At 49.4% G+C, this 144179-nt stretch overlaps 1 protein-coding gene and 1 long non-coding RNA gene across 3 annotated transcripts; both read right to left on the minus strand.

Moving 5' to 3' along the window:
* Positions 1-23195: 23195 nt before the first annotated feature.
* On the minus strand, positions 23196-82659 carry LOC119859875 (cysteine-rich protein 2). 2 transcript variants are annotated; one of them, XM_043520250.1, is made up of 10 exons: positions 64392-64396; positions 54182-54188; positions 52235-52239; positions 42757-42851; positions 32596-32653; positions 31712-31849; positions 29510-29578; positions 27999-28093; positions 26151-26208; positions 23196-25293 (listed from the first exon to the last, which is right to left on the minus strand). In XM_043520250.1, exons 6-10 carry the CDS (start codon positions 31800-31802, stop codon positions 25226-25228), a joined length of 381 nt encoding a protein of 126 aa, XP_043376185.1. In that variant the 5' UTR covers positions 31803-31849; positions 32596-32653; positions 42757-42851; positions 52235-52239; positions 54182-54188; positions 64392-64396; the 3' UTR covers positions 23196-25225. The 2 variants fall into 2 exon arrangements, with proteins under 2 accessions (XP_043376185.1, XP_038268607.1); XM_038412679.2 differs by lacking the exons at positions 52235-52239; positions 54182-54188; positions 64392-64396 and adding an exon at positions 82459-82659.
* A 23173-nt stretch (positions 82660-105832) lies between these two features.
* LOC122455434 lies at positions 105833-126839 on the minus strand. The gene is made up of 3 exons (XR_006273640.1): positions 126684-126839; positions 114314-114322; positions 105833-105844 (listed from the first exon to the last, which is right to left on the minus strand). It is a non-coding gene; the product is annotated as an uncharacterized LOC122455434 (long non-coding RNA).
* Between the last annotated feature and the right edge of the window lie 17340 nt (positions 126840-144179).

The following is a 144179-nucleotide window of genomic DNA, read 5'->3' on the forward strand; positions in this document are numbered from 1 at the left end:
CTGCAGGGTGCTTTGGTTTCTTCTGCCTGCCCACACCTCGGGCCCTCTAGTGTAATGCTGGGAGTGTAGAACCCTACAAGAATGAGCAAAGCTGTGTGGGACCCTTCCCTGCCACAGGGAGAGAGGCTGCCTAATTCTCTTGGCACGTTGATGTGGGAGCATGAGGATGGGAAAGGAGGGGAGAGCTCTTTCCCATCTCCCCTGTCCTCTCTCTGCAGCGTGCAGGCAGCCCCAAGGAGCAGGGAGCAAGTGGGGAGAGGCAGATGGGGGAGCAGGGTTAATGGAGCAGAGACGGGATGGGGGAAATCTGCTATATCTGCTCTTTCTGCATGTCTGAGCAGCACCTGGCTTGTGCATTTTGCTGCCATTGGAGAATTTTTCCAGACAACTCAGGCCTGTGAGACACCTCTACACCTCTGGTTTCCTATGGCTTTAGAGTCTCTCTCAGCTAACATGATCAGGAATAGATATCCTGACGGACAATACTCCCAAACCAAGGTTCATGTGTCTGCCAGGGAAATAACTGAGCCATTGCCAGAATGCCAACGGGGGTCAGCCTCATCAATCTGCAGCCTTATCTTATCTAGAGACCTTGGTTTAGCTAATGTAGCCATTATCAGGATAAAACGTCTCAGCTATCTGGGCAGCCCTTGCCCCAAATCAGAGGGTGGAGCTGGGTATAGGAGCACCAAGTCCAAACACTCCCAGAGGTACTAGGAGCAGGTGGCTCCGTTCCATGCAGCCCTTTGAAAATACAGGCTGTGCTGTTTGTTTTTGTTTAAGGAATGTTGTTAAGGAGGTGACACAAAAACCAGGGAGGGTGGAGGCTTCAAACAATCCCCTCTGGACTCATCCCATCCTGCAGAGGGACTGTGGAGCAATAATAAATAATAATAATATAGTTGGCCTCTCTATAGCGCCTCTTATCCAAGCATGTTACAGCACTTCACTAATAATGCCCCCTCCTCGCTCCCCTGAGGGCTGGAGGAATTGGAAGGTCTTCTGCCCCCCTACTCCCAAAATGTTTTCCCCATCTCTGCTCCTCTAACCTCTCAGAGTAGGGTTACAAAGGAGAGAGGTGCCTTTTCCTTGCCTCTAGGTTAGGAGCCCTCAAAGGAGGCTGCTAGTTTTTGGTAAGCTATAATGGTGTGAGGTAGTGGAATTGCATCTGTTTACACTAGGGCTCAGCGTTTTGAAGCAGAGCCAAAGGACAAGGGCTCATTTACAGAATGCAGATTATTCTAATCTCCCTCTTAACCAAGTTAGTATCACTTCTGCTATTCAGGGCTATCGACAGAGCCATGCGTTTTCCTGGGGCAGTGTAAAATCAGCATGGATGGAGAGCCAGGAGCAGAAGGAGACACCGCAGGATGAGAACACCATTTCCCTGGACACATGCCCTTCTCCCAAGGTTTCCATTGAAAGAAACCCTACAGAGTGACACTGGTCAAGAGACAGCGGAGCTCCAAGATTCTCCAAATACTCAGACAGCTGCAGATTCTGTGGAATTCCTCTCCTCTTAGCCATAGTTCAGACAAAATTCTATTTAAAAAACCCAACTGCGTTTACAGTTTGACGCGTGATTTTAATTTGACAAGAAAGTTACAAAACAGCCCAGAAAAAGGAGCAGGGGAAGCCATCAGAGGTGTGATCTGATGGAAAGGCTGTCAATGAGACAGGCCATTCTTCTGATTACAAGACAGAACACCAGTGCCCTGGGATGTGGATCAGGGCAGTACTAAGAGCAGCCACAGGCAACTATTCATATCAATCACAGAGATTTACACTCTGCTAATCCTATTCTAATCTGTACACGGAAACCACAGAATTAAGTGGACTGTAAAACCAAATCATCCCCCAAGGAAAATGTCAGGGAAACGTCTTAATAAAGATAAATGGGCAGCTAATGTTTTGGGCAATGGGAAACAGAAAGTGATGATAAAGCTATTTTAGTAGGACTGCAAACCCACCTGTTCAGGCCATAAACCAGCTTCTACTTGACAGATGAGGAAGCAGGGGATTGGTTAGCCAATAACTGTCCACTGCAGGGTTTCTTGCACTTTCCTCTGAAGCATCTGGTGACAGCAGGATACTGGCATGGCTGGACAATTGATCTGAGGAGTACGGCCAGTCCCATGTTCCCTATGGAGCACGATGAGTGGGACTGGGGACAGAGGGTCAGGTTTCAGAAGGGACCTATCTCCGTCTGACGCCAGAGTGCTCAACAATACAAGCTGGGTCAGGCAACCAGCTTTCAAATCCTACAGCCTGAACATGACCACAGACCTCTAGGCATGTGTAATAAAGACTTTTTCCCTACAACTCTCCCCTCCTGTAGCATCACTTATTGCTAACGAAACACTCCACAGGGCCCTGTGCTCCAAGTGCTGGGGGCAGCAGGACCCTCCCCAAGGCACTGCTGCTGAAAGGGTTGGCCACCTTTGCTGTGAACAGGAGGGAGGCTGACAAGACCGGAGGTGCCCCTATCCTGGCTGCCCAGAGAGGAGCAGCAACAGTGGCACCTGGGGAAGAGGGGGATGTCTGGCCACCCAAGGTGAAGTGGTGGTAGCCATGGCAGTGATTCCCAGGTCCACATACCTCCCTGCTGGCTCCAGTGGTCAAGCAAAGCTTTCCCAGCTGTGCTGCTTTGTCCAGCCAAGTCTCCTCATATAACTAGCCCAGTGGGATGGGGCTTGGAGGATCAGTCCAGTGGATTGGTGTGGGGGTGGGGAAGAGCTGAGATGGACCAGGCAGTCCGGTCTCCTCAGGATTGGGGAGAGCAGCAGCTCTTCCTCTCCCACTTGTGGTTTCAGGTGGGGCCTACTCCTTGTACCTTCCAGGCTGTGCCTGATGATGTTACACTAGTGATATCATGTCATGGGATCCCCAGTCTCCATAGATTCATAGATATTAAGGTCAGAAGGGACCATTATGATCATTTAGTCTGACCCCCTGCACAACACAGGCAACAGAATCCCACCCACCCACCCACTCCTGCGATAAACCTCACCTATGTCTGAGCTACTGAAGTCCTCAAATCATGGTTTAAAGACTTCAAGGTCCGAGGCTTATTGTCAGTGCTCCTTAACATGGCCCTTCTCCTGGATGGGACCATTCCTGACTCTCCAAGGTAATCCAGCTCTCTTCAGTGGGCCTGCTTGGGTCAGTAAGAGCTACAGGATTGGACCCTTATCTGGTATCACACTTCCTGCTATAGGATGAGCTAAGTGGCCCACCTAGTGTCATTCCATGAGGGTAAGAAATGAATACTGGGCAGTGGTCGCTCCCATACCATGGTGGAAACATTGAGGCAGGATTGATTAGGTAGAATAGGAGGATCAGATAGGACAGTGAGGAGTGGGGCCTGTTAGAGAAGGATCAAAACCAGACAAGGGAGCAAACAGCAGTGAGCTAGCCTGGGAAAAAACATGGCTGGCTGGCTCTAATTACAAAGGAAGCTGAGCTCCAGAAGAACATTCAAGTCTCACGATAAACAGGGTTAAAGGGAGAGGTTTGTAACAATAACACATCCTAGGATGGCTGTGGCAGGCATGTGGCATTGGCTGGCAGTGACTGATGCAGAAGCTAAAGCCATTCTCCCTGGGGTCAGAGCAAACATCACTGCCTTCCTCTGGGCCACAGCTGCCCCTGCTAGGTTAGGGCTGTACTAACTTCACCCCTTGTGCAATGGGTGAAGGGTTGGCTTAGAGAAGTCTTGTAGCCCAGAATACTCCAGCATCCAGGACAGCTGGGGTCTTCCCTGGGGGTTCACATTGTGAAAAGCGAGTCAAATGAGTAAAAGCCACTGCAGAGTCCAGCAGTTTCACATTGTGGAAGGGAAATTTCCACTCAGACTGAGCATCTTCTAGTTGCCAGTAACAGAACCACACAAACTGGGGGCCAACACTAGCTGCTAGTTCATAGTCCCCAGCTACCTACCAATGCAGGGATGTGCTCCTGGGACCCTTGGGGATTCAACCCAGACCAGTATAGTGCTGTGTCACCACCTGCAACTCTGGCTGCCTTAAATGCTATGCTGCTGCGGCTCACAGCCCTGACACCAACAGTCAGTGGGTCACACCTGCCTTCAACCACCCAGTCACTGTTTGCAGAGTGACCCCCCTCCACCTCCAACTCCTCCCCTCCCAAACTTCCCCCAAATGATCTCCCTGCAGAGCCCAGCCCTCTCCTGGGACACTCACTGAAGTAGTTACACTTGCTGCCCCTTTAAGAGACAGAAATTGCAGGTTGGTATCTTGAATGGAGCAAACAGTCACTTCAATCCAATCAAAGCACTGGGCTGGTTTAGAATACAAAGTCAAACGAGTTTATTTGATTAAAAAGTCATAGGCTTAAGCGATACCACATACAAGGAGTAAGGACAGAAAGGGTTACAAGCAAACCAAAGTAAGACTAAAACCCATCTAAGACTAAAAGTTTACTTCAGCAAGTTACAATCTTTGCCTCAGCAGGTTTCTCACCTATATTCAGATACCAGAGACGTCACCCCCCTTAGCTGAAGAATCCTCTTTCATCTCCCCAATAACGGATGCCAAAATGGCTTTCTGTCCTCGTTGATATCTTCAGCAGGCAAGAAGCCCTCCTGAGGCCCGGCTTGATCGGCCCACCAGGGAGATTCGTTTTGGCAATCTCCCACACACACGCTAGGTTGATGGCTTTGTTTACCTTTTACATAATTGTGCCTCCATTGTCTCTGCCAGGCTGGTCAGACAAGCAACTGCACATTTCTTTGTCTAAGGCAGCCTAGGCTGTAAGAAGGTAACTCTAGCACATATTGATACACACGCCATACAGTGTTTTCAGGACCAGAGCGTTAGTGCAACCCACACACCTCCTGGATGTGGTGTTTTGTCCCATCTAGTGGCACTGAGACCATTTAGAGAGAGATTAAGGAGTCTACTCTACAGCCTTAGCTAACAGGCACATGGCTTTTAGCTCATGCAGTAGAGGCTCATGCACTAAGCTCCAGATGCCCCAGGTTTGATCCTGCCCACCGTGTTACATTAGCAGTTCGTATATGATCTCTTACAGAACCCCTTTAGACACGGATCATGACAACAGTGTCAGCTGCAGGGGGCACACCAGGCCTGACAAGAGGAGAGAGGAACAGAGGAGGACAAGAGTTGCCAACACAGAGAAGGGAACCTCTGTGTGACAGCTAGCTTCTTCCCAGTGGGCCCCTTTTCCCTAGGCAATCCTCCACCCTGCCATGCTTGGAGAGATTATCAGAGCCAGGTGCTTATAACTGACTTAGTTGCTCACCAGTCACCTAATTACTCACTTACACGGGGCTGAGATGGGCTCCTTCTCCTTACCGAAGTCTGTCTTGGGTAAACAGGACCCTGACTCCTCTTAAAGGGCCCCCTGACAAACTCACTCCCGCTTTGGTATTTACACCCCTTATCTTATCTTCTCTTTGGGCCTGAGCCAAAGCCCAATGAAGTCAAGATGAGTCTTTCCATTGATTTCAGGAGATTTTAGATCTGGTTCTTAAGCCATCCCTGAGCCAAACTATACCTATTTCGCTTTTTGAATAGTTTCTCCTAAATCAAATCCTCCAACCTTTGAGTCATTTTGGCTCCTATCGACTGATGACTTTCCAGCACTGGGTCTGTATCTTTCTTGTACAGGTGCCCAGAACTGGATGCAGCATTTCAGCAGAGGTAACACCAGAGCTATACTGCAGGAATAATGGCCATACTGTTCTGTGCTTTGTCTAACAGGGCCAATATCAGCTTGGCAGTCTGCCATCACCCCTCTCCCACGCTCCACATTACTGCTTCCAGCAAATGCCTTCCCATTGGGCAGATGTGATTAGATTATCTTTTCCCTACACAAATTAGCTCATATCTGTCCAGGAGGAATCTCCTTTTGGTGTTTCCTGTCCACATGTCTAACTACTCCAAGTCCACGCAAGGTTTTCTGTCCTCTGAACAGGTGCTCCCCAGTCCAGTAGCATCTGTGAATGTCATTAGTATGCTGTTTGCTCTCTGCTCCTGGTCATTAATGAAGATGTTAAGTGAAACCAGACCAAATCCCACTGCATATGCTGTCTAGGCTGCCATTTGAACTTCTCCCCCTCTCCACTTCAGTTCCACCCCCTCGAGGCAGGCCAGATCAGTCAGCTGTACCCATGGCTCCATCAATCAGTAGCCATGCCCCAGCCCTTTGAAGGGGGCTGCTATCCCCCAGGTGTGTTGATTAACAGCCTGAGGCGAAGCAGAGTGTGGGAAATGTGCCACGGCACTGGTTATTTACATGGGCTGGGATGGCTCTGGGCCACACCTTGCAGCAACAGTGTTCATGCATCATCCTCTGCAGTTCCCAGCACAAATGCTGGCCAAGGCAGCATTGTTCATAGAATGATACAGAACCAGGCTTATGTTTCTCATGGCATCTCTGTGTGTTGGCGGGGAGGGCCTTGGGGTTTGTGTGCACACCCCCCCCCCATTCCCTCATCTGCTGGAGCTGTGAGTCCAGCAACGGAGAAAGGCAGAAACCAAGCGAGTCTGTGATTGAAGAGGCCTGAGGAGCTCAATGCTTCAGGGAAGGTAGAATACAAATCACCCCCACGAAACCCCAGGAGCTTAATACTCTGCAAGCTGGCACATTTGGAGCAGGGGGTAGTTAGGAGACCCAGTGAAGAGGGCCCACCACAGGCAGGAAGAGAAGGGGCATGCTGCATGTACAATGATTATCTGGGTGACCCAGTGGGGGTGTGTATATGTATAAACAGACCCTAGGGGAAGTGACTCAAGCCCTCAGGTGCATGCCTAGATCCCTAGGATTTAGAAGTCTGCTGTCAGGTCACTTTAGCTGGCTCTGTCTGACACTTTCTAACACTACAGTCTGTACAAGGCAAGTTGTACTTTAGCCTCCATTAAACTAGCTGAGTGAGCTCACACTTCACTTGGCCAGTTTAGCAGGTGTCAAGGTGTAATCTGCTGTGTCTACACAGAGTCCTATGTGTAGTCTAGGCAAAGCAAAGGAGCAGGGGGCAGTACAGCGTCAGATACCAGCAACCTGCTAACCCTGCTCTCTTTCCTAGACAAAGCCTTAGAAGGTGTTAGTTCAGCTGAGCCCTTAAATCCTGGCCAAGACAAGGGCAGCTTCACTGTGCTAGGGTCTGACTCGGGGACAGAGCAATTCAGGGATTAAACAGGCATCAGAGAGGGACAGGAAAGCAGCACAGCTCTCTTCAGCTCCTGGCATGGCACTCATGGAGCACTGTCACGAGGGCACAGCCACTCCCAGCACTGGAAGGAAAGAGCCAGTTTGTCCCTTTCCAGGGAATAATTAGGTTCCCGAGTGAAATGCTCTCCCAGCTCCCCCTCTTCTGGCAATGTGTAGGATAATACAGCCTCTTCCCTAGCCAAGCCCAGCTGCATGTTAGCTGAAGCTGGCAGGTCAATGAGCCCTAGCTGTATCTGCTCCCTTAGTCCCTTCCTGCCTGGTTCCAAGTCTCTGCGTGCCTGAAAGGAAAAGGAGATCTGGGGCCTTGCCTCTAGCTGCAGCCACAGCTCTACTGCCCAGGGCCACCCTTGCTCTAAGACAATGATCCTTGTGATGGGGCATGCTACCCTCCAAACAGAGGACGAGGAGAGCAGTCATGCCTCCTGCCAAGGGCCCTGCAGGGAGCAGGCCACACTGTCTGTAGCTATACATTGTGGAAACTGCATGTGTGTGTTGCTGTCTTGTGTTCTCACGTGGATTCTAGCGGGGGAGGGCGAACTGGAGTCTGGGTTGGAGGGTGCCCTAGGGCTGCACACATGGCTACACAGGAGACGTGGCTAGTCATGCTCTCTCAGCATACTCCTTTGCTCCCATAAAAGGTCAGGCAGCTTGTGCAGGGCACAAACCTGAACTGGGACTTATTAAGTGTTAGGGTTATTTAGATAGCTGGAGGCTATTTTGGCAAAGGCTAGCGCAGATTAGGATGATGTAACAGAACTGCCACTTTGGGAGAAATACTGACATTGCAGCTGGGGTCCCAAGTATGAGAGACAGCTGCTACTGGATAATAATGACAATTATTTGGGGCTGTTTGCTTTAGATCACTGGTCACGATGCATTTCCCTAGGCAATGTCAAATTCAAAACCTCTACAGCTGGCGCAACGCATGAAGTGGTGCCTCACTTGTGAAACAGGCACTGTATAGGAGGGATTTCTGCCCTTCTCACTGCACCTTTGGATGACACTAGGACTCACCCCACTGAAAACCTTATACCCCTGGAAGTATTTAGGTGCCTAACTCCCATTGACTTCATTGGAAGCTCAGAGCCAAAATACCTCTGAGGATCTGAATCTTAGTATCCTTCCCTCCTACCCGAATCCCTGTAGATGAGCTCCCCTGTCCCACTGCAGCCCCCTCCCCCCCACCCCGACCCACATGGCAACACTCGGGTTTTTCTAACCTAATAGGTTGCTAAAGCTTCCAGCTTCTCTTTGGCCTTTAGCACTGACCTGAAGGCATTAGAGAGCCCTCGGGCAATGCAGTGTTCATTGGAAGCCCAATACAGCCCAGCCACCGTTCATCCCAGTCTCAAGGTTTCACATTGATCCACTGACCTTTGGGTATCACTTGCTTTGCCTTTGTAGCCCATGTCACTACATAAAGAGGCCATGACTCTCCTCGGCTTGAACCCACCTTAAAAGGTACCCATATCTCAGAACCAGGGCAATACAAATCGGTGATGTTTTTGAAGATAAATTAATAAATCAGATTTTTTTTTTTTTTTAGGAAATTATCATAAGTTTTTCTTTTTAAAAATAGCCCTGTTCAAATGCAAGCTGAATTTAATACAAAATACGTTAAGGCCTAATCTTATTATAAACTCTTACAACATTTAAATAAAAAATAAATACACTCAATCCATAAGCCTCATAAAAACTTTAGTTAAAGGCTGCTTTTTATGTAAAGGAAATCAGGGGGGAAACATCTAACTTTGGAGGTCAAGCATTACAAATATGGCATGACAGGTCATATCCTGTATTAAGGACTTGATTCTGTGGGGACCCAGGAGCTGTGCGACTGGGTGCAAGAGACTGGCAACGTCGTCATGGGTATTGGGACCTGGCCTCTGACTCCAGGAGATACCATCATCCACTGAGCCCACCTGGGTGGTCTCATATTCCTATTTTAGAGCTTCTCCCTACCGGAGCTCTGATTGGCTCAGTTCTCAAATTATGAATATCTATAACTCCACCATCATTCACCATTTTCTAACATACTAAAAATATACAATTAAAAGAAATCTGAAAATACTAAGCTATATAATTGCTTAAATATCATTATGCCATGCCCTCCTAGGTAGCAAATTGAGTGGCCAGGCTCCATTTAGTTCTAAATCAATACGGTTTCATGTTTATATCTACCACTGAGAATGCACCATTCTTTAGAAACTAACTGAAGTACAACTGGAAAAGTTGATTAAAATCCATGATTTAAATCAAGGCTTTCTACTTGGCATTTTAAATTATTATGTAAATCACTGCTTTAAATTGCTTTGATTTAACTCAATCTGCCTGCTCAGAACAACCCTGGCTACTGGTAGAAAACCTCTCCAGCCCTTTGAAGTGTTGGCTGCAGTCCCTAGTGAGCACTGCACAGCCTCACCCCAGACATGACAATGGATGTGCACACACAGTCTAGCATCTTCCACCCTTGACCCTGCTCTTGGGAGGTGGCTGCCCCCATTTTGCTAACTCTAGACCCCTTCAGTCTTCAGGCAGGTACTGCTGCCCGGCTCTGGTTGAAGATTCCCAGTTTGAGCACATGGTGGTTTTCCAGGCCAGGCTGAAGGTGCCTGTAGCATGGAGGGGAACCCGGCTCACTACTGAGAGACGGAGCCAGCTCCCGTCCTGGCCATGTCTCTGTTACAGAAACAGGATGGCAGCTGATTCCTGGCACCATCTGAGCATTGCATTGATTTGATCTATTTTTGTTTTACAGTTTCCCCCTAATAAAACTGTCAAGGGAAAAAGTAAAAGACCCCAGTAACTGAAAGTCTCCACCTGTGAGTAATCAGCCAGCCCAAGCCGGGGGAGGCTCCTTTTTCCACTTTCCTAAGTGCTGTTTAACTTTAACCAGAGCTGACATGCATCTGTGCCAACTAGCAGCCGGGGCCACCGCCCAGCATGGCAAATAAACATTGACAGGAGCGGGGTTGAGTATGTTTTCACTTTCTGGTCACCACGGCAACATAACACAAGAGTGCGGGCAAGGCGTGGCACTGTAGATGGCAGGAATAGAGCCTGCACTCCCAGGGCAGACCAAGAGGCCCAGCATGGGACCAATAGGGAGCCTACAGAAATTGGCTGAAGAGAGCACAAGACGCTTTCTATGGAGCTTTGATCCTCGCTACAGAATGGCTCAGAATCCCAATGGGCAGGTGACCATGCTCTGGTAGAAGCCTATAGGGCAGCCCTGCCAAGACTCCCACCTCAGGATGGGCTGTTTCAGGATTTGGGACTTTTCCTCTGCTCCTTGTAGCCACCTTAATCTCCTGCCACCAAGTGAACTCCCCCGGCTCCAGCGCCTGCTCAAGCTCGCTCCACAGCCACAGCAAAGAGCCAGGCCCCGATGCAGGGCACATGCCTCACTCTGTGGAACAGCTGGGTGCCTGGCTCCCAGCTCCAAGAAGTCACGTCTGGGCTGCCTGAGGGAAGGGCTCTGTAGCTCTCCCCATGCTACCATCAGGCCTGGAGAGATGCGGGAGGCTGGGAAGAGATAGGAGAGAAGAAATGAAGAGGGGGTGACAGGCTTAGAGATCAGAGAGGACCGAGAAGTAAAGGAGCCAAGACCCCATAGCAATCCCCCTTAGGCATCTGACTGATAGCTTTGTATTTCGTCTGGACTCCATCTTCCTGCTGCAATGCCACTGGCCACGGTCCCTCTACACTGGGCCCCCTCCTCCTGCTGACTCTGAACCGGCCAGCGGTCCCTGCAGTCTGCCCGGACAGTGGACAACAGTGGGGATATCAGAGGAAGTGAACATCACACACACACACAATACACCTAACTGTGCACTATTTGCCATGCAGAGGCACGTACTGTTGACCCCACCTGTGATCAGCTGAAGTCCTGAACGGTGGAGCTGGGAGCCCGTGTCATTTCACCCTAGCCTTGTACCGCTCACCACTTGTGCAATAACAGAAAGCTGTTACCAGCACCATCTATTGGAGGAAAGTATGTATTGGTACATCCTTTCCACCAATAGATGGTGCTGGTAACAGAAGCACAGAAGTTTCTGGTTATCAGAGAATACATTACAGATTATCAAGGGGTGCGAAATTTGGTTTAGGAATGAAGGCGTAAGGAATACATAATCTGCAATATCCCCGATTGGGGGTAAAAGTTTAACGGGTCAAAGTACAGATATTGAGATATGGGGGTATGTTGTCCATATAATGGCTATGTTCAGGTGTGGAATATAATGAGCGGATACAATGATGAGGATGGATCTACTCTCATTTGGTGGGATTTAATGTTCAGTGAGTTTATGGTTCCAGTATATTGATCCAATGGAAAAAGTCTCTCAGTCCCTTTCCCATAGTTAATGCACGATGTTGTACCGGCTCACACCTCCTGGTACTGTCGGTGGCCGGTGATGTGTTCGATGTAGATGTCCCTGGACCATCGGATTGTGTCCGAGACCATGAGGCGCCGCATGAGCCATGCGTAGTGTGGACCGATCCCACAGGTCCGCAGCACATGCTTGTTGCAGGGGTCCCAAGCATCCAGGGCTCCGACAATCAGGGCATCCATCTGCACCTCGTAACCCTTCGCTCTCAGGGTGTCTGCCAGGGGATGTATTTTTCGAGCTTACGAGCTCGGGTGCCGTGGAAGACCGGGGTCCTGTTCTCAAAGAGGACTGTGATATTCCTCCTCTGGATATACAACTGCTTAACACATACAGCCACATGCATATAGCATCCAATACGTGTGCACAAGTGACGGTGACCAAAACATTGCATCGTCACAAAGACTGGGCATGTGACAGGAGAAGCCAGCTCTGCAAATTCAGCCCAGGGTGAGCCAGCTGGTAGAAGAGGATAATTTAATAGGGAGGAAGACCCTAAAGCCCCAGTCTTGAGCTCTGAAGCATTGGGAACAGAGTGGCTGTGACATGAGTATGGAAGGGGCGTGCAGAGAAAGCTTGTATGCCTGCTGCTGTGGGTAGCAAAGGTCGACAAAGGTTTACAAATCAATTAGCCACCCACTGCTGGCCCATGCCAGCCAACTTAGGCACACAGGGCTGGGGCTGCTGGGCTGTTTCTTTGCTGTGAAGGCTTCCAGGTTTGGACCTGAGCCCAGGTTCTGGGACCTTGTGTGGTGGGAGGGTCCCAGAGCTCAAGCTGCAGCCCGAGACTTAACCACAAATAAACATCCCCACAGCCCAAGCTTTGTGAGCCCAAGTCTGCAGTGGGTGTCTACTTGCTGTGCAGACATACCCCAATAGGAAGCACAGGATGGAACCCAGAACTTGTTTGTTCGTCTCTCATTCTCACAGTACGTACAAGAAGGGAACATGTCTGGGCTGCGTTTGTGCAGTGATGGGATTTTGTCTCAGCATCATGGTAATGCTTTCCTCTTTGGTCCATCACAGCATTGGCTCAGGTGTGGTTCTGATTAGCTTTAAAAGAAAGATCCTCCAGTGCTCCCCGTTCCATGCTCCAGCTATCGTTCACTCTGACCAGCTCCCTGTTGCCCTGGGAAGAAAGAAAGTGCCCGGGCCAAGCTCGAGGCATTGCAGTCAGGAAACAAGTAGCGGGGTTGGGGTGTGCTGGGTCAGGATACCAGCAAGGCAGAATCAGGCAGGCAGGAGGAATGTAGCAGAGTCGGAGATAAACCAGGGTCAGAAGCCAGACTTGAGGGTCCCCAGCAGGGCAAGGTCTGAAGCAGCAGTAGGCAGGCTACATCAGTGTTCAGACAGCTCCCTAGAATGGCTTCCTGGTTTTTATACTGGCATGAGCCAATCACATGGCTGCAGGGAGCTACCACTCAGGATCTGCTGGGCGGTATTTTTTGCAGCATCTAGTTTCACAGGGTCCTCCAGCTTAAGCTTCCAGGGGTGATGCAGAAGCATCAGTAGCCCCAAACTGCCTGTTGTCCCAAGTTCCAGTCCTGCAGTCTCTTACAGAAACAAAGGCAGGGTGTGGGAAGCCGCAGCATGATAGCCAGTGTGTCTAAATCCCAGAGGATTAGATTGGAGTCCAGGGTCAATGACTCACTAGACTGGGCATGAAAGATCCTGACTGACAGTATCCTATTGTCTGACTCTTCGCTGGGGAAAACAATTATCTCACTCAGCTCTGCGCTCAGTGAGAGCCTTTGCTGGGATGTTGTCTGGCCAGCACTGAGGCGTCTGACAAGCTTTACAGGAAAATACTGGTATCCCAGCATGCAGCCTCTCAGGTTGCTTTGCTCCTTTGCAGAGTCCCATGAAAGGAGAGCTCAGAAGAATCACACGAGAGAGACAATCTCACAGGGAATGCTGCCAGGATTTTCAAAAGTGACTGGTGAGGTTAGGTGCCCAACTTGACACACTTTTGCGGGTCTGGATTGCCAGCACAGGGGGTACCTGGTGCAATCTAGCAAACTGTAAATTGAGCACCCAAAAACGAAGGTGCCCAAGTCACTAGTCACTTCTGAAATTCCTGGCCATGGGTCTTCAAAGGGTGTAATTTGATAACGAGGTGTGCAGGGGGGAGGGAAAGGGGGAGGTCTATGCACGGGAGCAATGTCAGCCATTTTGTTAAACTAACATGATCACCCATTATGCAATGCCCTTTTTAGCACTAGTATCCCAGAAACCACCTCTCTGAGTGCTGGATGCTGCTGGCCATGTCCCTGACAATTCTCACTCAAGCAAGCTGCACTAGAAAAGCTGCTCTCTTTTCTGGATTTTCCATGGCAGTGGCACCCACAGGCCCATTGTGCCAATGGGGATCATTGCCCATGTGCCATGCTAAGCATGACAGGGCCACAGCTTTGCAGGAACTCATAAGGAAACTTGCACAGCTCCTGGCTCTTGGGAACCCACCAGCCTCACCTAAGTGATGCTTTTAGAAGCAATTCCAGTAACCTGCTGAATCAGCATGACAGAGATTAATGCAAAGCAGCGCGTTGTTCTGCTAATGCCTGGAGCTGCTAGTTCTGGCACGCCATTAATTCAGAGAATCCTCAGATGACTCATAATGTCAACGATGTCTACACGGCTTCACTGACTCTGGCTGTAGGGCTCTGACCACCCACAGGAAATGTCTATAGAGTCCACTCTACGGCTTTGCAACTGACTTGGACTTGTTGAGTGAGATGTTAGGGGAAAATTTCCTGAGAGTGAAACAAAATTGATGCTGCTGTAAGAGTCCAACAAAAAGCAGGATTCAAGTAGAGAATAGAGCCAGCCTTCAGAAGGCCACTAGTCACCCAAAGTCCTTGCTAACCATCAACTCAGATTTCACATGTGCTTTCATCTCGTTGTGGCAAGTCATCATTACACGTGCCTAACTCAGTCACAGGCTGGAGCCACAGCCCTATCATCTGTGCTCACCCTTCTTTCTAAAGGGCGTTCCTGGGACTAAAGACGAGGGGTGGGCAAACTTTTTGGCCCGAGGGCCACATCGGGGTTGTGAAACCGTACGAAGGGCCAGATAGGAAAGGCTGTGCCTCCCCAAACAGCCTGGCCCCCACCCCCTATTTGCCCCCTCCCACTTCCTGCCCCGACTGTCCCACTCAGAACCCCCAATCCCCCATCCTCCTTGCCCCCTGACTGCCCCCTCCCAGGACCCCCCATCCCTAACTGCTCCCCAGGACTGCACCCCCTATCCAACCCCCCTCTGCTCCCTGACCGCCCTGACCCCTATCCATTACTCCCCCTACCCCCAACAGGCCCCCTGGGACTTCCATGCCTATCCAACCCCTCCTGTTCCCCATCCCATGACCACACCCCCCAAAACCCCCACCCCATCCAACCCCCCCTGCTCCTTGTTCCCTGATTTCCCCCTCCTGAGACCCCCCACCCCTAACTGCCCCCCATCATGCCACCCCCCTATCCAAACACCCCTGCTTCCTATCCCCTGACTGCCCTGACCCCTATCCAGTCCCCTGCCCCCCAAGAGGCTCCCGGGACTCCCATGCCTATCCAACCCCATCCTGCTCCCTGTCCCGACTGCCTCCTGGGACCCCCTGCCCCTTATCCCCCCCCCCCCAACAGGCCCCCTGGGACTTCCATGCCTATCCAACCCCTCCTGTTCCCCATCCCATGACCACACTCCCCAGAACCCCCACCCCATCCAACCCCCCTGCTCCTTGTTCCCTGATTGCCCCCTCCTGAGACCTCCCACCCCTAACTGCCCCCCATCACGCCACCCCCCTATCCAAACCCCCCTGCTTCCTATCCCCTGACTGCCCTGACCCCTATCCAGTCCCCTGCCCCCCAAGAGGCTCCCGGGACTCCCATGCCTATCCAACCCCATCCTGCTCCCTGTCCCGACTGCCCCCTGGGACCCCCTGCCCCTTATCCCCCCCCCCCAACAGGCCCCCTGGGACTTCCATGCCTATCCAACCCCTCCTGTTCCCCATCCCATGACCACACCCCCCAGAACCCCCACCCCATCCAACCCCCTTGCTCCTTGTTCCCTGATTGCCCCCTCCTGAGACCTCCCACCCCTAACTGCCCCCCATCACGCCACCCCCCTATCCAAACCCCCCTGCTTCCTATCCCCTGACTGCCCTGACCCCTATCCAGTCCCCTGCCCCCCAACAGGCTCCTGGGACTCCCATGCCTATCCAACCCCATCCTGCTCCCTGTCCCCTGACTGCCCCCCGGGACCCCCTGCCCCTTATCCCCCTCCCCTTACCATGCTGCTCAGAGCAGCAGGAGCTTGCAGCCCAGCTGGAGCCAGCCACACTGCGGGGGAGGGGGAACAGTGGGGGAGGGGCCAGGGGTGAGCCTCCCCGGCTGGGAGCTCAAGGGCCAAGCAGGACAGTCCCGCAGGCCAGATGTGGCCCATGGGCCGTAATTTGCCTGCTTCTGGGCTAGACTGAGGCCTAGCGAGGAGCAAGTCTGTTAAAGGTGGTGGATATTATATGCATGGTCATAAATTAACAACAGGATATTATGGCTACAGACCCAGCTTCGCCATAAAGCCAGAGCGCCTCATGCCACTGAAGTCACTTTGGATTAACAGTTGTGGTGGCACTGAGTGCAGATTTTGGGGTGGAGAAATGAAGAAAGACGTAACAACTGTGTCTCCAAACTGCAGTGGGCATTACTACTCAGGGGGATGTTGTTAATACACAGCAGTGGCTTTATTGAAAGCAAACACAATGTGCCCTGGGGAGCTGTATGTGACAGCATGGCATTTTGGTTTCTCCCAATCTATTATAGCCCGCCACCTGCCACAGTTTATGCTCCCTGCAGGTAGTTTAGCAATGTCACACCTCCTCTAGGGATGGAGACTGACATGTTGGCTCCTCCAACATCAATCTCTTCTGAGACAGCCTGAGAGTCAGGAAAGCTCCTGGAGACAATGCTTGCTGAAGGAGCTATGCTTGCGCACACATACAAACACCCCCATCACTGGGTGCTAGTCTCCATGGATTTCAGAGTAGCAGCCGTGTTAGTCTGTATTTGCAAAAAGAAAAGGAGTACTTGTGGCACCTTAGAGACTAACAAATTTATTTGAGCATAAGCTTTCGTGAGCTACAGCTCACTTCATCGGATGCATTTGCATTTTTATCCATGGAGACCCCTTTGAAACATAAACACACCCATCAGCTTTCCCCTGGCAAAAGAAATGGCTTTTTGATGAGATTTCATAGTGTCTGGGAAGTTGGCCCTGAATCAGGAAATCTGTTTGTTATTTCAATCCCTCCAACTAGCTGCTGGGAAAAAACAGCTTTTGTGACTTGTTTTGTCACTGAATTCCTCCTAGTTCCCTTTATGTCCATTACATATCGCTTGAGCCCTGCAGATTTAGATTTCACAGCTGTGGACTTTGTTGCAAATGCAACAGCTTGAGCTCTGCACTCCAGCATGTTCTTTCCATTAAGAAATTACTTCTGAATGTCCTCCTTGAGAAAAAAAAGCCTTAGAAAGGAGAGACAAGTGGAAGCAGCGCAGAGTTGATCAAGAAATGAAACGCCACTTTCACAACAAGTTTCAAAATTGTTTCCAGTATGCAGGTTGGAAAATGGATAATTGGAGCAGATTGCAAAATGCCGCTTCCCCCCTGTGGAAAATGTTGTGGTGGCAGCAATAAATAAATAAATAAATAAATAAAAAGTATTTTGGCCAATAGCGGAAAACATTTTGATCCGGAAATTCTGCTGCAGTGCCTCACAGTCCCATTTTCTTTATGGGAGAGACTTGCTGGTCGGACTACATCTCCCATGATGCATCATGATCAGCCTTCTTGCAGGGTGGATTGTGGCAGTCGCTGTGTTGCAGTGCATCATAGGAGGCGTAGTCTAGGAAGCACAAACCATACAGGAGAGGGGGAGCACACCCCAGTCCAGTCCAAATGCAACAAGGAAACTCAGAGGTGGTGAGCATCAGCTAAAGCTTAGGAAGAGCTGAGGAGGGGAATTGGGCCACAGAGGAAGGCAGATCAAGTGGAAAGGGTGCTAGGCTAGGACTTGAGACAGCTTCAAGTCTGCACAGCCTCCCTCTGTGACTCTGGGCAAGTCACTTGGGCTCTGTGTGCCTCAGTTCCCATCTGTACAATGGAACTAACAGCATTGCCCTGCCGTGCCCCACAAGGGGTTGAGAAGATAAATATGTACATTAAAAGATGGTGACAGGCTCTGAAACTATAATAATGGTGGATCTAAGTACCTTACAGAGATGGAGATATCTAGAGACATTGAGACATCTAGACAGATGTATGTGTAGTGCTGGGGAGGAGCTGGTGGTCACAAAATTGGGTAATTGGGCAACAAAATGGCAGATGAAATTAAATGTTGACAAATGCAAAGTAATGCACATTGGCAATAATGCACATTATTGCAGAGTCCTCCGCTGCATGCCCAGTCCACTACACATCTTTGGATCTCTCCATAGTGTGGATAGATAAGGTACGATTGGTGGTACCGACACACGCTCACTTTGCTGAACCCACTGGGCCAATCCAAGCATGAGCACAGTCTCTTCCAAGAAGCAGCAGGCGCGACTGACCCTAGCAGAAGTTCCCGTAGTCACTGCTCGGCTTGGCAGCATTAGAGTTTGCTAATTAGCAGCACCACGTAGTTCTCAGACCCCAAGCTCCTCTGGGGTATAGTGTTGGTGTTTGAAGCTGGGTGTTGGCAGTCGCTGTTGTATCTCAGCAGTAAAAATGCAGCTGCCAGGGGTGAGCAGCTGGCCAGCAAGCCCTGCTCCTCCTGCATTTCACTCTAGTGCTGCTGTGTCCAATCTCCAATTTCATGCCAGACTCTAGAACAGCAGTTTCAGTTTGCACTGGCTGTGCAACAGTCCTCTAAGGAGGACTTGTTTTTGTATTGCTCCTAAAAGAACAGAATAAAGTGGGAATACATGAATTTGCTGTACATGTGGGTAGGGCCTCACCATTCCAGCATCCCATTGCCAGTGAGCGGGCTGCTGCTGGTGGAGCACCTGAGCCATCACACTACCACATTCACTAAGCAGTGGCGCTTACTAATGTGATGCCACCCACATGCACAGAAGGTCAGTGTCCCGCAGGGAACAACCACAGCACTCCAAGCCTTGCTCAGGAGACGGATGTAGTAGTGGGATTCTGTGCCTTTAAGGACTGAGCTGCCCCACCAGAATGGCTGGATGAGCCAGCGTTAAAGCCCTTGTTGAGCACAACCAGTTAGAACCAAACACAGACCAAAACAAAGCTCTGGCAAGTACGGTAAGCAAGGAGTGAGCTCTGAACACCACAGCACAGACTGTGCTAGTGAAGGGAGTGGCACTGCGCTGGCACTGGCCTGGGAACTTCACAGAGCAGAGTGGCTGAGCCAGGAACCCCCATTGCCTGCCTGGCCCCAGTTACACTAAAGAGCTGGCACCAGGGAGAGGAGCATTGGAGTGAAAACTCAGATCCAAGAGGGTATGACGAGGAGGTGCAGCCACCAGGATCTTGTCCCAGCAGCAGCAGAGATTTTTAGCGGAAACAAAGCAATGGCCCCTGCCCCCATGGCTCCTTCCCACGAAAAGGCCCTTCCCAGCAGCGGCCACCAGCCACTCTCCTTTTATTGTATTTGTTTAAAGTTGCACCCAGCTCACAATTCCCGCTCAGCTAAGCCTCCCCCAACCCCCCCTCCACACACACCTGACTGAAGGCAAAGAAAGTGGAGCTCAGTAAATACTCCTTGTGCCCCACTAAAGCCCTTCAGCTAAGAATTCTGCCTGGAACGGCCCTGCAGTGCCCTTGGCCATTCCTGACCCTCCCAAGGAGGCCCCAGCTGCTGTAATGTTGGGCTCGTCCTTGCGGCAGCTCCAAAGGAAGGCTGGACCCCAGCAGAGCCAGCCCTGCCCTCTTATCTTTGCCCCACCTCATGTCCCAGTTCCTAGGCATCCAGCAGAGGTGCCCACACAGCCACCTCTACAGCTTCATGGTGGACTACACCAAAGCCAGGCCATCTTCATCCACAGCCATGCGGGCTGGTGGAAACAGCAGCAATGAAAGGCAGGTGCAGGGCATCCAGAGAGATTGGAGCTGCCCCTGAGCCAAAAGCTGAGGCCTGTCCCATTGCAGGAACTCACCAGTCACACAACATTAGGCTGCAGTAAGCTGGTTCCCAGCGCCAGGCACAGCCAGAAGCAACAACCGAGATGCTGTACATGGCAAGAACACGATTGCCATGAGCTACAGGTACAGTATATCCCAAGCAGGCATGTAGTCATTGCCGTAACGCAGACACAGCCAGTGCCGAAGGGCTCTCCCCTGACATCCATCAGGCAGCAGCACTGCCCTCGGCACTCACCGCCCACCACGAGTCCAGTGAGCCCTGGAGAGTGCCCTTCCATTCCAGCCCCAGCTTCTCCAATACAGCAATGCCATCCAGCTGTGTCGTACCCTGATGCCCTGGCTGGCTGCCCGGTCAATAGCATGAAGAGAGCTACAGGGGCAGAGAAGGGCTATGAGGATGACTGGAGGAATGGAGAACCTATCTTACGAGAGGGGACTCAGAGCTTTCCTAATCAAACAAAGGCTGAGGGGAGATAGGATTGCACTATATAACTACAGCAGAGGGATAAATAACTCCTCTCCAAGAACAGGTGGCTATAACCTGGACCTCAAGAAGTGTTGGCTGAAAATTAAATGACAGTTTCTAACCATCAGAGGACTGAAGTTGTGGAATAGCCTCCTAAGGGGAGTAGTGGGGGCAAAACTAACTTGTTTTAAGACTGAGCTTGATAAGTTTATGGAGGGGATGGTGTGATGAGATTGCCAACAATGGCATGTGACCCAGCCATGTCTGCTAAAAGCAACTATCTCTAATGGCTGGTGAGGGACACTAGATGGAGAAGGCTCTGAGCTACTACACAGAATTCCAGTGTCTGGCTGGTGAGTCTCGCCCACATACTCTAACTGATCACTATATTTGGGGTCAGGAAGGAATTTTCCCAGGGTCAGACTGGCAGACTTCCTCTGCAGCATGGGGCACGGGACACTTGCTGATTTGAACTCAAGTAAATAGTTGAGTGTCTGTAACTTGAAGTCTTTAAATCAAAATTTGAGGCCATCACTAACTCAGCCAGAGACTAGGGGTCTATTACAGGAGGCGGTGGGTGAGGTTCGGTGGCCTGCAACATGCAGGTCAAACTAGATAACCCTGATGGTCCCTTCTAGCTTATGAGCCATCGGTGCTGGGTGACTGCTGGTTCATGTTCAAGGAGCTGTCTTCAGGCCTGCACACCAACAGCAAAACCTTGGGCTGTACGTCAGGACCCCCACTTTCTCTGCCACTGCTACTTAGTGCCCATTTCCACACACTTCTGTTGCTGGGCACTCCCTTTGGGGGCAGGAGGAGAAGGTTTTGGCTCAGCCCCCATGGCCCTTTCAGCAGTGAGCTGACAGAGTGGCCTGGGATGGCGAGGCTGAGAAACAGGGGAAGCTCTAGGCCAGCTAGCTACAGTCTGGCCCATATAGCACTTTTCCATTAACTCCAGCACCTTTCAGCTCCCTCCAAGGGTTTGACTGTCCAGAGCAGTGCAGGGACAGAGAGGCAAGCAAGAAGCTCTCTCGCCCCGGCTGCACAGGGGTCACTAGCCAAGTCCCTACCCGCACCTGCCTCTTCCCAGAAATCCTGGCTCCATAGAGAGTGAGGGAGCGACTGGGCCACGAGCAAAGCATGTTCTACCCTCTGTGCCATGCACAAGGAGCAACGCTGGGAACTGCTAGGCCGGGCTGCTTCACATCACCCCCACCGGCAGGGCTGAGGCTTAGCCACCATACTCCATCCCCAAGCCCCAGCCAGGCTATTTGGGCCGGGGGGTTAATGTTGGGGTGCGGCTGGGTTCTGGGTCCAGTTTCCTTTACAAAGCTACGTCAGGCTAACAACATTAGGTGAGCAGCCCCTGAAGCAGGGGGCTGCTTGTCCCTTAGGTAGCTCTGCTCATACTCTCCTCAGCACTTGGGGTTTCCTTTTTCCACTCAGGCTGGGCTCTATGCACCTTACATCGAGCAGCTTACAGCAGGCTGGGGAAGTTCTTCTTAGCAAAAGACTGCTTCCGTTGCAGAGCCACCGCCCCCATCCCCACAAAGCCCCCCATCGCTGCCCTCTCTGTGTACTGCTGGGGCTTGACTTCCTAATACATTCTGGCTGCTACAGGAGCACAGCAGTGGCTCTTTGCCAGAGCACAATGCGGTAGAGAGAGCACCTTATGGGGCTGCTTCGCTGCATCCATGGCAAACAAGGGAAGGACAGAGCTGGCATAGTGAGACCTGCAGGGGTTTGCTACTGGCTTGGAAACAGACAAACCCCCCCACCCCCCACAGGCCCTGGAGAGAAGAGCACGTTTGTGTAAGGTTAGGAGCCCCAGCTTGCCAGATCCACCCAGGAGAATGAATTTCTAAGGGCCTCCGTAGAGGGTTTGGGATGCCCCTTTGGAGAGCTCAGGAAATAAGGGAAGGCGACTTAGCAGAATGTGGACAGAGTGTTTGCTCCAGGGATCCTCTCCCTGGCCAGGATACAGAAGGGGGAAGTGCCCATAGCCAGGCACTGGGCACTCAAGCAGGGGGGATTTCAGACCTCACTGCTTGGCAGTACAGCACCTGGCACTGCTCTGCTCCAGGTGTCAGTCACACTGCATCCCTTCCCTAGCATTTCCCAGGATCCTTCTTTGATCTGAAGCACCATGTACCCTACTGGGGCAGCATCTGAGTAGACAGTAAAGCCCACAGCAACAGAAACGTGGGGGACGGAGGTAGACGACAGGCCAGCATGAGAGTGATTTTAAGACTGTTTCCCATGTACCGAGCTGAAATGATGCAGAGAATGAGAAGCAGCTAAGAGACAATTCCTGCATATTCCACCTCCAAATGGACACTTCCAGCAGAAACCCCACTGTACAACACAAGTCCTTCATGTCTCACCCCATTCAGACAGCAGTGTGCTAAGACAGTCGACTCCATTGAGCTTCTACTGATGCTCAGGGCCAGATACCAGGGAGAGCAGGATCTGTGAAGGGGGTAGAAGCCCAGGACTCCTGGGTTAAAAAATCACCCCCCGACCTATGTGATGCCAGAAACTCCAGAACACAGCAGGCTGGGATCTCTCACATAACTTGTCAGGCCTCCTTTGCATTACGCTAGCATCACGGATCCAACTGAAATCAACAACCCATTGTGCTAGGCACTGCAGAGATAGTGTAAGACAGTCCCTGTCCTCAAGAGCATTTCTAAACAGACATGAGAAAGGGTGGGATGGGGAAACTGAGGCACAGAGTGGGAAAGAGTCTTGCACAAGGTCACCCAGCTGAGAAGCAGCAGAGCCAGGAATAAACCCCCAGTCTGAGATGCTGCCTTTCCATCACAAAGCAGCTGAGACAGGTGCAGTGCCACTACATGTCTACTTTTCCAGGTTGCCCTAGGGGAGCAAAGGGTCCTGACTCATCAGTGCTTGATATGTGTTAAACCTGGGTGACAGACAAACCTGCTCCAGAGCAAGGACACATCCCCCACACAGTCAGACCACGCCATTTGTTGTTCAAAACTTTTATAGTCAGCAATAACAACAGGAAATCAGTTTTGCTGGCTTGCTTCAGGTGCGTTCTGGTTGGCCTGTAGCTGGTGGGAGCACAGCAGCTAGCCCTGCAGGTCACGTTAGCCTAGGGTGATTGGCCAGGCTAGAGGCAGAGTGCAAGCTCTGCAGGTTTGCTCTCAATTCCCTCTTAGGGGATCAGTGTGAATGGCCAGTGCAGTGATCTGGGGGGTGACCTGGGGAGTGCACACCATTCACCGAAGCAGAAAGCACATTTCTATCCACTTATAAATAGACTAAAAACCAAACACACACCATGAACAGTCTCCTCCACATGGGCAAAGGTGGGAACCCTGCACACTTCACACCACTCAGCCAACTTCCAGCCATTGTTCCAACACCCCCTGACTCTCCCACCAGCCCCTCCCAGCCCATTCCCTCACCAGGGCCATAGTGTGCTGTATGGCACAGACAAGGGACCTGCACTCCCTCCTCCAACACGGGCTAGGGCCATGGACTCAGACCCCAGCATTTATCTCCCTCCCCTGCAGGGCCCATGTCACAGGGACCCTCCCATGGTCTTGGATACAGTGCACTGCGAAGTTCAGTGTCACTGGCAGTGCAGGCCGGGGTACATGTGCTCCCACAGCAGCACCCTCAGCTCCCAGGCCAAACTCAGCACCCCGGCTAACACATTTGGGATCACACGGATTGACCACTCCTTGCAGCACAGTGCAGAGAAGCAGCTGTTTAGGCAGCCCCGAGGGTGCACTAAGTTGCTCGCAGCTGTTGGGAATGGCATGCAGTGTACATACCAGGGGCTGGCATCACATGTGTACATCCCAGCTGTTCCCAGAGCCCGAGCTCCCAATTCTGCCACCTGCTGCAGAGAACAAGGCAGGCAGGTGGGAGTCAGGGCCAAGGAGGCGCTAGCCCTGAGCAACACAGCAGAGAGCACAGATACCAGAAATGAGACACCCATGCTCATCAGCACAAGGCCGGTGTGGTCACCTACAGCAGGACTAAAAGGAATATAGGCCGTATGGCCTCATAACCCACCAGTAGCTAGGATGCTGTGCCCTGGCTCTGCCCATGGCTCCAGGCAAGGACATGAGCAGGAGGGCAGCTACATGGTGTGTGCACAGAGCTCGCAGACTGAGGGCACAATGGAGCCCAAAGCCATCTCCCTGGGCTTGAAGAGAACACCTGCCTATGGATCGACTCCCACACTTAACACAACTGTTTCTGAGGTGCAAGATTGCCATCCTACACAGCCAATGGGCCATTTGTTCCTGACTGGCCTCCCCAGAATGCCAGCAGCCATTGGGCCTAGGGCAGACCCCTCTGGAGGGCTGGCGGACCATTTGCTCAAGACTGGGTGACTCATGGGAGGGACACAAAGGGGGGCACCAACTAAAGGGGGCACATGACCCCGCCCCCTCCCCATACCATGTTAACAGGGGGGGGGCAGAAAGAGGAGAGGGGCTCTGTCCTCCTGCTGCAACAGGAACCGCAGTGGTGAAAGGAGCTGCTGTTAGATATGGATGAGCTGGGACTGAGCTTGCCCTAGCCTGCAGTGCAGCATGCACCTGCACTGGCTGCACATCATCCAGGGCTTGCCGATGGGCTCACTTGGAGAGGGCTACCATGAACTGCGATGCCAGGTGCATACCAGTCATGCCCAGGAAGCCTCCATCCCATGACTGGCAGGGGGCAGAGGGCTTGGGGGATAAGGAACCCCACGGGAGAGCTCAGGAGAGTCAGGCACATTGGGAGTGACCAGAGACACTTTCTACTTCTGTCTAACATCAAAGCTTATATTATATTATAAAATCCAGAGGGCAGGGCCGCCCCACCCAGAATACAAACAGCAGGGAGCACAGCTCTGTGGCCAGCCAGGCTCAGGGCTGCTCCAGCGCACGGCTTGGCCATCCTGGAACTAAGCTACTTCTAGAGAGGGGAGCTGAGGAAAGAGGGAGCAGTGCAAGTGGCCTGTGGCAGGCGGGCAGAATGGAGGCAGCGAGCTCCTTAGGGCTGGTCCTTTGCATCAGGGTCTTTATCGTAGATGTAACTTCCAACAGCTCCAGTGTTCACTCCTGCAACAGAGAAAGAGCCCCTTGTAAGGGCAGGGCCAGGAGAGCCAGGCAGGGTGCTGAGTGCAGATACCTCTCCTTAGCCTGGGGGCTGCACAGAGCCCCAGCCAATATGGCTGTGGAGAAATGGAAGGGGAAGGTCAGAAAAGGGACGGAGGGCGAGTGGAAGACCAAGAGCCTGGCCATCCCTGCCTGGGATCCAGTAGTGCGAGCAGCTTGCCCTCCCACATTAGGGAACTATGCCCCATAGCCGAGGACTCACCACTCCATGGGCTGGGAGCGTAGGGAACCCAAGTGGGGAGCAGTTAGTCAGAAAGGGGCAATGGAAAAGTGTGGGGGGGGGGGGCTGAGCAGTAGGGGAAATATTTGCATAAGGGCCCTCACCAAGGAGTCAGAGGATCCTCACCCAGCTGAGCCCCGTGCACCCCCTGGCCCCTAAAGGGAGCTAGGGGACTGTGATCAATCTGTGTTCTGCTGGCCGGGTTCCAAAATGCAGCAAGCCTCCCGTTTCATCCATGGGCCCCACAACACTTCCCCGGTCCTGGGCAACGGCTGGCACAGTTAGCAAGGGACTGCCCTCCCTCCTGGAGCCTCTGGGTGTACTGGGGCACCTGACATACCCCCCGGGCTATCTGCTCCAGCGTCCTATAAACCAATAGATGGCACGGCCAGCTGGGGGGACGGTGTGTGGGTGAGGACCTTACAAATGGGAGAATATCCTGCAGAGGCAGCAGGCCCAGTCACTGCTGCCCCATGGCTCCCTCCCCCTCCCTACACTCCAACCTACCCCTCCCTCCCACACCCCCATTCTGGCCTCTGGACACTTCCCGCCCACCTCCAGTTCTGTGCAGCACACTCACCCTTTGGCCCAAAGAGGATCCCGTAGCAGGGCTTGTGGCAGTATGGCTGCCCATCGTGCTGCGAGAGGGCAAAGCAAGACACACATCAGTGCCATCCCAACCCAAGAGATGCAGGAGAACATGATGCAGATGTCCACTCACCCAGGCCCCTCCCTGGGGCACAGCCTTGCCAAGGCAGCACAGTGGGGGTGGGCTCCCCAGCATCCCACCCCAACTGCACACAGCTCCTGGAGAGACATTGCTTGATTTGCATTGCCCTGAAGCTCCCAATGTGGCTGGTTTGCTACTAAAAGCCCTGGCCCCCCGACAGCTCTGCCAATGGCCCCAGGCCTGTGCTGCTGTCTCCCTGCTAGCGCAGCACTTGCTCTGCCCGTCTGCACTCCGTGGCATAGACAGTCCCTCAATGCCTGGATCATGGAGCACAGACTTCATCTCACTGATGTCCTGCATCACTTGGATCCACAGAGCCCTTTGTGCTGCGAGTGGCCCAGCAGCGTTGAGCAATGGGAACCTCCCCCAGGTGTCCACACTCGCCTTCCAGCAGCCAGGGCTGCCCCCAGCCAACAGCCCAGGCTGCCCCCAGCCAACAGCCCCAGCTTTTCATTTAAGTCCAGTCTGTCCTCTGGTGGGCATGCCTGGGATCACTGGAGCACGCGATAGCAGGAGTGGTGCTCAGCTCACAAATGTGGGGAGTGCTCCCCAGCCCTGGGATGAGATTACAGGGTGCAGCTATTCCCATGAGACCATCCCTGGGGGGGGATCAGAACGTCACGGGATCAGATCATCATGGGGCTCTGCCCTGCCCCTGCTGCAGCCACTGCTGCTGCTGCTACACGGCCATGTAGGCCACGAGCATTTGTCACCCACTGCACACAGGTGTCTGTCCAACACAGCCCTCCCCTCCAATGTTGCAGGGCCAGAAATGCTGCCTGACTGCAGCATCCTCCCAGGAGAGAGGCCAAGGCCTCAGACCTGTCGGAGCAGGAGCAGTGTGGGGGGAGAAGGGGCCTGCAGTTGTGGCTGGAATCTGAATGCAGTGATTGGAATCTGAAGCTCCAGCAACAATGGGGAGGCATAGAGATAAAACCCTTCTGGCCACTAGAGGCCAGGACTGCTCCCAGCAGCCCCACACTCCACTCTCACTGCATTTAGCGCACGGGAGACACCATGACAGATCAGCTCTGGGGGAACGGAACCGCTACAGTACATCTTTTATCCCTTTACACTGCACGAGCCCAGGCCTGGCTGTTGGCATGTAGGATTTGGGGTACTGGCCTGGTCTGCACCTGGAGTCCTCAAATCACCAGACAATTAGCCAGCCAGGGTACGCTCAGATGACTGATTCTGCCTTAGGGGTCCTGGTGATCCCCAGGGGCAGGCAGCGAGCACCAAGGACCAGGGAGAGGTCACAGGCGGAAAAGCCATTGGCCAAGCTGGGCAAGAAGCAGGGGGCTGTGCCCAGCTGAGCAGCAGGGGTGTGAAGTGAGGTGGGAGGGTCAGATGGGATGCTAGCCAGGGTGCAAGGACTCTCTCTGCTCCAGAGCTGAGGCCAGCTCCCCCAACATATCCCTTCCTCTCGTCTGGGTGGGTCACACCAAGTTTCCTGGGATCACGGCTGGGTGCAGCCCAACTCCAGACACTTCCCCCCAGGGCACAGGCCATCACTGCTGTAAAGGCAGCAATCAGGAGAGGGGCAGGGGAACAAAACATCCAGTCCAGGGGTCGTACCCCATCCCTCGCTAGGCCGAACGTGCACATGCACCAGTGTGAGGGGAAGGAGGTGGTGACAAAAGCCTGCACCAGAGCACACATGGGGCAATCAGATCACAGCGTGTGCTCAGTCCTTACCTCCGCGTGGCCGCCAGGGGTCAGAGTCTTGCTGCAGCGCTCGCAGCGCAGGCAGGGGCGGTGCCAGTCCTTCCCCAGTGAAGTCACCTTCTCGGCTGGAGCAGAAACAAGAAGGGACATATTCCAGTGGGAGCTCTTCATTCCCTGCCTTGGCTTGAACACGTCCAAGCCGGGGCTTCCACAGTGTCAGCTCGCCCCTGGCAGCATCCACACAGCTACAGGCAGACTGAGACCATCCCGATGGGGCAGCCCAAGGGACTGTGGGTAATCTCGCAGATGTCCCAGTTGGCCACACTAGGGGAGCCTTCGCCTGAGAACTGCCCCTTCTTAGCCATGGGGCAAGAGAGCCTCAGCGCTCACACACCGCTCCCACAGCTGCCAGGTTCCTACCCCCTTAGCCCTGCTGCCCAAAGACCCAGTGTCTGGGTCAAGCCAAGTGGGAAACCTGCTGGCAGCAGTGTGACAGCTGAGCCAGACTGCTCTTGAATCAGGCCTCCAGCAGCAAGAGGCTGCACAACACCCTCTCCACAGGCAGGCTTTGCTCTTGGAGAGCTGACATGTTGCTAGCATCCCATAAAACCTTTGCAAAGAGCAGCTTAGGCCTTTACTGAAGTGTCTTTTCTTTCTCCCTGGAGAGAGTCAGCTGCACCCGTACCCTGACATGCTGCTGAGCATGTTACTGAGCCTTAATGAAAGCTGTCTCCTACCCAACCACAGCAGCAGCAAAGAGGTAAAATAAGCCCTCAGAAGTGACAGCTCCAGCACCTCCCGGGGACCATGTAAATATTAACCTAGGTAACAAAAGAGCCAAATTCCCTGCTGGCAAAATGTCACTGACTTCAGAGAATGTAGCCCAAACCTTTGTAACATTAGTGGGAGTCATGAGATGGCACTGTCACAAACAGCCTTACAAATTCTGCGTGGGTGACTGTATGAGCATGTGTGTGTTGGAAACATGCCTATTGTTAGTTGTGGTGCAATTCCACTTAGAACGTAAACATGTTACTACCTGTACAATCTGTTCCTCGACCTACAGTGTTGCATCAATTTAGCTAAAAATGTGATTTTAAACCAATTTAGACTCGCCCACACCTAGCCTCCCAGATACCTCCTCCCCAAAGGCCCCACAACCCCCTCCACTGAAGTAGTCTCATCCTCCAGGCCCCCCATTTAAGCAGCTGAAAGCCTCCTGCAGAGGAATGACTGCCTTGTGGTTAAGGCTCCCAAGTCTCAGTCCAGTGACCTGGGTTCCACTGCTGGAAGTGCCAAAGATGCTCCATGTGACCTTGGGCAGGTCATATATCCTCTCTGGGCTTCCCAGCAGTAAAACAGGGCTAGTAATCCTTTGTCGGCCATTTCCACTTAGTCTAAGTGCTGTGGGGCAAGGCCTCCCTCTTCCTATGTGTATGTGCATCACCTAGCCCTGATCTCTATTAGGAACTTCCCACAGTGCAAACAAGTGACCCTGGGGCATAAGCAGGAAACACTAAGGGAGCCGGCCTGGTCCTTACCGAAGTAGACTCTTTTGCCACAGCGCGGGCACATGTTGGGTTCCCCGGTGAAGGTGGTGACACTGGAGGCTGAAAGACAGGAGAAGAGTTTCTTTAACACCCTAAAGAAATCAGCTACATGGACCCCACACACACACCAGTGGTACTGCAGCACCCATGGGCCCTCTCTCCAGGTAAATTCAGAGCTCACCATCTCCAGCTGGCAACCAACAATGAACCGTGCCCTTGGAAGGGGGCTTTCATTCGCTGCAGAAACAACAGGCTAAAGCTACCATTAAAAATCAGAGCCAGGCCAGACCAGATCTACGCTATAAATGTACATCGGTATAACTCTGTCGCTCAGGGTTGTGAAAAATCGGTGTAGACAGTGCTATGTTAACTGCAGAGCTTCTCCCGTTGACAGAGCTATTGCCTCTCATGGAGGTGGATTAACTACGCTGATGGGAGATGTGCTCCCATTAGTGTAGTAACATCTTCGCTGCAGCATTTCAAATGTAGATCTATCCCAGTCTCTTTAATGAGTGTAGGGCCTGCATTAAACAGCGCCCTCCCTTCTGCCCTGAATCCTCCACCAGACGAGATCTCAGCCCATTGGTGCACATCATTATTTGCTTTTGAAAGTGGTGTGGCGGAGGTAGCTCATCGGTGACTGAGTGACGGCTCTGGTGCAAAGAAAATAGCATACGGTCATGGTCATTTCTACTAAGCAGATTAGGTTGGGTGGACATGAACATGGAGATACTCCCTCCTTGTTAGCCCTGAGGGTGTTTGCAGCACGGGAAATGCACAGCCAGGGATGGCAGGGAGAGACACAGAGCAGCGTGCAAGGGGAAAAGGCGTAGGGCTGGTGAAAGATGTGAAGGGGCAGACACACAACAAGGGGAAGGGGAGCACCCCAAGGGCAGAGGGTGAGAAAGTTCAGGCAGGAGCGCCTCACAATGCTCTTTAATCCCCGAGGGTACGTCTTCGCGTAGTTAGATTGAGCAAGAAACAACACTCGAGCAACACACAGCATCATGTTAGCAGCTGATAAGCTGTGCTAATGCAAGCAGTAGCCTGTACCCCAAGAGGCCAGCCACTTGAACTCTAGTTCAAACCCCACTATACTCAGGTTAAGGGTTTGTGCATGTGGACGAAGCTTGAGTTACGGGCAACATTCGAGTGAACTTCGCAGTGAAGACATAGGCCTTCAAGGGCACCTGGGAGAATTCTGCGGGAGCAAACCCAATGATGCACTTTAGCTTTCAGAGCTGGCAGGCAGGCCAAGGGTGGGTGAATCTACACTGGGGACATGCACTGGCAACAGCCAGGCTACCCCCATGCAACGCCTTTGCTTTATAAGCATCTCAGCAGCAGCCAGAGCAGACGAGCTCTCAGCAGGTCTATCAGCCAGCTCACTCTAAGGGATTTCACTCGAACTGGTTTGGTGCCAGTCTGGATGTGGACAAGCTGATATAGTTCTGACAGTCCTACAGTTACTATCCCATAGTGCCTTCTGAGCTATCCCGGAACACACTGCTTCTGGGAGCTGTGCCAGGAACTGTGGGGTAAGTACCCAAAGGGCACGGCATCGGAAACAGCTTCAAACAGGGCTACCACAGGGCAATCCTGCAAGGGCTCTTTCAGCAACTCAGCAAAGACATACATGCTCCGTGGGCTCAAACCTGCTCAATCCCCTGCTATAGCACCCACCCAGCCCTCAGGGGTTGTGTCAGTGGGGACATATGGCCTAGTCTCTGCAAAGACCACCACCAGAGCGTAATCAGGTCCACTGTACCATCATCCAGGCCACGGTGTGGACCCACATGTACCTGAATGCAGGCTGCAGCAGCTGCTGTCTGGAGTGACACAGTTCTTCTGGAGAGTCCCACAGCAACACATGCACCGTGCTATGGGTGCCCCCTAGTGGTCATTACAATCAGCACATGCAAAGCAGAGGGAGCACCCAGAATCGCTTCAGTGCCCTCATTCCACTCACAGCGGAGCTTTGCTGTCACTGCGCTAAGTCCCTGGCCACGCAGCAGCTAGTGGCACACGTGCAGGTCTGAACCAGGGCCATGAAGTCTTAGCTACCATCCCCACCCAACCTTCCCTTGCCTCATCTGCCCCCTTGCCGGAGTTCCCCGGTCAGCTAGCAAGGTTCTCACAGCAGAGTGCAGTGCCATACTGGCTTTCCAGCCTATTTCCCGCTTCAGCACTCACCTCTGCTGGGCGCCTTCGGTGGGCCACTGACTTTCTTCTCTTCTACCTTCGAAACATGCTCAATGGGCCCAGAAGCCAGCTGCTCTTCCATCTGAGGCTTCTCATAGATATAGGAGCCAGCTCCACCGATATTCACACCTGCAATGGGAGTATCAGCGTTTGAGGCTGTTGGATCAAAGATGCTCTTCTGGTCTTTCCACCTCTCCCACAGGGCCATTACGAAAGGCAAGCCTTGGCCAGCCTGCACTCCCAGCTCCGGCTGGAGCTGCCGGTCTCTCCAGCACTCCTGCTCTGCCGGCCCAGGGACATGTCCTGCCAGATGTGCTCTCACTGTACCTTTCCCAAGATGTACAGCTGGGAAGGGGCGTGTCTGCAGCCTCCTTCAAATGGCCTCCTGTCCCCTCTCCCGTCCACAAGCTGGAGGTAGTCACCACTACAGCTCTACCCCACATGGCTCTCTCCTGGGACTGTTTTACCACCTGGGAGGCAATGCTGTCTGAGCGACCAGCCCTCCCTGTGGTTTGCAAGGGAGCTGTCATGACTTCTCCCCTGAAACATCTAACCTCCAGCTCTGTGAAGAGCAAGTTCCATTGAACTCTCTGCCGATCTGCAGCCACTCAGTGTGGGATTTGGGGCCGTGAAGCGCTAAGATGGTGGCTCTTTGGATTCCCTGGAGGAATCCCTCACACAGCTTTGGCCTGTGCTGGCCTGAGTCTGGGGCAGTTGTCAGGGCCCTAAACTCTTCTCTTAAAACCTAGGATAGGACAAATGCTCTGAATAGCTGCATGAATTACTGCAGCCCTGAAAATGGGCAACATTCATCTTTCTGCCTTTGGACGTCCATTTCTCATACCAAGGGGAGGCTGGTCAGGAGGCAGACGTACCTTTTGGACCAAACAATGTTGCATAGCATGGCTTGTGGCAGAAGGGGCTCCCGTCATGCTGTGGGAGAGAGAGAGAAGGGGCGTTAGGAATAGAGGTTAGCAGGGGCTTTTCGCCTGGCATCTCTAGTGCCAGACACCAAATCCCTGGGACACACTAGCTGCAATACCAGGCATTACTGAGGGGCAGGAGCTTACGTTCGTTAAGTGTCTGTAAAATATACACGAAGAGACAAAAAGGGAATGAATTTGTAGACCAACATTGAGGGAGTCCTGTTACACATACTAGTCAAACAGTTTACACAGACAGGCAGAGCATTCTGGGAAAGGGGAGGGAACTTCACAGTAAGATGTACTGCACTCTACCTCTTACGTACAGCGTTCCTCACAAAAGACCTCCAGCCCTGCCCAAGAACACCTCCCATTGCCCACCATTAGCTTCATCTAGAGCAGGGGTGGGCAATCTACGGCCTGCGGGCCATATCTGGCCTGCCAGTTGATTTAATCTGTCCCTCGAGCTCCTGCTGGGGAGCAGGGCCTGGGGCTTGTCCCACTCCCGCGCTTCAGCCGAGGAGCGGGGTCAGTGGCTGCTTCATGCGCACCTGCCACAGCTCCGCACAGCTCCCGGAAGCAGCAGCATGTCCTCTCTCCGGCTTCTAGGTTTAGGGGCAGCCAGGGGGCTCCACCCTCTGCCCCCACCCAAATCATTGCCCCCCCTGCAGCTCCCATTGGCCAGGAACTGTGGCCAATGGGAGCTGCAGGAATGGCGCCTGTGGACAGGACAGTGCGCTGAGCCACCTGGCTGCACCTCCGTGTAGGACCTGGAGGGGGACAAGACGCTGTTTCCGGGAGCTGCTTGAGGTAAGCACTGCTGGAGCCTGCACCCCTGAGATCCCCCCACGCCCCAACCCCAGCCCTGATCCCCCTGCTACCCTCCAATCCCCTCGATCCCAGCCCAGAGCACCCTTCCACACCCCAAACCCCTCATTCCCAGCCCCACCACCTCCAGCCAGAGCCCTCACCCTCCCCACCCTAACCCCCTGCCCCAGCCCAGAGCTCCCTCCTACACTCTGAACTCATTTCTGGGTCACCCCAGAGCCTGCACCACCAGCCAGAGAACCTCCCTCCCTCCTGCACCCCAACCCCAATTTCGTGAGCATTCATGGCCCGCCATACAATTTCCATACCCAGATGTGGCCCTCGGGCCAAAAAGTTTGCCCACCCTGATCTACAGTAATACCAATAGCCCACCGGCTTTCCTTTCTGATAGCCCAGCAGTTACAGCACTATCCTGGGACTTGAGACACCCAGGTTCAATTCCTGCCCTGCCCCAGACTCCCTGCATGACCTTGGGCTAGTCACTTTTTGCCTTAGTTTCCCACCTGTTCAATGGGAAAACAGCACTGCTTTGCCTCACCGGGCAGTTGTGAGGAAAAAAGCATTGAAGACTGAGGTGCTCAGATACTGTGGTGACGGAGGGGACCTTGCAAGGTCCTAGATAGATGTATCAGGTTTACATTCTCCTGTCTGAGGGGAGCATATGACAGTCACCACACTGGGGGACTGAACCACAGACATCCAGAGCTGGAAGCATGAACGGGTACAGCTTGAGCTCAAGAATCAAGCCCCTGTTGCTGAGGGCTGTTACAGAGTAATATCCTGTGTGGATAAACACTGAGAGGGACCCATAACACAAACTCACCACTGGTAACACGTACAGACCCAGAGATGGCTCGCCTCGCCCCCTGTGCTGGAATTGTGGAGCCCCACTCCAGTGAATCAGGGGCCTGCCACAAAGCACTAACTGAACCAAATGTAACTGAGCTGTCACTAGCACCTTGTGCCCTCCTTCAGGTATCTCAGGGCTACACACAGCTGAATCCAGAGCGGAGCACAGCATCCATTTCAATAACTAACACTAAATACACAGCCCCGGGCTTTCACTTCTGTGAATATTCTGGGGGTTTCATGTTAATGTATCTCCCAAAGGAATTCAATTATCCCATAAAATAACCACAAGAGAGAGGGCACATCAGAACTCACGCGCAGTTCAGCTCAACAGGCTCTCAGAGCTGAAACTCTGCAACATGACACAAGGATCTGGTAACATACGATTTTGCTTTTTAACGTATTCTGCAGGTTGGACTTCCCTTGTTTATATGCTTATTTTGGGGGATTATTTAATGTCTTGGGAGCCACACATCCTGGCAAGACCAGACCATTTATTTTAAGTGATTTCCATCTACTGTGGAGTTCAGATTGCATTATTACTATAATACTTTTAGACTTGGACATGGGGAGTTTGTATATATAAACAGAGGTCAGATTTTCAAGCTTTGGTGGTTTAAAGTGAGACACCTAAATCCATGTATAGACCCCTTACTAATTGGTCTGATTATCAGCAGTCAGAATGTCCATAACTCCAGCTCTCTGTTTTGAATTTGGTCACCCTTTGTTGTGCAGCCTGTGGAGCCGCAACATAGCTTCATTTTTTGGTGCTCATCTGTCTTAATTGATTTTGGGGTACTTTAATTTCCGATTGGTCAGTTTAGTCACACCAGGAGATATTTCCAAATGCATTTCTTTTAAAACAAAACAAAGAAAACCAATGAACGATTCAGCTGAAAATGTCAAAAGGTTAAAAAAAAAGAAGTCCCGTTTGAAAACATATGGAATGAAAACCCCTCCCAAATCTCTGCAATTCCCAGTGATCGTTACAATGAGAACTATCACACACAAAGGCTCAGATGAAGCAGAGGGGGCCAGTCCATTTAAAAACAAACAAATAAAATCTCCTTTCTAAATAGCTTTTCTGCAACATGGCAGCACGTGCAGGGGGAAGGACTGGGATAAGGTATTATCAGTCTGCATTTGACACCATGCATAACTCACTCGTGCATAACACATCCATCCCGAATCATATCAATAAACCCCTTTACACATGCCACTTTCCTGCTGCTGCCCTCATTCCTCCCACCTCCATGCTGCATCCCATTCTCACTAGCAAAACGAAGAGAGAACATCCCCAGGAAGCCATGATACCATTCCCTCCTCGGGTCCCTCCCTAGGCATGGTTGCTATGGTGCTTGCCTCATCAGAGCCATTATCTGCTCACATTATCGAACAGGGGCTGATTGCTTAGAGGAAAAGCAGTTTTCTCTCTGGACAGAGTGATAAGGAGCAAGAGTTTTCCCCCCTTATGTCATGCCCTTATCACAAGGACTGGAGCATGTGCACTGCCATTGATTGGAGGGGCGGGGTGGGACAGGGGTTGGGACAGCCAGCAGGCAGGAGAGAATGTTATTCCAGCTCCTGGCAGCAGTTTCCCACCAACCAGTGGGAAGTGAGTCAAAGAAAAGAGAAAGTATTTTTGGGCTCTGGCAGCTGGGCTCTGCGAGGGCTGGGATGCTGAGCACACACGCTCTGCAAAGAGTGAAAAAGGAAGTCAACTGGCCATGTGTCTGTCTCCTTGGTAAATGTGGAATGCATCCCCAGGGGCCGAATTCGCTGCCTCCCATGCAGTACACTGGAAGGCCTGGGCCCATCCAGATGGGACTCTGGAGAACCAAAGCACATGCCTCTGGGGTGAGTCACCAACAGAAGTGTTCTCCTCCTAGGCATTGGGCACTCTCAGCCTTGCTGGCAGGGGGAAAGGTGCAAGACACTTTGCGTGCCATGTTGCTTTGCTGGTTTAAACATACCAAGATTTTCCACATATTTCACACCCCAAAAATTGTTTATTTGCTGCAGCACATCCTGAAACGGAGTAATGAACAAGTCTGACTAGGAGTCAGTGTAGCACCCCAGCTCTGCCGGCACTGCTCCACACTCCCAACACACCTGTCTTTGACCTGCTGCACCCTCTACTGTTCCATTCTGCTCCATACCATCCCCCTGTACTTCACTATCCCATTTCTAAGCCCGTCCCCCCACAGCTACTCACCAACACATCTCATGCTGAACTGCATCACCCCGATATTCCACGCTTGGGCCCCACTAACAGCTCTGCCAGTCATCCTCAAGCCTCAGCTACCACACCCTCTCCGGCAATGGTGCAAGGAGCTGTGATCGACCCCATCCAGCGCCAGGTAGCAGTGCAGGCATGGCAGCCACAGAAATGGGCAGGGTCTGCACTAGGGAATCCTGAATCGGAGGGGGATGAAGAGCTTGTCTGGACTGGAGCACTCTTCCTCGGATCCCAGGACCCGAGACTGAGATACAGATCAAGGACTCCGCAGCATCCCCAATCTTTGGTCATGGTGTATATAAGAGCGAAGATTAAAGTAACATAAAAAGACAGCCACAAACATCCCCTGGGCTGTCTGTACCCCAAGCGCTCCCCACCACCAGCCCCATGTCATTGCTGACAAGACCCTCTCCCCCATCTTCCCATTTCAGTGTTTGGATCAAACTCCAAACAGTCAGGAACTTCTCCCAGAAGCCAGTATTTCTGGATCAGTCCGAGAGCAGGAGCAGCTGCTCTTGGGTCCCTCACTACCTGAAGACTGTTATTCATTGGGCTCAGGTTGTCCTGCTTGAGATCTGGCAGGTTCCTGGGTTTCTAAACAGAGGAGCAATCAGCAAAAGAGCAAGCAAGAACGAAAGCAAGTGAGCAAGAGGTGGGCAGGAAGAACTTGTGCCAGTACACCATGCTTTAAGAAAATGCAAGCCACGCACAGGTCCCAGCACGCCACACACTACTAAGCCCAGCGGGCAGGCCACACTGCATTCTGGGCACTGCGCCCCTGACAGTGGGAGAGGGAAAAGCCTAAGCCTTTCCCTCATGGTGCCGAGCCCAGGATCTTCCCTGATGTTGAGGGCATCCAACGATTACACCTCAGGTCACAACATCAAAGCCCTGCCCAGCCCACGACAGCCCTGCCCATTCTCCCCATGCAAGCCCCAGCCCACAGCTGTGATCAAGAACTCTCCTCTATGAGGCCTGCCCAGACAGCCCTACCTGTTGCTCCTCATTTCTATTCCACAGTGTTATCACAGCCGGGATCTCCTCGCCCTCGAGCGTAGGTAGGTGTGCCTGGGAGTTGCCTTCTCCAGCGCTCCAGGCTCAGAGTGGAGTGAAAGACACTCCCGTTTGGGTGACCAGGTGTCCCTATTTTATAGGGACAGTCCCGATTTTGGGACTTTTTCTTATATAGGCTCCTATTACCCCCCCACCCCATCCTGATTTTTCACATTTGCTGGCTGGTCACCCTAACTCCTGTGTCACCCATAATCACTCGCTTCCGGCTCCTGGCTGGGTGGGATGGGCCAGTTACCAGAGAGCATCTTTCAGTTCAGAGCCCTTGCGGCCAGTGGCCTGTTCTGTCTGCTCCCACGCCACCTGCATTGGGTGGGGGGACACAGAGCTTTACACCTCCTCCCCGCCTTGCAGGAGCCACAGCCACCCCAGCATTTGTCTTGACAAAAGAGGCAGAGCGTTTCCATGGTGCTCAGACCTGAAGACCCAGTAGGCTATGCGGCAGCTGTCGTGTGCCAGGTTTTGGGACCCCCTTCCCCAGTGCCTGCTGCCCTGCACCACCAGGAAGAGACAGTGTTTCCCCATGGATGCTCCCCCTGTCTAGGGTGACCATACGTCCTGTTTTAACTCCTGTCCTGGCCATCCCAACTTTTTTGACAAACGTGGGCATTTGTCCCATTTGCTCTTGCCAACTTGATAAAAAAAAAATATGGTGTCAAAAAGTGGGGTCTGGAGGAAAATGCGGGGTGGCAAGCAGCAATGCCAGCCCTGCGCAGGATCCAGGGAGACAGGGCTCAGGCGGGCAAGCAGGGCTTAAGTGAGCGGTGACGCCAGCCCAGCATGGGGAGGGGGGCTCAGGTGAGTGGTGCGGGCCAGCCTTATACAGGTGGAGGGACAGGCTCAGGTTAGCCCCACACAGTGTCCCATTTTCCCTTTGGGAAATACGGTCACCCTATCCCCATCTGCAGCCTGAGGAAGCAATGCCACACAGCAGCGGCCTTTGTGCACATGGGACTATGCTAGCTCTTTGCTGCCCGGGGAGCCTGGGAGGCACCTGGGCGCACCTCCCTTGTCCAAGGAATATTAACTATGGAGTTATTGCACCTTCCTCTATGGCATCTAGTGCTGGTCTCTGCCAGAGTCAGGAGCTTGGGTTGCGTTGATCTTGAGTCTGACCCAGTCTGGCCATTCCTATTGTTCCTATAGCCTGCCCCACCCCAGGTGAAGACTGGAGGGCACTGGGAAAAGGTTCCAGGCATGCCATCTCTGCCATTGCCTTGGGCTGAGGCTGCAGTTTGCCATTCGAGGAAGCAGCTAAAGCTGCCTCTTTCCATTGTTATTGTGACACTGGCTTTAGCAGAGACATTTGAGAAGGCTGCTTTCTGCTAAGCTCTGCCAGGTCCCCATCAGGGACTCCCCAGGCTTCCATATGCACTTCTGGACACAGACACAGCACACACTGTTCCCAGCAGCTCCCCCCCACACCAGTTTTCCAAGATGGGAACACAGGCCAAGAGGAACCACTTTCCGACACAGGCTCTGCTACTCAAGCAGCTGAGCATGGAAATCAGACAGATCTTAAAACTGCTACAAACAGGTAAAGTGTCCTGTGAATTCAGTCTTAATACAAAACAGAGTGCCATAAATCCGTCTCCAAGACATAGAACAGCTTGACATAGACCCACACGCCACTGTTCTCACATCTGCCTGCAGTAGTTGCCACTGCAACATAAGGACTGTAATGACAGCAGATGCTGAAGCACAGAAGAGGAAGCAATAATCACAGTACAGATCTGTTGGCCTGGATTCTGTTAGAAACACAAGGAAGAAGCCAATGAGCCAAATCCACTGAGACAGAAATGGGATTGTCAGCCGTCGGAGAGGGGTTCCCAGGCTGCGAGAAGGGAAAACTGAGCGGAAAGACACAAGCTTTGCAACAAACTACTGGCTCTTTACCCTAGTACAAGTTCACAGCAAGATAGAGATGGAAACCGGCACCATCCAAACTCAGAGACTTCTCTTAGATAGTTCTTCATTGCAGAACATCTCTGTGCTGTTTGGTTCCACAGGAACGAACAAATGGGACCAGCTGGGAAAGCATGCGAGCAGAGCAGTGGGAGAAAGGGTAATCCTGACAACGAACAGCTCCCAGTGGCGGAGTTCAGCATAGTCTCTGTTACCCAGAGATCCAGCTCCTCAAGGGCAGAAGGCTACAAGGGTAGTGTCTAGCACCAGCTATGTGCACTGCATGGTGAATTTTCAAAAGTGCCTCAGTGACTTGCAATGGGGCTCACGCTGCTAAGTCAGTTCTGAAGGTCCTCCCATATACCCGCATCTCCTGTGACAAGCAGGGGCAAGATCAAGCAAACCTTGCCTAAAAATGGGGAGGCAGCTTTGGGTCCATGAGCAGGAAGAGGACATAATGCAGCAGAAAAGGGTTGGCAGAACCACTGAGCCTCACATGGATTCCTTACCCTAATCAGCTGCTGCCCCCAAAGGAAACCACATAGCACATGCTAAAAGGGCACTAGGACTGCAGGAGCTTAAGAGAACACCAGGTTCATTTCCAGGGGGCTGACTGGGAGCAGACTGCTGCAAAGGCTGGTGTGTGATAAACTTTAGTGTGCTTTGTTTTAGCAAATCAGAGAGCAGAGTAAGCATTCAGCTATTTCCCTGGGCCACCTTTATTGCCCTGAACAGAGGAACAGATTTCTGAGAAGCTAACGGAGGCCAATCCTACTCCCACTGCAATCACTGGGAGTTTGGCTGTTTACTCTGTGGAAGCAGCACCAAAAGACATACCTAGGGCTGAGGATCTGGCCCAAGGGTCATTGCACAGATGGACAGTTTTCTATTCCAGTTGTCTTGTTAAATGTGTAACTTATTACTATTTAAATTGTTAAATACATACCAGAGATACACAGGAAGTGAAAGTGGCCCAGCCAATGCTACCATGACAACTTTTATTCTTTTAATTGCCTGCTTTTTGGCAATTTTAAAAAAAAGGGAAACTGATTTTAATTTCCCTTTTGTTTTTACTTTTTAAAAAAGACCCAAACAGAAATTGCCTCTGCTTAGTAGCTTCAGTTCAGATAGGATTGTCTATGCTCTTCGAATTTGTTTAGTTTTAAGTCCCACCCTCAATTTTAGGAAAGATGCCAAGCCTCAGGACAATGTGCGACGAGCTTCAACTCTTCATTGTTTAAGTTATCTGCAGGAGAAATACCTAGTGGTCAGGCTAACGGAGACCAGATTTCAGGGGTGCTGGAACAATTTGTATAGAGGGTTGCTGAGAGCCATTGAACCAAACTGTAAACCACTTTAAGCCAAGGACTGCAGCAGCACTCCCAGCACTCCTAGTTCCAGCCCCTATGCCAGATTGATCACTCTTTTACAGTAACTGCAGTGGCTGACTGAACTATGCTCCCGTTTCCCAACGGAGTTCTCCTTTCAGCTGAGATCAAGCGTGGGAAGGAGGGGAAAACGGGGGTTACAACAGAAATGGTTCTGTTCTGCAACTTTAACTGGCGTATTCACTACCGTATCAGCAGCATCAAGCTCCAGAAGCCTCACAACGGAGCCCACTTTTACCAGACATCCAGCCCAGTTTCCAGAACCAAGAGATTCAGAAAAGCAGTACAAAACCACCAAGCCTTCTGGGGAGTGCCGTCTCTGCAGCTACACAGCACAGGTTTACATGGAGGCTGTATGTCCTTAGAGGGGAGAATCTGCAGTGTGGCATATAGAAACACGTCTGCTCCTCTAGGGCCTCCAGTTGACCCCTCCCCATTATACGTCATGACCATGGGTAACCATCCACTCACAGCCCCATTTCCCCAACATCTCTATTCAGACCTTCATCCCCCAACAGCCAGCAGAACCCTATTCCATAAATTCCCCTGCTCACTGGTTCCTAAAGGGCTTCTGGAGTGGAGTCCAAGTGAGAGTTAAACAAGACCATCCTAGCACTGCGCAAGGTCGTTTCCCAAAGTTCAGCAGGGCCTTGGTTCTTATCTTTCTCCAAATATTTACATTTGAAAATTAATTCAGATTTTTTTTATCCATTAATAGCTGTATGAAGAATGCAAATTGGAAAGATCTGCATCTCCAACACCTGCACCCATCTCTGAGAGCTTGGGTAACCCACTCCTTTTCATTTCAACTGGGCGGGGACTCTGCAGACAGGGTTTTCTTTCTATTGCTTTATCATGGCTGGGTGGAGTGCTTTGGAAAGGCTGTGTTTGAACCTGTCTAGCTCAGAGCCAGCACTGCTTGTCTTGGATTTGCCCAGGGCATCTTCCCAAATGCTGATTTGAGTTTGGTGATTGTGCTATCTTCCATTCCTTCCCCAGCAGCTCTCTCACCTTGCACACATGGCAGAACTGGCAATATTTAGCCTAGTGAAAACGCTTGAGGTGATAACTCAGGTAGCACTAGGAGCACCCTGTGCAATGGGAAAGTAAAGGGCTACAAGAGCTCCCTGCTTTCCCAAACGTCTGAAGATCCAGGACCCTCTGAATTAGCAGAGCACAGTGAGGCCTTTACACTCAATGGCATTCCTCTGTCTGTTTGCAACACAATAACTTTTGAAAATCTCATCCAGGCTGTTCCAAAATTTCAGGGAATGTTTGAGGTACCAATGGCAGAATCCTACTGGTTTTGGTGAAAATCGTAAAACTGGAAGAGCCTGTTTTCCACCAACCTAACTTATGATTCTACAGGTTGAGATACAGGGGTGAGGCAGCGACCTCCAGGTCAGGGCACCAGAGAGCCATCACCGCCCGCAGCACTACACGGGCACTTTGTGGGCCTGGTTTGAGTGGAGATCAGGCTACTACAAGCCCCTCACTCCCTACCCCACCCCCCAAACCAGGCCTCCCAGCTGGGCAGTGCATCCACCTGGGAGGGAGAGGAGGTTGCTGAGTGTCCAGCTCTGCCTATGTAAGCAATGAAGCGTGCAACCCTCTAGTATATTATTACAGCCAGTTCTTGGCCCCTGAGATGAGACCCAGTTATTGAGGTAATAGCCCTACCCTGGCGGGCTTCCTAGCCATCCCAGCAGAAGCAACAGCATCTTGTGACTCTCCATCATCTCAACCTTGAGACCCACTCACATGCTGCTGGGATGTTTTCCCCGACCCAGGGTGGGGGCAAATGCATAACTGATGCTCTAATGTTGCTCTTACCTCAGCATGGCCCCCAGGGGTCAGGGTCTTGTTGCAGCGCTCACACTTCAAACAGAACTTGTGCCAGTCCTTGCCTAAAGAGGTCACTTTCTCAGCTGCATGAAAGACAAGAGAAAGAGCAGGGTGAGCCAGTTTGGCTGGAAAGAGAAGGCAAAAAGCAAACATCTGCAGAACAGGGCCCAGCAGTCTCACTCCAAGCTAGAGGGCCAGGATTAAGGTCTGTTGGAGTCTGCATCTAATGGCAATTACTGCTCTTCGCAAACATGACTAAACATACTAACTTTATCTGCAGCATGAATTAATCACCTTGCTTCTCTTCTCTCCTGTATTATGACCTATTAGGGAAGCCTGACCTATCAGGGAAAGTTAAAAGACAGGACTGGGGGTGGGGGGGAAATTCATTGTCTGACTTTCACTCCAAAAGACCCCACAGCTCTCTACCAACTAGACAGAGACACAGGAATCACTTGGCTCACTAACAAAATGCAGTTAAATTGCTCAGAGTGACAACTTCCCCATACTACAAGGTCAGGAAATGCAGAAGAATCCCCTGTTTGATGGAAAACTGCAAGGGCAAATTTAGGTCAGCAGAAGTTTTTTTTCTGCAAGTATAAATGGTGCTTTACAAAAAAACCACACAAAAACAAAAGCTCTGCAGGATGAAGTCTACACGCTAGGCAGACTGCAATTCCCTGGAGCTAGATTTTATCCGAGACTCTGGAGTTAACGGCTGATGCTTGTGAAAAGCACCATGGGATCATCAATAACCACAAACGGTCAAGACTTTGATTTTACGCTTCATCTGTCAGCCTGCCCTTCCTGCATCACAGCCCCCCAGCACCATGGTACGTCCTAGCAAAAGGAGCACCTCCTTACCGAATTGCTGACTCCTGATGCATTTCAGTGTAGGTCAGTGCTCCCACCACAAGACTGAGCAGCCCTGAGCTTATGAGCAAAGATGGGAATTTGCCCCTTTTCCTCCCATCAGCCCAATTCCCAGAAGGACATTCTCTCTGGTGAGAACCTTACATGCATAACTGATAGAGACCTGTGGACAGAGCCCTTTGAGACAGCTGGAGTGAGGAGAGCCTGAGGGCAATGCCAGAGGGCACTGCCTCACAAGTCAGGGGTGGGGCCAGTGTGTCTCCCCCCCCCCTCCACAGCACTGCGAGACTGCAGGGAGCTCAGGATCTTCTCATACAAAGGGTAGGTTTGGGGATAAGTCCCGATTGCCTGCTAGTCCCAGCGGATTTTTAAGAGGTCTTCAGAAATGCAGCTTCCTGGGAGCCTCCAATGGTTCCAGATTTTCAAGAGAGCTCAGCACCCCATGTTAAAATCGGGTGTCCCAGCAGGAGCTGCTGGGGGCAGAGCACTGCTGAAGGTCTGGCAATTCTGTAGTTGCTTAAACGGAGTTGGACTCTTTGGAAAAAAAATGGCCTCAGCTGTGGGAGGGGTCCCTTGAGAATCTGGGTGTTGGCGACTATTCCAACCATTTTATAATCTCACTGGCAGGAAGATACAGGCTAAATATCAGAGATGTTCCCTTTTTTTTGTTGCTTCTCTTTATACCTCTTTGTACCACCCTAAAGAACCCGCTGCTATTCAAATGTTTGTAGTCCGTTAGCACTTCTGCTCCAACTCAGCCCCTTTAGTCATCTCTTAGGCTTTGTCTACACTACACAGCTTTTAGCAACATGGCCATGTCACTAATAAGGGTATGTCTACACTGCAAAGTTGTCAACAAAACTTTTGTAATTTCACGGGCACCCCCCCACCCTCCCACGAAAGGCAAAAGTTTTGCCGACAAGTGGCAACATGAACGCGGTTTTGTTGGTAGGAGCACTCTCCTGATGACAAAACTAACAGCGCTTGGGAGGCTGGAAGTATTTTGTAGGCAAAAATGCCGACAAAGAGTGTTTACACACACTGGCTTTTAGCAACAAGGCTATGTCCAATACATCCCCAAAGGCCCTGGGTCATCAGCATTCTTGAAGAAGGAGCTCAGAAAGGAATACTGTCACCTAGGTGTGGTCACATCAGAGCCATATATAGTAAGGGACTATATTAACCCCACACTTTGGAAAGCATCTGTGTATTCAGCCTAAAAAAAAAAAAAAAAGTCACAGTTGATTGTGCAGTGCAGTCACATTACAAGTTCATTTCTCTGACCCTAGGTCGGTGTCTCTATCGCTGCTCTCCAGACTTCTCCCACCTACTATTAGCTTAACCGGGCCAAGTGAAATCTCATTTTGTGTTTCCCATCTAGTATCTCTCCTCTCCCTTTCAGCACACTAAACAAAGATGTTATGTGAGACCAGATCCAGAAGCAACACAGATCTTATCTAGGCTTTGCAAGGTCACCCTTTGCTGTGCCTTCCACAAAGATTAAACATTTCAAACTCGTTCCCCCCAGCCCTGCTGGCTAGAATGAGCAGAGCTTGCTAGAATTTTTCATTATGTGAAGCAAGGATGCCGCTGTGCCTCCGGGACTCATAAGGGGAAAGCCATGCAGAAGAGGTAGGTTCTGCATTTAGTTTGCATGTGGCAAGGGTGCTGGTCTCTTATGTTGAAAGGCAACACATTCAAGAGCCTGAGTCCAGGTTCTGGGAAAGTTCTGTGTCTCGTGGAAACGGGGCTCCTCTTGCTTGTTGACTACGTTCCCCCCCCCCCCAAAGGGAGCAAGCTGTTGTGCAAGGTCATCACTGCATGGAAGAGCTGGAATTCATACATCCCAAGGCCTGAAGGGACTGTTGTGATTGCCCAATCTGACCTCCTGTTCAATCCAGGCCAGAGACCTGCTCCCAAATAATTTCTAGAGCAGATCTTTTAGAAAAACATCCTGTCTTGATTTTAAAATTGCCATGATGGAGAAAATTATCCCAATGGTTCATTACCTTCACTGTTCAAATTTACAGCCTATTTCCAATCTGAATTTGTCTAGCTTCAACTTCCAGCCACTGGATCGTGCTAGACCTTTTCTCTGCTACACTGAAGAGCCCATTATTAAATATCTGTTCCCTATGTCAGTCCCCCCTTAACCTTCTCTTTGTTAAGATAAATAGACCAAGCTCCTTGAGTCTCTTGCTACAAGGCATGGTTTCTATCCCTTAACTCATTCCCGTTGTTCTTGTCTGAACAAACCCCCTCCAATTTATCAACATCCTTCTGAGGCCACTACTATGCCAGGCTTCGAAAGCCAGAGCAGCAACCTTGAACTGGACTCTGGTTTCAATGGGAAGCCCACGCAGCGATTGGTGATCACACCAATCCATGTTAGCGAGCAGCCATGTTGCTGCATTCTGGGCCACAGATAGCTTCCCCAGAGCCCAAGGCTCCATTCCCAGGTGTAACAGATGGCAGGAGCTGAGTCTTAAGTATGCGGTGTGCATCAGGCTGATGTTTAAAAGGACCAGGGTCATCCCCTGGCCAGGCACAGAAGGAAGGGGGTGTTTCTCACCACCGTGGTGATCTGTGTGTTCAGGCACAGGACAGAGCCAAGGAGCCCCCATGGCTGCAGACAGATCCAACAGGTGCTGTCTGTGGTAAGGTCCCTCCTCCTCCACCATCATCTCAAATGCATCAGGGCTTAGTCCCAACAGCTGCAATACCTCCTTTGCACTGCGCTGGGAATGTGCGCTGTCCAGGTATTCCTGGCACTGCGGCCCTGGTTCTGTGCTGGCTCTCCCTACAGCTCCAAGCATATTGGGCAGGAGGGGGAAAAAGGACTGAACCTTGGGACACCAGCCAGTGAGGGCCCAGGGGGCTGAAGAATAATTGCCCATAATGACTCTTGCTGTACCCTGCTCCAGACCTGCCTCCTGCCATCCCTACGCTGTATGTTGCTATTTAGCATTACCCCCAGCACTCTTGGGTAGCTAGCAGGCCATGTCACTGCACTCACACCTACTCTGAGAAAGGCCCCAGGTCCCAAATGCCTTCCCTAGAAGACCATCTTCTGCCCTCCCATCAGCCATTAGCCTTCTGAATTCACCGTGTTTGCCTGGGAGGTTTAGCGATCCGATTCCCCCTTGCCTTACACCAGGTTAACAGAACTGGAACCAGCGCATTATACCAGCACACAACTGGAGCAATGCAGTAGGCAGGCTGGCTGTGTGTGCCAGGCCCACTTCTCACTCGGGATTCTAGCATCCTCTTGCCGCTTAGATCTCTCCCCTGATGTTTGTCCACTTCCTTCAGCAGGATCCCAAACTAGATTTACCAGATAGAAACGGGTTAGGCCATGCTGCCTTTCTTTAGGACTGGTGTCTCATCGGCTTCCTTCAAACCCTTTGCTATCTCTTGGTACTCTCCTTAGCATGCGATGGATCATCGTCAGTGGCTCTGTAAACCCATAAATCTGTTCCCACAGCACTATAACCTTGGGCACACATCACCCACACCTGCAGACACATACACAACATTCTCCCACACCCTCCATCAGGGTTACTTCATGGAGGTTTTTATCAACAGCTACCAGCATATTGACAAAACCTTCCTTATTCCCTCTTTGCCCAGGCATCTGTGCTTTATATTGTTATTAAAAAGGAATCTAAATAAGCACAGTATCTCTGCTGTTTCTGAATCAGTTCCATCCCACTCCATCCTCCGTCTCTCTTTTCCGCCCAAGATATTTATATGAAAGTCCTTTTTGTTCTACCCCAAACCCCTTCTGGCAGCATTAATTCATTTTGCTACCCTTATCTTTTCTTTGCGTGCCTAACCAAGTATATTTGTTACACTGCCTCCCACCTCTTTCCCATTTCCTCTTCAGGGCTGGGATCTGTCTTTGTACTTCACACCCACTAATTCCCCATTTTTGTTTTTTCTCTCTCTCTCTCCTCAACACACACGGACGTGGGTGCACACACTCTGGGCACTGCACAAACAGCTGGAATACGGTAAAATTCAATTAAAGTTGCCATAAAATGAAGTCATAAAAAGCCAAATGAAATATTTAACAGGCAAATAAAGCAGCAGGATTGAAGTGCACTTCTACTCTAAATGCGACTGAAAATGGCATTATGGGTTTTTTTGTTTATTTATTCTCATTGGCTTCAATGTGGGGGGGGGAGGAATGTCAAATTTGTTTTGTTTACATGTTGTTATACTGGAACATGGGAAAAACCACACTGGAGATGGTGGGTGTAACAGCTGCCTTCCATTCAGACTAAATGAGGGAACAATTAAATGCCCCTTTTGTTTAGGGATAGCCAAAACAACAACAGGAGCCACCATCCAAAACACCAGGTGGCTTAGGGGTCTGAACTATGTGGGCGGAGGGGTTTCTCTGTGGGGTGAATGTAAATACCGGGATAGGGAACTGATTTTGATTCCAGCTGTGCATGTGGGAGAGAAGGGACTGGAACACCACAGAAGCACATAAAGGCGGCGCCCCAGACACAGTGAGACTAGAGAAGCCCTGGTAGCATGAGCCTAAGAAAAAGCTAAGAAAGGGTTTTGGGGCAAAGCGCTGGCTGGAAAGAAGCTTGGAACTGGAAGCAAAGAAACTATCTCCTGCTGTTTAATCCCTACTATGTTCAGGACTTTATGCAACTTCTTTGTAAACAAACAGAACTGCCTTCAAGAAATACCTGAATCCATCACCAATTTCTCCTCCTAATGGAAACAAACTGGTAGACTCTGAACTTTGGCGAATGCCTTGGGTCAAAAGGGGGCAAGACAAGGTTTTTTCTACCTGTCACGCCTGCACTATCTGGAATCTGAAAGACGAGCTGAGTACTTTCTGGTTCACTCAAAGCCCCTAGTAACAAGGACTTTGCAAACCACATTCTGCCCTCCATTACACTTGCACATCTTCATTGACTCCAGTGGAGCTGCACAGATGAAACATAAGAATTTGGCCCAGCAGATAGAACAGTGGTTCCCAGACTTTTCAGGATTGCATCCCCCTTACTCCTGTCCACGCCTCCCCCCAGAGCCAGCAACTCAGACGAGGCCTAGCATCCCAAGAGGCCCTGGCTACTGGTCCTCACAGAGACACAACCAGGCAGTGCAGTCTACAGGGCAGTAAGGCTCCCACAGGTCAGGCTTGCCCTGAGACTCTGGACTGGGGAGAGAGTCACCAATCCAATATGGATTGCACATGCACGCAGGGACTCCCTGGCTCTGCTGAGTGGGGGCTGTCCAGCTGCATCAGGCATTCCCCCTCGCCTCTCTGTTAGGAACCGGGCCATGGGCGGTCTCACCTCATGGTTAGGGCGGGAGGCTGGCACAGAAGTGACCAGACCTAGCAGCCAGACCCTGAATCAAGAGCCAAGTTACTAAGGGAAAGGAGTGAGCCAGAGCCGAGAGCCAGGAATCAGGAGCTGAGGGTCAGAGGGAACATCTACACTATAATAAAAATGCACAGCATCAAGTCTCAGAGTCCAGGTCAATTGACTCAGGCTCACAGGGCTAAAAACTGCAGTGTAGACATTTGGGTTCAGGTTTGGGTTGGAGGCTGGGTTCTGAACAGACATGCCAAACCCTTGGAAAAAAAATAATCACAGAAATTGGGCTTGGTTTTGGCTTAATTGGCTTGTGAGTTGCTTGTTGGCTAGGTTTCAGAGGGGTAGTCATGTTAGTCTGTATCAGTAAAAACAATAAGGAATCCTTGTGGCACCTTAGAGACTAACAAATTTATTTGGGCATAAGCTTTCATGGGCTATAACCCACTTCATCAGATGCATGGAGTGGAAAATACCGTGAGTAGGTATAAATATACAGCATATGAAAAGATGGGAGTTGCCTTACCAAGTGGGAGGGTCAGTGCTAACGAGGCCAATTCAATTAGGATGGATGTGGCCCATTCCCAACAGTTGACAAGAAGGTATGAGTATCAACAGAGGGAAAATTATTTTTTGTAGTGACTCAGCCACTCCCAGTCTTATTCAGGCCTAATCTGATGGTGTCAAATTAACTCCATTTCTGCAGTTTCTTGCTGAAGTCTCTTTTTGAAGTTTTTTTTGTTGAAGAATGGCCACTTTTAAGTCTGTTATTGAGTGTCCAGGGAGACAATTCTTGATGTCTCTATGCAAAAGAATAAATGTACACAAATCAGACATCAAGAATTGTAACATTCAAAAACCAGTAGGAGAGCACTTCAATCTCTCTGGACACTCAATAACAGACTTAAAAGTGGCCATTCTTCAACAAAAACACTTCAAAAGGAGATAAACAAGAAACTGCAGAAACTGTTTTTGCTTGTTGTCTAGTTTTTGGCTTGTGGCTTGATGGGCTTGTTGCAGATGGTTACTTTTTTTTCCTGTTTGATCGGCTCCCAGCAAGCAGGGGCAAGAAGGGGCAAGGGGGAAGAGAGAGTGAGGGGTGCACAACAGCCCCACAACAGTCCCAGACTGCACACCAGGGGAATCTAGTCACTTAGAGTGTTGGGATTCTTAAGGATTGGCTTGTTTTGGCCTTGTTTTGAAATGGGATTAGCTTGATTTTTGGCTTATTGTGAAAGTCAGGGTGCTTATTTACCACTTGAAAGTTGGCAACTGTGGTTCTGAGGCCCCATGTTCAGGGAGGGTTTCAGAGCCCAGGCTCCACCCTGAACCCAAATGTCCACAAAGCATTTAGCCCCGCAGCCCAACACCTATGAGCCCGAGTCAGCTGACTTGGGCCAGCCATGGCTATGCTGCAGGTCTTTTACTGCAGTGTGGACGTTCCCAGTGCTGTGGTTAGACACTAAATACCATGTCTAGGCAGAGAGATGAATCTGAGGGTCAGAACCCGAGTATCAGCCGGAGCAGGGGGTAGCAGCCGGGGGAGGAAACCAGGAGGAGAAGCCAGGAACAAGGAGTGAAGGCCAGGAGCAGGAAGCAGGATCAGAACACAGCTGTGGGCATGGACCACTATTGAGCGACCAGGGCCCCAGGATGGCTGCAAGGTTTAAGAATGGCTGAATACACGAGCAGACACAAATAAGGATGCCAGGTTCATTAGCTGAACCAGCTGAAGGCAATGAGCTGGGTCTGGGTTCAGATTTGGGCCCCTAACGCTTCCCGTCACCGCAAAAGCCCACTGCCCCGACCCATATAATCCAGGGCAGGGAGCCAGCCCCCACCCCAATGCAACATCAGCGAACCCAGGGAAATGACATGGAGCCATTCCCTGCTCCTGAGGAGCAGGCTACAAGGGTGCAGCACTACAGTGACACCCCACATCACAACCCTGCAGGCATTTGCTTCACAGCCCAGCGTGCAACAAGGGCCTGTGCTGAGCAGGGCTCAGAGCGTGCTCTCTCCCCAGCTCCCAGATGCCTCGGCAGATGGAGCCTGCGGTGCCTGTAGACAACCGAAGCTACGTCACAAATAAACCATTCTTAGCCTTAAATAGCTTCATTTCTCTCCAAGCACTTTCCAAAGGCAAGCATGGCTCCTAAACACCTGCTTCCCTCTGCCCTGGGTCACAGCTGTAGGCACTTTGCCACCCCACAGGCAGGCACACAGAGCCTGCCTGGCATTACCGGGCCCCCCACAGACCTCCTGGCAGGGGAAATGGAGTATGAAAGCTGTAAGCTGAGCCTGGTGTCAGAGCACAAACGGTGCGATCAGCATTGTCATGGCGGAGAGAAGGTCAGGCTAACCCCTGGATTGAATTTCAGCAGCGTCAATCAGGAACTCTCCTCTCCCCACTGCTCTGAGCATCAACAATAGCCATCACCCTCTTACAGCAATGAACTGCAGCAGGAAATGGCCAGAGACTACAACAAAGAGGCTGTCTCCATTAAAGCCCTGCCACAGGCCAAGTGCGTTTCCACCCCCACGCCCAAGACTCTCTGTGAGCCTGGCAGCATTGGACGGCTGCTTTTTAATATTTCAGGCTGGTTGTTCACAAGGCGGAGCAGGCATGGCTCAGCTACTGAGCATGACCACACTGTAACCAGATCCTTAGGGAAGGAATCTGGACTGTGAAGGGTCTCCAAGCCCATGCACACAAAGACGGTGGGCTAACACCACAGAGGTGGGATGCTTGGCACCCTCTAACACAAGAAGGCCTGGGACCCAGGGGCATGAACACTTTGTCTCGCTCTGCAACGACCCGAGGGTCCAGCGGGAGCCACATCCAGAACACCTCATCACCAGGCAATTCTCCATGAAGCCAGGCCTGGCGGTGGGAGGTGAAGCGGAAAACATGGGGGGTGGAAGGAGAGGAGAGCTTTAGAGCTCAGAAAAAAAAACCCTCCCCCCAACACCACACAAATAGCAAAACCCGGAAGAAAATCTCCTGAGATCATAACCTGCCATAAACTCAGGCTGCTCAAGGGCTAAGAACTCCTCCTCAGCACCAGGGAGTGGAAGAGACTCCGACAGGACCTCGCAACCCCTGTTAAGGGGGTCACTGGGGAGAAGGAGACCTGCTAAGATGTCATCCCCCTCAAGTTAAAGGGGTAACTCTGACATCAGTGAGACCGTACACCTCAACATGATGGGGGTAAGGCATTCCACCCAACCCAGATCCCTCCATTGGAGACCGAAGCTCTCATCCAGACATCCTGCTGCGCCACAGTGCAGTCAAGCCCAGCTGAGCTCTCTGATTCCATGTGGCAGATGTTTGCAGACAGTTATCCTGCTCTGAACAATGGGCCCACGCTCCCCAAGGGAGCGCAAACAAGCCACCGCTTAGCCAGGCTGTCAGCCAGTGGATTAGCAAGGGAGTATTCCAGGCTGCACTGTTTACTCCCAGCAGAGGAAATAGCTTGGGAGACACCCAACCTACTTCCAGGGCACTGACATCCCATGTGTGTTCAAAGTCCTATAAATCACCACTCAGAGAGAGAAAAAAACAAGAGTTCCAATTTCCTGCCGCTTCACCGTATCTGCTCTATAAATACACAATTGCTGTCCCCTTCCAGGGTACGGCCTCAGGCACAGCACAGAGTTGAGACTGCAGCCCATTCACCATGACCCTCCTGGGACCAAGCAACATGCTGAGATTTCAGCCAGCTCAATATTTGCAGCAAGTCTCTTCAAGGATGGTTTTGGGCAAATCAGATCCCAAATCCAGCCAGTCCTCTGCGGGGACAGCGACAGTGCAGGCTTTGCATAAGTTAATCAAGGATTGGATGTGCAGTGAGATACCCATCCACCCAACACAATGTACACTCATCCACATCCACTGCTGCTGCCGCCAGGGGCTCCTCTACAGCTGTATGCCTGAAACGATGGGGCTAGTCTGCCACGCTGTCCGCTTTGGTCCTTTTGCTATTGCACCATGGCACATGTGCTCCGTTCTGCCTCCCTTCCTCAGATTCCAGGCCAAGGAGCTCAGCCTGCAGCAAGGCCCCTGGTTCCCTTGCAGTGTTACATACATGGAAAACAGCACCAGAGAGACTTATGGCCATTAGAAGTGAGGAAATCAGTAAGGCATCAAGTATGTTACTACAGCAGAGAAATAGAAAGGTATTAGGTTTGAGAAATAGCAGGCCATTTGTCATTTAAACTCTGCATCATAATGTGACCTCCCGTGGGGCAGACTTAAGGTTACACAGGAACATGAAATTGGTATTTCCTGACTCAAGCACTTCACTCTACGTCCTCACAATCCCCCCAACATAGTTCTTTGTATGGGACCTTCCATTGCAGGGCAGATACGCACTACTCTGAAACAGATCCTCAGTCAACTTAGCCCTCCTTTAGCCTCTCTGTGCATCGGTCCCCTGTACAGTGAGTCCCCTTGGACAGCTGCCGAGAGCACCTGCTTTCACACCTGGGAGGGCAGGCACCCTGCCCAACACCCTCTCCACTTGTGAGCTTGTTCCTTGTTACTTACAGTGAGATTGTTATCTGAGAGTCAGCTCAGCAAGCCCCAGGGTCCTGGCTCCTATGACATGCACTTGGCTGTGGATCACCTTGGCCAGGGCACAAAGCGAGGATGGAACTGGATCAACAGCAATGCTCCCATCACAGGGGATGGGGGGGAATGATCCCAAAGCTCTTGAAAGCCATGGCTGCATGGGTCACATGCCAGCCCAATGCTGCAACAGACACATGGCATTGGAGACGATGCAGGAGGGAGATCAAGGGCCTGCAGTGCAGAGGAGTTAGCAAGAAGCAGCTCCGTCAGAGACCCTCTTTATGCCAATCGGGGTCAGTACCAACCAGAGCACATACTGAAGTCCCCAGCATGCTGTTCATTACACTGACATGCTGTCCTTGGAAGAGTTACTTTGCAATCAGGACAGAGAAAGGAGGGGCAGCCTTATAAAGATACAGCATTGCTACCCAGCTGTACCCTGGTCCACTGGATTCTTCTGCGTTCCATCTGCATTTCCTGACGATCCAACAGGACTTCACTCACTCCCGTTCACACACAGCAACCATCTCCTCCCCTCTATCGGCAAGAGCAGAGATGTGCTGGAGCGAGTGCTCGCGTTACCAAGACTTCAGCACTGCTCCCAGTCACACTCAAGAGTGCTCACTAGCAGGCTAAGGATGGTCATGAATAATTAAACCCAAATGCGATGGGTAAGATGAACAACTGCAGGACTCTGAGACACTAGCCCTGCTCCAGGATTATGTTTGTTCTTGGAATCCAATTTTGTTACTAATTTGCATGGGTCTCCCATCATTAGGGCCAATTAACAGGGCTCTGCTCAGTCTCCCTGACACCCAGCCCCAGCCTTTTGCTTCTTTCCAACTCCTGGCCCTCCACCATTAGATCCCAATGGGAAGCAATGTGATGTCACAGCACGTTGTCATGGAAGTGTGTGGGGCGTGGCTGCAGTATAGCACAGCAAGTTCACAGATGACGCTAAGATGCGGGGGAGAGGTAGATACGCTGGAGGGTAGGGATAGGGTCCAGAGTGACCTAGACAAATTGGAGGATTGGGCCAAAAGAAATCTGATGAGGTTAAACAAGGACAAGTGCAGACTCCTGCACTTAGGATGGAAGAATCCCATGCATCACTACAGGCTGGGGACCGACAGGCTAAGCAGTAGTTCTTCAGAAAAGGACCTGGGGATTACAGTGGATGAGAAGCTGGATAGGAGTCAGCAGTGTGCCCTTGTTGCCAAGAATGTTAACGGCATATTGGACTGCATTAGTAGGAGCACTGGCAGCAGATCGGGGAAGTGATTATTCCCCTCTATTCGGCACTGGTGAGGCCACATCTGGAGTATTGCGTCCAGTTTCCCTCTCCCTCCCCCCCCCACTACAGAAAGGATGTCGACAAATTGGAGAGTCCGACGGAGGGCAAGGAAAATGATCAGGGGGCTGGGGCACATGACTTACGAGGAGAGGCTGAGGGAACTGGGCTTGTTTAGTCTGCAGAAGAGAAGAGTGAGGGGGGATTTGATAGCAGCCTTCAACTACCTGAAGGGGGGTTCCAAAGAGGATGGAGCTAGGCTGTTCTCAGTGGTGACAGATGACAGAACAAGGAGCCATGGTCTCAAGTTGCAGTGGGGGAGGTCTAGGTTGGATATTAGGAAACACTATTTCATTAGGAGGGTGGTGAAGCACTGGAATGGGATACCTAGGGAGGTGGTGGAATCTCCAACCTTAGAGGTTTTTAAGGCGTGGCTTGACAAAGCCCTGGCTGGGATGATTTATTGGTGTTGGTCCTGCTTTGAGCAGGGGGTTGGACTAGATGACCTCCTGAGGTCTCATCCAACCCTAATCTTCTATGATTCTATGACTGGGATGAAGGCTAAAAATGTCCCTTACCTTCAGGGGAGACATTTTCTTGTTTCCTTTCCAGCCGCATTTGCTTTCTCCACACTGGCTGAGAAACAACTGGAATCACATGCCCAGGTGCTCCAACCGCCCTGGAACAATCACAGATCAACCCAGGAGCATAGCTCCAGCCCCAGCCAGCTTCACACACCCACCCAGCGCCTGCTCTACTCACAGCTGGACCATTTCAGATGGCTGTTTCTGAACACCCCTCCCAGAAGGGGCGACTCAGGACTGGCAGTGGGCCGATGCTCTGATGGCATTCCTAGGAATACCACCAGCACCAGAGTCAACATCCAGGATGGCGACAGTCATGCTACTGACTCAGAGGGAATGTATCTGAGCACACAACAATGCACACCTCGGAAGCGCCTGCCAGACTCATGGCTCTTGGAAAACTCAAGACCTCAGAGGCACCTGCTGCAGGAAAGAGACTTGACCCACAGCATGCAAGAGTCAGACTTAGGGGCTTCCATGCCAGCCCATACTGGTTTGTCCTGTTGCAAATCGTAACTGATTTAATAGCCAGGCTGCAAAGACCAAGGGACAAAATAGCCTGGGGAGTTGCACAGCAGAGACATATTTACTAACCTGCTGCAGGTTGAGCGTAACTTCTGCAGCTCTGTCTCTTCACTGGGCCCCTATGTTTTGGGTGATGGAGGTTTGACATCTGAAATCAGCCAAGCACCCACTTAACTCTTGTCCTGCTTCCCATCTTTAACAGATCTGCACATTGCAATTCTATTGCTTAAAATGCATTAAGTTCCTAAAGCCAGATCCCAGCCCCAGGGGCTGCTCTCAGCTATAACAGCCCCAGAGGGGATCCCCAGAGCGCAGCATAGTCTGGTCACAGTCTTTTCCCTCCATGGCACATCCCTTTTGCTGGGCTGCTGAGAAGCCAGAACCAGGTAAAGAATTAGGGAGGGCAATTGAAGCCAGCTTCTGTCCCCTTTGCACCACTGATGGAGCAAAATGTAAAACTTAGCCCTTGAATCTTATTTCTTCCTTTAGATTTTCCATGGCTGATTCAGACATGGCCCCTGCTTCAGCTATAGCTGCTTTCAGAGTCTGGTAAAGCGATGGCCTTTGTACAGACATTGCTGCAGCTACGGGTTAGCAGGGAATTCAACCCATTCTGAATGCTACTGGCAGGGAACAGGGCTGTATACAGCACTGAGTGGCCTCTGGCATCCAGGAGGTCAGACCAAATCAGGGGTGGCCAATCGGTGGCTCCGGAGCCACATGCGGATCGTCAGAAGTTAATATGCGGCTCCTTGTATAGGCACCGGCTCCGGGGCTGGAGCCACAGGGGCCAACTTTCCAATGTGCCGGGGGTGCTCACTGCTCAAGCCCTGGCTCTGCCACAGGCCCTGCCCCCACTCCACCCCTTCCTGCCCCCTCCCCTGAGTCGGCAGTATCCTGGCTTCTCCCCCATCCCCTGCAGAGCCTCCTGCACAACACAAAACCGCTGACTGGGAGGTGTGGGGAGGGAGGGGAAGGTGCTGATCAGCGGGGCTGCCAGTGGGTGGGAGGTGCTCAGAGCGGGGTGGGGGAGCTCATGGGGGGCTGCTGACGTATTACTGTAGCTCTTTGGCAATCTACATTGTTAAATTCTGGCTCCTTCTCAGGCTCAGGGTGGCCACCCCTGGACTAGATGATCAAGTGCTCCCTTCTGGCCTTTAGCTCCATGGCTCAGGGCTAGGGAATGTCCGGGGGGAGTGAGTTTTCCAGGTATATCACTCACTCACTTTGAGGAGGAGAGACAGTGGTCTCAGCTCACAGCTGCCCAGCAGGAGCTGTCTGTACTCCAGGGTCCACCCCAACCAGCAGACATAAGACCTTTGCTGCACTAGCCCCCTCATCAGCCTGCGAAAAGTGACCAATGAAAGAACGGAAAGTGGGCTTTGTGCCCTTTGTTGTGATTTCTTCTCGCTGATGCAAAGATTCTGGCAAATAAGTAGGTGCCCATTTGGAAGCGGTCTATTTGGTAACAGATCTGCACACACCTTAAGCGGGGCTGAAGTGTTGCTGAGGCCTTGGGCTGACCCCTTGCGCCAGGTGTCTGTCACTCAACCTGAAACACACTCCAGGCCGCCCGCGCAGGTGGGAATTGGATCCACTGCCCCTCAGGTTCAGGGAGGTGAGTCAGCAAGGGGTCCCCAGGTCTCCACCAGGGAGGTCTGCTAGACTCCAGCAGTATTCAGGAGCAGGTTTTGTTGCATCTGGGGCTCTGTAACTTGCACAAGAACCTCCCTCCAGCATCCAAACGCCTGGAGAAGAGGAAGAATTTTAAAAAACCAAATTCCAAACCAGAGTTCTGTATTTAGCAGCCAGATTTCCAGTGCAGGATGCGGCAATGATGTAATGTTCCACTTCCAGAATCCAGCAACGCTCTGCCAGCTGTCTGCACAGAAGCTCAGTGTTCCCTCCAAAAGGGGAAATGAAGACACTCAGAAAACACTACAATGTGTTTTTTATTGCACAGAGTGCAGCAATAAAGAACTCCACGTTCCCTCCCCTTAGCCAGACTCATAATCAGCAGCACAGACAAGATATATAAGAGACAGCTGCTGGAATTGGCAACAGCAATACCTGCCCACGGTGCAATGAACCTCACAAAAGGTAAACCTCGCGATCCATGTAAACTCTCTGATTGGCAATGGTGGGCAAAGAGGAGGGAAGCGCCTTACTCCCTGCAGTCTGCACTTGCAATGCCCTTGGATGTCACATGTTGCAATTAATCAACAGGTAAAGGGTGTGGCTCCGGGATGGACACGCTCAACTTCCAAACTAACCTTCTGCAACATCTGATTGCTCATCTTTCAAACACCACCACAGTCTTCAGAGAAAGATGCCATTGCCTTTGACCACAGATCCCCTGGCTGTGAAATTAATCCTGGGGCCTCAGCTGGATCACACTTACAGGTGCCTGATGAGCAGAGCTGGTGTGGCCAGCTCCCTATCAGGCAGGATACTGCCCCTGACTCAGCAGAGAGGGCAGCCTTGGGCACGACACCTCTCCTGATGCAGCAAAACCTTCCTGGGATAGAACTGTGGCAGCCTCTAACAACATCTCTGCTCAGCACAGCCCCTGCAGGTCAGCGAGGAGCCCATTTTAGGGGGTGATGCAGAGGGAATGGAAGAGCTGGACATCACAGCAGCCAAACCTCGATCTAAGAGGCTGCACTTCAGGCCTGGTGGAGAGAAGGTTTCTTTCAGGAATCTCCTGAAGTGATACCTGAACCCCCTTCATCTACAACATTTCTCACTGAGCCCCACCAGCACAGGGAGGCTGCCGGCTTTCCTGGGTCCAATTCCCCAGCAAACTCTTGTGGCAGCTGCTCTGTTCAGAGCTAGGGAATCCCTAGAGCCACACAACTAGCTTGGTGATGGAAAAGGGAAAGTCATCCAAACCCCAGCTCCCCTATCAATGATCTGTTACAACATGATCAGAAAGGGAGGGACCCGTCCCCGTGCCAACCAAGGGGTAGTGATAGCAAGGGCAGATCAACAACATACATAGTACCAGCTCCTCTGTAAAGGAGGCATTATCCCTATTTTATCTATGGGGAAACTGAGGCACAGAGCAAGGGAACAACTTGCCCACTGTCAGAGAGCTGGGGCAGAAAGTCTATATCTCCTGACTCTTAGCTCCTTCCTGTAAACCCCAGCATACTCCCTGACAGATGTAATGGCTCCAAGTCTCCTGCTCTGGTTGCTGACATGCTCCCAGCTGGCACAGGCTGTCGTAGCCCTTCCCCAGCCCCACTACCAAGCCCTGCTCTATTCTGGACAGAGACGTATTCCCCAAGGCCTCTCTGCCCTGCCAAGGCCGTGTAGGAGTGGTCACAGAAAGACAGACAGCTTCACCCAGCTGAATGAATCAGGCCTTTGTCTGGAGTCTTGGTTCCCTGGAAGCTCAGCTCCCTGAGTCACTGCTCCCTGTCCTCCAACAGCGGGTGGATCCCTACCAGGAGAGTTATGGCTCCCCTGATGAAGGAGGGGGTGGGGGACACAGGGTAGCGCTAGCATTTCTGCACTTCCAAGGGAGAGCCAGGAAAACTTTGTGGGGCTGCCCCAGAACTGAGACCCAATCCACAACTCATGGCACGGGCTGGACCGACGAGCAGGCAAAGCACTGCCTCTGCTGGGCTCAGAGACCAGTGAGTATGCTCTGGATGGCAGCCTGGCACCCTCACTGCCAGCTTTCAACACTTCAGCTTAGAGAGCACAGGACAGCAGATGGGATGCTTTCACCTCCCTCCCAGCCCAGCCTGGATCAGTCCCCACTCATCATACTCGACAATGGCCCCATCCCTCCCTGGGCCTCACATTAGGAAAAACAGGGCACCCCATGGGTCGGCCAGAAACCCGCCTGGCCCCTTACCTGTCCGCGGGCTAGCCTGAGCCCTCCCTGCCTCTCGCCTGGGGCTGGCTTGAGGTCCCCCTACCCCTGCCAGTGTAGGGCCAGCCCAAGGCCCCCCACTGCCCACCAGCACACAGGGCCCCCCTCTCCCTAGCTCTCCCTGCCTCCCACCTGCTCGGGGCCGGCCCAAGGTCCCCATCCCTCCCAGCACACGGGGCCAGCCCAAGGCCCTCTACTGCCTGCCCACAGTCCCTCTCCCCATGGTGGCCTCGTCCCAGACCCCTGCTGCCTGCCCATGTACAGGGCCAGCTGGCCCAATCCGCTCTCCCTAGCCTCCCCTCCATCACAAGGCTGGCATTGCTGCTCGTCCCCATCTCACATGTTCCTCTGTGCCCCACCAGAGGCCACATCCCACTTTTTTGGCAAAACTGGGCATTTGTCCTGTTTGCTCTTGCCAACTGATCATCAGGATAGTTCAGTTGTTTGAGCATTGGCCTGCTAAACACAGGGTTGTGAGTTCAATCCTTGAGGGGGCCATTTAGGGATCGGGGGCAAAAATTGAGGATTGGTCCTGCTTTGAGCAGGGGGTTGGACTTGATGACCTCCTGAGGTCCCTTCCAACCCTAATATTCTATGATTCTTTGACACTTCCTGGGACAAACTCCCTGCTGGTGGCAGTCCACTGATGCCAACAGGCACATGCCAGGCCCAAGAGCTTTAGAACCCTTTTGATCTCATTAAAGATGGGGCTTACAGGCAGCTGAGAAACCACTGCAGCCTGGTACCCAAGCTCTCTCCCCTGTGGGGCTGGCGTTTCCAGGGCTATAGGGCCTCTGCCTGTTTCTGGTCCAAAAGGGAATGATCTGGAAATGGTGCCCACCCTTCCTCCCCCAGGCTCAGAGACCCACACTGCTGCTGCTCTACAAATGAGCCAGTAGGGCTAGTGCCTCCCACCCTCTCCAAGCCTCAAACCAAGAGTTGTGGGTATGCGACACCCAGAGGGCCTCTCTGCAGGGGCACAAGCAGCTGCCTGCCTCCCAGCAAGCTGGCATGTCGGAATCTGAGCACATGCACTTCGGTCTCTCAGCTCACCCCATCCGTGCCACACCTAAGTGTGCACCATGCACGGGGGACACCGTCAAGTCTCTGCCTGCACGAGCATGAAGCTCTCTGGGAGCGTGCCTATGGCCAGGACAGAGGAGGCTCTGCACACGAGCTGCTCTGCGCCTCAGCTCTCAAGAGCTCCCTACCACTCCTGTTGGGGGGCTCCCACGGGTGCTATCCAGCAGGGATCAAGGGAGCAGCCTGGCCCAGTGAGGCAGGGATCAGACTGCATTTCCCTCTCTGCCCCAGGAATGGCACCTCCCAGAGGTGCCATGACAGCAGAGGCAATCCGCGCACTGCTCAGTTCTTCACTTTGCCGGAATGTGCTGCTTGTGGTGGCTGCATTGAGAGCACCTCGCCTGCTGCAGGCTTCACTCCCACCTCTTCCAGGTGTCTCTGCGCTCCAACAACCCAGCTTCAAGCACTGACTGTGGACTAGAGTCAGGGCAAAAACACAGAAGCGGCTGCCAAAACCTCCTGCAAACCATCTCAGAAAAAAAAAAAGACGTAAAAGTCGCCAGCCCCTCTGGGGTCACGCTGCAATGCTCAGGGCAGCAGGGTAAAGTCCCTCTCCCAGCTTCTTCACTGGGAGGCTCCTTCTGCCCAAGTGGGAATGCTGCGTATGCAGGGCGTTTCCCATGTCCCCCTCTGTCCTGGACAATAGCAAAGAGAGCACAGCTGTGTGGCCAAGAGCTACTTGCTCATCTGAGCATCACGTAAGGAGGATCTGCTTGGATTGGTTCCTGCTCTAATGAGCAGGCCTAGGTCAGCCAGTGAGGGACAAGAAACACAACAAAAATCAGGCCATCTGTCCGTAAAGACCCTCCTGCTGACACTGCCTGCCCCCATCTTCTTGCTGCTGAGAAACAGTAGCACATCTGTGCCTGGCTGCAGCTGTGGGAAGCTACTGGTACGGGTCAGACACACTCCCGCCGAGCATGAGCCTCCAGGACCATCAAGGGAACTATTTCAAAGAGCAACACACACAGTTTGCAACCATTCTGAGTGCATCCATCTGCAGCACTGCGCTTGGAAGAGACCATCTCCCATAGCTAACAATGTCATTACCAGGCCACAGGTCTGCGAGCAGCAATTGACAGAGTAGCTGTCCAACCAGCAGAACACAGAGCAGAGAAAACAGCAGGAAGAGCTACACCGAATAGGTCTGAAGCTACACTGAGAGGAGCAGGTGGCAGGTGCTTACTCACAACACCTGCAAGTGTGGTCTGGTCCATCGCTACCAGTCCTCCCCTCGATGAAGGATGGGGGCATGTATCTGGGGCATGGCGCTGTGCATAGCACAAGCAGTCCTCAGCCACACACAGCATGCAGCATGGCAGGGCTGCAGTAGACCATCCCAAGTAACACACAAAGAACAAGGACAATGAAGAAACGGGGATCAAACCCACCAGCACGGCACAGTTCTCTGCCATTCAGAAGCAGAGTGGCTGGCAATGCAGCACCTCATGGACACTCAGCTAAGAGGCAGTGTCTAGTTTCCTGTGAGGCTCCAGGTATTAATCTAATTTTCCAGCTGGTTTCACAGAGGTGCTAAGAGGTAGCAGGCCTTGCCTGGGAAGGGGAGAGGAGGGCTACACTCAGCCACTGTCCGGCATTATGCCAGTCACTAGACACACAGATCCCACGGATTGCTAGCGGGGGAGCTGGGTTTCCTTGTGATCAGCTGGCAGGGCACATGGAGACACTGTCTGACTGGACAGACAGACAGACACACACACACAAACTCCCCTGCCTTTGCTCACCAGGGCTCTCAGTCTCACAGATGGGGAGCCCATCCAATTCACCCCCTCAAGGACATACCAGGGAACATATCGTCCTGGGGCTCCTGAGAAAGCCTTTTGTTTCAGCATGCACACATCCCTTCCCAGCCAACAGCTACATCCAGTGCACTCTGGCATATGCTAGCCCAGCTAGGAGTAAGCCACACACATCTGTGCTGCACAAGTGCTCAGACAGCTACACTCCACAACCCTCCCCAGTGATGAGAAGCAGGAGGTGCCTGGCAAAACATCGCAGACCACTTCCAGACACTCAAACTCATGCTACACATGGGCCTGTCTTGGCTCCAGCCAGCACCCAGTCTGACCCCATCAGTTAGCCTAGCAGAAGGCTTGGGAGCCCCTTCTTTTCTCCAGCTTTGCCTCCCATAGCTTGGTTCAGCCACACCACTTCTCCCACGTCCACACTATGGACGGTTCCACCTTCAGCGTATGGCCAGATCCCCTCTCCACCACCTCACTGTCCTCTCAAATGCTCGGGTCTCGCCCGGCTCTCCTCTCAACTGCGCCTCTTGGCCAGTCCTTTCCTGGCCCTCCCCCCACAGCTGTTTGTGCCCCAAACCTTGGAATGCTATTGTGACCCACAGCTCAGCTGCCATCTTTCACAAAGACCAGCTACAGAAAGTAACTCAGGCCACAGCCAGCAATGGAGAAATTCTGAAGAACTTGGGCAAAGACAACCAATTTAAATTGGGAGGGGGGAAGGGGGGAATGGAGGTTTTCCCCAGCAAATTCTGCCATGCCACAGAAGGTTTCAAAGGCTCTTTCTGCCTTCATCACCGCCTCACATAGGCTTTCTCCCTCTCCAGGCAGGCTCCCACAGAGTCAAACCCCACTCTCTTTACTCCCATGAGTAAGAGAGGCAACAAGTCAGTTACCTTATGGGGCCAGGTTCCTAGCTGCCATTCAAAAGCAAGTCATAAAAAGCCAAAAAGCACAGCAAGCAACTGGCATGTGAATTTGAGTCCAAGATGGAGCGTGACAGGTGTGACTAAGTGAGGAGTTTCAGAGCGGTAGCCGTGTTAGTCTTTATCAGCAAAAACAACGAGGAGTCCTTGTGGCACCTTAGAGACTAACAAATTTATTTGGGCATAAGCTTTCATGGGCTATACAGTAGGGAGGTATAAATACACAGCATATGAAAAGATGGGAGTTGCCTTACCAAGTGTGGGGGGGTCAGTACTAACGAGCCAATTCAATTAAGGTGAAAGTGGGCTATTCTCAACAATTGACAATAAGGGGTAGAGGAGTGTTACCCATCATGGACCGCACTTCAGGAAGCGGTATGCCATGCAGGGATATTTATGGCTGAGGACTGCTAAGAGGAAAAATGCCGACTACAGGATTATCAGATGAAATTCATGTTAGTGAAGGAAACCTGTCTGCCGAGAGATTGTTCCAAGAGCCCCACCCCAAGAGATGAAGAGACTCGTTCCTTCATTATCCTGCCAACCCTCAGGCCAGGCAGCCACCCTTCTCATAAGGCACAAGGGCAGGAGACTAGAGAGGATGGGCCAGAAAGGAGGGTAGTGTCAGGGCATGCAGCTCCTCAGGATGGGAAGTGAAAGGGATTAGTTAGTCCTCCCAGCTTCACCACAAAGAGACAGCCATCTTAACCTGGGTCCGTGGAAAGCTTGATTTCCTCTGTGCATTTCCACCACTGGACTCTACTCTGTGCTAAATAACACTCTTGGTGAACTACTGAAGGGGACTGTCGCCTTGAGGGGGTTTCCATTGGAGACTGGAGTTGGTCCTCACTAAGGAAAAGACACTTATGTGCCCGTCTTCTTACAATCATAGAACCAGAGGGTTAAAAGGGTCAGAGGTCTAACCCCCTAAAAGATGCAGGAGTTTTTTTGTCTAAATCATCCAAGACAGGTGACTATCCACCCCCATTATGAAATCCTCAAGTGAAGAAGCTTCCACAACCTGTCTGAGATTCAATGGATTCATTTTGACTGGCCAGTCCGAAGATTAAAAAGAATATCCTCCAATCCATGCCCATCACCTTGCCATGGCTCAAATGTGGGAAGCAACAGGTGAAACCCAATATAAGGGCCACACAAAAATTAGCCATTGCCAGAACTGGACAGAGCTGTGGGATTCCTTCCTTTAGTGTAAAGGACTCTGTCTGTAACCTTGGGCCCACACCTCTCCATTCCTGATGTAAACAGCAGCATTCAACTGTAGAAAGGGAAAGGGAGGTCAGATCCACATGGCACATAAGGACGAAGATGAGCAACAACCCTGAAAGAGAGGGAAGCCTTTGAAGTGTGTCTGGCAATAATTCAAAGAGTTCTAGGCCTAGAAGAGATGGAGATAATAGTTGAAAATGGGACCCAGTAACAGGCTGCGTTGAAAACAAAACCAACAAAAACACCAGGCAGCTGAGAACCTTATCTGATACTTCCATTCACAGCAGAACATCCAACAAAGCCACTGCACATGGAAGATTACAAGCCCCTAGTTTTCTTCCACTGCCAATACCTGTGTCCCATTGGTCAGAGCCTCCAGCATGATCTATGGACTCATGCCTTCTTCAATACTTTGTTGGGAAATTCAAAGCTTCCCCACATTTGTAGGTCTACCTGACCCACCCTCTGGTGTCTCAGGATGGCTGGGCTTTCCTCCCTATCTCCTTTTGGAAATCATAGAAATGGGAGATGGAAGAGACTTATTAGGTCAAGTTGTCCCTCCCCTGTGGGCAAAGGGCACTGTCCTACCGAATATCCTCCAGGGCTCCAGTATTAGGTGAACTACACTACTGGCCTCCATCCCTTGCTTTCAGATTGCTCAGTGTCCTAACAGACCCTCAATTAGGAAATCTTTCCTGACATTTAGCTGCATTACACTCTCACCCCTACTTCCTCAGACTTTTCTAAACAATTCTTCTTCCTCCTTCTCATCTCCAGCCTTCACGTATTTGTTGGCTGTTATGTCTCCCACTTCTTTGTGCAGCCAAGACATACATAGTTAGTTCTTTACCAGTAATTCAATCCCTCCAGCCCCAGAGTCACTGTTGTTGCTCTCTCTCTGAAATCCCTCCAAGACCTGCACAAAGCATTCTCGCAGAGTAGTCTCACCCACAGAGAGGAGAACTATCACCTCCGTGGGAATCAATCAGGAATGGCTCCAAGCGAGTTCTTCCAGCCTACCAGAACACCACTGTGAGTGGGATCAGAATCAGGATCTCGCTACGCAGCCTAAAATTGCTCTGGCCTTTTTTGGCAGCCACGTTGCTTGTCTGATTTGTGCTCCATTACCACCCCAATGTCTCTACATCGTGTTCCAGATTTCCCACTCCTACTGAATAGCTGTCTTCCAGATTATTTTGCCCCAGATGCTTTAGCTAGCATTTCATTTTATTTCCTGTCCAACAACACTAGCACTCTGCATTAATGCATTCTGCTTTTTTGCTACGCTTGTCTATTCCCTTCAATCTTTAATTAACTTTGTGCACTCTTCTTCCAGTTCATCTGGGAATTCTTCACCCATTTTCCTCCTGTCCTGGGGAATCTATTGCAGTTGCCCATTGCAATTTCTCTTTTATTTGACATTTGGCTGTCATACCCTCTTTATTAAATTGTATCATACTTGTTCTGAAACTTGGACACTTCTTGTTCTAATGTGTTGTGTAGCACTGCTGTGAGCTGTTAAGCATTTGACTCACTCGACCCCAGAAGTAGGTGCATTTCAGTAATGGATTCACTTGATAGGTATAGCTACTATGCTGTAAATTCTGTGATGTGTTGTGAGATTCTTTGGGATGAAAGATGTTGCACAATACAAAAAAAAAAAATACTCCATTTAATGTCGAAGGCTAGTGATATACAGCACCAGCCTTCTCCCACGGCACCCACATACGCTAGCATTCCAGTTCAAATAACGAGCCCAGCAGGTTTCAGCTATGTGCACTAGGACAAACTCCATCAGCTACAAACACTTCCAGATACTACAGGGGCAAACTGCTGCTAGTTCCTCTGGGGTAGATGTAGAGCATCTTCCATCTGCAGTGTGATTTGCAGGCGGGAGGCCCATGCCAGGCTTTGAACCTCAGAGAGGAAGCTCCAGCTTTACACCCTTCCAATCAACATCACACACTGCCAAGTCTAAGCCCAAGAGATCCACTGCCTTCTTGCTTTAGGGCAGACCATGTGATGCAATGAGCTGCCCTCCATCATGACAGCCCAAACAAGGAGCAGTCATTGTAACAGTATGAAAAATAAAGTCCTTTCCCAATGAGGCCATTTCCTTTTTCCTCTCCAGCTGTTCAGAGAAAGGGGCATTCAAAAAAGCTTGGAGCCTCTCAGCAGCACACCAGGAGAGTGCCTGATAAAAGCCTGATGGGAGACTCACAGACTGCTGCACCACGCAGCAGATATGCAGATATACAGAGCCTGGTGCTTTAGTTTGCTAATGTGGATTGCGTTCACAGACACCGACTTGGAGGGGAACCCCCCAGACACTCAGTTCCTGAGCCTCCACAAACCCACTCCCTAGCAGGGCCCCCCCCAAGGACTCCTGAGGACTGAGGGGGGGCAGAATCTTTTGTAGATTTCTAGTCTTCTTTGCAGTGGCTTTGGGTGGGGCAGTTGCACTGATCAGATCATAGAAGCAGACTGCATGTCACCCACACGTCTGTCTGAGGCAATTCCAGTGTGCCCGTCACCACTGTATCTAGGCACCATCCCATGTCGTCTGTGGTGAATCGAATTGACTTCACTGAGTGGAAGTTTTCTATTGGGACTTCAATGGGAGTTTTCTACTGGCTTCAATGAGAGCGGAATCTGGACCTCAGCTTGCGCCTCTATTTTAAAAGCTTTTTGTATAAGAAGTCTAACACCTCCTCCCCCCAATTCTACAAACTCTCATGCATGCAGATCGAGTGCCTCACATGTGTAAGCGTTTGCCAGGTCAGGCATAATATAAATGTAAAATGCACTGTCCTGGCGCAGTGTAACTAATGTAGGAATCCATATGTAAGAATGAAGAATGCTGTCACAAGATGCTATCTATGTTTATCTAAAGTGCTAGTCAGAACTGTCCGATATTGTTTTGTATTACAGAAGGAGCATGGGACCATGTAATTAAAGAGACATCATGAATCTGAAACTTACTCTACTCCAAAGAAGAAGTTTAAGCTTGTGTTGGTACCACACCAGCCTTGCGTACCCTGCCAGCCTTTGTGGCTTTATCATCACATTTTCCTTTGTGGCTTTATCATCATATTTTCTTTTTTCTAAAGGAAGCTTCTCCCCCTCCAGCTGCTGCATGAGACCCACACAAACAAGAGGGAAAATCTAATTGCTCCGGTCCTGAGCCTGTACTCATAGGACTCCCTGCAGTACAAGGGCAGCACCACTTTTCAGGATTGGGGCCTAACACCACACCAGGGAAACAGCAGAACTGAGCATACAGAGTGCTGTCAATCACACAAAAGAGCAAACAATAGAGGAAAACGTTTTCCCCACCTACTCCCTTGCAATGACAGTCATCTCAAGAGCCCCAACAAAATACAAGCAAGAAAAATTCACACTGAGATGTTTCAGAGTAGCAGCCGTGTTAGTCTGTATTCGCAAAAAGAAAAGGAGTACTTGTGGCACCTTAGAGACTAACAAATTTATTAGAGCATAAGCTTTCGTGAGCTACAGTTGCATCCGATGAAGTGAGCTGTAGCTCACGAAAGCTTCCACACTGAGATGTGGTTCTTTTAAATTGGCACAGCACCCTGTATCTAAGTGTCTACACACCCAAGGGGGAGGACTACAGAGGTACGGCCATTCTGAACCTGGGCGTTTCCTGATGCCCGGGGCCTTGGCAGTGCAGCATTAGCATTCGGTCCATGGCACTTTCTGTATTTCATAGCGTATTTCCCAGCACTCAGGGAATGGTGAAAGGTTCACCATTCTGCCCACAAGCTCAGGACCCATTCTGTCTTATTTAATCATCTGTGCGAGTGTCCAAACAAGAACATTCCAGCCCCAGGCACAGCTCCTCTCCCCCTCTTGCTGCAGACAGGACCCAGATTAGCAGAGTTAAAAATACACAAAACTAGTTCAGAGGAAACAATGACAGGCAAAGACGGAGAGCTCAGAGTCAGGCTGTGACCCGGCCTTTCCTAACAGTGTGTCTGGACTAGGATGAGAGGAGTAGGATTTTAGATCACATTGCTAGCACCTTCTAACAAAATTTCAAGTCTAACCCAGGCTCATCCCACAGGTCAGCTCGACCAGCTAGCGCGTGTGGGGATACAACTTGCCTTGTCTACCTTCATCTGTTAGAATGTGGTTGCTAACATGCTCTAGAAATCTACCTTTCCCCTTCACCAGGACAAGCCCTAAATCTCTCACTCTCTCAGGGGCTTCCTTCCTGCAGGCAACAGCCCACCCTTCAAAAGAGAAGCCAGCTATGTTGCTCCTGTTCAGCAGCGGATGCCAAAATTATCAACCTGCACTTCTGTTTAACCACCTGAATCTTCAATTCCCTGTGCCTCGGTGGGGGCCCAATCCCAAATCCAGGGAGTCCATGGAGAGCTTCCCACAGATGCCCATGAGAGCTGAATCAAGCCCTCCAGGAGACAGTGACTTCTTCAGGCAGCTGGGACCCAATTTTCCATTGCCCTGGCACTGTTTTGCACTGGGATGAATGTCAAATGTAAATAGTTACCACTCCAACTGAAAAGTAGTACTTGTGGCACCTTAGAGACTAACAAATTTACTAGAGCAGCTATAATAATAATGCTCTAATAAATTTGTTAGTCTCTAAGGTGCCACAAGTACTCCTTTTCTTTTTGCGAACACAGACTAACACGGCTGCTACTCTGAAACCACTCCAACTGAGTAACATTTTGTACCTACTGTGTACCTGCTTCAGCTCAGGCATCTGGCAATGTCAGTTACTTTTCATAGATACCAAGGTCAGAAGGGACCATTATGATCATCTAGTCCGACCTCCTGCACAATGCAGGCCACAGAATCTCACCCACCCAATTCTGCAAAAAAAACCTCTCACCTATGTCTGAGCTATTGAAGTCCTCAAATCGTGGTTTAAAGACTTCAAGGAGCAGAGAATCCTCCAGCAAGTGACCTGTGCCCCATGCTACAGAGGAAGGCGAAAAACCTCCAGGGCCTCTTCCAATCTGCCCTGGAGGAAAATTCCTTCCCGACCCCAAATATGGCGATCAGCTAAACCCTGAGCATATGGGCAAGATTCACCAGCCAGATACTACAGAAAATTCTTTCCTGGGGAAACTCAGATCCCACCCATTCAACATCCCATCACTGGCCATTGGGCCTATTTCCCATGAATATTTAAAGATCAATTAATTACCAACATCATGTTATCCCATCATACCATCTCCTCCATAAACTTATTGAGTTTAATCTTAAAGCCAGATAAATCTTTTGCCCCCACTGCTTCCCTTGGAAGGTATTCCAAAACTTCACTCCTCTGATGGTTAGAAACCTTTGTCTAATTTCGTCTAAACTTCCCAATGACCAGTTTATATCCATTTGTTCTTGTGTCCACATTGGTACTGAGCTTAAATAATTCCTCTCCCTCTCTGGTATTTATCTCTCTGATATATTTATAGAGAGCAATCATATCTCCCCTCAACCTTCTTTTAGTTAGGCTAAACAAGACAAGCTCCTTAAGTCTCCTTTCATAAGACAAGTTTTCCATTCCTCGGATCATCCTAGTAGCCCTTCTCTGTACCTGCTCCAGTTTGAATTCATCCTTTTTAAAATGGGAGACCAGAACTGCACACAGTATTCCAGGTGAGGTCTCACCAGTGCCTTGTATAACAGTACTAAAACCTCCTTATCTCTACTGGAAATATCTCTCCTGATGCATCCCAAGACCGCATTAGCTTTTTTCACAGCTCAGTTTCTTTTAAATATTACTGGGCATGCTGGTAGCCTGAAAAATGGCAGAGAAGGACAGCTGAGTGATGAACCTACATGCTTGCTAACTACTAGGGCCTGAAGCTGAGGCTCTGCATTGCTCTCTCTGCTAGCCAGGAGATTTCCTCTTATACATGACACTGGAAAACAGAGCAGCTTCCTGTAACAGCAGCAAGACTTGCAGGAAAAACACACAGCCCTGAAAGAAAAGGAGTACTTGTGGCATCTTAGAGACTAACAAATTTATTTGAGCATAAGCTTTCGTGAGCTACAGCTCACTTCTTATGCTCAAATAAATTTGTTAATCTCTAAGGTGCCACAAGTACTCCTTTTCTTTTTTGCGAATACAGACTAACACGGCTGCTACTCTGACAGCCCTGAAAGGTAATGGAAGAAGGAAATCATTCTGATTAGCTGGGTTATACGCATTTGTAACCCACCCACTGAGAATCATTTAGGCTGTCCCCTCTGTCCCCACCCTGATGTATACCCATCCACTGCCATTCACATTTTTAATCTTTTCTCCAATTCGGAGCCCAGGCACTGCCCATAGGATCATTATCATTGTCAAGCCCTCTCCACTACAAGCCTGCCAAAGCTGCAAACCAAAGTCAATCACTCAGTCTTCTGGCTGATGTTCTCTGCGCACCAGACACACTGCAGGGCCACAGGGATGGGATCATAACTGCTGCTGACAGCTTGTTGCCATGGTTTGTTTTATTTAAAAAAAAAAAAAAAGCACTGAAGCATCTGCCTGCCAACATGGGTCCATAGAAAGTTACATAGATTTTGTGACCAAACATAGTAAAAGAAACACGGCTGGTCCAGTCAGTGACCCCCTCCAATCCAGCAGGCATGTCTTTAATTGGCTAATTTGGCCTGTGCCCTCCTCAGGTTAGGGAGAAACTGCACTGGTCTTTACAGCATCCCATTCCATGGCAGGGAACACAAGGCTCTAGACTGATAACGCTCGCAGCTAGGGCCAAGCTCTCTCTGAAACCTGCCCTGATTTGCTCATGACCGGGGCCTGCTTTCTGGAGCCCGTTGGTTTGGTGAGGCAGAGAGGTGCTTCATCTCCTCATCACCTTCCAAGCCCCAGAAAGAAGTTCTACATTCTTCATTCTTGCCCTCTCCCATGGAAACACACCAGGTTTTCAGTATGCCCCACAGCAGCCAGGAACTGCTGCTCTAGAGAGACAGGTTTCAGAGTAGCAGCCGTGTTAGTCTGTATTCGCAAAAAGAAAGGAGTACTTGTGGCACCTTAGAGACTAACAAATTTATTTGAGCATAAGCTTTCGTGAGCTACAGCTCACTTCATCGGATGCAAAGCTTATGCTCTAATAAATTTGTTAGTCTCTAAGGTGCCACAAGTACTCCTTTTCTTTTTTCTAGAGAGACAAGGACCAACACCCATTTTATAAGGGAGGAAACAGGAGCAGAGAGGGGTCTGAAGGCACAATCTGACTGGCTGGCCTGTGCCGATGAGAGCCCAGCACCACACAGGACACCAGGAATTCACTGGCCAAAGTGATAGTATAAACATGGAGTCCACACGGCATCACACACTGCACGTACTCCTCATCTGTTGGAGGCCCTCCACAGCCTTGGACTGTTGCTTCACAATGTAGCCGAGCCTTGAAAACTGCACATCCTGGCTGCCCTTCCACTCATGTATTCCTACAAACCTGTAGTGCAGGGTCCCGGAGAGCTTCAAGCTACCCACAAATAACTCCACGCATTCGCTCAGGGAACACCAGATCTGCCCATTATCCTTCACCACCCTATGGATGGGTGGAAGTAACCGAATGACAGGGCCTGCTGGTGCAAAGTCATCTGTCAACACAGCGTGCAGAGCAGCCAGGTTTCCTGCTGAAAGCCCAGGCAGACAATAGGTCTCCTTCCTTCCTTCCAGGGCTAGGAAGGAACCCGTGCCACAATGCATTGCAGGCACTCTCCTTTTTCTGCAGGATGTCACCCGCTCTTCAAAAATATCCATGCTAAAATTAATTATCCATGCTAAAGGAAGCCCACTGGACCAAAGAGAGTCAGGTGTCAAATGCCATGTGGGCTCGAGTGTTAGGAAGGGAAGCCAGAGACGTTTTCAACTCCCCTCCTGCACCACTCTTTCAATAGCTTCCCAGCCCAGAAGGGCTTTGTCCCCTCTCAGGCCTGCATGGAAAGGTGACGGTGAACAGGGTGGATGAAGCAACAGCCTGGAAACTCATGTGGACAAATTTAACCAAACCCACTTGGTCTGTAAGCGGGGTTTGAACCGAGGCCATTCAGTGCTATAAGCCTTTACCGCTGGAGGACAAAGTCCATTAGTGGATTCAAACTTTGTATAAGAACCACCACTAGAGGGGGACAAAGAGCCCCCTCTCCTTACATGGGTTGCCCTAGCACAGAAAAGATCACCATGGAGCGATGTGCCCAGGGACATCTGTAGGGTGTCCAATGTAATTTCCAGCATTTTACGAGATTTAAGACATTTTATTTTTTAATCTACCCGACTACCTGGAGTTTAGCATTAGACCAATGCCCCATCCAGGTAGAAAGCCAACAAAACTCCATTCTGACCCAGCGGCCTTTGGGTCTTGTCCGTTATGACTCATCAGGCACACACAAAGCCAGGAAGAAAGCCATGCAGAAAGCCAACATTAATATTAGAGGGGAAAGCAAAATCAGAGCAGGTTCTCTACTGACCCGCACTGGGCACCTGGGACCCACCTCCCATTCTCAGCAAGGTCTCCCAACCCTTGTCCTCAGTACTGCTTATACAGCACCTTCAGCATGCATAGTGCTGTACAGTAAGAGCAGGATGGCTTTTAGTCTAAAGGCAGCAGAGTACCCAATATATACTGGGTACTGAGCACAGATCTGACCCTGCATACATAAAGTCAGACCTACGTGTGATGTAACAGAAGCTATTCATTCTTTGTGTTATTGCAACATTTTCTTAATACCTGTATGGAAAATTTGTTTTGTCTCATTATTTTTGTTTCTTTCCCCACCATCCCACTTTATCTGCCTCTTTTCAAGTTGTGCCTCTAACTTTTCTTTCCCCCTCCATTCAATTTCCTTTCCCCCCTCTCAATTTCCTCTTTCCTATTTTCTCTCCTCCTCCCTATGCTCTTTCCAGGACAGTGATCAATAAATGAAGCTCCCTTCTAATTGCTCGCTTGTAGCCTAAAAACTAAGCTTCTGTTCCTGAAAATACTTGCACAGTACACGGGAGCGTTCCCTGGATCAGGGCCTAGGCTCTCGCCACACCTGCTGTCAATCAGCAGTTCAGTGAGAAATGGAAGCACCACTCACTCCCTGCTGACCTAATGAGCAGCATGGAAAAACTAGGTAGGCCAGATACTAGCTGGCTTGCAGGGGAGTCTCCTGCCATTCCCAGGCACGCCCAATCTGCCCAAGGAGAAGCTGTGAGCTGGCTCCCAATGAACAGCAGAGGAGGAGGGGAGCCACTGAGAACTGCAAGGATGAAACACAGCAGCATATTAGGTGCTCTCACCTCCTGCAGGGGTTTCTGCAAGGCTGTGTCTATGCTAATTGTGGGATGGAACACAGGTAGGAACAAGTATCCGAGGATAGCCATGTTAGTCTGTATCCACAAAAACAACAAGGAGTCTGGTAGCAGCTTAAAGACTAACAGATTTATTTAAGCATAGCTTTGTGGGTAAAAACCCCACTTCTTCAGATGCATCAAGTGATAGGAACAAATGATTAATTAAACAGGCATGTTAATTAACCTATCCAGATCTGCTTTAGGAATCATTTCAGGGAAGTTCTCTGGCCTGGGTTACACAGGAGGTCAGACTACACGATACAGTGGTCTCTTCGGGGCCTTGGAATCTATGAAACACAGTTAACAACTGGCATCTTGTCTTTCAGACCACAAGCTCTTTGGAGCAGAACTTGCATTTACATCTGCACCGCACTGAGCACAGTGGGCCATAGGTGTCAACTGCCCCTCTTTCCCATGGGTGCTCAACCTCCACTCTACCCCTTCCATGAGACCCTGCCCCTTCCCACCCTTGCACTGCTCCCATTCCAACCCCTTCCCCAAACTCTGCCCTCTCCCTGCCGCTATTCCAACTCCTTCCCCAAATCCCCACCCCAGCCCCCCCCTCCTCCCCTGAGCACGCCACGTTCCCACTCCTCCCCCTCCCTCCCGGAGTGAGCTAACGCTGTCAAACAGCTGTTTGGCAGTGGCTGAGTGGGAAACGCTGGGAGGTAGGCGGAGGACCGGGGACGCGGCACGCTCAGGGGAAGAGGAGAAGGTGGTGGTGATGGTGGGGCGGGGCTTGAGGGGAGCTTGGCTGCCAGTTGGTGCAAAGCACCCACTAATTTTTCCCCATGGGTCCTCCAGCCCCGAAGCACCCACGGAGTCGGCGCCTATGAGTGGGACACACCGTGATGTGACCCTTAGCCATTACTGCTATAGAAATGTTTGCTAATAAGCAGCAGACATACCCCCAGTGAAGAGGCAGGAAGGAAGTTAGGGGCTGCTACTACAGGAAGGTCTATGTGATTTTCTGTCATTTGTAGTATTTGTCCAAGTACACTACAACTGTGCTAGTCACCCCACTCTGCAGCTTTGGGCGATTTCCTGCTCTTTAGGACTTTCACAGCTAAATCCCCGTCAGCTGCTTGTATTCTGATACCGGAGCCAGGTGGCAACTTGCTAGAAACCCTGGCTCCTTAGATGGACACACCCAGAGAGCAGCCTCTCAGACATCAAAATAGGAGATTATATAAAGCCAGCTTCCAGGCCATCAGCATATCCCTGGCAATAAAGCAGCTGTGCTTAAGTCACCCATATGGTCTCTGCCATGCAGGCTGTGCTGAAGAGAACGCTGGAATTTTCTCAATATTTTAAGAAAACCTATAATACACATACAGACAAAATCTTCACACTCAGCCATGCAGAGCCGGCCTGGGCTGGAGATTTTCAGGCCATGGGCACTGGAAAACAGTAAGCATCTATTTCCAAGGACAGTGGTTACTTATTGATAGCAGAGCTGCTTCTGCTCTTCTAGCTTGAATTTCTCCAGAGCAAACAAGCCTGCACAGAGCTCTGCAAAGCACAGAAGGAAGCAGTACTGGCCAGGATATTGTATTTCTAAATACAGCGGCAGGAGGAAGCTGATACACAGATGACCGCTGTAGCAATGATGGGCATTGGGCACTTTGACACCGGGCATTGGGCACTTTGACACCAGCCAGTGGGCCCCTTTATTGAGCTCAGACCCAGCTGCAATGACCATGGATCAGACTCCCCTTCACTGCGCTCAGGGGGTCTGCTCACCTCTTGCTAACACTTGTTCCCCTTTCCTGTGATGCTGCTTACCAAGGGTTCCCCTGTGGGAAGCTTGGGCTGCTCCCCCAGGGTATGAGTGAGAGGCAGCTTGCCTCCATTCTTCTCCTATGGTGCTGGTTACTGCTGGCCCGAGCTACAGAGGCTGATGCTGGTCTGTGAGCCTTATACCCTCCACCCCCGCCACCCAATTCAGAAGCACTCTCCAACATCAAAAAGAAAAGGAGTACTTGTGGCACCTTAGAGACTAACAAATTTATTAGAGCATAAGCTTTCGTGAGCTACAGCTCACTTCATCGGATGCATTTCATCCGATGAAGTGAGCTGTAGCTCACGAAGCTTATGCTCTAATAAATTTGTTAGTCTCTAAGGTGCCACAAGTACTCCTTTTCTTTTTGCGAATACAGACTAACACGGCTGCTACTCTGAAACATCTCCAACATCAGACGCTGGCCAATACTGGCAATCAAATGATCCCAAGCTAAAAGTCTCTCTCCCTGCTGCCTCCAGACAACAGGCTCCTCATTCCACACATACAAAATTCCCCCCCCCCCCCCAATACCTCAGCACTCACGCTGCTGCCAGTTGCACAAAAATGCTAAATTCTGGGGCTATTTGGCCACTTCTTCCTCTGGCATGAGCTGGCATGTACCCACAGGCATTTCTTTGGACAAAGAAAAGCCACCCCCTTGCAGCAAAGCTCCCTGACTCTGTAATTGCATATGCGTGCACACACCCACCGCCAGACGAGGTCCTTTAGAACAATGCAATCAAAAACAAAAAATGCCTGTTTGTTATCTGCCTGCCTGGGTTCCAGCAGATGGACAATAAATTGCATGTACTTGTTACATATTTTGTCTTTTTAACTTTGTACTCAAGCTCAGAGTTCTGTGATAAACATTGCACAGAGGAAGCAGCAAGACGCCAGCTGCTGCATTCGTCTCTCTGCAGTTCACTAGTCTGCAAACAAAGGCCGGTAGAGAGGGGCAATTCAGAATTTTTCCCCCAGGCATAGGCCACAAAGGCAGCGACCCTGCAAAACTCAGTTGGAGGCCTCTCTTTTGTATTGATAGCTTAGGAAATACTCAGTTGTTTTGCTTCAGGGTGACTGTGACCACCAACTCTTCCTGGTGGAAGAGACCAAAACATGGGCTACTTGCAGTTAAGGGTCTAGGAGTCAGCTTCAGAGAATTAGCATCAAGCAGTTACTTTTTCACTTAAATAAGTCCCAACAAGTATTCACTGGATCTTTCAAATCGCATCATAAAAAAAAGGTAGTCTAACCAATGGCCCAGCTGCTACTGGGAAAAATGTCCCAGGCCACAATGTGCTTTTTCAAAACAAACAAACAAAAAAAATCTATTTTTATGTTTTCCTGCACTTTAACCTCATTCTGTATTTCAGGAAACACTCACATCCCTCTCATTACAGAGGCAGGATCTGCCAGATTTTTCCGTGGAGTAAAAGGCAACAGGAAGACAAAGTTAATTTTCCATCAATAAAATCACCGTTATTTCTGGACAGCTGCCCATTTCAGCACATGAGCATCTCAACAAAGTCGGGCAGAGGGAAGAGAAAAAGAATTTGGTTACATTATCCTGAGATTCAGAATCACAACTCCTGTCATCTAAAATAATTATAACCCAGGGTCATTCATCACAAGAAAGTAACACTTCCAAACAAGCAGGACTTTATTAATCAGTCTCTGTCAATTTAAGGGGCAATAAAAGAATTCATGCACACACACAACCTGTGGAAGATAATTCCACTATTGCTTTCCGGTTATGGGATTTATTAGTCAATTGCAGTGGAAGTTCAAAATAAAAACTGGCCTTGGAAACAAGAAGCAGGAAAACACCTCTTCTTCTGACACTTTCCTGATATGTTTGGACTAGATCTGGTCAGGAAGTGAAAAGAAAAGGAGTACTTGTGGCACCTTAGAGACTAACAAATTTATTAGAGCATAAGCTTTCGTGAGCTACAGCTCACTTCATCGGTGAGCTGTAGCTCACGAAAGCTTATGCTCTAATACATTTGTTAGTCTCTAAGGTGGCACAAGTACTCCTTTTCTTTTTGCGAATACAGACTAACACTGCTGCTACTCTGAAACCGGTCAGGAAGTGATTTCCCCAACTTGCGGAAAAAGTGTTTGATTTTTTTTTTTCATACCAAGAGAAATGAACATGTTTTGATATGGGGGGGGGGGTTATATGCAAGATATTTCAACAAAAGCATACTGTTTTTGCAACATTTTCCATCAAAAAAGTGTTTCAACAGAAAATTTTGGACCAGCTCAGACTCTGACTGCTCTCACCACTCCCTTGAATACAGACCACCTTGGCTGGCATAGAACCAGCATTCGCTCTGTGGCACAGTCTCCCCTATACCCCTTTCCTCAGACCCCACAGCAGCTCTCCCCCACAAATAAAGCCAGGTCTCCATGGAATGTCAGGCAGCGGAGGCTGAGCTAGGGCTGGGAGGAGCAAGGGAGCAGCCACAGCCCATGGCATGCAAAGATGGCTTCTATCCAAGCGGATTTCTGCATGTTGTTGCTGCAAAGTAGGGAGCATGGGGTGTCTCTTCTCTCTAGGTTATCACCTGCTCCATGCATCTAGGCAGCTCATTTATGTAGTTGTGGGTGGATGGCACCTGCATAAACCCATCTTCCCTGGGACCGTGGGGCAAGAGTGCAGGGGAAGTAAAAGAGCCCAGAACTTCTGCAGGACTGATGCTTCCACTCATCACAAATCCTAGGAATGCTGACCTGATCCCTCCCTAAACGGGGAAGATTGGAAGTGAACTCTGCAAGATCATGGTTCCTCTGGCTCACTCCCATGGGTACTTCTGCTTGGGCAAAATATGGCCCCATCTCCCTGATTGCAGCTGGGGCAGTCAGGAGAGGACAGTCTTCTCCACTACCAACAACAATCAGTGATTCCATAAGAACAGAGTCACCCAGAGAGCAGGGAGAAATAAACTAACATCAGACTGGGGCCTCCAGGAAAACAGACACGGTATTTTCAGCTTAAAAGGAAAAAAGATTCACACACAAGGGAAGAAATCCAACCGGCTGAGTTATTCCCGCCCCCACAAAAAGACTTAGAAGGGGAGAAAAAGCAAATTCCTATTTCTCAGTGTTTACTTGGAGATGGCTGCAGCGGAATGAAAGTGCACAACCCTTCCCAAAGCTTTGAACACTCAGATGCTATCATAACCCCATGGTATTTCTCTACCAAAATAAACAACCAGGAGCAGCAAGGACTGGGGAAGATGGATGCTTGAGCTGTCACACACTTTGCTACATGGAAATAGATCATAGGAGGGAGATGGGAACTATTCTCCAGGGTGGGAATAACCTGCAAGCAGCACTAGCCAAAACTAAGCCAGAATGCAAAGCTAACTAATTCAATCAGAAAGTGATCTGGGTAATGGAGATTAATTTCCCATGCCTTTAAAATGATCCTAATCTTCAACAGTAATTCCCAGGACTCTTAAGACCATGACAGGTTGGAGAAGGGAGCAAGTCAAAACTAGGTTCTAGTTGGTGCCAAGCCACAGTCTGGACCATGTACTTTTCACGTAATAAAAGTGGTATTGGAAGAGGCAAGTTTTCAAATGGCGGCAAGGCACAGCAAGGAGTCAGGAGACCTGGGCTCTAGTCCCAGCTTGGCCACGACCAGCTCTGTAAACTGGGGAAAGTCACTAAAATCAGGATGCTCCACCGGAGACGCCCAGGGTCTGACTTTTACGGGTGCAGAACAGCCATCTCTTCAACTGCAGTCAGCAGGAACTGTGGGTACTCAGTGCTTCTGAGAATGGAGTCCAAGGTGCCTCAGGCTGGGCACCCAAGAATGGACATCCCCAAATTCAGAAGCCACTTTTTAAAATATAATTAAGTGTCTTTGTGCCTCAGTTTCCCCATCTGTAGAATGAAACTAATTCTGCTTTGTAAAGTGCTGTGAGCTCCATTAGTGAAAAGTGCGCTATAAGAGTATTTCACATACATTTACAGTAACGGAGAACAAAGCAATTTAGAGACTTTGGAAATGGTTTGGATGAGACATGCTCTGTACTTCAACATGCAGAATTGGGGGGGGGGGGGACATGTAGTTAACCTTTGCATTCTAGCTCTTTGCTGTCTGTAGATGCTGCTGGAACTCATTTCTGACTTTTACCTCCCATTCTTCCCACTACTGCCAAGTTCTCCTGTCTTTCTAAAAACAACTTTGCCCATCCTCTGGAAAGTCAACGTGTCCTAACTGAGGCGGGCCTCCTAGCACCGCCATCCTGGCAAAACTGGTCAGATCAAAGCCACTCAGCACCCACAATCAGTGTGAGATTTGCGGATGATTACAGACCAGTCAGCCCAACTTCGTTCTCTGGAAAGATACTGGAACAAGTTATTAAACAATCAATTTGTAAGCACCTAGAGGATAACAGGGTTATAACGAATAGCCAGGATGGATTTGTCACAAACAAATCATGCCAAACCAAAATAAGTTCCTTTTTTGACAGGGTTACTGGCCTAATGGATGGGGGGAAAGCAGTAGATATGATACACCTTGATTTTAGTAAGGCTTTTGACACAGTGCCAGATGACATTTTCATAAGCAAACTATGGAAACGTGGTCTAGATGAAATTACTGTAAGGTCGGAGCACAACTGGTTGAAAGACTGTAGTCAAAGAGTAGTTATCAAAGGGTTGCAGTCACACTAGGAGAGTAAATCCAGTGGGGTCCCACAAGGGTCAGTCCTAGGACTGGTACTAATCAATATTTTCATTAATGATTTGGATAATAGGGTGGAGAGTATGCTTATATAATTTCTGGGAGACACCAAGCTGGGAGGGGTTGCAAGCACTCTGGAGGACAGGATTAAAATTCAAAACAACTTTGACATATTGGAGAATTGGTCTCAATTCATCAAGATGAAATTTAATAAAGACAAGCTCAAAGTACATCACTTAGGAAGGAAAAACTAAATGTACAACTACAAAATGGGGAATAACTGGCTAGGCAGTGGTACTGCTGAAGAGGATCTGGGGTTTATAGAGGATCACAAATTGAATCTGAATCAACAATGTGATGCAAAAAAGGGTAATATCCTGGGGTGTATTAACAGAAGCGTTGTATGTTAGACATAGAAGGTAATTGTCCTGCTCTACTGGCACTGCTGAGACCCCAGCTGAAGTATTGTGTCCAGTTGTGGACACCACACTTTAGGAGAGATGTGGATAAATTGGAGGGAGTCCAGAGAAGAGCAACAAAAATGATAAAAAGGTTTAGAAAATCTGACCTGTGAGGAAAGGTTAAAAAACCTGGGCATGTTCAGTCTGGAAAAAAGATGGCGGAGGGGGGGGACCTGATAACAGTCTTCAAATATGCTAACAGCTGTTATAAAGAGGATAGGGATCATTTGTTCTCCGTGGCCACTGGAGACAGGACAAGAAGTAATGGGATAAAATCTCCCTTGCTGCAGATTAGGTTAGACATTAGGATAAAGTTTCCAACTATAAGAGTAGTTACGCTCTAGAATAGGCTTCAAAGGGAGGTTGTAGAATCCCTGTCACTGGAGATTTTTAAGAACAGGTTGGACAGATACCTGCCAGGGATGGTCTAGGTTTATTTGGCCCTGCACAACCCAGGGGGTTGGCCTTGATGGCTTCTCCAGGTCCATTCCAGCCCTCCCTTTCCGTGAGTCTATGATCTCAACACATTGGGTGCGGGACGGACGTGAGCTGTCTTGAAAAATCTGGTCCGAGCTGCAGAAGCGAGCACTTGAGAGATTGGCCCAGCCACACACCCCCATCCGGGCAGGGGATCAGACAACTCAGCAGAGATCCCAATCACTCTGTCCCAGTAAGCGCACACAGGGACTCTCCCAGGGAGCCGGTACCGGAGGACCAGATCAGGTGGAGCCCTCACAACTTTACAAATACCAACCATGCAGGTGTTTCCCCCTAACCAACCAAAGCAGCAGAGGTTTAGCTATACCCCTTTCCCTGCCACGCCCTATCCCTACAGCCTCTACTCATCATGTTAAATCCAAGCAGAGAGCCACAGACCAAGTTCCAACATGCTCCGCTGCCCTCTGTTCCCAGAGAGGGGGAGCCTGCAAACTGGAAAGGGGGGGCACCCAGGTTGGGGATGGGCTCAGCCCCCTTATTCCCAGGTAGGGGTGCACAGAGGGTGCGGAAGGGAGACACCAGCTGCCAGCCCCGCCGCAGGGAAGAACGCACGGACTGGGGATGGGCTCAGCTCTCGGGAGGGGGACGGGGGGGTTGCGAGGGGGGGGGAACACGGGGCGGGGGGGTCGCAGCCCCTACTGCCGGGTTGGGGCTGCACCCAGGGTGGAGGGAGAGCAGCCTTCCCTTTTCCCAGGCTGCGGGGAGTGTGGGAAGGGCAGGTACTAGTCCCTCCGAGGAGTGGGGATGGGGGGGGGAAGCGCTGCGGCTAGGCTGGGGAGCGAGGGCGGGGGGCACCGGTCCGTGCCCGGGGGGATGCCCGGAGGCGGGGGGCACCGGGCACTCACCGAAGTAGACGGTCTTGGCGCACCGGGGGCACTTGGCTGCCATGCCGCAGGTCCCGCCGCCGTGTGCGGGTCTCCCGGCTCCGCCCGGGCCAAGCTCCGCTCCGCGCCGCCCACAGCCCGGCTCGCCCGCCCATTGGCCGCGCTGCCGAGCGGGGGGGGGCCGCCTCGCCCTCCCTCCGCGCGCGGCGCCGCGGCTGAGACCCACGCGCGAGCCGGGCCCGCCGGCAGGTGCAGGGAGCAGCCCCCGCCGCCCAGCTGCACGAGGCGCCGCCCCATCACACGGCGCTGCGCTGTCTGCCCCCCCCCCCCGAGCGCGGGGCCGGCACCGGGGCCGGCTGGAGACGGCGGCCCGGCACCCTGCTGCCGCGCATCACTAGTCCCTGCTGAGCGCAGAGACAGGGCGGGAGACTGGGAGCCGCGGGGCTCCTCGGAGCCTGGCCCAGAGCGAGCTGCACCCGCCCGGGGCTGTGTCCGGTCCCAAACACCTGGGCAGAGCGGGACAGGGGCCCCCCAGGGGTCCACTTCGCATCCTCCCCGCAGCCCAGCCACGCTGGCCCCACCTGAACAGGGAAGGCCAGTGCCCCTGGATGTGTAGACACCAGCCCCCAAGGCTGCAGGGAGTTACAGACACAAAACTGATAGCAAATTAAGAGGCCCAAGCCCAGGAGAAAGGCACGTGCGATGGGAAGGCACTGACAGTGAATCAGGGGGCACAGTGCTCCTAGCCAGCTGCGGCGGTGATGGTTCCCACCACCCCTGGGTGGCAGGTGGCAGTGAAAGGGCGAAGAGGAGGATGGGGATACGGGAGAGGAGCAGGATTGGGTCCATACCTCTTTTTGAAATCAAAGGGAGCAGGATTGTGCTCAAAATTACCTACAACAAAACTCATTGATCAATGTGCTTAATTGCAACCTCTTTCCTTCCAGCAGAGCCGGGGCATGAGAGCTGAAGGCGATCTAACTACATGGAATGTTCCAAAGGGAACTAACCATCCATTTTCAAATCAGGAGGAGGAGACAAGACACAGGGTGGGATTTTCTTGCTCCCATTCACATAAATGGGAGTTGAATGCCCATGGAGAGCAGGATCAGGCTCTGTGTGTGTGAGCACATATTGCTCATAAGGGTTCTGCAATAGCCAACGCCTAAACCAGATCCATTCTACATAGGTTCTTATGCCATGCTCAGCACTATAGTAGCTGAGTGCCTTCCTGTAGTGCACCTGACTAGCATCTGTCATGGGTTTGTTCTCTCATCCTTGCCCCTCAGGGAGAAGGGTGTGCAGGGGAGTGTTTTGTTTTGGAAAAAAAAATTAATACATTCACACATATGTGGCTCTATGTGTCCATTAGTGAAGGCATGTCAAAGAAACATGCATTGCTCTTGGAGCTGACGGTGGTTAGGTTTGCGATGATCCTTAGTTTCTGCAGGAATTCATTCCACAATCTGGGACCAGCCCCCATAAAAGGTTTGGCGTCTGCAAAGACAAGCCTTCCCCTTGGGCTAGAGAGTTCCACTGTGCCAGAGGAGTGAAGTTCTCAGTCATGGACCTCAGCCTGGGCTTTAGGCCCTTTCATGTACCTTGAGTCCAGGCCATGGAGCTCCTTGAAGGATCAAGACCTTGACTTGATAAATATGGGAACCCAGTGTAGAGAGTGGAGGGCAGGTTTGATGTGCAGGTGGTTACTGAGCCTGCGTTGTTGAGGGATGCACTGCAGCATTCTGTACTAGTTGGAATGTCTCAAGGGCTGAAGGCTTCATGCCCAGCTGTATCACACTGGTGTCATCCAGACAAGAGGTGACAAAGGCGAGAAGAACTGAGGCCAGGTCTTCATCCTCCAGAATGGGATGGAGGCTCCAAGCCAAAGATGATAGAAAGCGTTACTCACAGACGCGTTCCTACACTAGGGAAGTTTTTCTGAACATATTGATTTGTCTGAGTAAGGAGGCCTGTTAAATTAAAGACTTATAAGTAAATGGTGCCATTCGGTAGTGTTTACAAAGCGTCTAATGCTTCTGTGCATCCTTTGAAAACATCCCACCACACTGTATGAGATACAGGTAGGTTTGAACACTGCCTCAAGCTAAAGGCAGTTTTCAATAGCAAGAATAGCAAAGGGTTTCGGAAACAGTCCTTTCAAAACGAGACCAGGTTCTCTGACAATGAAGCTGAGACACACAAAAAGTGGCATTGATGGATAATGTCTTTGTTGTTAGCCTGCACCTTTTCAAAGGTCAAGGCAAACCTCCTAACTGCTGGAGTTGGTCCTTCCCATCAGTTCCCACTTGGCCTAGGATGAAAAGGCCCAGATCCTCAAAGGTTGTTAGGCTCCTAACTTCAACAGAAATCAATGGGAGTTTGGTGCTTAAATACCTTTGAGGATCTGGGTGAAGATACCCAGTTCTGTTTTCCAGAGGGGGTAACAGAAGGCCTGATTGTCCCCGATGATGAGCCTCGTGCAGTTATTTCTACCCAAGCACAGTCATACTCAGTCCAAATGATAGCGTTTTACTCAGATGTAGGTGACAAGGCGGTAGTCATACAGACTGCCTAGAAGATTTAAGCAATTTGCAAAGGTTACATAGAAAGCCTATGGCAGAATTGGGGAAAGAACACTGAACTGGGAAGTGATGGGCTCACATCTGAGCCACCGGGTCACAGTGCCTCTGATGCAAACAGCTTAATGCCTCTGTACTTAGGCTACCTTTAAAAATAGGGCTTTTTGACCTCTACAAGGGGGTAAAAGCACTGTGTATGTGCAATGTATTATTATTAGCCACTTTTTCCAGATATAGGATAATTTTAAAAACCCCAAAGATTAAGTAGCCTGGACACAAAGCTTGGTATCACAGTGGGTAAGGCATTGGCTGTGGAAATGTGAGCACATAGGTGGGTGTGCCATCACATTGACTAGCTGGTTTGTTAGAAGTTTGGGGGAATATTGAAGGTGCTGCTCGCTCTGCAGGGCTAGATTAGCTCTGTAATGGTGTCAGGTATACAATGAAGGATATAGTGTTCCACAGGAGCCATTTTCTCCTTGTCCAGTGAATGCCACTCCTTAGCCTAGCACTCTGGTGACTCTTCTAGCTGATTTATTTAAAATTTAGTTAAGGTGGTTGTGATGATGTGGGTTTTTTAACCACCCGCAGTACGAGTGTGTTTCTCATGGGGCAGTGTGGGATTGATAATGTCTTTAATGAGACGTTTCCTGACTTTGAAGCAGGTGGGTTTAGTATTTGCTGGAAGAGCTGGAATTCTGTGAAGCTCAGAAGTGTTGGTTGTCACACGGTTAGCTCTTCCGCAAAGTAACCAGGCCACCTCCACACTGTGACCAAGCCAGCAGCTCTCTCCAGCAGTCAGCACAGCCCCATCCTCCCGGGTGTATGATGCAGTGGGACCTAGTCACAAATGAGCTCCCCCTGCCATGACCTTTTAGGCCCTTTCCTGCCTGCTTCTGACTCCTGCCAACAAACCCAGGAAAGGGAGGAATTCCTGCATCTCTTGAACCCCAGGTGGGTAGCAAACTCTGTCACACTCATTGCTCAACTGTGGGTCCTCAGTCACATCCCATGTGGGGACTGCTGGGAGATGTACGACCCCCAGAAGCTCCAGGCCACCATGTCTCCTGGAGATCTGGGGAGCACAGCTGCTTCACCATCCTTTGCTTCCAAGGGTGAAGGATCTTCCCCCATGCCCCTCCTCACCCCTGTGTGTCCAGACTCTGCACAGAGCTGGGAGGTACAGAGATATGCCCTCTTTCCCTTCCAGGCCCACAGATGCCTGAGCAGCATCAAGCCCTTGCAAAAATAAAAGGATTATTCTTCATTTATTGCCAGATCATCAAACAGCTAGCAGTGCCCAGGGACTTGCAGCAGAGTTTTGCTTGGTTACCATGGCAACTGTAGCATCAAAATTCCTTCTGCTGTTTATTAAACAGAGAGAAGACTCAAGATGAAACCCTGGAGATCTGACAGAGACATGGTTCTTTGTTCGGAAGGGTCTGGCTAGGGTTTTTAGCAAAGGTATTGGGCAGACGGCTCCTTGCTGATATTAAAAGGGACAGCGGGGGAAAGACAGGTTAGGCTGGATACTGGATTTCAGTCCAACAGTTCATCTGGCTGATTTATTTTAGCAAATAGTAAATTTTAAGATAAATGCATTTTTCAGGGCATCAAAACTATTTGTGAATTTGAGTCTAATTCAGTGAACAGTTTCAATCAAAAAAACCCTGAAAACCAAAATTCCATCTATGTTGAAATAGATTCCTAGATTCTAAGGCCAGAAGGGACCATTGTGGACATCTAGTATGACCTCCTGCATAGCATGGACCAGAGACCTGCCCCCAAATAATTCCTAGAGCAGAACTTTCAGAAAAACATCCAATCTTGATGTAATAATTGTCAGTGATGGAGAATCCATCACAATCCTTGGTAAGTTGTTCCAGTGCTCCAATTATGCTCACTGTTAAAAAGGTATGCCTTATTTCTATTCTGAATTTGTCTAGCTTCAACTTCCAGCCATTGGCCCATGCAATACCTTTCTCTGCTAGATTGAAGAGCCCATTATTAAATGTGTTCCCCATGTAGGTACTTGCAGACTGGGATCAAGCCACCCATTAACCTTCACTTTGTTAAACTAAATAGATTGAGCTCTTTGAGGTTATCACTGTAAGGCCTTTTTTTCTAATCCTTTAACCATTCTTGTGGCTCTTCTCTGAACCCGCTCCATTTTATCACCATCCTTCTTGAATTGTGGGCACCAGAAGTGGAAACAATATTCCAGCAATGGTCGCACCAGTGCCAAATATAGAGGTAAAATAACCTCTCTACTCCTACACAAGATTCTCATTTACATGTCCCAGGATCACATTACCTCTTTTTGCCACAATGCCACCCTGGGAGCTCATGTTCAGCTGATTGTCCACCAAGACGCCCAAATCTTTTTCAGAGTCACTGCTTCCAAGGCTAGAGTCCCCCATTCTGTAAGCATGGCTACATTCGTTGTTCCTAGATGTGTACATTTATATTTAGCAATATTAAAACACCTATTGTGTGCTTGCACCTAGTTTACCAAGTGATCTAGATCACTCTGAATCAGCAACCTGTCCTCTTCATTATTTACCACTCCACCAATTTGTGTGTCATCTGCAAACTTTATCAGTGATGATTTTGTTTTCTTCCAGGTCATTGATAAAACTGTTAAATAGTGGAGGGCCAAGAATTGATCCCTGCGGGACCCCCAGGAAATGCACCCACTCAAGGACAATTCCCTGTTTAGTTACATTTTGAGACTTATCAGTTAGCCAATTTTTAATCCATTTAATGTGTACCCGTCATGAATCTGTGGTAGGGCACCATCTTTAGGCTACATGGGGAGTGCATGCACATGAGTCCAATTACTCCATCCCCACCCCAGCGGGTGCTGTGGGGCATCTTTCTAGCTGGCTGGCACTCAGCTTCAGTCCGGGGCCTCTCGACTGTCTCCTCCCCACTCTGTGTCCCTGGCGATGCCACCAAACAGCCTGTATTCAGCAAAAGGGGTTACACCAACAGAACGGAAAAGAAAAACCTGTAGGCAGCTCCCTCAGGGCTATGGGCCCCTCTGATTTCAGAAGTAATGTCATTGTCCACATCCGAGGTCACTGGGCTCCAGTACAAGTCTCAGCTCTTTTCCTCTTCACCTCAGGGGATCTGCACCTCCTTCTGCAAGGGCAGGGCTCTGCAGGCTGTCAGCCCTCTCTCCAGGGCCAGAGAAGCTCAGCCTCTTCCCTTCCTAGGGCAGCCCCCGTCTGCATGGACGTCCCTCTTTTTAACACCTCCGCCAGTCCTGGAGTGATTTGCAGGTGCAGCCCAAAGCAGCTCCTTAACCCCTTCCATGCCACTCCGGGGTTTATGTACCCCATTGTAATGCCATGTTAATTTTATATCATTCCATTTTTTTAATTAAAATCTTGTGCGGTACCAAGCCAAACGCCTTACAAAAGTTTCAGTATATTACAGAAACACTATTACCTATATCAACAAACTTGTAATCCCATCCAAAAAAGCAATCAAGTTAGTCTGACAATCAGTTTTTCCATAAACCCATGCTCATTGGCATTAATTACATTACCCTCCTTTACAAAAGAAAATGTCTCCTTTTGAAAATGTTACCACAAAGCATTTTGACAGTTTGTTTCAAATCAATGTTTTCAACACGTTTCCTTCGAACCAAACAAAATGTTTTCAGTTTTTCGCTTTGGTGAGAATAAACGGTAAAAAAAATCAGTTTGGGTTCAAAACAAACCAATTTTTTTTTCTTTTTTGGTTTAGCCACTGAACAGAAAAAATCATTTATTCACTCAGCTCTACTCAACAGTTGTCATCAGTTAATCCTGCTCTTAAGACAGAAACTCACATATGCAGGAAAATGGGGGGCTGTGGCTGTCAGTCTGAGGAGGTCCCAGGAAGCTATATATGCAAAACATCCCCAAACAGATGTAGCTCTACACCTATCTCCCCAGTCTGGGCTGACATCTGGCTGGTCTCTGGCCTATCCCTTTGCACATTTGGACAGGGCTGGTAGGACGGCTCATCCTGCCATGGTGGGCTGTGTGATTCAGAGTTAACTGGACAAGCTGAGGAGGATAAAGAGGGCATACACAGGAGAGGATGACAGCAGGAATCAAACCTTTCATCCCACAGGCAGTCCAGCAAGGGGGGCGCAATGTCTTCAGCGAGAGCCAAGACCCTTCATACCTCTTTGCTCCAGGTATGAAAGCAGTCAGGCAGGAGTGCTGCAGGAGCAGCAGCTGGGGCTAAGATGTCCACACAGTTTTATAGTAAACCAGAGGTGAAAGTAAGCTGGTCCGATCCGGTCCGGCCTTTCGGCAAGAGTTGGTACACCATGCCAGGCCAGACTGGCTTCCCTAGGCTGTTGATTTAAAGAGGTCAGGGATCCCTGCAGCGGCCGGAGCCCCGGACCCTTTAAATCCCCTCCCAAGCCCCGCTGCCAGAGCCCTGGGGTAGCGGTGGAAGGGCTATGATGGTGATTTAAAGGGCCCAGGGCTTCGGCCACTGCGGGGAGCCCCGGGCCCTTTAAATCACCACCGTAGCCCTGCCGACACTACCCTGGAGATCGGACGGTGCTTTAAAGGGCCAGGGCTCCCCACAGCGGCAGGAGCCCCAGGCCCTTTAAAGTGCCACCTGAGCCCTGCTGCTGCTACCCCAGGACTCAGGAAGCTGGGCTCGGGCAGTGATTTAAAGGACCCGGAGCTCCGCTGCAGTAGCGGTGGCTGGAGCCCCGGGCCTTTTAAATCACCCCTGAGCTCCCAGCTGCCTCTGCAGCTGGGAGTTCTGGGGGTGATTTAAAGGCCCCGGGGCAACCAGCTGCAGCTAGATCCCCGGGGCCCTTAAATCTTTAAAGTCCCCACCTCTTCCAGTTGAGACCACGCCCCCGCTCAGGACTCCAGCATACTGGTAAATCCTTTAAGTTACTTTCACCCCTGTAGTAAGTATTAGTCCTGGCTTGTCATAAATATAAAGGGAAGGGTAAACACCTTTAAAATCCCTCCTGGCCAGAGGAAAAACCCTTTCACCTGTAAGGGGTTAAGAAGCTAGGATAACCTCGCTGGCACCTGACCAAAATGACCAATGAGGAAACAAGATACTTTCAAAAGCTGGAGGGGGGGAGAAACAAAGGCTTTCTCTGTCTGTGTGATGCTTTTTCCGGGGACAGAACATAAATGGAGTCTTCGAACTTAGTAAGTAATCTAGCTAGATATGCGTTAGATTCTGATTTCTTTAAATGGCTGGTAAAATAAGCTGTGCTGAATGGAATGTAGATTCCTGTTTTTGTGTCTTTTTGTAACTTAAGGTTTTTCCTAGAGCGATTCTCTATGTTTTGAATCTAATTACCTGTAAAGTATTTACCATCCTGATTTTACACAGGTGATTCTTTTTACTTCTATTAAAATTCTTCTTTTAAGAATCTGATTGCTTTTTCATTGTTCTTAAGATCCAAGGATTTGGGTCTGCGATCACCTATGCAAATTGGTGAGGATTTTTATCAAGCCTTCCCCAGGAAAGGGGGTGTAAGGGTTGGGAGGATTTTGGGGGGGAAAGATGTTTCCAAATGGGCTCTTTCCCAATTATATACTTGTTAGATGTTTGGTGGTGGCAGCAGTAAAGTTCAAGGGCAAAAGGTAAAATAGTTTGTAGCTTGGGGAAGTTTTAACCTAAGCTGGTAAAAGTAAGCTTAGGAGGTTTTCATGCAGGTCCCCACATCTGTACCCTAGAGTTCAGAGTGGGAAAGGAACCTTGACATGGTGGCAGAGCGGTGGGATTAACTTGAAATCATTTTGAGATCAATTTTGAGATTTTTTTGAACAAGAAGCACAGATTTTAAAAAGGAAATTTTTTTTCCCTTTGGGCTGCTGAAAACAGGTTTTCGGATGAAAGCAGTTAGAGGGTTTTTTTCTCTGCTTTGGGGCCAGAGCAGAGACAAAAGGGGATTGTCTTTTGTGGGCTGGAGTTTTCTCTACCTAAAGGCAGGGTAGTTAATCTCCTGCAGGGAAATTCACCAGTCTTCACAGACCTGAAGAATTTTATTTTTTACCTAAGAGCAACTAGAGGGGTTTTCGGCCTATTTGCCTGGAGACAAAGGTGTTAGGGGTTTTTGGGGGGTGGAGGGTGGTTGTTGTTTTAGGATTTTTCTGTGGGCTGACAATCAATATCAGAGAATATAGGTATCATATTACAGCACAGCAAAATTTTACAAGCCAAGTTTTTTTCCTTTTTTTTGTTTTATTTCTAACTCTTGGGTGTACAGTTAGTTAAAAACAGAGAGGCAAAGATGGCAGAAACCAAGACACAAAACAAATTGGAGTTAGCCAGACTGGAAGCAGCGAAAGAGGCAGAAAAAGCCCTAGAAGCTGCCCACAGGAGAGAAATGGAGACAAAGGACAAAGAAATGGAGGCAGCAAAAGAGGCAGAAAAAAAACAAGAGGCTATTCACAGGAGAGCTAGGGAGGCAAGGGCCAAAGAACTGGAGGAGAAGGAAAAAGAGAGGAAGTATGTGGAGGAGGAGAAGGAAAAAGAGAGGAAGCATGCACTGGAGATGGAGACGGCAAAGGCTCAGCAGAATATATCATCAAACCCTAGCAATCCTTCTCCAGATACCACTTCCCATCCCAGAAAGTTCCCCACCTACAAGGCAGGCAATGATACCGAGGCCTTCTTAGAAAACTTCGAAAGGACCTGCCTTGGGTACAGCATCTCTACAGACCAATATATGGTAGAGCAGAGGCCGGAGCTCAGTGGACCCTTAGCTGAGGTGGCGGCTGAAATGCCTAAGGAACAAATGAACCAGTATGAACTGTTTAAAACCAAGATGAGAGTCAGAATGGGACTAACACCCGAGCATTCCCGTCAGCCGTTCAGAGCCCTAAGGTGGAAACCAGACGTGTCATTTACCCGACATGCCTACCACATTGTGAAACATTGGGATGTCTGGATATCAGGAGCAAGTGTTAAAGCTCCAGAAGATTTGCCCTTCCTCATGCAAATGGAGCAGTTCTTAGAGGGTATTTCTGAGGAAATAGAAAGATGCAGCCTAGATGGGAAGCCCAAAACTGTAACGAGGCGGGGGAGATTGGAGCCAAAAGGGTGGAGGTGGCAGAGAAGAAAAAAACTGGTCTCAGTGGGAACGGATACCAGAAGGGATAACCTCAGACCACACCCTACTACCGGGGGCAGCCCAAGGCCCCACCTACTCTCCAAGGAACCCTCCAGCCACCTTATCATCCCGCCACACTATTCTCCAGCAACCCACCTCACCCCAGTGACCCGTCAGCTGGACAATGTTTTAAATGTAACGAGCCGAGGCATGTAAAGGCCAACAGCCCCAAGAACCCCAACAGATTACAGTTCATTGCACCTGAATCACACCAGAGGTCCTCAGGCCCAGATATCTCCCAGATACCCTCGGAGCAGAGGGAAACTGTGAGTGTGGGCAGGAAGAAGATCACTGCATGGAGGGACACTGGAGCACAAGTGTCGGCTATCCATGCTTCCTTAGTGGACCCCAATTTAATCAACCCAGAGATCCAAGTGACGATTCAACCCTTCAAGTCCAACTCTTTCAATTTGCCTACGGCCAAGTTCCCTGTCCAGTACAAGGGCTGGTCAGGAACATGGACTTTTGCAGTCTATGATGATTATTCCATCCCCATGCTGTTGGGAGAAGACTTGGCCAATCGTGTGAAGCGAGCCACGAGCATGGGAATGGTCACCCGCAGCCAGGCTAAACAAGCCGTCATGCCTAGCTCTGTTGCGGAAACTTCTACCAGGACCCAGTCAGAGGTGATGGACCCGGACCCCAGGCCAATGTCTGCAACAGCAGTAGTGGATCCAGTCCCAGAGATCCAGACAGAGCCAGTCCCAGAACCGGAACCGGTGGAACAACTAGTACCAGACCCATTGCCAGCACTGAATCCAGTACTTGCAACCCCAACACCAGAGGGCCCCACCGAACCTGAACCAGCAGCAGCTGATAACCCTACACAAGAGGCTCAGCTGGAGTCTGAACCCCAACATAGTGCACCAGTGGAGAGCGGTTCACAGTCAATGGCAATAGCCCCAGTCCCTACATCGCTTCCAGAGAGACCAAGCCTAGGATCACAATCCAATGAGGAACTGATGTCTCCAGCATCAAGGGAATAGTTCCAGACTGAACAGGAAGCAGATGAAAGCCTCCAGAGAGCTTGGACGGCGGAACGGAGCAACCCACCGCCTCTCAGCTCTTCTAATCGATCCACGTTTGTTGTAAAAAGAGGACTTTTATACAAGGAAACTCTTTCTGGTGGACACCAGGAACACTGGCATCCTCAGAGACAGTTGGTAGTTCCAACTAAGTACTGGGCCAAGCTCTTGAGCTTAGCCCACAATCATCCTAGTGGCCATGCTGGGGTGAACAGGACTAAAGACCGTTTGGGGAGGTCATTCCACTGGGAGGGAATGGGCAAGGATGTTTCTTGTGAGGTATGCCAAAGAGTGGGGAAAACCCCAAGACCAGGTCAAAGCCCCTCTCCAGCCACTCCCCATCATTGAAGTTCCATTTCAGCGAGTAGCTGTGGATATTCTGGGTCCTTTTCCAAAAAAAAGACCCCCAGAGGAAAGCAGTACATACTGACTTCCATGGATTTTGCCACCCAATGGCCAGAAGCAGTAGCTCTAAGCAACACCAGGGCTAAAAGTGTGTGCCAGGCACTAACAGACATTTTTGCCAGGTTAGGTTGGATGCAGGAACTAATTTCCTGGCAGGAACTATGGAAAGCCTTTGGGAAGCTCATGGGGTGAATCACTTGGTTGCCACCCCTTATCATCATTAAACAAATGGCCTGGTGGAAAAATTTAATGGGACTTTGGGGGCCATGATACATAAATTCGTAAATGAGCACTCCAATGATTGGGACCTAGTGTTGCAGCAGTTGCTCTTTGCCTACAGAGCTGTACCACATCCTAGTTTAGGGTTTTCACCATTTGAACTTGTATATGGCCGTGAGATTAAGGGGCTATTACAGTTGGTGAAGCAGCAATGGGAGGGGTTTACATCTTCTCCAGGAATTAACATTCTGGACTTTGTAACCAATCTACAAAACACCCTCCAAACCTCTCTAGCCCTTGCTAAAGAAAACCTACAGGATGCTCAAAAAGAGCAAAAAGTCTGGTATGATAAACATGCCAGAGAGTGTTTCTTCAAAGTAGGGGACCAGGACATGGTCTTAAAGGCGCTCCAGGCCCATAAAATGGAAGCGTTGTGGGAAGGGCCATTCACAGTCCAAGAATGCCTGAGAGCTGTTAATTATCTCATACCATTCCCCACCTCCAACCAAAAGCCTAAGGTATACCATATTAATTCTCTAAAGCCCTTTTATTCCAGAGAATTAAAGGTTTGTCAGTTTACAGCCCAGGGAGGAGATGATGCTGAGTGGCCTGAAGGTGTCTATTACGAAGGGAAAAGTGCTGGTGGTGTGGAAGAGGGTGAACCTCTCCATGACCCTCGGGCATATGCAGCGACAGCAGATCCAGGAGCTGTGCACTAGCTATGCGCCGACGTTCTCAGCCACCCCAGGACTGACGGAACGGGCATACCACTCCATTGACACAGGTAATGCTCACCCAATTAAAGTCCAACCTTACCGGGTGTCTCTTCATGCTAAAACTGCTATAGAATGGGAGATCCCGGATATGTTACAGATGGGTGTAATCCACCCATCTGGCAGTGCATGGGCATCTCCAGTGATTCTAGTTCCCAAATCAGATTGGGAGATACGTTTTTGCATGGACTACCATAAGCTAAATGCTGTAACTCGCCCAGACAACTATCCAATGCTACGCACAGATGAACTATTAGAGAAACTGGGACGGGCCCAGTTCATCTCTACCTTGGACTTAACCAAGGGGTACTGGCAGGTACCGCTAGATGAATCTGCCAAGGAAAGGTCAGCCTTCACCACACGTCGGGCTGTATGAATTTAATGTGCTCCCTTTCGGGTTGCGGAATGCACCCGCCACCTTCCAAAGACTTGTAGATGGTCTCCTAGTGGGATTAGGAGAATATGCAGTCACCTACCTTGACGATGTGGCCATATTTTCGGATTCCTGGGCAGAACACCTGGAACATCTATAAAAAGTCTTCAAGCATATAAGGGAGGCAGGACTAACTGTTAAGGCTAAGAAGTGTCAAATAGGCCTAAAAAGAGTGACTTACCTTGGACACCAGGTGGGTCAAGGAACTATCAACCCCCTACAGGCCAAAGTGGATGCTATCCAAAAGTGGCCTGTCCCAAAGTCAAAGAAACAGGTTCAATCCTTCTTAGGCTTGGCCGGTTATTATAGACTATTTGTACCGCAATACAGCCAAATCGCTGCCCCACTGACAGACCTAACCAAAATGAAACAGCCAAATGCCGTTCAGTGGTCCGAAGAGTGTCAGAAGGACTTTAACCAGCTTAAAGCGACACTCATGTCTGACTCTGTGCTAAGGGCCCCAGACTTTGACAAACCGTTCCTAGTAACCACAGATGCGTCCAAGCATGGTGTGGGAGCAGTTTTAATGCAGGAAGGACCGGATCAAGAATTCCACCCTGTAGCGTTTCTCAGCAAGAAGCTATCTGAGAGGGAAAGCAACTGGTCAGTCAGTGAAAAAGAATGTTACGCCATTGTCTACGCTCTGGAAAAGCTACACCCATACGTTTGGGGATGGCGTTTCCACCTGCAAACCGACCATGCTGTGCTACAGTGGCTTCATACCGCCACAGGAAATAACAAAAAACGTATTTGGTGGAGTTTAGCTCTCCAAGATTTTGATTTTGACATCCAACACATCTCAGGAGCTTCTAACAAAGTGGCTGATGCACTCTCCCGGGAACGTTTCCCAGAATCAACTGGTTAAAAGCATCCTTGAGACGTGGAAAATATTGCTAGACTTTATATACTTGGTAGTATATTTAGAGGTGCATGTGTCTTATTACCTCTGTTTTCTCCTAGAGCTCCAGGAAGAAATCACAGCCAGTGTTTCACCCTATCTGTGATTTGCGGGGCGTGTCATAAATATAAAGGGAAGGGTAAACACCTTTAAAATCCCTCCTGGCCAGAGGAAAACCCCTTTCACTGTAAAGAGTTAAGAAGCTAAGATAACTTCGCTGGCACCTGACCAAAATGATTAATGAGGAGACAAGATGCTTTCAAAAGCAGGAGAGGGGAGAAACAAAGGCTCTCTGTCTGTGTGATGCTTTTTCCAGGGATAGAACAGGAATGGAGTCTTAGAATTTAGTAGGTTTCAGAGTAGCAGCCGTGTTAGTCTGTATTCGCAAAAAGAAAAGGAGTACTTGTGGCACCTTAGAGACTAACAAATTTATTAGAGCATAAAGCTTTCGTGAGCTACAGCTCACTTCATCGGATGCATTTGGTGGAAAAAACAGAGGAGAGATTTATATACACACACACAGAGAACATGAAACAATGGGTTTATCATACACACTGTAAGGAGAGTGATCACTTAAGATAAGCCATCACCCACAGCAGGGGGGGGAAAGGAGGAAAACCTTCCATGGTGACAAGCAGGTAGGCTAATTCTAGCAGTTAACAAGAATATCAGAGGAACAGTGGGGGGTGGGGTGGGGGGGAGAAATACCATGGGGAAATAGTTTTACTTTGTGTAATGACTCATCCATTCCCAGTCTCTATTCAAGCCTAAATTAATTGTATCCAGTTTGCAAATTAATTCCAATTCAGCAGTCTCTCGTTGGAGTCTGTTTTTGAAGCTTTTTTGTTGAAGTATAGCCACTCTTAGGTCTGTGATCGAGTGACCAGAGAGATTGAAGTGTTCTCCAACTGGTTTTTGAATGTTATAATTCTTGACGTCTGATTTGTGTCCATTCATTCTTTTACGTAGAGACTGTCCAGTTTGGCCAATGTACATGGCAGATGCTGACAGCTTGTGCCACACACTCTCAAGGAAACTGCGGAACCACCTGATTAACATCCTCTACAGCAAACAGGGAAAGATTAAGAATGAGCTCTCAAAACTGGATACTCTCATAAAGAACCAACCTTCCACACAAACTTCCTCGTGGCTGGACTTTACAAAAACTAGACAAGCCATTTACAAAACACACTTTGATTCTCTACAAAAGAAAAAGGACACTAAGCTATCTAAACTACTATATGCCACAAGGGGCCACAACAATGGTTCCCGTAACCCACCCAGCAATATTGTTAATCTATCCAACTATACTCTTAGCCCAGCGGAAGAATCTGTCCTATCTCGGGGCCTCTCCTTTTGCCCCTCCACCCCCACGAACATGATACAGTTCTGTGGTGACCTAGAATCCTATTTTCGACGTCTCAGACTCAAGGAATATTTCCAACACACCTCTGACCAACATATTAACCCACAGAGACCTTCCTGCCAACACTACAAAAAGAAGGATTCTGGGTGGACTCCTCCTGAAGGTCGAAACAGCAGCCTGGATTTCTACATAGACTGCTTCCGCCGACGTGCACGAGCTGAAATTGTGGAAAAGCAGCATCGCTTACCCCATAACCTCAGCCATGCAGAACACAGTGCCATCCACAGCCTCAGAAACAACTCTGACATCATAATCAAAAAGGCTGACAAAGGAGGTGCTGTCGTCATCATGAATAGGTCGGAATATGAACAAGAGGCTACTAGGCAGCTCTCCAACACCACTTTCTACAAGCCATTACCCTCTGATCCCACTGAGAGTTACCAAAAGAAACTACAGCATTTGCTCAAGAAACTCCCTGAAAAAGCACAAGAACAAATCCGCACAGACACACCCCTGGAGCCCCGACCTGGGGTATTCTATCTGCTACCCAAGATCCATAAACCTGGAAATCCTGGACGCCCCATCATCTCAGGCATTGGCACCCTGACAGCAGGATTGTCTGGCTATGTAGACTCCCTCCTCAGGCCCTTCGTTACCAGCACTCCCAGCTATCTTCGAGACACCACCGATTTCCTGAGGAAACTACAGTCCATTGGTGATCTTCCTAAAAACACCATCCTAGCCACTATGGATGTAGAAGCCCTCTACACCAACATTCCACACAAAGATGGACTACAAGCCGTCAGGAACAGTATCCCCGATACTGTCACGGCTAACCTGGTGGCAGAACTTTGACTTTGTCCTGACCCATAACTATTTCACATTTGGTGACAATGTATACCTTCAAATCAGCGGCACTGCGATGGGTACCCGCATGGCCCCACAGTATGCCAACATTTTTATGGCTGACTTAGAACAACGCTTCCTCAGCTCTCGTCCCCTAATGCCCCTACTCTACTTGCGCTACACTGATGACATCTTCATCATCTGGACCCATGGAAAAGAAGCCCTTGAGGAATTCCACCATGATTTCAACAATTTCCATCCCACCATCAACCTCAGCCTGGACCAGTCCACACAAGAGATCCACTTCCTGGACACTACGGTGCTAATAAGCGATGGTCACATAAACACCACCCTATATCGGAAACCTACTGACTGCTATTCCTACCTACATGCCTCTAGCTTCTATCCAGATCATACCACACGATCCATTGTCTACAGCCAAGCGCTACGATATAACCGCATCGCTCCAACCCCTCAGACAGAGACAAACACCTACAAGATCTCTATCATGCATTCCTACAACTACAATACCCACCTGCTGAGGTGAAGAAACAGATTGACAGAGCCAGAAGAGTACCCAGAAGTCACCTACTACAGGACAGGCCCAACAAAGAAAACAACAGAACGCCACTAGCCATCACCTTCAGCCCCCAACTAAAACCTCTCCAATGCATCATCAAGGATCTACAACCTATCCTGAAGGACACGCCATCACTCTCTCAGATCTTGGGAGATAGACCAGTCCTTGCTTACAGACAGCCCCCCAATCTGAAGCAAATACTCACCAGCAACCACACACCACACAACAGAACCACTAACCCAGGAACCTATCCTTGCAACAAAGCCCGTTGCCAACTGTGTCCACATATCTATTCAGGGGACACCATCATAGGGCCTAATCACATCAGCCACACTATCAGAGGCTCATTCACCTGCGCATCTACCAATGTGATATATGCCATCATGTGCCAGCAATGCCCCTCTGCCATGTACATTGGCCAAACTGGACAGTCTCTACGTAAAAGAATGAATGGACACAAATCAGACTTCAAGAATTATAACATTCAAAAACCAGTTGGCGAACACTTCAATCTCTCTGGTCACTCGATCACAGACCTGAGAGTGGCTATCCTTCAACAAAAAAAGCTTCAAAAACAGACTCCAATCGAGAGACTGCTGAATTGGAATTAATTTGCAAACTGGATGCAATTAATTTAGGCTTGAATAGAGACTGGGAATGGATGAGTCATTGCACAAAGTAAAACTATTTCCCCATGGTTATTTCTCCCCCCCACCCCACCCCACCCCCACTGTTCCTCTGATATTCTTGTTAACTGCTGGAATTAGCCTACCTGCTTGTCACCATGGAAGGTTTTCCTCCTTTCCCCCCCCTGCTGTGGGTGATGGCTTATCTTAAGTGATCACTCTCCTTACAGTGTGTATGATAAACCCATTGTTTCATGTTCTCTGTGTGTGTGTATATAAATCTCTCCTCTGTTTTTTCCACCAAATGCATCCGATGAAGTGAGCTGTAGCTCACGAAAGCTTATGCTCTAATAAATTTGTTAGTCTCTAAGGTGCCACAAGTACTCCTTTTCTTTTTTAGAATTTAGTAAGTAATCTAGCTAGATATTCGTTATATTCTGATTTCTTTAAATGGCTGGTAAAATAAGCTGTGCTGAATGGAATGTAGATTCCTGTTTTTGTCTTTTTGTAACTTAAAGTTTTGCCTAGAGGGATTCTCTATGTTTTGAATCTAATCACCCTGTAAGGTATTTACCATCCTGATTTTACAGAGGTGATTCTTTTTACTTTTTCTTCTATTAAAATTCTTCTTTTAAGAATCTGATTGCTTTTTCATTGTTCTTAAGATCCAAGGATTTGGGTCTGTGTTCACCTATGCAAATTGGTGAGAATTTTTATCAAGCCTTCCTCAGGAAAGGGGGTGTAAGGGTTGGGAGGATTTTGGGGGGAAAGACATTTCCAAACAGGCTCTTTCCCAATTATATACTTGTAAGATGTTTGTTGGTGGCAGCAATAAAGTCCAAGGACAAAAGGTAAGAGTTTGTAGCTTGGGGAAGTTTTAACCTAAGCTGGTAAAAGTAAGCTTAGGAGGTTTTCATGCAAGTCCCCACATCTGTACCCTAGAGTTCAGAGTAGGGAAGGAACCTTGACATGGCTAAATTATTATTTGTATTACAATAGCATGGTGAGGGCCCAGGGCCCAATTGTGCCAGGCAGTGTGCAGACATGTCAACAGAAAACTCCCTGCCACCAAAAGCTTACAATCTAGACAGACAAAACAGACCCAGGGCGGTACCAATGGCAGGGAGGGTATTAACCTGAAAGCTGCTGCAGGCCTGGTTAGTCACCTGCTCTGGCCAGAAGGCTCCTGGTTTAGCTGCTCTGCATTATGCTTAGAGCCCTCCAGGAGTCTAAACACACAGAGCACCAACTGGGGGATTCTGACCAGAAATCTGTAAGCCTAGCGCCTTCCAATCCACCCATGGCCATAGGCTTGGAACGACAGCTAGGGTGAACTGTAGCCAAAGATTCGTCACCTTCTCACCTCAGCCAGGGAGCAAATGGACACCCAGCCACAATATCCCTCAACTGATCCCTGGAGCTGCCAGATCACCTTTCCAGCCCAGGGCAATCACACAGCAACAGCCCTCCCCACCCCAGGAGCTGCCAGAGTTATTTGTGCACAATGCACAGTGTGCTACCCAACAGCTTGGTAACCAGGACATTGGTCATTTATGTTTGTTAATAAGGTAATTGCATATTCAGCTGTCACCCATATTAGTCCATTTTTATATAAGCTCTGGATTTCTGAACCGGCAGCTCTGGCAAAGCACCTGGCCTCAGGACATACAGCAGGTGGAGCTGGGAAGAGCAGCCAGGTCAGCAGGCCTCAGGCTAGTGCCACGTCTATTGGAACAAACTGCTACCTGATACTGTGAATGAAACGTATGGTATGGAGTTAGTATTTTGGGAACAGTAGATATTTTCTTCTGAGGCCTGGTCAAAAGATCTGGCAAAAGCATGGTCACTAAAGGGTCCGTGGGTGACTGTGAGACTTCCGTGTGGATGAAGAATGTTGCAGTGGATGAGTCTGCTGGTTGAACCTAGCTAAGGAGGGCTGTTGTGTTGCAGGGCAGCTGGATGTAGGGCGTTAACAGCCAGACCCAGATAGACTAGCCAGTTCAACAGTGAGAATGAGTGAGTCCATGTGCTCAGGGAGAGTCCGTTAAACTTACTTCTGCCTCGTTGCCTACAGAGAGCAGCCCAGTGGCACTGGCTAGGCAGGTGATGCACCAAGACCCCCTACTCATCGTATTACGCCTTGTTCTCTTTACTGTTACCTTCTTCCCCACACCACACACTGTGCTTGTCCAGCTCCCCCAGCTGTTGCTTCTTGTCACAACATAGATAAATTGACCCCCAAAGAGACTACAAACTTTCTCTTACGTGCCCGCCCCCCCCCCCAGCACCCTGCATGTTGGCAAACCGATCCCTGACTGGTGCCTCTAGCCACAAATGCCGCTGCTGCTGCAATAGCATGTGACTTTGTGTCCTGGAAACCTCCATCCAGCCCAGTTTTAGCAGCAGGAATACTGGAAGCAGCACAGAGTCAGAGGGAGAAGTTGTTGGTAAGAGAGGTTGAGAACTGTGTGCATTAGCTGGCTTTCTCGAGAGGAACTGTCTTGCAATCATTTTTGCCATCTTTGTTCCAGGTGACCAGGATTTAGGTCCACATGGTAATGAAGAGAGAAGTGTCTCAAGTCTGTGTCAGTGATTTCTCTCCCAACAAGGAACTGCTCACTCTAAAATGACCCTCTACCTAGCAGCAATACTTAGTACTTCTGTGGTGCATTAGGCTAGGCCTGTATAAACATCATGCTCATAATGACCCTTTGAGGCACAATAAAAGCTCTCCTGCACAGGACCTATCAGTCTGAATTACCTGCGAAGCACTAAGCACTCCATAAATTATAATTACCCTGATTCTACAAATAAGGCATCTTAGACAGGGAAATTAAGAGATGTGTCAAAGGCCACGCAGCAGGCTCCATAGCAACTGAGACTAGAACTCCTGAGTTTCTCACTGATGCCCATGCACAGTCCATTTGACCATGCTGCCTGCCAACAGTAGCCTGATCTTACATAATATAGTAAAGGATTTTGGGGTAGGCTCCAGGTATTCATTGAGCTACTGGATTTGAAATTTACCACCTCCATTAGTTCAGCTCCAAGTCTCCAGGCATCATTCACCCGAGACCTTGAGGTCCCCTTGCAGTTTCCGGAATGCCTGCAATGTGTTTAAAAACCTTCAAGTGGCAATAGATGGAAACCACACAATGCAAGCACAGAAACCTCAGCAGCTCCTGGAACACTACCTGCTTCAATACTACAGCACAGCAATTGTGTTTTGTACCATGACATTCCTGCTGCATTTATTTTTTGATTTAATTTGGTTATTCTAGTATGCCTGGGAGTGCATGTTGTAGTCAAGCTGCTCTCTGGCTGTTGATCTGTGGTATTTCTATTGTTGCAAAACAGTTTTGTTCATCATGGCCTGCACAGCCATACAAAGGGAATACATTCAGAGAGGAATTTTTAAAGATGAATTGTGATGTCATCAAATAATCTCTTTGACTTGTGTAATTTCTGAGGGCTAATATCAGTCTCCCTGATCTTGCTGGGATACATTAACATTAGAATTCTTCCTTCCCTAACCTACTTACAGTTTCTTGGAGTTATAGGCTGGCTCTTTAAAGGCGGCCTGAGGGAGCTGGGCACTAATGACTTTCAATGTGAGCTAGGTAGCTAAAGCCATTAGGTGGTGTTGCAAATCCCATCAATAATCAGACAAGTGAGAAGGGAAAATGGTTTTTCTGAAATCTAACAAGAATGAGACTGAATGAGTTTTCAGTGCAGTTTCCAGGTGTGAATATGGATGGAGCAGGGGATCAAACCCTGCTGGCAACCCATGCTGGAGCTCATGGCTTATAAAGAGTGGATTTTCTTCTTCCCTATTAAAAAAAAAAAAAAAAGATTTTAATGTACAGAGTGAGAAAGAATACCTGTGAGAAAGAGGTTTCATAGTTAAGCAGTTACATTATGGCCATCTCCCAAAATTCAAAAACTCCGAACTCAGGCTCCCGCCACCAAAATCACAGGGTTTTTTTAAATATTATATTGTCCGTCTTTAGTCTGTCTTTTGATTTGATTCCCTATCCCACCTCACTGTGTGTGTGAGTGCACGCCTGCCTCAGTGTGCGCATCCATCTCAGTGTGTGCAGGCGGGTGCCTGCCTCAGTATGTGCGTGTGTGAGACAGACAATTGGTGTCACCCCAGGTATTGAGCAAGATGATTCTGGTTCTGCTGCAGCAGCTCACGCTACGGCCTGACAGAGCTTTCAGCTTCTCCTCAACCCCAGCATTCTCCTGGGTGTCCCCCCACATCTGCCCAGCCCCCAGATCCCATATGAATTCCTCCTGCAGCCCTAGGAGCTCTTCACCCCCCATCCTAGGCCTTGGAGGCAGCTGCAGCAGGGTCCTGTGAGAGATTTCAGGCTTCAAACCTGAGCCTGAGTGGCCCCAGGCAGTGTTGAGGTGCCTCCACCACCCAGCGGCTCACCTCAATGACTGGAGAAGGGGGCTGGTGGGGCCGCAAAGGTCTAGCTCACAAAGGACCCAGCCCATGAAACTCCTGATTGGGGAAGACATCCAGCCTCACTGATTGATTAGGAAGCTGTACTTAAGCCAGAAAGAGGCACAGGAAGTTGTCTAGCCAACAAAGGACTCTGGCTGGCTGCTACAGTGGGCTCTATGTTCCCTCCTGATGCCTAAACCCTGCCTCCCTACCTGTTCCTGGTTCATGCCCTCCTTCTCTCAGACCCCCATCTAGTCCCAGTTAAATGAGATAAATGATATTCATAGATATTCATAGAATATCAGCTCTCCTTTCCCACTCCAGGTCCCTGGTCTTATGTCCTACCCCTGATACTGACTCCTGTAGCTTGACTTCTGGCTCTGACCTTTGGCTTGATACCCGACTCTGACCCTAAAAAGAAAAGGAGTACTTGTGGCACCTTAGAAACTAACAAATTTATTTGAGCATACGCTTTCGTGAGCATACAGCTCACTTCATCGGATGCATTTGGTGGAAAATACAGAGGGGAGATTGATATACACACACAGAGAATGTGAAACAATGGGTTTATCATACACACTGTAAGGAGAGTGATCACTTAAGATAAGCCATCACCAGCAGCAGGGGGGGAAAGGAGGAAAACCTTTCATGGTGACAAGCAAGGTAGGCTATTTCCAGCAGTTAACAAGAATATCTGAGGAACAGTGGGGGGTGGGGTGGGGGGAGAAATAACATGGAGAAATAGTTTTACTTTGTGTAACGACTCATCCATTCCCAGTCTCTATTCAAGCCTAAGTTAATTGTATCCAGTTTGCAAATTAATTCCAATTCAGCAGTCTCTCGTTGGAGTCTGTTTTTGAAGCTTTTTTGTTGAAGGATAGCCACTCTCAGGTCTGTAATCGAGTGACCAGAGAGATTGAAGTGTTCTCCAACTGGTTTTTGAATGTTATAATTCTTGACATCTGATTTGTGTCCATTTATTCTTTTACGTAGAGACTGTCCAGTTTAACCAATGTACATGGCAGAGGGGCATTGCTGGCACATGATGGCATATATCACATTGGTAGATGCGCAGGTGAACGAGCCTCTGATAGTGTGGCTGATGTGATTAGGCCCTATGATGGTGTCCCCGGAATAGATATGTGGACACAGTTGGCAATGGGCTTTGTTGCAAGGATAGGTTCCTGGGTTAGTGGTTCTGTTGTGTGGTATATGGTTGCTGGTGAGTATTTGCTTCAGATTGGTTGCAGTCCTTGCTTCAGATTCCTTGTAAGCAAGGACTGGCCTGTCTCCCAAGATCTGTGAGAGTGATGGGTCGTCCTTCAGGATAGGTTGTAGATCCTTGATGATGCGTTGGAGAGGTTTTAGTTGGGGGCTGAAGGTGATGGCTAGTGGTGTTCTGTTGTTTTCTTTGTTGGGCCTGTCCTGTAGTAGGTGACTTCTGGGTACTCTTCTGGCTCTGTCAATCTGTTTCTTCACTTCAGCAGGTGGGTACTGTAGTTGTAGGAATGCATGATAGAGATCTTGTAGGTGTTTGTCTCTGTCTGAGGGGTTGGAGCAAATATAGAGACTGGGAATGGATGAGTCATTACACAAAGTAAAACTATTTCCCCATGTTATTTCTCCCCCCCACCCCCCACTGTTCCTCAGATATTCTTGTTAACTGCTGAAAATAGCCTACCTTGCTTGTCACCATGAAAGGTTTTCCTCCTTTCCCCCCCTGCTGCTGGTGATGGCTTATCTTAAATGATCACTCTCCTTACAGTGTGTATGATAAACCCATTGTTTCATGTTCTCTGTGTGTGTATATCAATCTCCCCTCTGTATTTTCCACCAAATGCATCCAATGAAGTGAGCTGTAGCTCACGAAAGCTTATGCTCAAATAAATTTGTTAGTCTCTAAGGTGCCACAAGTACTCCTTTTCTTTTTGCGAATACAGACTAACACGGCTGCTACTCTGGACTCTGACCCTGGATTTGTTCCAAGCTAGACTCTATAACCATTAGGTCTGAATGCCCATGCCCTGGTCCAGAGATTTCCCTACATGCTCCCTATGGGCGTGTTTACCTCCCTGAATTTCCCCAACACCCCCCAGCCCAGTTTTGTGAACTAGTTACATGCAGAGTTGCCAATTTAGTGATTGTTTGGAAATTTGAATTGAAATCGAAATATTAATACACACTTTAAAAGCATATAATGTGTATCATAAAATACGTGTATCTGAAAAAGTATAATAGATTTGAAAAGTATGAACAGCTTCCTTATACAGCTGTTATTTTTTATGACAATGTCAGTGCATTCATTTCGGTGGTGTTGACCAATCTATAATTTCAAATTATGATTTGTAAGCAAAGTCTAAATGAGGTCTCCTGATAGCTAGTGATGAGCTGGGGGGTTGGGGGAAAGGCTTCAGGACCAGATTGAATTTACATTCTCACCTAATATACCTAGGTATCCAGCAAACACAGCTGTGTTGCCCAAGTGGAAGATTTTGGTTGGGGTTGGGTTACGAATCACTGGAATCCTTGCTGATCTTAAACACAAAAAAGAAGCTTACAAGAAGTGGAAGACTGGACAAATGACCAGGGAGGAGCAGGGCCGGTGCAACCACTAGGCAAACTAGATGGTCGCCTAGGGCGCCAAGTGGTTGGGGGCGGCCAAAAGCGCACTCTGGGGAGGCGGTGGAGCGGAGGTGAGCTGGGCGCGGGGAGGGCTGCCTGCAGCAAGTAATGGGGGGGGCAGCGCGCAGGGGAACCGCTCCCCACCCCAGCTCACCTCTGCTCCGTCTCCTCCCTTGAGCACGCTGCTCCGCTCTGCTTCTTTCCCTCCCAGGCTTGCACGCCAAACAGATGATAGACGTCGCAAGCCTGGGAAGCAGAAGAAGCGGTGGTGGCGGCAGCGGTGGCATGCTTGGGGAGGAGGCGGAGCAGAGGTGAGCTGGGGCGGGGAGCTGCTGTACGGCGGGGAGTTGCCCCACGCAGCTCCCCAGGCCGAGGGGAGCTGCTGCAGGGGGGCACTGAGGGAGGGAGGGAGGGAGGGCGGGAGAGGGGTCACTGAGGAGAGCTGCCACGGGGGGGCACCAAGGAGAGAGAGGGAGGGGGGCGAGGGGAGCTGCTGCAGGGCACCTCAGGGCGGGGGGGAGGGTGCTGCCGCGTGGGGGCCTTGGAGGGGGTGAGCTGCCAAAGGGCTCCCGGGGGGCAGGCGCAAGGTGAAAATTTCGCCTAGGGCGTGAAACAACCTTGCACCGGCCCTGGGGAGGAAATATAAAAATATTGCTCAGGCATACAGGAATGAAATCAGGAAGGCCAAATCACACTTGGAGTTGCAGCAAGCAAGAGATGTTAAGAGTAACAAGAAGGGTTTCTTCAGGTATGTTAGCAACAAGAAGAAAGTCAAGGAAAGTGTGCGCCCCTTACTGAATGAAGGAGACAACCTAGTGACAGAGGATGTGGAAAAAGCTAATGTATTCAATGCTTTTTTTGCCTCTGTCTTCACAGACAAGGTCAGCTCCCAGACTACTGCACTGGGCAGCACAGCATGGGAAGAAGGTGACCAGCCCTCTGTGGAGAAAGAAGTGGTTCGGAACTATTTAGAAAAGCTGAACGAGCACAAGTCCATGGGGCCGGATGCGCTGCATCCGAGAGTACTAAAGGAGTTGGCGGATGTGATTGCAGAGCCATTGGCCATTATCTTTGAAAACTCATGGCAATCGGGGGAGGTCCTGGATGACTGGAAAAAGGCTAATGTAGTGCCCATCTTTAAAAAAGGGAAGGAGGAGGATCCGGGGAACTACAGGCCAGTCAGCCTCACCTCAGTCCCTGGAAAAATCATGGAGGAGGTCCTCAAAGAATCAATTCTGAAGCACTTAGAGGAGAGAAAAGTGATCAGGAACAGTCAGCATGGATTCACCAAGGGCAAGTCATGCCTGACTAATTTAATTGCCTTCTATGACGAGATAACTGGCTCTGTGGATGAGGGAAAAGCAATGGACATGTTATTCCTTGACTTCAGCAAAGCTTTTGACACGGTCTCCCACAGTATTCTTACCAGCAAGTTAAAGAAGTATGGGCTGGATAAATGGACTATAAGGTGGATAGAAAGCTGGCTAGATCATCGGGCTCAACGGGTAGCGATCAATGACTCCATGTCTAGTTGGCAGCCTATATCAAGCAAAGTGCCTCAAGGGTCGGTCATCGGGCTGGTTTTGTTCAATATCTTCATGAATGATCTGCAGGATGGCGTGGATTCCACCCTCAGCAAGTTTGCAGATGACACTAAACTGGGAGGAGTGATAGATACGCTGGAAGGTATGGATAGGATACAGAGGGCCCTAGACAAATTAGAGGACTGGGCCAAAAGAAATCTGATGAGGTTCAACAAGGACAAGTGCAGAATCCTGCACTTAGGACGGAAGAATCCCATGCACTGCTACAGACTAGGGACCGAATGGTTAGGCAGCAGCTCTGCAGAAAAGGACCTAGGGGTTATGGTGGACGAGAAGCTGGATATGAGTCAACAGTGTGCCGTTGTTGCCAAGAAGGCTAACAGCATTTTGGGCTGTTTAAGTCGGAGCATTGCCATCAGAGCGAGGGACATGATCATTCCCCTTTATTCGCCATTATTGAGGCCTCATCTGGAGTACTGTGTCCAGTTTTGGGCCCCACACTACAAGGAGGATGTGGAAAAATTGGAAAGCGTCCAGTGGAGGGCAACAAAAATTATTAGGGGACTGGAACACATGACTTATGAGGAGAGGCTGAGGAAACTGGGATTGTTTAGTCTGCGGAAGAGAAGATTGAGAGGGAATTTGATAGCTGCTTTCAACTACCTGAAAGGGGGTTCCAAAGAGTATGGATCTAGACTGTTCTCAGTGGCAGCAGATGACAGAACAAGGAGTAATGGTCTCAAGTTGCAGTGGGGAAGGTTTAGGTTGGATATTAGGAAAAACTTTTTCACTAGGAGGGTGGTGAAGCACTGGAATGTGTTACCTAGGGAGGTGGTGGAATCTCCGTCCTTAGAGGTTTTTAAGATCAGGTTTGACAAAGTCCTGGCTGGGATGATTTAGTTGGGGATTGACCCTGCTTTGAGCAGGGGATTGGACTAGATGACCTCCTGAGGTCCCTTCCAACCCTGAGATTCTATGATTCTATGAGTCTATGAATGCGGGGGGAGGGTGGGAGGAATAATGAAATGTTGTTATTCTTATTGTATGAGTAAAGGGCAGTAGAACTGTACTTAGCCTTTGCTGATTGAGGGCATCAAGAGAGAAGGTGGGGACAGGTGTTTTGTTTGATGGTCTGCCTGAGTCACAACTACTTTTTGACCTGCCCCTCTCCACTGTTTAAAGACAGAGCTGATTAGGCTCCATAGATTGTCTTTTGTTGTGTTAAGTGACCACTACAGCTGAAATCACTGATAATCAGGTCTAAGTGCTTAGACCTGCTGTGGGACAGTGTTTCTGTGGAAGTGACTGCCCAGTCTGCACTAACAGTGAGGTTTCCCCACTGAGAGCACAGCTGAAATCACTGAGAGCTGGGTGGAACCTCAAGAGACCAACCTGCAGAGGTCACAGTGGCAAGTGACAGGAGAAGGTGACAGCGCAGGGCCATTGGCAACAAAGCAATGGAGTGAACGGTGACACAACGAACAACAGTGGCCAGAATGAACAGTGAGCAGCTGGAGAAACGAGCAAGGTATCTTCTTGCCCCCACCTGGGAGGTGAACTCGTGTGAAAGCACCTCTGAACTCTGAGTCTCCACTGACCAAGGACAACACCGGTGAACGATAATGAGGCTGTTAAGAACGCCAGAGACACAACACAGTTCACACGAACAAACATGGCCGTGGCATCATACTTTCTATTTAATCAAGAGATATCACATACTACAAACTAGAGGCCAATGTTAAGTGAATTGTCACTTGTTCATCCTGAAGTTGAACACTGTTTCCGAACAAGACCAGCAAATGATCTCACTATCTTTCTGCAAGAAACTCAACTGACTGGCTAGAAGCCTGTGATGCAACAGTGAAAGACTCAACAGTTGAAAAAGTGAAGAACTCTCTCACCACATTCAAAAAATTTGCATACATGGCTGATGAATGCACCAATGCAAATGGTCATCAAGTATTAAGTCCTTGTGTATGTTATCTTGACGTCAGTGGTATGCCAGTAGATGCATTTCTAGATGTTCAAGTTATAGAAGACAGATTGGCTGCATCTGTGACAACCCACATCTTTAAAGAGTTAAATGCTTGTCATTGGGACCCCAAACAGATAGCTGCTTGTGCATTTGATAGAGCTGCAAACTTCTCTGGAAGACATGGTGGAGCATAAGCTTTGTGAAAAATGTAACCCTAATCTCTCCTATACGCACTGCAGAGGCCATCTACTCCAACTAGCGCTAGTATGAGCTGCAGACTCTTCAAAAGCTATAAATTTAATGTCTTCATTATATTCTTTTTTCAGCAAGAGTCCAAAAAGACTGAATATCTTGAAAAATATAAAAGATTACACTGGGACTAAAGTTCAAATTAGTCCAACCTGGGAAAACCCTCTGGCTTTCTCATGAGCGATCCTTGGCTGTTGTTTTAAAATTACTCCAGCCATTATTACTGGATTTGGAAAATATCTACCAAGATGGGATGGATCTAAGTAGTGAGGCTGGTGGATTACTTTTGCTTCTATGTTCAGAGAAGACTATTGCCATTCTCTCTCTTGTAAGTCTACTATTGAAACCACTTGGGTCATTAAACAATGCCATCCAGGCAGGGCCGGATTAAGACCTTTAGAGGCCCTAAGCACTGAAAAGATTATGGTCCCCCCCCCATGTAATTCAAAATAAAAACAGTACTATACTGTAAAATAAAATTTTATTTTTTGAAATGACACAATGTACATGTATGCTGAAATTAAAATAGCTTCTTTCTAGATTTTCTGATTGCAAAATTCTGGATACGTTCATCGAAGCTGACTCGATGAAGCATGTCCGCTTCCATACACAATAGGGAAAGTGATTCAAGTCTGTCCTGACACATTGTTGTTCTCTGAGGGTTTTTTATTCTTTTCAGCTGAGAAAAAGAGCATTCTGCGGAGCAGTTAGTAATCATCAATGTTAGAAAAATACGTAGTGCGAAGTCTACATTTAGAAATACACATTGTATTCCATCTTTCAATATTGTGTCATTAAGATCAATGTGACTAAATTTCTTTTTTCCTGTTTCATTAAACTTTGTGCGCATATAACAGTGGAACTGCCGTACTTCTCCACAGAGATTTATGTTCAAGTCAACAGGGTATGAGTCAACTAGCTTTTGGGAACCTTGTGACTATTGTTCGTCAGATAAGTCCATGTCGTTTAGAAAAGAAAATCTACTTGAGACTTCTTTGTACACTTCACCTCTCCTCTTCATATGAGCTTCAAGTGTATCAATTATAGCGTAGTAAGTAGATATGTGAAATTTGTCGCTAGGATTCAGTGCTGTTTCTGTTACACTGCTATCATTTGCTTGTTTTTTCCTGATTCGCTTGCGGGACTGGGCTTCTTTGTAGTTAGTATCAGGCAAGATATCTTTTGATATGTCTTCAAATCTTTGGAAATCATTCCTCAAAGTGTGTAAGTGGTCTGCTAATGATTGACAGGGGTCTGCACATGTTTTCAAATCCAGTTCTTTTTCTTGGAGAGCTTGACTTGTGTGGTAAAAGTGTTGTAAAATTTCATTCCACATGGTCAACATGAATACAACCTCTAGTTCTTGCATCTTGTTTGCAATGCCCTAACTGGGATGATTTAACTGGGACTTGGTCCTGCTTTGAGCAGGGGGTTGGACTAGATGACCTTCTGGGGTCCCTTCCAACCCTGATATTCTATGATTCTATGATTCTATGTTTTCTGCCTCTCGTATAGTTTCTCCCTTTTGTGATTGGTCTTCAGCTATACTTTCTAATGCATTCACAATCTTTGAGTAGGACTCCAGAATTGCATTTGTTGCCACTGCATGTGCCTCCCAGTGAGTATTAGAAAGAGATTTCAACACACGATCATTGCCCAAATATGTTTTAAGAACTGCCCATTGGTGTGTTGAGGCAGAGAAAAATATATAAAGTAACTGGACTGTTGAGAAAAAACTTACTGCCACCAGACAACGATCAACAGCACTGCGGCCAACAAGACTGAGACAGTGTGCAGCACATGGTATGAATATGGCATATTTGTTCTGTTCTAAAAGCTTCTTCTGCATTCCTTGATAATGCCCTGACATGTTGGTAACGTTGTCATAAGATTGACCTCTGCACTTTGAGAAATCTATTTTGCAAACTTGGCACAGATAATGCAGTACCTGATTTGCCATTTCTTCACCAGTGTGGTTTTTCAAATTGAGGAATGTTATAAATCATTCAACTGGTTTTCCATCTGTGGGAGACACATATCTTAGTACAATTCTCAACTGATCAATATGTGAAAGATCAGGTGTAGCGTCGACAGATAAACTGAAGTACCCAGCAGTACTTATTTCATCCACAATAGCTGAACGAACTTTGTCACTCATTAGTCCAATGAGTTAATCACATATTGTCTTGGATAAGTATGATGGGTTACCTTTGCCAGCATTCCCATATTTTGAGATATGGCCTGCTAAAAAAAAATCTCATTTTTTTTGGTGCCCCCTGCTTTGCTGGTGCCCTAAGCACACGCTTAGTCTGCCTATTGGGTAATCCAGCCCTGCATCCAGGCATCTGCTACAACAGTAGTAGACCTTTGTCCAGCAATAGAAGCTACATTTGGATCAATCAGAGAGCTATCCATTGAAAAAGTACTGGAAGAAGCAAAGACTTCAGTCCAGAAGTTGACTAATGAAGGCATTTATATTGAATCCTTAAGTGAAGAGGACAATAAGTGTTTGTTACGACAACTGAAGAAGTACACAGACTTGATTTTAAAAAATCTACAACTGCGACTTCTAGATTCAACTCAATCTCTATGTAGCTTTTACAAATCCCTGTCTTATAAAACACCGACAGTTGAGTGGAGTGAGGCACTACCAGCAATTGGGCTGCCATGTGCTTAGGACAGAATAGAGAATTTGAACACAGAGTGGAATATCATATGACGAATGAATGAAGATTGGACTTCAACTTCTTTTTTTATCATCACTAGTGGTTCGACCCAATCTTTATGCTATGTTTCCTGGGTTGAAAGAAGTAGGAATCCATCTCTTGCTACTCCCAGTCACAACAGCTACAGTTGAGCGTTCTTTTTCATAATTCAATAGAATTTTGTGTTTTGAAAGAAGTCACCTTCTGCCTGATCATGTGAATGAATTAATGAGCATATCAATTGAAGGAATGGAAGTACCGGACACACGAGAAGCCACCAAGGATGAACGCATTGCATTCAAGAAGTTCATTAACAGAGTTGTGCAAAATTATAACCAGAAACCAAGAAGGATGTAGATGTAGTGCTTCATAGAAGGCTTGAGTAGCCAACTTTAATTTGTGTGATGATTTTAAAATCTAATAAAATGGTCATGAACCATTTTTCAGCTTTTAATTTGGTGCCATACAGCCCACCTTCACCCTCATGGTCTCACCCCTCATCGGCCCTGACCCCTTCACCCCCCGTAATTTTGAACACCCCCCCGAATTTCAATTCCTGGGAAAAACACTGCCCTGGTCCTACAGCTTGCTCAGACCACTGTCAACTTCTTTGAGTGGGCTCAGCCAAGGACGGACCCAGAGGAGTTCCCCATACCAGAAGGGGCATCTGCACTGCATGAGCAGGTGATCTGCCTCCAGGCAGACAATCAAGCATTGCGGGAGCAGAACACACAGCTGGCCACTGAGAATCAGGCACTGCAGGAACAAATCCATCAACTCCACACAGAAAATTCTGTGCTCTGGGCCCATCCAGCTGTGCTATCACCTCAGCTGGGACCTACTATCCCTCTGCCTGAGTGCTTCAATGGGAGCCCCTCCAAATTCCAAGGCTTCATGAATCAGTGTCACCTCTTCTTCTGCCTTCAACTGCAGATACAGGCTTCCAACCATACGAAGCTAGGCCTGGCAGTCAGCCTGCTGACAGGGGAGGCATTGATTGGACTGGGCCTCTCCTGTGCTGGAAGCCAACAATCCAGTTCTGTCCAAATGGGCTGCCTTTCAGCGAGTGATATTAACCATCTTTGACAACCCCAACGACATCCGCTCCACTGAGGCTGCCCTGCGGCAACTCCAACAAGGGTCGGGCATTGCCACTTCCTATAGCTCACTTTCACGGTCTCATATCAGACACAGAATTGAACGAGGTGGCCCAGTTAGGCAAACTGCGATGGGGCTTGCGCAGGGCTGGATTACCCAATAGGCAGACTAAGCAAATACTTAGGGCACCAGCAAAGCAGGGGGCATCCAAAAAAATAAGATTTTTTTTAAAAAAAATTTGATATTTGATATTTCAAAAAAAGCATTGAAGTAGTCATTATGGGAAAAATCAGAACTTTGTTAGACTTCCTTACACTCCACTACACACTCTTCCTCCATTTTTCTGTTCTCTTTATATTACTTATCCCCACCTAAATCAGGGCGGGTGTCCTATTAACAGATCAAAATAATGCGAGGAAATCAGATCCTGTCATGTATTGCAATAAATTTGTTTTATTATTGATATATTCTTCTGAGTTGTATGTACTTGATTCATTTTTTTTCTTTCTTATATATATATTATATATATTGTGACAAAGTTCCTCCTCTACCTTGGTGGGTTTTGCGCTTATTGGTGGATTTGCTCGTCTTGGAGCTTCACGGCAGCCCTCAGTTTGGCCGTTTTCGTGAATCCACAGTCCAGGTCAACTCCTCCTGTGTCTGACCAGGAGTTGGGAGGTTTGGGGGGAACCCGGGCCCACCCTCTACTCTGGGTTCCAGCCCAGTCTAGAGTGCCTCCTGGAACAGCTGTGCAACAGCAACAACTCCCTGGGCTACTTCTCCATGGCCTCCTCCCAACACTTTCTTTATCCTCACCATAGGACCTTCCTCCTGGTGTCTGATAATGCTTGTACTCCTCAGTCCTCCAACAGTATGCATTGTCACTCTCAGCTCCTAGCACCTCTTGCTCCCAGCTCCTTACACGCGCACCACAAACTGAAGTGAGCTCCTTTTTAAACCCAGGTGCCCTGATTAGCCTGCTTTAATTGATTCTAGCAGCTTCTTGATTGGCTGCAGGTGTTCTAATCAGCCTGTCTGTCTTAATTGTCTCCAAAAGGTTCCTGATTGTTCTGGAACCTTCCCTGTTACCTTACCCAGGGAAAAGGGACCTACTTAACCTGGGGCTAGTATATCTGCCTTCTATTACTCTCCTGCAGCCATCCGGCCCAACCCTGTCACAATATATATACATAAAAATAGTGTACATTGTGTAATTTTTTTTAAGCTCAGATAAGTGAGATAAGGGGCAGGATGAAACGTAACCAACTGAGTGGAGCACAGAAACATAAACTGGTGGAAGAAAAGAAACAAAAAACTAGTGAAATTTTCCAAAATCTTCCAAAGCTAACATCATTTTTCAAAGCAAATTCATCAGAAGCAACATCTTCTCTCAGTAGCACAGACATCGTTCCAAAACCTATAACTGTTTCAGAGACTGATCTTTCTTCTATTGGTGAAACAAACACCATTCCAGAACCTGTGGATGTGTCAGAGACTGTAGTTGATCATCCTACTCCTGGTGGTAAAACAGACATTGTTCTAGAAGATGTGCATGTGTCAGAAACTGAACCTGCTCATGCTGTAAATAATAGGAGAAAAGATCCTGGTATGTGAGTTGATTCAGTACCAATGATGTAGTTTACTGGATAGATCGTGGACCAAATGACTGTCAACACTACACTGGATCATTTGAGAAATCACTTCGGACTTTTACCAATGGCAAACAAACAAGTTATTGTCTACAAAAAATATTTTTCAGCATGAAAGCGAATGGTGAGAAATATACTTGAGAATGGCTACTGTATTCACCATCAACAGAGTCTGTGTACTGTTTTGTTTGCAAACTTTTTGCATATAAACCTTTAACATCCCGGTTTGCTTCAAATGGATATAGTGACTGGCGGAATACTGTTTTAATTGAACAACATGAAAATAGCACTACTCACAGAGATTCAATCTTGACATATTTAAATCGAAGACAGGGCTTTGGATTGACACAAAAAGTGGAAGAATAAATTAAAAGGGAGCGTGAATACTGGCAACATGTCTTGCAGCATGTTATACCTGTAATTCAAACATTAGCTGAACGTGGTCTGGGATCAAATGACACATTTGGATCATTGCAGAATGGAAATTTCTTGGAATTGTTGGAGCTTGTGGCTCAGTTTGACCCATTTTTAGCAGGCCATATATCAAAATATGGGAATGCTGGCAAAAGTAACCCATCATACTTATCCAAGACAATATGTGATGAACTCATTGGTCTAATGAGTACAAAGTTCATTCAGCTATTGTGGATGAAATAAGTACTACTGGGTACTTCAGTTTATCTGTCGACTCTACACCTGATCTTTCACATATTGATCAATTGAGTATTGTACTAAGATATGTGTCTCCCACAGATGGAAAACCCGTTGAACAATTTATAACATTCCTCAATTTGAAAAGCCACACTGATGAGGAAATGATTGACTGTTGTCTGGTGGCAGTAAGTTTTTTCTCAACAGTCCAGTTACTTTATACATTTTTCTCTGCCTCAACACACCGACGGGCAGTTCTTAAAACATATTTGGGCAATGATCGTGTGTTGAAATCTCTTTCTAATACTCACTGGGAGGCACATCCAGTGGCAACAAATGCAATTCTGGAGTCCTACTCAAAGATTGTGGATGCATTAGAAAGTATAGCTGAAGACCAAACACAAAAGGGAGAAATTATACGAGAGGCAGAAAACATTGCAAACAAGATGCAAGAACTAGAGGTTGTATTCATGTTGACCATGTGGAATGAAATTTTACAACACTTTTACCACACAAGTCAAGCTCTCCAAGAAAAAGAACTGGATTTGAAAACATGTGCAGACCTCTGTCAATCATTAGCAGACCACTTACACACTTTGAGGAATGATTTCCAAAGATTTGAAGACATATCAAAAGATATCTTGCCTGATACTAACTACAAAGAAGCCCAGTCCCGCAAGCGAATCAGGAAAAAACAAGCAAATGATAGCAGTGTAACAGAAACAGCATTGAATCCTAGCGACAAATTTCACATATCTACTTACTACGCTATAATTGATACACTTGAAGCTCATATGAAGAGGAGAGGTGAAGTGTACAAAGAAGTCTCAAGTAGATTTTCTTTTCTAAACGACATGGACTTATCTGACGAACAATAGTCACAAGGTTCCCAAAAGCTAGTTGACTCATACCCTGTTGACTTGAACATAAATCTCTGTGGAGAAGTACGGCAGTTCCACTGTTATATGCGCGCAAAGTTTAATGAAACAGGAAAAATGAAATTCAGTCACATTGATCTTCATGACACAATATTGAAAGATGGAATACAATGTGTATTTCCAAATGTAGAGCTCGCACTATGTATTTTTCTAACATTGATGATTACTAACCGCTCTGCAGAACTCTTTTTTTCTCAGCTGAAAATAATAATAAACCCTCAGAGAACAACAATGTGTCAGGACAGACTTGAATCACTTTCCCTATTGTGTATGGAAGCGGACATGCTTCGTCGAGTCAGCTTCGATGAACGTATCCAGAATTTTGCAATGAGAAAATCTAGAAAGAAGCTATTTTAATTTCAACATGCATGTAAGTTTTGTGTCATTTCAAAAAAAAAAAATTTTATTTTGTGGTATAGTATTGTTTTTATTTTGAATTACATGGGGGAGGCACCATAATCTTTTCAGTGCTTAGGGCCTCTAAAGGTCTTAATTTGGCCCTGGGCTTGTGGGACAATTTTAAGGATGAACTGGCCCAAGTCAAGACCCCAGTAGGTCTGGACGCTGTCATAGATCTTGTATCTGTACTGAAAACTGCCTGTGAGAGTGACTGGAAGAAAGTAGAGGAGCATCACAACTGCACCCCCTGCCCCAGTATCGGATTGTGCCCCACTAATTGAACCAATGCAGATAGACCTGACCCACCAACAACTCCCCTCTGAAGAGAATGCGCCAGCGACACCTTAACCTGTGTTATCTGTATGGTGAGGAGGGCCATGCTACCTCCAATTGCCCCACGAGGAACCCAGTCTGAAGGAATCCAGAAAACAAGCCAGCCCAGGTTCAGTGAAAGGGGCTAGCCTCAGTGTCCTGAAAAAATGTCCCCCTGAAACCGACCTGAGCTTCTGACAGGAACATACACCAGCTCCTGTCAAGTGGCACCACATCTACAAGTACAAATCCTGGGTCATCCCCAACCACCTCCTCCACCATAAGCCCTTATCAACTTGGGCACAGCAGACAACTGTATCAATTCAGAGGCAGCCCAGCCATTACAGATTCCCCTGTGGCCCAAGCCAGATCTATCTGGATCTGATAGAGATGATCAACAGTTCCCTCTTATCATCTGGCTCAGTAGCCACAGAAACCATTCCTCTCAAATTCACTATCCAAGAGCCATTCGAGAGCCATCCATTCCCCACATTTCCCTCTGATCCTGGAGTTGAACTTCTATCAGAATTCTGCCAGCAGCACTGCTTGACCCCAGGAAGTGTGCAGTAGTTCCCCAGAGATCACTTGCCAGGGTAGCTGGCCCTGCAAAGCTGCCTGCTGACTCTGGTCTTTGACTTCCATCCAAATACAGCGACTACGAAGATGTTTTCTAAAAAACAGAAAGTAGACACCTTGCTGCCACACAAGGCTGTGATTGGTCAATCAAGCTACACCTAGGGGCAGACATTCTCGCCAGGTGTATATACGCCATGTCGGAGCCCGAACTAGCTGCACTGCGCACATACCTTCAGCAGGACCTAACCAAGGGCTTTATACATAAATCCATTTTGCCTGTAGGAGCATCAGTCCTCTTTGTTTAAAAAAAGGTGGAAGCTTCTGATTACATGTGGACTATCAGGACCCAAGTCATGTCACCATTAGAAACCGATATCCATTACCACTAAACCCTGAGCTAATGGACCATGTGAGCACTGCCATGCTATACACAAAGCTAGCCCTCCGAGGTCATACAACCTGGTACATATTAGAACTAGGGACGAATGGCAGCCTGCCTTTTGAACAAGTTATGGTCGCTTTGACTATCCCGTGATGCCCTTCAGTTTAAGAACTGCACCCGCAACGTTCCAGAAGTCTATTAATGATGTACTCAGGGACATCCTGGATGACATGCTTATTTCTTTTGGCCAACACCAAACACCACAGGATGCATGTCCATTCCCTCCCGAAGAGGCTGCACCAACATGGCCTCTATGTGAAGGTAGAAAATTGTGCCTTTGATAAGTCCTCCCTAGAACTCCTAGGGTTCATACTATCTCCCGCTGGTATCTGAGGTTTTCCCAGCCTCAGAAACCTGGCCAACTACCACCTCACGGTGCAATGTGCAGGAGGACGGGGCCCAAGGCAGTACTCAGATCATGGTCACCACCCAGCAGCTCACCTGAACAACTGACGGAGAGGGCCAACAAAGCTCTAGCTCACAAAGGGCCCTGCCTATGAAGCTCCTGTCTGGGAAGCGCTACTTAAGCCAGAAAGAGGCACAGGAAGTTGTCTGAACAACCCCTGGTAGGCTGCTACATTGGCCCCTGCCTACTTGCCTGGCTCTGGACCCCTGGCTCCCAGCCTGTCCCTGGCTTCTGTCCTCCTTATCCCAGACCCTAGTTTGTTCCCAGTTCCTGCCTCACTCCAGGTCCCTGCTCCTATGTCCTGCCCCCGATGTTGACTCTATCTCTGACCCTGGCTTGGTGCCTGATTGTCTCGGCTCTGAACTTTGGCTTGGCAATCTGCCTCTGATCCAGCTCCATTTCCAGGTGCCTGACCCTAACCATTAGACATGACCACCCATGCTCCGGTCCCTACAGGTTCTCTCCTTTCCTCCAGGCCTGGTGTTGTAGGGAAGGTGGGGGGAGGGGAGGGCGGGGGCACAGAGCAGAGTGACCCATTGCTTCCAAGGGGCAGGAGGGAGCATAGGGCAGACTGATGCATTGCTCATGGGGGGGTGGAGGGCACGAGGGAGCACAAAGCAGACTGACCCAAGGCAGACATGATACATTGCTCATGGGGATGGGGGAAGAGGGAGCTGGCTCTTTCTGCTCTCTCCTTTCCCCTCCCATCCTGTGAGAATGATATCTGCTTCTCCCTCCCCCTCCCTAACCCAAAATTCCTCTGGGCTCCCACCCCAGGCAGGGCAGGGCAGGGCTGAAAATGCTCAAGAGAGCAGGTGCTCCTGGTGTCACTGCCAAATGGGCAGAATTCCCCCATGTTGGATGCAACACTTTCTGAGTTAGGGAGCTGTCATTGATAATGGTTAGAAATTCCAAGGGGGTTTTACTCCTCCAGTACATGTCGCTCAGTTCAAAGTCTCCCACGATCACACAGTTTTTCTCCCTACACACTGTAGATAGGTGCACAAGGAGATGGTCATACTGTTCCCTAGCACAGTGGTTTTCAAACTTTTTTCATTTGCTGACTCCTAAAATATTTTGATGGAGGTGCAGACCCCTTTGGAAATCTTAGGCATAGTCTGAGGACTCCCAAGGGCCAATAGAACCACAGGTTGAAAACCACTGTTCTATGGTAATGACAACCTTTTGCGGACCTCTTAGACATAGTCTGGGATGACCCCAGGGGTCAGCAGATAACAGGTTGAAAACCATTGCCTTAGCATTATTTGGTAGTCTGTAACAGATACCAATTAATGCGCCGTCTTGAGCTTTATCTGTGAGGACACAGATCCATAAGTATTCAAGATAACTTGGAAGAAAACTATCAGAGACTCAGAAACAGGTAATGCCATTTTTGACAGATTGCCACTGCCCCTCCCTTTTACCCACTCGATCCTTCCTAAATAGGTTATAACCATTGATTTTAACGTTCCAGTCATGCAAATGATCTCACCAGATTTCACTAATACCAACTAGAGCGAATTTATGCTCATTACTTAGCAATTCCAATTCCTCTCATTTGTTACCCAGGCTCCGAGCATTGGTGTACAGGCAATTCAATAATTTCTTCTCCATATCCTTTGATTTCTCAGTCAAGTTTGTTCTCAACATCTCAATTTTGTGCTGAGTGCTCATATTTTCCCCCTTTTTACCCTCTCCTTTTACTATTAGTTTAATTGTAAGATAAAGGGCCACAGATTCTGTGTGAGACATCCAGACTGTGTGGAAAAGAGGGACTGATAGATTGTCATGGGAGAAGAGGGCAAAAGGAAATGGAGGTTGAAGCTGTATATAATTTCCTAAAGTGAGATCAAGATATACATCCCTTGTGGAGTTTGGGGCTAACACAGACACACACAGCAAATGGTGCCAAAATCATGCATATTATGAGCCACTGAAATATACACATGCAGTGTGAAACCCCCTCTGGTAAGAAGCAAAGGGACCTTGTACAGTAGTTACTGCTGAACAGTCATTAAGGGGATTGTCTGTGAATGTCTCAGAGCTTTCTGTGGCTCCTTTCTGATGCAGAACAGCTGCATGAAAGTTAATGCCCAGGCTCCTCTGCTGTCCTGGGAGAACAGCTTTGGACTAGGGTTTTCCCAAGTGAGGGGCACTAGCCACACAGAATGAACAGTGTTTTTAAGCAGACAGGATCAAGAGATGGTGACAGCCTGAGGTCTCTGCAAAAGGGACCTGACAACATTTGTGACCACTTCTGGTCCAGGTAAACAGAGCATGTATCTATCCGGTAAGCAAATATGAAAACATCATGACTGTGCAACCCATTTCTTCTCCAACAGAAACTCACCTCCTGCCAGGGCCCCAAATCTGCCACCACTTGGTAACTGGACAGCAATGCATCTCATTGAGTATGTCTACACTATGAAATTAGGTCGATTTTATAGAAGTCGATTTTTAGAAATTGATTTTATACAGTCGATTGTGTATGTCCCCACTAAGTGCATTAAGTTGGTGGAGTGTGTCCTCAATATCGTGGCTAGCATTGACTTATGGAGTGGTGCACTGTGAGTAGCTATCCCACAGTTCTTTCAGTCTCCGCTGCCCATTGGAATTCTGGGTTAAGCTCCCAATGCCTGAAGGGGCAAAAACATTGCCGAGGATAGTTTTGGGTACATGTCGTCGATTGCCGCTCCCTCCCTCTCTCCCTCTGTGAAAGCAATGGCAGACAATCATTTCACGCCTTTTTTTCCTGGGTTACCCATGCAGATGCCATACCACGGCAAGCATGGAGCCTGCTCAGCTCACCGCTGCTGTTGTGAGCATTGTAAACATCTCACGCATTATCCTGGAGTATGTGCAGAACTGGGCTAAGAGACGACAGCACGAGGACGATTGTGATGAGGACACGGACACAGATGTTCCTGAAAGCATGAGCTGTGGCAATTGGGACATCATGGCGGCAGTGGTGCTGGTTGATAGGCCGATTCTGGGCCCAGCAAACAAGCACAGACTGGTGGGACCGCATAGTGTTGCAAGTATGGGATGATTCACAGTGGCTGCAAAACTTTTGCATGCGTAAAGCCACTTTCCTTGAACTTTGTGAGTTGCTTTCCCCTGCCCTGAAGCGCAGGAATACCAAGATGAGAGCTGCTTTGACAGTTGAGAAGCGAGTGGTGATAGCCCTGTGGAAGCTTGCAATGCCTGACTGCTACTGGTCACTCGGGAATCAATTTGGAGTGGAAAGTCTACTGTGGGGACTGTTGTGATCCAAGTAGCCAATGCAATCACTGACATTCTGCTATCAAGGGTAGTGACTCTGGTAAATGTGCAGGTCATACTGGATGGCTTTGCTGCAATGGGGTTCCCTAACTGTGGTGGGGCGATAGACGGAATGTATATCCCTATCTTGGCACTGGACCACCTTGCCAACCAGTATATAAACTGCAAGAAGTACTTCTCAATGGTGCGCAAGCACTGGTGGATCACAAGGGACGTTTCACCGACATCAACGTGGGATGGCCGGGAAAGGTGCATGACGCTTGCATCTTTAGGAATTCAGGGCAGTTCGAGCAGTTGCAAGAAGGAACTTACTTCCCAGACCAGAAAATTACCTTTGGGGATGTTGAAATGCCAATAGTTACCCTTGGGGACCCAGCCTACCCCTTGCTCCCATGGCTCATGAAGTCATACACAGGCAGCCTGGAAAGGAGTAAGGAGAAGTTCAACTATAGGCTGAGCAAGTGCAGAATGGTGATAGAATGTGCCTTTGGACATTTAAAAGCTCATTGGTGCTGTTTGCTGACTAGGTTAGACCTCAACGCAACCAACATTCCCATTTTTTTCAGATTAGCAACCGTGTTAGTCTGCATTTGCTCCAACCCCTCAGACAGAGACAAACACCTACAAGATCTCTATCATGCATTCCTACAACTACAATACCCACCTGCTGAAGTGAAGAAACAGATTGACAGATCCAGAAGAGTACCCAGAAGTCAACTACTACAGGACAGGCCCAACAAAGAAAACAACAGAACACCACTAGCCATCACCTTCAGCCCCCAACTAAAACCTCTCCAACGCATCATCAAGGATCTACAACCTATCCTGAAGGACGAGCCATCACTCTCACAGATCTTGGGAGACAGACCAGTCCTTGCTTACAGACAGCCCCCCAATCTGAAGCAAATACTCACCAGCAACCACACACCACACAACAGAACCACTAACCCAGGAACCTATCCTTGCAACAAAGCCCGTTGCCAACTCTGTCCACATATCTGTTCAGGGGATACCATCATAGGGCCTAATCACATCAGCCACACTATCAGAGGCTCGTTCACCTGCGCATCTACCAATGTGATATATGCCATCATGTGCCAGCAATGCCCCTCTGCCATGTACATTGGCCAAACTGGACAGTCTCTACGTAAAAGAATGAATGGACACAAATCAGACGTCAAGAATTATAACATTCAAAAACCAGTTGGAGAACACTTCAATCTCTCTGGTCACTCGATCACAGACCTAAGAGTGGCTATACTTCAACAAAAAAGCTTCAAAAACAGACTCCAACGAGAGACTGCTGAATTGGAATTAATTTGCAAACTGGATACAATTAACTTAGGCTTGAATAGAGACTGGGAATAGATGAGTCATTACACAAAGTAAAACTATTTCCCCATGGTATTTCTCCCTCCCACCCCACCCCCACTGTTCCTCTGATATTCTTGTTAACTGCTGGAATTAACCTACCTTGCTTGTCACCATGAAAGGTTTTCCTCCTTTCCCCTCCCTGCTGCTGGTGATGGCTTATCTTAAGTGATCACTCTCCTTACAGTGTGTATGATAAACCCATTGTTTCATGTTCTCTGTGTGTGTATATATAAATCTCTCCTCTGTTTTTTCCACCAAATGCATCCGATGAAGTGAGCTGTAGCTCACGAAATCTTATGCTCTAATAAATTTGTTAGTCTCTAAGGTGCCACAAGTACTCCTTTTCTTTTTGCGAACATTCCCATTGTTATTGCTGCTTGCTGTGTACTCCATTATAAATGTGAGAGTAAGGGGAAAGACGTTTATGGCGGAGTGGGAGGTTGAGGCAAATTGCCTGGTGGATGATTTTGAGCAGCCAGACACCAGGGCGATTAGAAGAGCACTGATAGGCGCACTGTACATCAGAGACTTTGAAAACCAGTTTCATGACTGTCCAGGCTACGGTGTGAATAGCTGTGTGTGTTTCTCCTTGCTGCAAACCCGCCCCCTTTGTTGATTTTAATTCCCTGAAAGCCAATCACCCTCCCCCCTTCGATCACAGCTGGCAAAGGAAATAAAGTAACTATTGTTTTGAAACCATGCATTCTTTTTTTATTAATTAAAAAAAAAGTGAGATAACTGACAAGGTAGCCTAGGTGGGGTGAGGTGCAGGAGGAGGGAAGGACAAGGACACGTTGCTTATTGTAGCCACACTATAAATCAAAACTGTTTGAATGACAGCCTTCTGTTGCTTGGGCCATCCTCTGGAGTGGAGTGGTTGGGTGCCCGGAGCCTCCCCACATTCTTCGGCATCTGAGTGAGGAGGATATGGAACCTGGGGAGGAGGGCAAGCGGTTACACAATGGATGAAGTGGGGTCTGTGCTCTTGTTGGCTTTCCTGCAGCTCCAACAGACGCTTCATCATGTCAGTTTGCTCCCCCATTAGCCTCAGCATCGCCTCCTGTCTCTGCTCTTTGCGCTCACTTAATGCTTTCCTGGCCTCTGCCCCTAAATGCCTCCATGCATTAAACTGTGCCCTATCAGTGCGGGAGGACTGCATGAGCTCAGAAAACATGTCATCGTGAGTGCATTTTTTTTACCTTCTAATCTGTGATAACCTCAGGGACGGAGACGATAGGGGGAGCAGAGACACATTTGCACCTAGGGGGAGACAAAAAGGGAGAGTAAAATTTAAGATGATACATTTCTGAAAACAAAAGGGGGACTCTTTCGCAGTGAATCAAGCAATTCACAGCAGAGAGCACATGTGCTTTAGGTACAAGGTCACATTTTGCCTTTTATACTGAGCGCCTGCCGGTAGAATGACAAATCACACAAGACTGGGCAACAGAATTCGGTTTCCAGGCAGCCATGGTAAGCCTTTTGGTATGCGGGATTGGCATCTTATGCCTTCATAACATGTGGGAATGGTTTCAAACTGCAGTGCCATCCTTTCCCATAGCAAGCAATGCCTGTTGGGTTTCACAAAGGAAGGGCTGCGGCTTTCGGGTGGATGTGCAGCACACACCTCTCCCCACCCCATTGCATGGCTATTCTTTGGGATGATCCTTTTACCCCTCCCCCCACCGCGTGGCTATGCTCTGGGATGATTCCTTTTAGCCAAGCACAAACGACCCAGCATGAACGTGGTCCTTTTACTGTTCCCTTACACAAATTCCCCTATTTCAACCAGGTGACCATGAATGATATCACTCTCCTGAGGCTAACACAGAAAGATAGAGACTGAATGTTGCTTGAATACGACCAAAACCCATGACCATTCGCTGCCATGCTTTGTGCTGCAATGATTCCAGACTACTTGCTACTGGCTTGGTGTGGTAAAGTGTCCTACCGTGGAGGACAAAATAAGGAAGCCCTCCCCAGAAACCTTCTGCAAAGGCTTTCAGAGTACCGCCAGGAGAGCTTCATGGAGATGTCCCTGGAGGATTCCTGCTCCATCACCAGACATGTTAACAGACTTTTCCAGTAGCTGTACTGGCCGCGAATGCATCCCAATTCTTCAGGGCAAATCAAACATTAAACACTATTGCTTTTAAACCCTGTACTGTAGTTACAAATGTGCACTCTCCAGAGCTGCCTTCTCCAGCTTTAGGGTTGGGGATCCCGCCTTGGGAGGGTATTGGCTCCAGGCTGATGAAAAGGTCCTGGCTGCTGGGGAGAACGGATTCACCACTTGCCTGCTGTGCATCCTCCTCCTCCTCCTCTTCCTCTTCATCCACAAAATCCTCCTCCCTGTTGTGTGAGACTCCTCCTTTGCAGGTGTCCATGGACAGTGGAGGGGTAGTGGTAGGGTCCCCCTCTAGAATGCCATGAAGCTGATCATAGAAGTGGCATGTATGGGGCTCTGACCCAGAGTCACCATTTGTCTCCTTTGTCTTTTGGTAGGCTTGCCTTAGCTCCTTAACTTTCATGCGGCACTGCTGTGTGTCCCTGTTATAGCCGCTCTCCACCATGACCTGTGCAATTTTGGCATATATATTATCATTTCTTCTTTTTGATCAGAGTGCGGCCTGCACAGATTCTTCTCCCCATGCAGCAATCAGACCCAGTGTCTCCTGTTCACTCCATGCTGGAGTTCGTTTGCGATTCTGGGAGGACTGCATAGTCACCTGTACTGCTGAGCTCGCCACGCTGACCAAACAGGAAAAGAAATTCAAAATTTCCTGGGGCTTTTACTGTGTACCTGGCTAGTGCATCGGAGTTGAAAGTGCTGTCCAGAACAGTCACATAGGACCACTCTGGGATAGCTCCCAATGGCCAATACCATTGAATTGCATCTGCCCTACCCCAAATTCGACCCAGCAAGGTCAATTTTAGTGCTCCTCCCTTCGCCAGGGAGGAGTACAGAAGTCGATTTTAAGAGCCCTTTAGGTCGACAGAATGGGGTTGGTTGTGCAGACACATTCATTTTAAAATCGACCTACTGCGGCTAAATTCGACCTAATGCTGTAGTGTAGACCAGGGCATTGTCTATAGATGCACTAGAACCGCTCGGAAGAACCATCCACTCTAAGACCCTAGATCAGGTAGAAAAACCTTTCTGCATCTTTGAACAAGTGGCAGGTACAGCTGCATATTAAAATCAACAGTTGGGCAATTGATTCTGCCTTCTCTTACCTGCCAAGACCTGAGTGAGGAGTCTGGGTTGCCCTAGCAATAGCAATTGATGTTACATCACAACTGCTCTTTCTGGCCTTTTTTCCCTTCAAATGCAGAGAAAATTCCAAAACTGGCATCCTAGGTCACAAAGTAAAGAACAGAAGAGGCGTCTTCGGCAACACCTCAGCCCACCACCCCTGCTCACAGGACTGGGAAGGAAAGTACAACACTGTTGAAGGGACATGGATCTAGCTTAGCATTTCTCAAATGCAGCCACTAGGGGCTTTTCGTGCCATCACAGCCTCCTGGGTGATGATGGGGCCAGGGGATCAGTGTTAAAACATACAAATAGAAAAGGAGTACTTGTGGCACCTTAAAGACTAACAAATTTATTTGAGCATAAGCTTTTGTGAGCTACAGCTCATTTCATCGGATGCATGTAGCTCACGAAAGCTTATGCTCAAATAAATTTGTTAGTCTCAAAGGTGCCACAAGTCCTCCTTTTCTTTTTGCGAATACAGACTAACAGAGCTGCTACTCTGAAACATACAAATATCACTTTTCACAGAAACAGACTTACTAGCTAGCAAGCCTTTAAAAAAAGTAACCAAAAAACCTCCCAAAAGAAATAACAAAAGATAAAGCAAAACACCTTATTTGTTTCTGTTCTGTTTAGGTTCAGTAAAGAATAGAGACAACTGCACATTACTTTTATTATTGAGTCTGTAATAAAACCCTACATAAATAAACGACAATGATTTGGACATGGATCTGTGCATATGGATTTGTTTTTCCTAGAGTTAATTAACTATTTTAAGAAAAATTGTCAGAGTGGCCACTAGCAAGAGTTGGTGGCCACACTCTGAGGCCGACAAAAATTTTCTTGTGAGCCCCCTGATCTAACGCACCCCTCCTGATGGCTCTCCAGTCTACCAGGCCTAGCATGAACTTTCCTAGCACATGTATCCTGGAAGTCTAATGCGACTCAGTGGGGAAGTGAATTATTCCCCTGACAGCTAAGTGACCCATTTTCCACCAATCATAGCAAGTCAGCCTGTCAGTTCAGCCTCTTCTCATTCAAAGATCTACCATGAACAGCAGCCAGATTTTCTGAGCAGCTTCCACTTTCCGGCTTTGCTGGCTGAATAAATATGACAGCGTGAGGCATTAATATTTGATATTTATTGATTTCTGTATTCCCAGAATTACCCAATTACACATGTGCGCCATAACAAGGGGGTATTCTTTATGATAGGGGTGGGCAAACTTTTTGGCCTGAGGGCCGTATCGGGTTTCTGAAATTGTATGGAGGGCCTGTTAAGGGAGGCTGTGCCTCCTCAAACAGCCAGGCATGGCCCGGTCCCTGCTCCCTATCCGACCCCCCCACTTCTTGTCCCCTGACGGGCACCCCCCGGGACTCCTGCCCCATCCAACCCCCCCATTCCCTGATGGCCCCCTGCTCCATCCACCCTTCCTGCTCTCGGTCCCCTGACTGCCCCCAGAGCCCCCGCCCTACCTGCCCCCCGCTGCGTCATCCAACCCCCCCCTCCTGACTGCCCCCCGCGGACTCCTGCCCCCATTCAACCCCCCTGTTCCCCACCCTCTTACCGCCCCAACCCCTATCCATGCCCCTGACCACCGCCCAAACTCTCCTGCCCTCTATCCAACCCTCCCTGCCCCCTTACCGCGCTACCTGGAGTGCTGGTGGCTGACAGCGCGGCTGCACCAGGACAGGCAGCTGCGCCATGCAGCACAGAGCACTGGGCCAGGCCGGGCTCTGCAGCCCCGCTGCCCAGAGTATTGCGTCGCGCGGCAGCATGGCTGCAGGGGCGGGGGGGGGGAGGCAGCAGAGGAAGGGCCGGGGCTAGCCTCCCGGGCCAGGGGCTCCAGGGACGGGCAGGACAGTCCCGCCGGCAGGATGTGGCCTGCCGGCCGTAATTTTCCCACCTCTGCTTTATGAGCAGCAGCCTGCATAACTTCTGCACAAGGCAGCAGTGGGTGAGTTTGCATGGTTTCTCAGGCTGTGTGTTCAACAACATAAATGGCTGCACAAGGATTTTCACATGTTAATTTTAATATTTTAAATACTGAAATATAAAAGACATCAGGCAGGGTGGGAGAGGAAATGGCAGTCAGAGTTGGAGCAGAGTCCTGGGTTCTAATCTTGGGCAGCTCCTGATTTACTATCAGACTTTGGGCAAGTTACCCAGCCTCTATCTGCCTCAGTTTCCTCACCTATAATATTTACCAGTTTCACGTGTGAAGGTTAATTTTTCCAAGGCACCTTGTAATCCTTGGATAAAGAGGCTCTATAAATAGAGTATTACTATTAATGATTGCAAATTAAATAACAAACCAGCCAGCCAAATCATAATCAGCCAGTAGTCAGCTTTCCTATATTTGTGAGCACAAATGCCAAAGCAGGAGAGCTTTCCAAGTCTGCTTAAGAGCATTGCAGCTGTTATGCTGCAGCACACAGAGAAGTTAGAATAGTTTGTTTTTAATCTGTCTGGAAGGTTGCATTAAAATCCAGAACCTTAATACAGAGAGAGAAAACAAGCTGTTCCCTCAGGAGTGAGACACAACTCAGCCCACCTCATTCTCAACTGATTCTTTGCAGGCTGTCTGCTGAAAGAGACACAGGTCACACACTTCCCTACAAAGCCCCTTATTTTGCAAGAAGGACCAGGAAACCCCATGAGAATTTCAAGTGATAGCTTACAATTTTAACAGTTTTCAATACACCACCGTTACCAGTCAGTCACGCAACCATCTCAGAGTTACTCTTTGAGTCTTAGCTATTGGGGTACTTGTGGCTAGTATTTCACTGTGTACAACACCTAGAGCAGAAGCTGGAACTTCTCTGAAAAGGGACTGTAAAAAACAGCATCTTGGGCTTTCATATTTTTGGGGCAGGGGAAGAGCTGGGCTGATTAGCAGAGCAGCCACAGCTGGGGGCCACGCCCCAAACAGATCCAGTGGGCCTTATAAAAGCCAGGGAAGTCTGGAGCAGAAGAGTGTACTGTCTCTCTAGCTCTGAGGGGGAGGGACCTGGCTGAAGAGAGTGGAATAGAGAACCTAGTTTGGAGCAGGGCTGGGGAAAGGCAAAGGGAGCTGGGGAACTCTGGCCTAGGAAAGCCCCAGGTTGCAGGCCTGGGAAGGCCTATTAGGTACAGGAGTTGCAGAGGCAGCCACAGGTAGGCAGAGGAAGCAGGTCCAAACCCAACCTAGCCTGTGACGAGTGGCTCATACTGCAGCCTACCCTAGGGTGCAGGGGCTAACTAGTGACTGGCAAGAGCCTGTGACTGAGGTGAGGTAGGGATAGTGGGTGGGGGGTTCCCCTGGAAGGGGAAGACCCAGAACTGTGGGGGGACTGCTAAGGGGCAGCACCAGTGATGAGCTGGAGCTGGTTTGCACCGGTTCGCTAGAACCGGTTGTTAAATTTAGAAGCCCTTTTAGAACCGGTTGCTCTGTGAGGGACAAGTGGTTCTAAAAGGGCTTCTAAATTTAACCGGCCAAAAGTGGCACCTTAGGTGCTGACTCCATGGATGCTCCAGCCCTGGAGCATCCAAGGGTAAATTTGGTGAGTGCAGAGCACCCACCGGCAGCCCCCGGCCCCAGCTCCCCTCTGCTCTGCCTCCTCCCCTGAACGTGCTGCTCTGCTTCTCCGCCCCCCCCCTCCCCCCGGCTTCCCATGAATCAGCTGTTTGCGCAGGAAGCCAGGGCAGGCTGAGAAGCAGGTGGCAGCTTCCCGCAGAGGTGAGCTGGGGGAGGAGGCGTGAGGAGGGCCGCTCGCGCCGCAGCAGGTAACCCGGGGGGGGGGGCCACAGGGGAATCGCTCCCCGCCCCAGCTCACCTCAGCCTGAGCGGGAAGCTGCGGCCTGCTTCTCAGCCCTCCCCGGCATCCGGGGGCGGGCGCGGAGAAGCAGGGTGGGGTGGCGCGTTCGGGGCGGAGGTGGAGCAGAGGTGAGCTGGGGCCGGGTGTGGGGTGGGGAGCTGCCGGTGGGGGCTCTGCACCCATTACATTTTCCCCATGGGTGCTCCAGCCCTGGAGCACCCAGGGAGTTGACGCCTGAGGCACCAAATTTGATGTGATCAGTGGGGGGGAGCGGCCGCTCCCCCTGCTCCTTCCCTGCCCCAGTAGCCAGAGGGACCTGCCGGATGCTTCCTGGGAGCTGTCCCAGGTAAGCACTGCTGGGACTCCGCCCCCCCGGCAGGTGCATCTGGCTCTTGGGGGTGGGCACCCACTATGGTGGCCCATGAGACCCTCCTTCCCGGTTCGGGGGGCAGTCAGGGGAGGGGGGTGGATGGGGCAGGGATTGTGGGGGGGTTGAATGGAGCAGGAGTCCTGGGGGGTGGGGATGGGCAATGACGCCCTAGTGGGGTGAGGAGGGAACCCATTAAGATTTTGGCAGCTCATCACTGGGCAGCACCCAGTGAAAGGGGCACCAGGTCCTGGGAGGGACACGGGAGCCAGCAGCAAGGCAAGACACTGGTCTGAAGAGGGCGCTCCAGAGACTGGAGTGCTAATTCCCTGAGATGACCAGCAGGAAGCGCCACCGTGAGTCTGCGCCTAGTTACACCCCCTTAGACTACTTATAGGGCTTAGCTCCACCCCCTCTGACATGGAGACAATGGCTCACACCTCAGGTGCAGAGTACGACTAACTGGGTTATGCCCCACCACAAGCTGATATTGCAAAGGAGCATGGAGTTTCATCACTTAAGGAAAACTAGAAAAATTTATAACAAGCACCATAAGACTACTTAAAGATCTTCAGAGAAATAGAAGTGTACTGTTTTAACTACCCAGCACTTCCCATACTGCTAAGATGTTCTGTTCTGTATGGGTATTCATACCACCCTCATCACCACAGTAGCTGAGCACCTGTCAGTCATGTTGTACAATGCATGATTGGCATCTGTCTATGGTTTGTTCTCTTGGTCACTCTTTCTGTAGGAGAATTTTATTTTGGTAGGGTTTTTTAAATGTACATGCTGTGTTTATATTGGAGAAAGCAGGCCAAAGAAATGTGCTTTGCACTTGGTGTTGAGGTTTGTGATGACCTTGGTTCTTGTGGGATTCTGTTCCACAGTCTTGAACAGCCACCGGGAAAGCTCTGGCACCCACACAGATGAGCTGTACCCTTGTGGTAGAGCTCCAGGGAGCCAGAAAATGGAGCTGTTGTCCCAGGCTTCATTCCAGAGCCTTAGGTTATTTTAGATATCATGGGCCCAGGCCCCTGAGAAACAGAGACAGTCAACTTCTATGATTCTATGAACTCACTTCAGTATTCAAGGGGAAGCCAGTGTAGAGCTCAGAGCAGATGTAATGGGCTCATGGTAGCCCACCTGAGGGAGATGATGTGCTCTAATATTTTATAGAGATGTTTTCCTAAGTGCCGAAGGTTTCAGGGCCAAGTATATTGCATGGCTGTAGTCCAGCTGGAAAGCGACAAACATGGGAATAACTGAGGCCAGTTGATTTGCCAGAACATAAGCATATAGAATATCAGGGTTGGAAGGGACCACAGCAGGTCATCTAGTCCAACCCCCTGCTCAAAGCAGGACCAATCCCCAATTTTTGCCCCAGATCCCTAAATGGCCCCCTCAAGGGTTGAACTCACAATCCTGGGTTTAGCAGGCCAATGCTCAAACCACTGAGCTATCCCTCCCCCATATGTAACTGCTTACCTCTGGGTAGGTTGTTGGTAGCAGGGAATCCAACCTGGGACCCCAGGATCTTAATCCATGAGCCTCTGTTGCCTGAGCTAAAAGACCTGCTCTCGCTCACCCAAGGCTGGAGCAGGCTCCTCAACTGCTAGGTGATCTAGCCAACAGCAGCAGGGCACAGAGCACCTCCTGAAGTTGGCATGACTTACCCAAATACATTTGTTGCTCTGAGTTTCTCAGAATTTCGGAGATTCTAAGGCCAGCAGGGACCACTGTGAACATCCAGTCTGTGCTCCTGTGTAACATAGCCACAGACCTGCCCCACAATAATTCCTAGAGGAGATCTGTTAGAAAAAGGATAGTCAGTGATGAAGAATCTATAAAGGAAACAAAACAATGAGATAGAACCTCTTGGCTTCACGCTGTATTCCTTAGCTGCCTCTGAATGGAAAATAATGCAGTAGAAAAGTGTTCTATTGGGTCAATGAATTACCTTACAGATTTTAACAGAAATAACATCCCTGCTATATAGTTATCTAGGAGGTTCTTTTTAAAAAACACAAAAAAAACCCAGGAAGTCTATCTAACATTCCCTCTTAAATCCTCTCCTTAAATCCTCGCCAGGGCTCGAGTAATTTAATAGGGCTCTATGGAAGTTACACTAAAACACAACTGGTTTCACTCCTCTGAAGTTGAGGAGGACACTTCCCAAAAGGGCAGAGATGGCAAAAGGGGATGGAATACAGGCTACCCTGACAGTTAAGCACTAGAGATTTTTAATATATCTCTCTTAGTTTTAAGCAGCTAATTTTATTGGTTTCTATGCAGCGGGGGTGAGTGAACTAACAGATCTTACAATAACCTCATCATACAGATACGCTGGGAGATGGCAGATAATGCATCTTCAGTGGCATGGATCTTTTCTCTCAGACGGTTTCAAAGTAGCAGCCGTGTTAGTCTGGATCCGCAAAAAGAAAAGGAGGACTTGTGGCACCGTGGAGACTAACAAATTTATTTGAGCATAAGCTTGAAGTGAGCTGTAGCTCACAAAAGCTTATGCCCAAATAAATTTGTTAGGACTTGTGGCACCTTAGAGACTCCTTTTCTTCTCTCAGACAGTAACAGGTAGCTGCAGGCAAATGCTTCTCCTCCCAAAGAGCTGCTACTGTGGGGTACCACAGGGTGTCATGTTCCACTGGTACTTCTGAGACATCTCTCTCATCCCTCTAACCAGTTCCCATAATGCATTATGATCATATGATCTCTAGGCACTGACTGGAATTCCAGTAATAAACTCCGTGTTCCCAGCAAAATTCCAGCCAGGTGAAGGGAATGCAGCCAGCTTCACCGTACAAACATGTCTGCTGGTGTGGCACAAGCCTCTCCCCAGCCAGCAGCCCCCTACCTGTTTCTTGTATCTACCCCAGGCTGGATTACTGAAAGGTTACTGAGCCTCCACTGCTTCTGGCTTCAGTTAGCTATTTCCTTCCTGGCTCGGAGCCCCCTGGCATTCTTCCTTGGGCCCACCCTAACCATTCTGGGGCCTAGAGGAACAATATATGCAGTCAGATACTTTGAAAAGGGCAGATTTGGAGTCTACCAATCAGAAAGAGAGGACTTAGCAGAAGCCTAGATATTTAGGAGTCAGGGCCACAGGAGGAAGAGAACACAGAGTGTCAAAGATTACTCAGGGTTTGTGACTGGAGGCCAGGCGGATAGTGGAGGTGTCAATGAAGCCAGGAAGAGAAGAAGCAATGTTCTGATGAGGCCAAGATGGTGTCCAGACACTGCAAAAGGCAGCAGTGAATAGAACTGGGTGAATTCTCCCCTTCCCCCCAAGAAATAGTGAATTTGCCCCCTAAAATGTATTTTCAGGGCACTGAAACTATTTGCAATTTTGGGTCAAACTGGTGATTTGCTTCAGCCAAAAAATTAAGTTGGCATGTTTTGTTTCGCCACACAGCTCTCCATAAAAACTGAACACCCAAAATAAAAAACTGGAAATTTTTTTGGGTCAAACAAAATGTTTTGTTTAACCTGAAACAAAGCTTCTGGTTTCTTGTTTCAGAGAAGGGGGGCAGGGAGATTCTACTTCCGTTCAAACCAAATTCTTTTTCGGGTCAGCCCCTGGCTGTAAAAATATCTATTATTCACTCAGCTCTAGTGCTAATGCGCAGACAGATGCAAATCTGGACAAAGAGGGAGAGGTGGTAGGTGGAGCCATGGGAAGACAAGACCAAAGTTAGACCTGTTAGAGGCATTGACAGATAGTTCCAGTCTTCTTTCTACCCTATTAAAGAGGCAATGGAATTGTCAGTAGGAGAGGAGATGAGCCAAGAGCACAGAAAGCCAAAGAGAGAGAAAGCAGGAGTATGATCAACAAGAGATCAAGAAAGCTAAGCCCAGAGACCCATCCCTTCCGCTCAGCTAGGGGAAGGTCCTGGGAGACTGCTTCACAGCATGAGGAGGATGGAAGCCAGACTGGAGAAGACAGGAGAGGGGAATTCTAGGCAGCAGGAGCCAAGAGCCTCACCATGATTTCAGAGACAGAGGCAGGAACAGAGATCAGACAGTGGTTGGAAAGACAAGCGGGATTGAGGGAAGGCTTGTTTGAGATAAAACAGAGCATGCTTGAATAGACTGGGAACAGAGGCAGGGTGGAGAGAGAAAGGCTAGGAAAGAGTTTAAGAAGGGAGTTGGGGCCAGAGGATGGTGAGAAGTAATGCATTATGGGAACTGGTTAGAGGGATGAGAGAGATGTCTCAGAAGTACCAGTGGAACATGACACCCTGTGGTACCCCACAGTAGCAGCTCTTTGGGAGGAGAAGCATTTGCCTGCAGCTATCTGTTACTGTCTGAGAGAAGAAAAGGAGTCTCTAAGGTGCCACAAGTCCTAACAAATTTATTTGGGCATAAGCTTTTGTGAGCTACAGCTCACTTCAAGCTTATGCTCAAATAAATTTGTTAGTCTCCACGGTGCCACAAGTCCTCCTTTTCTTTTTGCGGATCCAGACTAACACGGCTGCTACTTTGAAACCGTCTGAGAGAAAAGATCCATGCCACTGAAGATGCATTATCTGCCATCTCCCAGCGTATCTGTATGATGAGGTTATTGTAAGATCTGTTAGTTCACTCACCCCCGCTGCATAGAAACCAATAAAATTAGCTGCTTAAAACTAAGAGAGATATATTAAAAATCTCTAGTGCTTAACTGTCAGGGTAGCCTGTATTCCATCCCCTTTTGCCATCTCTGCCCTTTTGGGAAGTGTCCTCCTCAACTTCAGAGGAGTGAAACCAGTTGTGTTTTAGTGTAACTTCCATAGAGCCCTATTAAATTACTCGAGCCCTGGCGAGGATTTAAGGAGAGGATTTAAGAGGGAATGTTAGATAGACTTCCTGGGTTTTTTTTTTGTGTTTTTTAAAAAGAACCTCCTACATAACTATATAGCAGGGATGTTATTTCTGTTAAAATCTGTAAGGTAATTCATTGACCCAATAGAACACTTTTCTACTGCATTATTTTCCATTCAGAGGCAGCTAAGGAATACAGCGTGAAGCCAAGAGGTTCTATCTCATTGTTTTGTTTCCTTTATAGATTCTTCATCACTGACTATCCTTTTTCTAACAGATCTCCTCTAGGAATTATTGTGGGGCAGGTCTGTGGCTATGTTACACAGGAGCACAGACTGGATGTTCACAGTGGTCCCTGCTGGCCTTAGAATCTCCGAAATTCTGAGAAACTCAGAGCAACAAATGTATTTGGGTAAGTCATGCCAACTTCAGGAGGTGCTCTGTGCCCTGCTGCTGTTGGCTAGATCACCTAGCAGTTGAGGAGCCTGCTCCAGCCTTGGGTGAGCGAGAGCAGGTCTTTTAGCTCAGGCAACAGAGGCTCATGGATTAAGATCCTGGGGTCCCAGGTTGGATTCCCTGCTACCAACAACCTACCCAGAGGTAAGCAGTTACATATGGGGGAGGGATAGCTCAGTGGTTTGAGCATTGGCCTGCTAAACCCAGGATTGTGAGTTCAACCCTTGAGGGGGCCATTTAGGGATCTGGGGCAAAAATTGGGGATTGGTCCTGCTTTGAGCAGGGGGTTGGACTAGATGACCTGCTGAGGTCCCTTCCAACCCTGATATTCTATATGCTTATGTTCTGGCAAATCAACTGGCCTCAGTTATTCCCATGTTTGTCGCTTTCCAGCTGGACTACAGCCATGCAATATACTTGGCCCTGAAACCTTCGGCACTTAGGAAAACATCTCTATAAAATATTAGAGCACATCATCTCCCTCAGGTGGGCTACCATGAGCCCATTACATCTGCTCTGAGCTCTACACTGGCTTCCCCTTGAATACTGAAGTGAGTTCATAGAATCATAGAAGTTGACTGTCTCTGTTTCTCAGGGGCCTGGGCCCATGATATCTAAAATAACCTAAGGCTCTGGAATGAAGCCTGGGACAACAGCTCCATTTTCTGGCTCCCTGGAGCTCTACCACAAGGGTACAGCTCATCTGTGTGGGTGCCAGAGCTTTCCCGGTGGCTGTTCAAGACTGTGGAACAGAATCCCACAAGAACCAAGGTCATCACAAACCTCAACACCAAGTGCAAAGCACATTTCTTTGGCCTGCTTTCTCCAATATAAACAGCATGTACATTTAAAAAACCCTACCAAAATAAAATTCTCCTACAGAAAGAGTGACCAAGAGAACAAACCATAGACAGATGCCAATCATGCATTGTACAACATGACTGACAGGTGCTCAGCTACTGTGGTGATGAGGGTGGTATGAATACCCATACAGAACAGAACATCTTAGCAGTATGGGAAGTGCTGGGTAGTTAAAACAGTACACTTCTATTTCTCTGAAGATCTTTAAGTAGTCTTATGGTGCTTGTTATAAATTTTTCTAGTTTTCCTTAAGTGATGAAACTCCATGCTCCTTTGCAATATCAGCTTGTGGTGGGGCATAACCCAGTTAGTCGTACTCTGCACCTGAGGTGTGAGCCATTGTCTCCATGTCAGAGGGGGTGGAGCTAAGCCCTATAAGTAGTCTAAGGGGGTGTAACTAGGCGCAGACTCACGGTGGCGCTTCCTGCTGGTCATCTCAGGGAATTAGCACTCCAGTCTCTGGAGCGCCCTCTTCAGACCAGTGTCTTGCCTTGCTGCTGGCTCCCGTGTCCCTCCCAGGACCTGGTGCCCCTTTCACTGGGTGCTGCCCAGTGATGAGCTGCCAAAATCTTAATGGGTTCCCTCCTCACCCCACTAGGGCGTCATTGCCCATCCCCACCCCCCAGGACTCCTGCTCCATTCAACCCCCCCACAATCCCTGCCCCATCCACCCCCCTCCCCTGACTGCCCCCCGAACCGGGAAGGAGGGTCTCATGGGCCACCATAGTGGGTGCCCACCCCCAAGAGCCAGATGCACCTGCCGGGGGGGCGGAGTCCCAGCAGTGCTTACCTGGGACAGCTCCCAGGAAGCATCCGGCAGGTCCCTCTGGCTACTGGGGCAGGGAAGGAGCAGGGGGAGCGGCCGCTCCCCCCCACTGATCACATCAAATTTGGTGCCTCAGGCGTCAACTCCCTGGGTGCTCCAGGGCTGGAGCACCCATGGGGAAAATGTAATGGGTGCAGAGCCCCCACCGGCAGCTCCCCACCCCACACCCGGCCCCAGCTCACCTCTGCTCCACCTCCGCCCCGAACGCGCCACCCCACCCTGCTTCTCCGCGCCCGCCCCCGGATGCCGGGGAGGGCTGAGAAGCAGGCCGCAGCTTCCCGCTCAGGCTGAGGTGAGCTGGGGCGGGGAGCGATTCCCCTGTGGCCCCCCCCCCCGGGTTACCTGCTGCGGCGCGAGCGGCCCTCCTCACGCCTCCTCCCCCAGCTCACCTCTGCGGGAAGCTGCCACCTGCTTCTCAGCCTGCCCTGGCTTCCTGCGCAAACAGCTGATTCATGGGAAGCCGGGGGGAGGGGGGGGGCGGAGAAGCAGAGCAGCACGTTCAGGGGAGGAGGCAGAGCAGAGGGGAGCTGGGGCCGGGGGCTGCCGGTGGGTGCTCTGCACTCACCAAATTTACCCTTGGATGCTCCAGGGCTGGAGCATCCATGGAGTCAGCACCTAAGGTGCCACTTTTGGCCGGTTAAATTTAGAAGCCCTTTTAGAACCACTTGTCCCTCACAGAGCAACCGGTTCTAAAAGGGCTTCTAAATTTAACAACCGGTTCTAGCGAACCGGTGCAAACCAGCTCCAGCTCATCACTGGTGCTGCCCCTTAGCAGTCCCCCCACAGTTCTGGGTCTTCCCCTTCCAGGGGAACCCCCCACCCACTATCCCTACCTCACCTCAGTCACAGGCTCTTGCCAGTCACTAGTTAGCCCCTGCACCCTAGGGTAGGCTGCAGTATGAGCCACTCGTCACAGGCTAGGTTGGGTTTGGACCTGCTTCCTCTGCCTACCTGTGGCTGCCTCTGCAACTCCTGTACCTAATAGGCCTTCCCAGGCCTGCAACCTGGGGCTTTCCTAGGCCAGAGTTCCCCAGCTCCCTTTGCCTTTCCCCAGCCCTGCTCCAAACTAGGTTCTCTATTCCACTCTCTTCAGCCAGGTCCCTCCCCCTCAGAGCTAGAGAGACAGTACACTCTTCTGCTCCAGACTTCCCTGGCTTTTATAAGGCCCACTGGATCTGTTTGGGGCGTGGCCCCCAGCTGTGGCTGCTCTGCTAATCAGCCCAGCTCTTCCCCTGCCCCAAAAATATGAAAGCCCAAGATGCTGTTTTTTACAGTCCCTTTTCAGAGAAGTTCCAGCTTCTGCTCTAGGTGTTGTACACAGTGAAATACTAGCCACAAGTACCCCAATAGCTAAGACTCAAAGAGTAACTCTGAGATGGTTGCGTGACTGACTGGTAAGGGTGGTGTATTGAAAACTGTTAAAATTGTAAGCTATCACTTGAAATTCTCATGGGGTTTCCTGGTCCTTCTTGCAAAATAAGGGGCTTTGTAGGGAAGTGTGTGACCTGTGTCTCTTTCAGCAGACAGCCTGCAAAGAATCAGTTGAGAATGAGGTGGGCTGAGTTGTGTCTCACTCCTGAGGGAACAGCTTGTTTTCTCTCTCTGTATTAAGGTTCTGGATTTTAATGCAACCTTCCAGACAGATTAAAAACAAACTATTCTAACTTCTCTGTGTGCTGCAGCATAACAGCTGCAATGCTCTTAAGCAGACTTGGAAAGCTCTCCTGCTTTGGCATTTGTGCTCACAAATATAGGAAAGCTGACTACTGGCTGATTATGATTTGGCTGGCTGGTTTGTTATTTAATTTGCAATCATTAATAGTAATACTCTATTTATAGAGCCTCTTTATCCAAGGATTACAAGGTGCCTTGGAAAAATTAACCTTCACACGTGAAACTGGTAAATATTATAGGTGAGGAAACTGAGGCAGATAGAGGCTGGGTAACTTGCCCAAAGTCTGATAGTAAATCAGGAGCTGCCCAAGATTAGAACCCAGGACTCTGCTCCAACTCTGACTGCCATTTCCTCTCCCACCCTGCCTGATGTCTTTTATATTTCAGTATTTAAAATATTAAAATTAACATGTGAAAATCCTTGTGCAGCCATTTATGTTGTTGAACACACAGCCTGAGAAACCATGCAAACTCACCCACTGCTGCCTTGTGCAGAAGTTATGCAGGCTGCTGCTCATAAAGCAGAGGTGGGAAAATTACGGCCGGCAGGCCACATCCTGCCGGCGGGACTGTCCTGCCCGTCCCTGGAGCCCCTGGCCCGGGAGGCTAGCCCCGGCCCTTCCTCTGCTGCCTCCCCCCCCCCGCCCCTGCAGCCATGCTGCCGCGCGACGCAATACTCTGGGCAGCGGGGCTGCAGAGCCCGGCCTGGCCCAGTGCTCTGTGCTGCATGGCGCAGCTGCCTGTCCTGGTGCAGCCGCGCTGTCAGCCACCAGCACTCCAGGTAGCGCGGTAAGGGGGCAGGGAGGGTTGGATAGAGGGCAGGAGAGTTTGGGCGGTGGTCAGGGGCATGGATAGGGGTTGGGGCGGTAAGAGGGTGGGGAACAGGGGGGTTGAATGGGGGCAGGAGTCCGCGGGGGGCAGTCAGGAGGGGGGGGGTTGGATGACGCAGCGGGGGGCAGGTAGGGCGGGGGCTCTGGGGGCAGTCAGGGGACCGAGAGCAGGAAGGGTGGATGGAGCAGGGGGCCATCAGGGAATGGGGGGGTTGGATGGGGCAGGAGTCCCGGGGGGTGCCCGTCAGGGGACAAGAAGTGGGGGGGTCGGATAGGGAGCAGGGACCGGGCCATGCCTGGCTGTTTGAGGAGGCACAGCCTCCCTTAACAGGCCCTCCATACAATTTCAGAAACCCGATACGGCCCTCAGGCCAAAAAGTTTGCCCACCCCTATCATAAAGAATACCCCCTTGTTATGGCGCACATGTGTAATTGGGTAATTCTGGGAATACAGAAATCAATAAATATCAAATATTAATGCCTCACGCTGTCATATTTATTCAGCCAGCAAAGCCGGAAAGTGGAAGCTGCTCAGAAAATCTGGCTGCTGTTCATGGTAGATCTTTGAATGAGAAGAGGCTGAACTGACAGGCTGACTTGCTATGATTGGTGGAAAATGGGTCACTTAGCTGTCAGGGGAATAATTCACTTCCCCACTGAGTCGCATTAGACTTCCAGGATACATGTGCTAGGAAAGTTCATGCTAGGCCTGGTAGACTGGAGAGCCATCAGGAGGGGTGCGTTAGATCAGGGGGCTCACAAGAAAATTTTTGTCGGCCTCAGAGTGTGGCCACCAACTCTTGCTGGTGGCCACTCTGACAATTTTTCTTAAAATAGTTAATTAACTCTAGGAAAAACAAATCCATATGCACAGATCCATGTCCAAATCATTGTCGTTTATTTATGTAGGGTTTTATTACAGACTCAATAATAAAAGTAATGTGCAGTTGTCTCTATTCTTTACTGAACCTAAACAGAACAGAAACAAATAAGGTGTTTTGCTTTATCTTTTGTTATTTCTTTTGGGAGGTTTTTTGGTTACTTTTTTTAAAGGCTTGCTAGCTAGTAAGTCTGTTTCTGTGAAAAGTGATATTTGTATGTTTCAGAGTAGCAGCTCTGTTAGTCTGTATTCGCAAAAAGAAAAGGAGGACTTGTGGCACCTTTGAGACTAACAAATTTATTTGAGCATAAGCTTTCGTGAGCTACATGCATCCGATGAAATGAGCTGTAGCTCACAAAAGCTTATGCTCAAATAAATTTGTTAGTCTTTAAGGTGCCACAAGTACTCCTTTTCTATTTGTATGTTTTAACACTGATCCCCTGGCCCCATCATCACCCAGGAGGCTGTGATGGCACGAAAAGCCCCTAGTGGCTGCATTTGAGAAATGCTAAGCTAGATCCATGTCCCTTCAACAGTGTTGTACTTTCCTTCCCAGTCCTGTGAGCAGGGGTGGTGGGCTGAGGTGTTGCCGAAGACGCCTCTTCTGTTCTTTACTTTGTGACCTAGGATGCCAGTTTTGGAATTTTCTCTGCATTTGAAGGGAAAAAAGGCCAGAAAGAGCAGTTGTGATGTAACATCAATTGCTATTGCTAGGGCAACCCAGACTCCTCACTCAGGTCTTGGCAGGTAAGAGAAGGCAGAATCAATTGCCCAACTGTTGATTTTAATATGCAGCTGTACCTGCCACTTGTTCAAAGATGCAGAAAGGTTTTTCTACCTGATCTAGGGTCTTAGAGTGGATGGTTCTTCCGAGCGGTTCTAGTGCATCTATAGACAATGCCCTGGTCTACACTACAGCATTAGGTCGAATTTAGCCGCAGTAGGTCGATTTTAAAATGAATGTGTCTGCACAACCAACCCCATTCTGTCGACCTAAAGGGCTCTTAAAATTGACTTCTGTACTCCTCCCTGGCGAAGGGAGGAGCACTAAAATTGACCTTGCTGGGTCGAATTTGGGGTAGGGCAGATGCAATTCAATGGTATTGGCCATTGGGAGCTATCCCAGAGTGGTCCTATGTGACTGTTCTGGACAGCACTTTCAACTCCGATGCACTAGCCAGGTACACAGTAAAAGCCCCAGGAAATTTTGAATTTCTTTTCCTGTTTGGTCAGCGTGGCGAGCTCAGCAGTACAGGTGACTATGCAGTCCTCCCAGAATCGCAAACGAACTCCAGCATGGAGTGAACAGGAGACACTGGGTCTGATTGCTGCATGGGGAGAAGAATCTGTGCAGGCCGCACTCTGATCAAAAAGAAGAAATGATAATATATATGCCAAAATTGCACAGGTCATGGTGGAGAGCGGCTATAACAGGGACACACAGCAGTGCCGCATGAAAGTTAAGGAGCTAAGGCAAGCCTACCAAAAGACAAAGGAGACAAATGGTGACTCTGGGTCAGAGCCCCATACATGCCACTTCTATGATCAGCTTCATGGCATTCTAGAGGGGGACCCTACCACTACCCCTCCACTGTCCATGGACACCTGCAAAGGAGGAGTCTCACACAACAGGGAGGAGGATTTTGTGGATGAAGAGGAAGAGGAGGAGGAGGAGGATGCACAGCAGGCAAGTGGTGAATCCGTTCTCCCCAGCAGCCAGGACCTTTTCATCAGCCTGGAGCCAATACCCTCCCAAGGCGGGATCCCCAACCCTAAAGCTGGAGAAGGCAGCTCTGGAGAGTGCACATTTGTAACTACAGTACAGGGTTTAAAAGCAATAGTGTTTAATGTTTGATTTGCCCTGAAGAATTGGGATGCATTCGCGGCCAGTACAGCTACTGGAAAAGTCTGTTAACATGTCTGGGGATGGAGCAGGAATCCTCCAGGGACATCTCCATGAAGCTCTCCTGGCGGTACTCTGAAAGCCTTTGCAGAAGGTTTCTGGGGAGGGCTTCCTTATTTTGTCCTCCACGGTAGGACACTTTACCACACCAAGCCAGTAGCAAGTAGTCTGGAATCATTGCAGCACAAAGCATGGCAGCGAATGGTCATGGGTTTTGGTCGTATTCAAGCAACATTCAGTCTCTATCTTTCTGTGTTAGCCTCAGGAGAGTGATATCATTCATGGTCACCTGGTTGAAATAGGGGAATTTGTGTAAGGGAACAGTAAAAGGACCACGTTCATGCTGGGTCGTTTGTGCTTGGCTAAAAGGAATCATCCCAGAGCATAGCCACGTGGTGGGGGGAGGGGTAAAGGGATCATCCCAAAGAATAGCCATGCAATGGGGTGGGGAGAGGTGTGTGCTGCACATCCACCCGAAAGCCGCAGCCC

This window comes from Dermochelys coriacea, chromosome 8, assembly GCF_009764565.3.
Source record: "Dermochelys coriacea isolate rDerCor1 chromosome 8, rDerCor1.pri.v4, whole genome shotgun sequence".
Lineage (NCBI taxonomy): Eukaryota > Metazoa > Chordata > Testudines > Dermochelyidae > Dermochelys > Dermochelys coriacea.

What these genes read in the sequence shown, in the direction of transcription:
- LOC119859875 (XM_038412679.2), bottom strand. Translation starts at nt 82,501, where the DNA reads ATGGCAGCCAAGTGCCCCCGGTGCGCCAAGACCGTCTACTTCG. An exon ending in TGGCAAAAGAGTCTACTTCG is followed by an intron (nt 28,094 to 29,509) that starts GTAAGGACCAGG and finishes TTTCTGCTCCAG; the next exon opens with CCGAGAAGGTGACTTCACTG. An exon ending in GATCCTCTTTGGGCCAAAGG is followed by an intron (nt 25,294 to 26,150) that starts GTGAGTGTGCTG and finishes TCTCTGTTGCAG; the next exon opens with GAGTGAACACTGGAGCTGTT.